The sequence below is a fragment of the Mesoplodon bidens genome (assembly GCF_964165515.1).
Source record: "Mesoplodon bidens genome assembly, chromosome: 15".
NCBI lineage: Eukaryota > Metazoa > Chordata > Mammalia > Artiodactyla > Ziphiidae > Mesoplodon > Mesoplodon bidens.
Window position 1 is genome coordinate 65,219,771 of NC_138171.1, and position 116,388 is coordinate 65,336,158.

Here is a 116,388-nt window from a genome sequence, read left to right on the forward strand (position 1 = left end):
TGAATGCTGGGAGATGGGGAAAAGGGTGGATGGGCTGCCAGGTCTTAAGGTCCCACCCCCTTGGGGAGGGCATTCTCCCCATGCTGGCCAGGGGGCATAGTGAGGGGGCCTCCTGGGAGGCTGGAGTGGGGGCTCCAGCTCAGCGCGGAGGGTGTGAGCTACTGCCCTCCTCCTCCTGCACACTTTGGTAAATGGCAGCAGGACACAGGGTCTGACTGCCCTCCCCCCACCGTGGGATACCCCTTCCCTGCTGGGGGACCCTGGGACCTGGTCTGATGACCTCACCCCCTAACAGGAGGGGCAGCACTGGCAGAGAAGGGAGAAGGGGACCCAGCCCCCAGCAGAGTCTGCCTCCGTCCCCCATTCTGCCCCGCAAGGGCATACAGATCTCGGCTGTTGGGGGGAGCTTGCCCGGGCCAGCTGGAGGGCTCCTGACATTTGCCAGGACGTGGGCGCGGCTGTTTGCACCCCGAAGCTAGATGACAAAGTACACATCGCGGAGGAAAAGCGTCAAACACCGGGGCGCGGCAACTAGGCAGGTTTTATTGACCAGACTGCCGGCCTGCTGGCAGAAGACATTCCGCCTGCGTCAGGCGTGGGGGCGCGGGCAGGGGCTGCGATCAGGACGGCTCTGGGGAGAGGCGGGGGCTGGCGAAGGCGGTTCCCTGAGCAGACCATGACTGAGCAGGAGACACTCCGAAGGCTCTGGAAAGAACAGAGAGGACCGTGGGAAGAGGGTTGTGAGACCTCCACTACCGCTCCCCCGACTCCCCAGGCTGGAAGGGTAGGGACTGCCCCAGGAAAGCCTTCCTCTACTGGGAGTCGGGGATGGAAAGGTTGTAGGGTGCCCTGTGGGCAGGCAGACGTGCGCTCCGGTCTCAGATCTCCCGAGACACCCTCGTCCACTGCTGTCCCCGTCCCCCTCCTCTCCCCGCGTACCTGGCCTGCTCTTCAGAGGTCCAGGAGTAGGATCCCAGCCGCAGCTCCGGTTGGGGCGCGGACTTCGGGGCGCGCGGGCTGCGAGGCGCACTCACCGGGAGCCCTGCGCGGGAGCTTCTGCGTCGCACCTCCCACAGTTTCTGAACTCCGGAGGGAAGCAACAGAGCATCGCGGGCGGCGGGCCCCCCAGAGACGGTGCTTCTGGCAGATGACCCCTGGGGGGACACGCCCAGGCCGAAGCCGTCCCAGGCAAGGGGCCCGGCAGCCGGGCGCAGTGCGCGGCGCCACACGTAGGGCGAGCGGCGCAGCCCCATTAGCAGGCCCGCGGCGCGGCCCACCGTGTGGTAGCGGGGACTCGCCACGTGCTTGTACCAGGCGGCGGCGGGCAGCGGCAGCAGCAGCAGCAGCAACAGCAATGCGATCAGCCAGCGGCTCGCAGTGGGCCCCCGCCCGGGGCTCCGCACCCCCGTGCCCCGCGCCAGGGTGCTCACGTTGACCGCCGCCCGGAGGGCGGACCAGAAACTGGTTCAGTCGGGTCTGGGCGCGCAGTGTCGGGAAGCTGGAGTGCGGGAGGCTACAGGCTAGGAGTTGGTGCGGGTGGGTCCAGCTATAACTGCTCGGTGGCCCCGCCCCTGCTCGCCCCCGCGGTACCTGAGGGGCTCCCCAAGGGGAGGGGGAGGGATGAAGTGAGAGGAGGAGCCCAGGCTGCGGGGCGGGGACGTGTGTTACTGAAGCACCCTGGCTGAGTGGGCCTCTAGGTAGAATTCATTTTGACGCTCTGCTGGGGGCTCCCCTGATCCCCTCTCTTAGCCCCCTCTGCCTCTTCCCCCCAAAGAGAGGAACTTCCAGGCATAGGGATGGGGGGACAGGATGTTCCCTGAGCCAGAGCTCTTGCAGGTGGGGCACAAGCAGAGCAAAGACAGGGAGGCCGGCAGAGCCCTACTGGGGTAAAGCAGGAGAGCTGCTTGGTGGGGGCCCTCTGCACCACTCAAGACCTCTCTGTGTATGTTCCCCCTGGAGGGCTGTTCCCTGTCCTCGTCTAACACAGCTATCAAATCTGTTCCCACACCCATTCCTCTCCTCCCTAACCCCTAGCTTCTCCCCAACAACCCACTTCCCAGCTGCAGCTGGATGGATGCTTGCAACTGCAAGTTTGGCTGCATCAAACCCTCTCTGAAACAGTGGTTAGGTTAGGCTCCCAGAATAAAGAGTCAGCCCCTCATACTGCCTGGGAAGGATAAGCTCTGCAGTCTTCCAGCCTCCTCTTTGGTTATGATCCCCCCCCAAAACCACTTTCTCTGGCCAGGGCAGTCTCAATTCATTTGCCATACCCAACAACCCATGAGTTTGCCCACCTCTGTGCTTCTGTGCCTGGGACATCCCATCCTTTTCAATCTGGCAAACTCTTACTCATCCTTCAGGATCCTTCTTAAATAGCCCTTCTCTGAATAGTCTCCCAGAGTATCCCTCTGTGCCTGCCTGGGCTTAATAGCCCCCTTCCAGAGGGGAGGGCCTGACCCATTCTTGCCTAAGTCCTAAACCAGGGAGGATGCAGCCCTCAAAATAATCACACCTCACCCCACCCCCCAGCAACCACACCACTCACGGGGCACCTTCTAGATCCCAGACACCAGGGATCCTGAAATATCTTATTTTGATCTCCAAACAATGCCACAAGGTGGGACAATGATTGATTCCATCTACCAATGAAGAACCTAAGGCATGGGGAAAATTAACTTGTTCCAGGTCACCTGTTGGGTAAGCACTAGGGGGAGTGGGGCCCAACCTAGACCCCCAGCCTGAGAGTTCCAGTTTGGGGACCCCAGCTGCAGTGCTCAATGGAAACCTCCCATCCCCCTCCGCCTGTCTCTTCAGCAAAAAGGAGGTGTGATCCCGGGGGCATGGGGGAACAGAGTCTGAGTCTGTCCTTGCTCTCAGACCTTCATGTTGGAAGAGGAACAGAGGGGCTGAGGGGTGCCAAGGATGGTGCCTGCTTCTGAGGCATGAGGGGCAGAGAGATTCTGGTGATCCCCTGGGGAGGTCTAGAAGCAGCAGCAGCAGCTCTCCCCACAAAGGCCCTGCAGAGCTGCTGAACTTCCCTGGTGGTCCAGTGGGTAAGACTCCACGCTCCCAATGCAGGGGGCCTAGGTTCAATCCCTGATCGGGGAACTAGATCCCACATGCATGCCACAACTAAGAAGTCCGCATGCGAAACTAAGACCTGGCGCAGCCTAAATAAATAAATAAATAAATATTAAAAAAAAAAATCCAGGCTGGGTCTTGACATCTTGACACTGTGCCTGGCACACAGTAGGCGCTCTATAAATGGCGTGGCTACCATCTAATTGCTGTTGCTGTTCTAGCGGCTGCCTAGTCCCCTAACTGTCAGAGAAATCCCTTTGATGTAGGGGTGACAGCGCTGGACCAGGCGGGGAGGGGGTACAGAGGAAGCCATCTGCGCACCTGGAGGGGACTGGAGGACCGAAAGGACCAGTAGGCCGAGTGGAAAGCTGCCCCCTCCCACCTCTGCCTCACTCTCCTGGGGCCCCTCCATCTTGAGAGCTGCCTGGAGTGCTTGGTGGACGGGCAGTGCAGCACAAGCGGGCTGCCAGGGTCCCCTGGCGCTGCCGCCCCCTCCCTAATAAGGGGATGCAGGGGACTGCAGCCTGGGCAAACAGGGAGCTTCTGCAGGGAGAACGTCATCGATATGAAATCTGATCAGTCATGGCCTATGCTGTAATGGACGTTTCTGCGCAGTTGGAAAATTTAAGAGAACTACAATTAGCAGCATGGTAAATCTGAAAACGCAACGTTGAGCAAAGAAAAAAAATGCTCTGCACAATGATACGTTCGGTGTCTGAAGTTCAAATACCGGCAATCCCTCCTGCTTGTTTATGACTGCGAACCAGAGGGAGTGAAAATGTCAGTGTGCAGGTGAAGGATGAAGGCCACATTAAGACAGAGCAGGGAGGCTGCCTGTCAGCTGGAGGTATGTGGAAGGCAGGCAGGGAGGGAGCCCAGGGCTGGGTAAGGGAGAAAAGCACAGAACAACTTGATGGTCCCTGGTGGCTCCTAGTTTGGAGTGCTCAGGAAGAGGGGCTCTGTGCCAGCCCTCCCCCACCCAGGACTCTGGAGCCAAAAGTCTATTGCCAGAGGAGGTAGTGGCCATAATGGTCCATGAGAGCTGCCTTGTCTTTCTGGGACTCACTACTCCTTTCATCCACACACAGCCCCTTCTAGAAGCTGACTGATCATGGCTTCTGACTATCTGCACACCACCTCCCCTGACACTGGACCAAGCCCTCCAGAGACTGGGACCACGTCTGCCTCATACTCATGGCCCCCATCCCAGGTACAGAGCCTGGCTGCCAACAGGAACCCCATCCTAATGACACAGTAAATGAGGAAATCTCTCCATTTTGTCATTTTAAAAATTATTATGTTTTATAATATCAAGGTCATATACATTATAAGCCAAATGCTAGTATAAGGGACAAAATAAAGCTGTCTCTGTTCCACCCTTTCACATCCCCATCCTGCCCCCCAGGGGCAACTACTTCCAATTCTTTCAGCTATTTTTCCTAGTATTTGCCTCCATATTTTGAAATCATAAACTTAACTGCTACTCTAAAAATGGGTGGTCTTTTTAAGGAGGTATAAGATACTTTGAGTAAAGTGTGCACATCTTAACAATTGAATTTGTTACATATGCCTACACTTGTGTGCCCACAGCCCAGATCGAGGTAGAAAAGATTTCAGCTCCCTAGGGGGCTCCTTTACCCCACCTCCTAGCCAGAAGCCCCAGAATAACTCATCTATCACCTTAGATCGGAATTTTCTCAACCTCAGCATGGTTGGCATTTGTGAGGCTGTCCTGGGCATGGTAGGACAAGGGGTCTAGGACAAGCAGAGCACATATAGTGGACAGATGTGGGGCTGTCATTTTGCAAGTCGGTAAGTAGTAAATATGCTCAGACAGCAACCAGGAGAACGAGGATGCTCCTCTTATTGCTTCTATGATCCACTCCAAGCAGGGCTTGAAAGACACAGAAATCCACAGGTCAGCGAGGTAAGAGCTTGGGCCAGGTTGATGTTCACATACTTCTCAGCTACAACAAGCTTTCTGTCTGAGGACAGCTTTTCATTCCCTTGTGGGGTGTGAATATCTTTCTTCTGAGCTGGTGAGTTTCCTTAGGGGAAAATCCTCCAGTCTCCTGCTGAGGGTGAGTTGGAGGTGGATTGGGCCCAGGCCTCCAGACAATGCATGGACTTCCATGCACTCCTGTTTTCAGTCCCACCTTCAGTGAAACTTCTCATCGGGGTTCCCCCAAAGGTCTTAAGGATGCTTTGTAAAATGAGTCACCCTCCACCTTCTTTCTGTCATTCCACAATTTGCTTACATCTTACTGCTTGCTCCTCTCCTCTTCTTTATGCTCATGGAAAGATAATCCCTTTACTGTCCTTTCAGTGGGGTTTTGTGAGGGTGAGATGACACCTGCATGTGGCCAATCCACCAGGTTTAATTGGTGTGATGATCCCTGTTTTGCAAATGGAGGAAGCTAAAGGCTCAGTGAGCTGACCAAGGTCACCAGCAAATAAGTAGTTGAACTGGGGTTTCCAGCCCCCTTTAAAAAAAAATCTTATTTCTTTTGGCTGTGCAGCATGCAGGATTTTAGTTCCCTGACCAGGGATCAAACCCGTGTCCCCTGCAGTGGAAGGGCATAGCCTTTTTTTTTTTTTTTAATTTAATTAATTTATTTTTGGCTGCATTGGGCCTTCGTTGCTGCTCACGGGCTTTCTCTAGCTGTGGCGAGCGGGGGCTACTCTTTGCTGCAGTGTGCAGGCTTCTCATTGCAGTGGCTTCTCTTGTTGCAGAGCACAGGCTCTAGGCACACGGGCTTCAGTAGTTGTGGCTCGCGGGCTCTAGAGCGCAGGCTCAGTAGTTGTGGCGCACAGGCTTAGTTGCTCCGTGGCATGTGGGATCTTCCCGGACCAGGGCTCGAACCTGTGTCTCCTGCATTGGCAGGCAGATTCTCAACCACTGAGCTACCAGGGAAGCCCAAGGGCATAGTCTTAATCACTGGTCAGCCAGGGAAGTCTTCCAGCCCATTTCTGATTCTAAAGTCCAAGCTCATCCGCCCACAACACATCGCCTCTTTTCTAGAAGGGTTCAGATGCGGACTAGCCTCCTGTGATAGCAGAAGGGAGGTCCTGAGTGTGCCTGGCCCCCAAGGGTAGTGAGGAGGCCCCCCAACAGCTGCAGAGGCTCAAAGCCCCAGGATTCACAACCGTCCAATCAGCAAACCTGCCCTGATGTTTCTCTGAGTCAAGCCTCCGGGCTCAGCTGGGTGGGCCCAGCCATGAAGAGGATAGGTTCTCTACCCGCCTTTCTATCGGGACTGGGGGAGACTGCTCCTAGTTCAGAGACCGATGTCACCACGTGTTGTTTTTTCTGATAGGGATTGTGTTTGTGTGTGCGCAAGCGCGTGTGTGTGCCCGATGACCACGCCCGTGTGTGTCCCAAATACAAAAGAAAGATCTGGGTTGGAAAGAGATTTTGGGCTCCTAAGAGGGTTGCAATATTTAGCAAATAAAAATACAGGACTTCTAGTTAAATTTGAATTTCGAATGAACAACGAATAACACTTTAGTATAAGTACGACCCATCAATATTTGGAGCATTAAACATTTTGCTCTGGGAGGACAGAGCTGGCCCAAGACGAGGGTCAGAAGAGAGGAGGGCCTGACACCCGCAGCCCGGCGCCAGACCTGCGGCTGACCTCCAACCTGTCCGCTCCGCCTAGAGCGCCCGGTGCCGGTGGCGCCGCTCTAGCCGGCGCCTCGCTGAGGTGGAAGTCGTGAGCGCACTTCCGCCAGGTGGGGCCGTTGCTGGGCGGGGCGGTGACGTCGCCCCGGAAGGGGCGGGCCCGCTGGGAGCCAGTCGGTCCAGCGCCGCGCCGCGCCGGCCGGGAGGGGGCCGGATCCCGGACCATGGCGGCGGTGGCGGCGGGTCCGGAGGGGAGGCGCGCGGCCCTGGAGGCGGCGGTGGCGGCACCTGAGCGGGGCAGCGGGAGCTGCGTGCTGTGCTGCGGGGACCTGGAGGCCACGGCGCTGGGCCGCTGCGACCACCCGGTGTGCTACCGCTGCTCTACCAAGATGCGGGTGCTGTGCGAGCAGCGCTACTGCGCCGTGTGCCGCGAGGAGCTGCGCCAGGTGAGCTGCGCCGGCAGGGCCGCGTGTCGGGGCAACTGGGCGGGAGTGGGGGCGCGGCCGGGCGGGGCGGCTTGTCACCCGGCGGCCGGAAGGGGACTTTGCCTTCCTGGTGTCCGACTACAGGCCTAGTGGCGCCGGCTTCCAAAAGAGAGGCCTGGCAGGGCCACCCGGGGCGGGGTCCCCATCGTGGGGCCGACTGTGGGGCGTGTGGGGGCGGGAGGCAGGAGGTGGCCGAGCTGATTTGAAGAGGCAGCGGTCCTTGTGGGGACAGAGTCTGGGGGCTTTCCTCCTGAGCCCCGGGAATTCCTGCCGGGCCACAGGAGGGGCATGAACAGAGCAGGAGCTCCTAGACCTGCTCGTCTTTGGGAGATTATTCATCAAGTGTCTCCATTCTGGTGGAGGCAACAGGGAAAGTGGGCACCTTCAGTGGCAATCTGTTCTGGAAGCAGAGGGTCAATCTGGGCATTTCCAGCCTAGCTGTGTTTCTGGGCCTTTCTGGGTGACGCTGAGCAAACTCCTTCTGAGAATGGCATTTCCATCTATTAAGTGATGGTTGTACTTACCATCACCACCAGAGGGGAAGGCAGAACCACTGAGGTCTCCTCAGGGTGCTTGGTGGGTGGGGATAAAAGTGTTACGAAGTTTTCCTCCCCTTGCCCGTTCCATCTGGTGGCGGTGGGGCGGGGAGGGGGGGGCGCTCAGCTCCAGAATGGAGGAGAGGGAGTTTCTGATTGTCCAGACTTGGAAGCCCTAGTGAGGTCAGAGAGCACCACGGAGTTTTCTCCCACCCTCACCGCAATGCTAGCTGCTGGCTGGGAGCACCTAGCTGGAGCTCCCTTGGTTTGCTGTGCTTTCAGATATGTTTGCTTCCAGAGTTGTGAAGTTCCCCTGGTTTGTTCATGGAAAGCTTGGGCTGGTGACATCTGCCAGGGAATCTGACTTTCTTTTTCCTAGAAGTGATGCAGAAACGACATCCTTTCTTCACTTTCTTTTTTTAAAGTAGAATTTTATGTTAAAGGAGCCAAGAAAATGCTGTAATCCCATGAGCACTCTGTGGGCACCTACTCTGTGCCGTATCTGAAAAAGACACTTGGAGATGCTGTCAGTCTATAATGGGGTGGACAGAGATGCATCCGGACCTGGGAGGGATCGGGGTGCAGGAGCAGTTGGGGAAACCTTGGGTCTGTGACTTAGTCAGAAGGCGCCTCCCAACTTCACCAGAGCCTGCCTTGCCTTCTAGTCTTGCATAACTTGATATAACTCTTGAATGGCCAGGTTTCCCAGCACACCTGTAGCTTCCTTCCAGGCAGGCAGGCAGGCAGGCAGGCACGCGCATCGGAGGCCCCGGCCCTGGGCACTGCAGGTCTCACTGAGGAAGTAAGCAGACACCTATATATGGGTGCTGTAGCTAGCCTCTGGCCTTTCTCATACCTTGTGGGTCCCATACCCTACAAGGGCTCTGTGGCAAGGGGGTGTGGACATGAGCTTTCAGCTGGCTCCAGCTGGGGTGTGGTTTGGCATCAGGTGCCTTCCTCTCAGGCCTGCTCCTAGTTGCTAGGCAGCAGGAGGGTGTTCTGGGAAGTTTTGGAAGATGATGCTCCTCTCCATTTATCCTGTTTCCCTCTCACTCTTGAACTCTGAACACCCCCGTATCCCTTCTGTTCCCTTGCTGAGTCCTGCACTGTCCTCTGAATACGTCCGGTGTCCCATGCCTGCTTGGAAATCCCACAGCAGCCCCTAACCCCTGAACCCTGCCTCTCTTCTGTCTCTTTTATGGGAATAAGTCTTTGTAAAAAATTGGGAGGAAAGTGTGCCAAAATGCTTTTTGGGACAGGCCAGCTCTGTTTGCTGGTTAATTCCTACATCTTGACCTGGTGCCTCCCTGTGCCGGCCTGGGTGAGCAGCCAGATCAGTTAGATTGCCCGGCACTTGCTCAGGGTGGAGACCGAGGCAGGCTCCCAGCTGATGGGCAGCAGCAGCGCTGGTCTTGAGGGCACGCTGGCTGAGACTGTCGTCAAGTCCTGGGTTCCTGTCTTCCCTGGTCGTATCTTTCCCACAGGCCACTTTCTTCTAAAAGACAATTCTTGTCTTATTTTCCACCTTGCTCTGATCCCCGGTGATGTTGATGAGGCTTGATCGGGCTGCTGTACAAAGTGAGATGTGTCTGAGCTAGGAGGGGCCCTGCAGGCCACCTGGTACAGCCCCACTGCCCCATTTCATAGGTAGGAATTGGGAGCGGAAGCTGAACGCAGGTCAGGAGGCAGGACCTGCTGACTCAGGTCATGTACTTCTATTGTCCCTGCCCCCTCTCCACCAACCTGGTCCTGGCCCGCCTCCTCTGAGAGGACCTGCTTGTCCACGTCTGGCTCCTTGGGTCCCTGTACTCTCCCCGTCCAGCCGCTCTCACACTGGTCGTTGCTGACACCCATCCGCTCTCACACTGGTCGTTGCTGACACCCATCCCCGTCCTCTCATGCACCCATTCTCCGTGAGTGCTCACTGCACGCTGGGAGTGGGGAGCAGCAAGGCCCCAGGCAGAAACCCCTGTGGTGGGGGAGTCCGAGGGGACTTTCGCCCCCATCTGCCTTTCCTCAGGACCTGATCTTCTTGGGACCCACCCAGAGGCACCCTTGCCCCGTTAGTCATTTACTACCTGGCCCACCCAGGGGCTGCCCAGGATGGTCCCTCCTCAAGTATCTAGGCCTGGCCTGTACCTCTGTCCTTGGACCCATGATCCCCTCCCATCAGGGTGATCACCAGGGTGGGTGAGTCTTGGGCCACACTGGTTGGATCCCTAGCGGGTTCCTGCCCATCCTTGGCCAGGCCACCACACCCTCATCCTCCTCCATCCATGCAGTTTTGTGTCTCGCCTCACCCTCTGCTGAGGGCAGGGACACTGGCCATTCCAGGCTGCACTGCCATCCCATCATCTGGTGCAGGCCCGGGGGGCCCAGTCCTGGCCCCAGCCTGTCTGTGAGGGGCAGTTAGCATTTCCCCATCCCACCCCCCAGCTCCAAACCTGCTCACCCTCATTCTCAAACGAACACTTTCCTTTCCCAAGCCTCTTCTGTGGTTCCAATCTCTTCCTGAGCCAACCCAGTGTCCCCCTTGTGGCCTGGCTCAGGTGTGCCCAGCCTGGGCTGCCCTACCAGACTGCTCGGGAGGGACAGACACCCCACCCAAGCTGACTGTCACTCAGTCCACGGCAAGGGTGCTCACAGCCCAAGGAGAGACACCACTTGTGGTGGATCAGAGCAGACCTCTGAAAGGAGGGTGCCAGGGTGATGGGGTGGAGGTGGGGCGGGGTGCGGGGGCCCTCCCGGCACAGGTTTCTCTGGGAGAGAAGTTGTTACTCTGCTGAGTCTGTCGAGCTTGGATGCTTGTTGGCAGTCTTGGGGCTCCCCTCGAGGCTGGGGATATGGGCACCGAGTCCCAGTGGTTAGTTCCTTGTGCTCTGTGCTCCTCCAACAGCATCCTGAGTGGTTCATGGCCCTGTGCCTGCAGGCGCCTATCCCCAGGCAGGAACTGGGGTCTGTGCTGGAAAGGCACCCTTGGGAGTGGTTGGAAGGCAGGGCTGGATGTGGGCTTGCTCTAGCAGGACAGATCCCATGAGAAGAAGCCAGTGGAAGGCTCGGGGACCTTCCCCATGTCCCTTCAGGACCTACGGAGAAAACCGGGGCAGAGGGTGCGGAGGGTGACCCTTTGGAGGCAGAGCCAAGACCTCCCTGTGAAGATGGGTCACAGGGTGCAGCTGGGATGAGGTGCGCTCAGCGTGTGGCGGGGGCAGGGGTGTGCAGCCACGTTCATCCTGCCCAGCTTTGCCAGACATGGTGACAAGGGGAAGAAAGGCCTGTTGGGGTGCTGCCCATCCCCCCCCACCCTGCTCTGACCCTCCAGAATGGCTGTGGCTGGACCATGATGCTTCCCTTGGGCTCCTGTGGGGGCAGGTGGGGGGCAGGCTTGGTTGTCAGCCTGCTCTCCACACCCCCAAGCATGTCCTCACAAGTAGAGGCTGAGCTCCCCATCTCCTTCCCCGGAGCCCCCAGGGAACCAGTTTTAACCACCCTGCTGTTGGGGATGGTGTAACCACCCACTCTCCCCAGCCAGTCCTACGCTTTCCCAAGTTCATGGCCACCCTGGTCCCAGACATCCTCCATGACTGGGCCTAAATCTAACAGGGGTGATCCTGATGTGGCCTTTGCCAAGGAAAGGCTGTCCCCCCGGGTGTGCTGGTAAGGACTCTGAGCTGAGGTGAGTGGGCAGCTCCAGGCTGGGGGACAGTGGTGGATCGGAAAGGAGCACGGAGAGGAGGAGATGAGCCAGTGTGGTCTTGATGCAAGGGGGAGGGGGCAGAAAGAAAGGGGGACTGGAGGATGAGGGAGCCCTGGAGGGAGCAGTGCCCTTGGTGACTCAGAGGGAAGGCCTGAGCCTGTGCGGGGGCCCTGGGGGCCAGGCTGGGGGCATTGGGACAGGGGTGTGGTCATCATCCAGTGCCAGGGTCTGTGGAGAGGCAGAGCAGGCTGCCGGCTTTACTGAGAGTGCTGGAGACCCCTGAGAAGTGGCCGGGCTGCAGAGGTGTCCACATCCAGCACACTAGCTCCTCTGTTTGGCACCCCCAGACAGCCCAGTTAACAGGCAGGAAGCTGGCCAAGAAAGGGCGGGGGCCAAGACCGAGTACTGTGGGGGAACCCTTCTCCCCCTTTGCCATCATGGAAGCATCATGCGTGCATGGAGGGTAGCCAGGCCCTGACGCATACAATCTGGCCTGGTAGCATTCAGTTTCCTTAGCTGCTCCTTGGACTGTGTCTCTCCTTTCTCCTGGTGAAAGTCATCCTGTGCCCAGTACCCATGTGATTAAGCCCTGGTTTGCCTGGCTGTCTGATCCCTGTCTCTGCCCCTGGGGCGGCCTCTGTCTCTCCGGCAGGTGCCAGTTTGTCTGTGGATGAGTGTGGAGCCGGCTGCCCCCTGGTGGCGAGGCCAGCCGCTGCGTCTCTGTCCTGGCAACCCTAGGTGGGTGGGCTGCGGGTGGGGAGAGGAGCCCAGGCTGGCCCAGGCTGGCAGAGGGTGCTTCCTGCTGGGACCTGCCTCAAGCCTCCCAGGAGGGGCCCTGAGTGCCTCCTTTTCTCCTCAGCCTGACGCGTCCATGGTCCAGCTCACCAGTCCCTTTTGCTTTCGGTTTCAGGTGGTCTTTGGGAAGAAGCTTCCTACCTTTGCCACAATCCCTATCCATCAGCTTCAGCATGAGAAGAAATATGACATCTACTTTGCTGATGGAAAAGTGTTTGCCTTGTACAGGTGAGAGAGGAATTCTTGGCCTGGGTTTCTGAGGGTCTGTGGGATGCTTTGTGGTGGGGACGGACACATCTCCGTCACCTCTTTTGCTCCTCACATCCCTCAGCGGGGAGGGGGCACTGGTGTGGTGCAGACGTCAGGGCTAGGTGGCTGGTTTCTATCATTGGTTTTCTCTACTGTAACGGGGGATGCTCACAGTGCCCCTCCTGGGGTGGTGATAAAGAGGGGGGGGCAGTGGGCGACAAGGGGTGAATTCAGGGAAGGCGCACAGCCCTGCTTTCTGGGGCTCTTTGAGGTGGTCGGGAGCTCCTGCAAATCAAGCTCTTAGCCTATGGCAGAAAAACCTCATAAAGGGGTACAGTTGTCCTGGGGGTGGTCCTCATCTTCCAGGTGAGGGGGCAGGCACCTGTGTGGGCTCAGTCATCATGTCCATCTGATGCAGGGGTCAGTCTCCTGGATCGTGGACCCAGCCCCACCCCGTGGCCTTGTTTAGCTCAGGCCCTGGGCCGAGCACCATCTGGCTCAGTGGTCAGAGTGCTGAAATGCACGGTGGGGCAGGAGTGCCCATCCTCCTGGCTCCCACTTCCAGGGCGTCTGCAGGGGCGCAGGGTGAGGGGCCGCGGGGAGGTTCTAGTGCCCCTCTGGACAGTGATGCTGAGTGCCCTCGGGGGGACTGGTGGCTCTCGATGTCTCCCTAGGCAGCTGCTGCAGCACGAGTGCCCACGGTGTCCTGAGCTGCCACCTTTTGGCCTCTTTGGGGACCTGGAGCAGCATATGCGGAAGCAACATGAACTATTCTGCTGCAAGCTGTGCCTCAAACATCTCAAGGTGAACCCTACCCCATGGCATCTGCCTGGGGATCAGGCATTCAGGGAGCATCTGGTGGAGGTGGGTGGAGGCCAGGCCCAGTAGAGGCTGGCACAGAGTGCTCAGCCAGACAGCTGTGAGCGGCTTGTTGCTGCCTCTGGCCCTGGACAGGCCAGATCCCCAGGGTTTCCCAGCATCCCCAGCTCTCCTGCCTCACAGAGCCTGCCAGGCTGCTGGTGTCTGGGGCTCTGGGGCAGAACTGATGCCACAGGGTTCCCTGCATTGTCGGGCCGTGGGAAGGGGCGGGAGGCCTGGGAGCCCCCACCCCATTCCCAGCCCCCTATTCTCTGCAGATCTTCACATACGAGCGCAAGTGGTACTCGCGCAAGGACCTGGCTCGGCACCGCATGCAGGGGGACCCCGATGACACGTCGCACCGTGGGCACCCGCTCTGCAAGTTCTGTGACGAGCGCTACCTGGACAACGATGAACTGCTCAAGCACCTGCGTCGCGACCACTACTTCTGCCACTTCTGCGACTCAGACGGGGCCCAGGACTACTACAGGTGGGCGTGGGCACACGGCAACCTTGGGACACCCAAGCGGGCTGGGCGAGGGCCCCTGCTGACACCTGGTTCCCGGCAGCGACTACACGTATCTGCGTGAGCACTTCCGAGAAAAGCACTTTCTGTGCGAGGAGGGTCGCTGCAGCACCGAGCAGTTCACCCACGCATTCCGCACGGAGATCGACCTCAAGGCCCACAGGATGGCCTGCCACAGCCGGAGCCGCGCCGAGGCCCGCCAGAACCGCCAGATCGACCTTCAGTTCAGCTACACGCCACGGCACTCGCGCCGGAACGAGGGTGAGCGGGGCCCGCCCTGCCGAGCGGGGCCCCCAAGGCAGGGCTCACATTGCGGAGCCCTGCTTTGGAGGCCTCAGATCCAGGTCCTGATCGGACCCCGCACGTGTGAGCGGGGACAAGGGACAAGCCTGTTGAGCCTGTGTCCCCCCAGCCCACTGAGGAGCCCCAAGCACCTGAGAACGTTGGGACAGGGAGCTCTTCACTGGCTCCTGAAGGGTCTCAGATCTGCTGTTCTGGGGTCCCTGGGACTCTTCCCCAGGTCAGGAGGATTACTGAGTGCCCACTGTGTGTAGGTCCTTCCTGGGACTGTGGGGCCAGCAGGCCCAGGCCCCTCTCCCAGCCCAGTTCTTGCTCTGACCTGGTGCCTAGCCTAGGCTAGAGGCCCAGGACCACTGTGAACCCTGAGAGGTGTCTGCGCCCATCCCCCAGGTTCAGGCGCTATGGTGGGTGGGGAGGCGTCTGCTGTCTAAGCCGGAGCACTGGCCTCGGTCTGGTCTGGGCCCGTGACAGGCTGTGTGCTGGCCGCAGGGGTCATTGGTGGCGAGGACTACGAGGAGTTGGACAGGTACAACCGCCAGGGCCGCACGGGCCGGGCCAGCGGTCGCGGAGCCCAGCAGAGCCGCCGAGGAAGCTGGAGGTACAAGAGGTGGGAGGATTTGCGTGCCGCCAGGACTTATGTTCTCCTGGCATCACCCCTGAGGCGGTGGCAGCAGCCAACAGCTGGGCTGGGGATAGGCACCACTGTCAGGGGACTTTGGCTTTCTGGCTTCTGGTGTCCTGGGCATGGCAACAAGGTCTGCTAGGTGTCCTCAGTGAGGATTCCTTCATTTTCACCTAGTTTTAGCCACAGACACCAGGACCCTGCAGATTGGGGTGGTAAGGGGGGTCCTGGGTCATTGGGGGTTCAGTGCAGTTGTGCCATGAAGCCCCAGCGTGGCAGGCACGCACTCAGGCTGGGCTGCCCCCGATGGCCGGGCTGGATCGAGGCATCTATGGACCCCAAATGCTACCCCAGAGAACAGGGTCGGGTGTTGCCCAGGGAGCCAAAGCTTGAGGCTGGCAGGCGGATGGTCCAGCTCCCTCCACAGCGTCCTCTCCTGGCCAGGGAGGCTGGGCTGGCACCGGTTCCGCTGGCTCCTGGCAGGCAGCCTCCTGGTGTCCAGGCTTCCCAGGGGCAAGGCCCCTCCCCAGCCCCTCGTCCTGCACGTCACTGTAGTCCTGGGCCTTGCCCAGCCTGAAGTCATCCCCATCCCAGGGAAGAAGAGGACCGAGAAGTGGCAGCTGCCATCCGGGCCTCAGTGGCCGCGCAGCAGCAGCAGCAGCAGCAGCAGCAGCAGCCGCCGCCGCAGCAGCAGCAGCAGGACACACGCAGGAGTGAGGACCAGGAGGAGGGCAGCAGGCCCAGGAAGGAGGAGGCAGGTGCGCGGGGTCCTGAGGAGCCCCGGGGCCCCCGGCGCCCGCCCCGGACTCAGGGCGAAGGCCCAGGTGAGCGGGCCTTCCCTGTAGGCAACTCTACTGTGGCGCAGGAGGTGGGAGGTGGGCTCCTGACCAGCGTGGCGGTGCACGGACTGGCAGGGCCTCCACCCACAAGGCCAGTGAGAACCCGTGTGCTCTCCAGTCACCTCACAGGGTCTGATCCTGCCCTTCAGCATTGGTCAGCCCTGACCTAGGGTTCTTTTGTGTCTTGTAGGCTCCAAGGAAGCCTCAATAAATGGTCCTGTGAGCCAAGAGGCCTTGCCAGCAACTGGCTCGGCTGCAGGAGCCACATTCCCAAGGTACATGTGTGCACGAACCGGGGCTCCTATGTAAGGTGGGTGGAGGGTGGGTGCTGGGCAGGCCAGGGCCTGGCAGGCCACTGACCCGTCTCCCCTTCTCGGCACAGTGCTCTCCTGGCCCCCACTTCGAAGCTCAGGGACGAAGACTTCCCCAGTCTCTGTGCCTCCACTTCTTCCCCCTGCTCCGCAGCAGCTGCCCTGGGCCCCATGGGGCTGGCGCTGGCCTACTCTGTCCCCGCCAGGGGCAGGAGCACCTTCCAGGAGGAGGACTTTCCTGCCCTGGTGTCCTCTGCCTCCAAGCCCAGCACTGCCCCCACCAGCCTCATCTCTGCCTGGAACAGCAGTGGCAGCAAGAAGGTGGCACATCCCGCCCCAGGGGCCCAGTCTGCCAGCGGGGGAAGCCAGCCCCCCAGGAAGGCTGGGAAGGGGGGTAAGGGTAGTAAAAAGAGCGGACTGCTCCGCGCGGAGGAGGAGGAGGAGGAGGATGGCCGCTCCAGCCTCACCACCCAGGAGCTGCGGGGCGTGCCCACGACAGTCGCCGTCTCTTCCCTGCTGGCCGTGGCCTCCACCCAGACCTTCACCAAGGTCGGCAAGAAGAAGAAGGTGGGCTCCGAGAAGTCGGGTGCCTCATCTCCCCCGCCACTGCCCCCTGACACAGATGGGCCCCCCGGGGCTGAGCAGGCCCCCGCGGCCCCCACTGGCAGAGCTGAGGGTTCAGCTGCTGTCATCGTCAACGGACACACAGAGGGGCTGGTCCCAGCTCGGAGCACCCCCAAGGAACCCCCTGGGCTCACAAGGCCCCTGGGGCCCCTCCCCTGCCCCACGCCCCAGGAAGACTTCCCAGCGCTCTGCGGCCCCTGTCCGCCCAGGATGCCCCCGCCCCCAGGTATGTGTGCCTGGCTCAGGCCTGCTTTTGGGCATCTGGGAAGGGGCCAGGTTTTTGAGTCGGGCTGGAGCCCCTGGGCCCAAGAGGAGCATAGCCCGAGGTTATGCAGGTGCAAGTGGGGAGAGGTGAGCCTGTGCGATGGTTTCCAGCTGCCTTGGAAACCCGGCGGCCAAGTCTGGACGCAGGCTCCATGTCTGTGAGCAGCGTGACTTTGGTCTGCCACATAACTTCTCTGCATCCTTTTCCTCCCGGTAAATCGGGGCACTCCTAGCACCCTCTTGAGATGAAGGCAAATGAGTTAACTTAGGCCAGCATTCGCCAAAAGGGAGCACAGCATGCATGCCAGCTCTTGGCATCATCAGGCCCTGGGCCTGCTTTGCGGGGGAGGTGCGGTTGTGGACAAAGCCTGACCCTGACCCTGGTGAGATGGGCAGCTTATGGGAAGTGGGGGACCAAGGCTTGTCTGCCTGGCCAGCGAGGGTCACGTCCTGAGATCTTCCTGTGTGCCCCCCCATCCTCCACAGGCTTCAACACCGTGGTGCTCCTGAAGGGCGCTCCGCCTCCACCGGGTCTGGTGCCCCCCATCAGCAAGCCACCCCCCGGCTTCTCTGGCCTTCTGCCTAGCCCCCACCCGGCCTGTGTCCCCAGCACTACGACCACCACGAAAGCGTAAGTGTGGGTGGGCCACCTGGCCTCATGCCCCTTTGGGGAGAGTGCCGTCACCTTGGGCCACTCCAAAGGCTGAAGCCTCCACCTCCTCCCCATGTCCCGATTCCAAACCCAGGCCAACACCCGTGCCACGGGCCTACCTGGTCCCTGAGAACTTCCGGGAAAGGAACCTGCAGCTCATCCAGTCCATCAAGGACTTCCTGCAGAGCGACGAGGCCTGCTTCAGCAAGTTCAAGAGCCACTCGGGGCAGTTCAGACAGGTCAGGCAGGCGGGGGTGTGGGGGCCAGCCCGGCCACCTGGGGCCCAGGCCTGGGCCAGGTGTGACTGGGTCTGGCTCTGGGTGGCAGGGCGTGATCTCCGCAGCCCAGTATTACAAAAGCTGCCGGGACCTGCTCGGGGAGAACTTCCAGAAGATCTTCAACGAGCTGCTGGTGCTCCTGCCCGACACGGCCAAGCAGCAGGAGCTGCTGTCTGCACACACAGACTTTCGAGGCCGTGAGAGGCCTCCCGGCACCAAGGCCAAGAAGAACAAGAAGAGTGCATGGCAGGCCAGCACCCAGCAGGTGGGCCTGGACTGCTGCGTGTGCCCCACCTGCCAGCAGGTGCTTGCGCACGGTGATGTCAACAGCCACCAGGCGCTGCATGCTGCCCGGGATGACGACTTCCCCTCCCTGCAGGCCATCGCCAGGATCCTCACGTAGCTCCGGACGTAGCTCCTGCCAGCGCAGGCAGGAGCCGCCACACCCATGAGCCTCCTTTCTCCTTCCTCCTCCCTCTGGGCTGCCAGGCAGCCAGGTGAGGCCACCCGCTCAGGCCCCTCAGCTGGCCGGCCTGCCTGCCAGGGGTCACCAGGAAGGCCCGCACCACCCTGTCAGCACACCATCATGCAGGAGTCCATCTGGTTTTCTCCTGGGAACTGGAGAAAGACCCCTGCCTCAGCAGCAGGCTGGTCTGGGTTTACATTCTCATGCTTTTGGAAGGTGCCGGGGAGGGAAGGGCTGGGATGCCAGGACCTATGTGTGCTGTCAGAGCCGGTGGCCACGGTGGCTCGATCTGGGACTGCCTGAGCCTGAGGGCTGTGGCACCATGGTCCCTGAGCTGTGGGGCCACGGGTGCTGGAGTCAGATGTTGAGTGTATTGTGTAAACAGTTGGCTGTTTCATTATTCGAGAACGTTCAGGATTAAAAGCAGACACGAAATTGTGCTACTTGAAGTTGAATCTTTTTACGAGACTAGCTGAAACTGGGATCTCAAATTGCCTCTGACCTTTTATAAGACAGTTTATCTTCAAATAAATTTATTTTGCAATAATGCACATAGCTGAGCTTCTCTGCCTTCCGGGGTCACCCCACTCAGAGTTGTCAGACATTACAGCTCAGGTGGTCACCAGTGAGTGCTGGGGCGGGGAAGACCTGTGGGGAGAGCTGGGCAGCTGGGCTTGCTCACAGGAAGAAGCAGCCAACCCTGGGCTCCAGTCCTGGAGGTCGAGCACCGCCCAATCCTTCCAGGAGTAGAGACAGCCATGCTTGACCTACACTGTGTACCCAGTAAAACTATTCTTCCAGAACCTGGGAGTCACACAGACTCGAGGTTTCAATCCATAGACCAGTGAAAGAGCTACTAAAGATCAACAAGAACAATTTAGAAACAGTGCAGGGCATATCTGAAATACTGAAAGAAAATAATTTGTACTTAATTATTTGGATCCAGTATTTTGAAAAGGAACCAGACACCCAGTGAACTCTCCCCTTTCTGCCACAAACACATATAAATAGTAGGAAAAAAGGTCTAAACACATAGCTACATCCAAATAAGGCAACATCCTTAGATGAAAAGAAACAGATGTCTTTCTAAAAGAAGCAGAAGGGGGTACCCCAGGTGATGAAGGGGATGTGGCCTGCAGTGGGGCCAGGCCAGAGCCACACAGCTGCATGGGCACTGCCTATCTGAAGCCGAGGGCCTGCCTGCCTGTGGCTGAGACTGGAGCAAGTTCCTGGGTGATGGCCATGCTCGGAGCCCACTAGGAGACAGAGCCTTCACCCTCTTCACTCTCCATGGGACTGCCTAGAGGCCACCTGCATTCCCCACACCGGAGAAGCCCCTCATAGCATATGCCCTCTTTGCAGACCTGAGCACAAGCAGCACCCCCAAAGAGTAACCTGGAAGATGAGCTATCTCATGAACAATATTGAAAATACCGATTCTTAAAGAAGCAAGGACCATAACAATACCAGGCAACATTTAGCAGTGTTTGCTGTGTAACAAGCACTGCTCTGAGCTTTTTACACACACACACACACACAAACACACACACAGGTTTACGTTAACCCTTCCCGCACCTTTGATGACGGCAACTACTAACTATTTTCCTTTTCCAGAAGGGGAGCCTGAGGCATAGACAAGCTGAGAGACTTGCCCAGAAAGACCAAGCCTGAACACGGCCAAGCCAGCATTCCAGCTCCAGCTCTTACCTGCTTCATTCAACCAGAATGTTGTTAACCAATAAGAAGTCAGAAATGAAAAAGTAACTGAGATAAGAATCCCAATAGACAAATTCAGAAGTAAACAAGGGGCTTCCCTGGTGGTGCAGTGGTTGCGAGTCTGCCTGCCGGTGCAGGGGACACGGGTTCGTGCCCTGGTCCGGGGGGATCCCACATGCCGCGGAGCGGCTGGGCCCGTGAGCCATGGCCGCTGAGCCTGTGCTTCCGGAGCCTGTGCTCCGCAACGGGAGAGGCCACAGCAGTGAGAGGCCCGCGTACCGCAAAAAAAAAAAAAAAAAAAAAAAAGTAAACAAGACCAAGCTGGGGAAATCTCCAAAGGGGAGTTGGCCAGGGAATGTGGCTCTGGATGCTGCATGGTACACATGGTGGGGTCCCAGGAGCAGAAGACAGTAAGAAGCGGACATTTGGAGAAATCACGACTGCTTTCCCCAGCACTCTCCAGAACATGGGCATCAGCCTGGTCTCCACCTCCCTGTGCCCCTTTCTGGATTCTTGGCCCTGGTGCCCCTCAGGTCCCAACCTCTGGCACTGGATGGGCAGGAGTAGAAAGGATTCCAAGAGTGTCTGGGCCACAGTAAACTCATTTACAGTCTTTATTGTAAAGAAGCTGCAGTTGGAACATGGGACACTGAAAATACACAATCACGGATTGTTCTTTCAGAAGAGGGAGGGAGAGACCCATATATACAAAAATTGTAAACATGTTCACTTAAATATCCACAAATAATTGGTCTATGCTACAATGTACAGGGTTGTCACTCAACTGCAACTCCAGAGGGAGGCGTCTGTCTGTAAAAATGTAATGTGGCAACCGCATTTGGTATTGACTTAATGTGAAAAGCCAGCTTTGAGCAATGCATGAGTACTCAGCTATGCAAAGGGACCCCCAACCTTGGGCTGGGCCTTAAGATGGGGTGCAGCGTGGGGAGCTGAGGGACTAGTCCGGGGAGCCGAGGTAAAGGGGTTTGCGGGGAATGGCTGTCTCCAGGGCACGGTGGGAAGGTGAAGCCTCTAGGCCTCTCTCCTCGTGAGGGGTGTGTCCTGCTGGGCACCCAGGTGTCTGGAGCCTCCCTTGGGCAAGGTCTTACTGAAGGGCTGGGAGAGGGCTGAGGCCCAGGCCTACAGCCATGTTGTGCTTTCCTGGCCAGAGCTGCCCGCACCCCAGCAAGGGCCTGGGCCAAGGCAGGTAAGGGCTGGAGCTGGGGCCACAGAAAAGAGGGGCTACTTGTGGGGAACTACGAGGTGAAACCTGAAGACTTGAGCACAATCACAACATCGACAGGGCTGGGCTACTCTAGTGAGCCTGTGAGAGGAAATGGAGGGAGGCTCCAGACAGAGCTCGTGGCACTACAGGGTGAACCACCAGGACAGAGCAAGGACCACCACTACCCACAGGGACAGGGGATGGGGAACAGTGGCCACGGGGTGAGGGTGGTGTCCCTTCCCCCAGTCACCCCCAGTCCAGGGAAGCCCCTGCACCTGACCCCAGAGTGTACAGGTGAGCCCTGCCTGGCTGGCTCATGAGGGGAATGGCCCACTGCCTAGGCTGGTCCACTGGAGGCTGAAGGACACGTGCCCAGGGCTGTGCTGTTCTCTCCTCAGGACCTCTGGCCCTGGGCTGGGGACTAAAGGGACCGAAGGAACTTGCGGGGAACAGCCCAGGCACCCTGGAGGCTACCCTCTCTTGGCCCCAGATGGCCCACAGCATCCACGCGTTGCTGCTGGGCCAGGAGGACCTGAGGGAGGTCCCAGGAAGCCTTGGATCCTGCATTGGTGGGGCAGCCTTTGTGCCTTGGTCTGGGCCTGCTGGCCACTAGTAGGCAGGAACCTGGTACCCTTTGGGGCTGGTGTCCAGAGTCTCGGTGAAGGGCGGGCTCTGGTAGGTCTCGGTGCCCTCCACACCGCTGCCCACTGGGTAGCCTGGGTAGGTCTGGCCCGCCCCAGCACCCAGCTGTTCGGTGGCAAAGAGCGACATGTCGGTGCCCAGACGGAACCGCTGCAGGGCCTTCACGGTAAGCGCCGCCTGAGGGGGAGTCCGGGGTCAGCCAGGGCCGGCCGACCCTGCCCCAACCCTTACCTGGCCCCAGTCCCTGCCGGCCGCAGGCCGCCGGCCGCACTCACCCAGCTGAGGATGGAGAAGAAGCTGAAGGCGATGGCGGCCCGCGCCGCGTCTCCCGCCTGCGTCGTGCCCGGCCCGGGCGCCGTGCGCTGCCACTGGTTGGTGAGGAAACAAAAGCCCACGAACCACAGGAAGGACCAGAGCCCTGCAGGCAGGTGGGCGGGCGGGTCAAGGGATGCTGCACCGAGGCGCCCGGCCCAACCCTGCCGGGAAAGAGAATCCGCAGACCGAGGACCCGACCCGTCCCGCCCAGTCCCGCCCCGCCCCGCCCGGACCTGTCCCCGCCCCAATCGGCCGGGAATCTACGCGCTCCCTCTGGCCCCGCCCCGAAGCCCGCCCTCCCGACTCCGCCCGCCAGAGAAGCCCCGCGCGCTCCCCAGGCCCCGCCCCTCACGGCCCCGCCTACCTGAGAAGCCCAGGTCCAGCAACACCGCGCGGCGACGGTCGCGGACGCTGCTGATCTGCTGGAAGCGCACGTCGAGCAGCAGGAACGCGGCGCAGGCGAGGAAGGCCCCAAGGCCGAGCGCGACGCCGAAGCGGCAGGCACCCGCGTTGCCGTTGAAGATGCAGCGCAGCTCCGGGCCGCTGTCGGCGTTCACGTAGCCCTCGTTGACTATGGGCCCGAAGACGGCGATGGAGAACACCTGTGGGCGGCGGGAGCGCTCAGGGCCCTGCAATGGCCCCTTCCTGGTCGAGGCCCGAGGTCTCCTAGCCCACCGTGAGTGCCCATGCCCTCGGGAGTGTCCCTGCGTTCCCCTGCAGCACAGGATCTATCTCTGGGTGGGGGTCTTCGGGGACCTCCTCCCTTAATATCTACCTCAAGTTTAGTAAGTATGGACAAAACATACCATTTAGTGAGCATCAACTGTGCCCAGGCACTGTGCTTAAAATGGCTACATGTGTTTGCTCATGGAATCCCTCCAAACAACCACAAGAGTGCCACTGCTCTTATCCTCTTTGTAGATGGGGAAATCGGGGCTCCAACAAGTGAAGTGCCTTGTGGAGGGTTGCATGGCTGATAAGAGCCAGGGCTGACATTCAAGCTGGGTCTTCTGTACCTTGTGGAGCCCGTAGTGTCCCCCATGGCCCACTCCAGAGTGTGGGAACAGGAGCTTTCACCTGGACCAGTGATCCCCAGGCTTGAGTCAGCAGGGCTAGGGGAAGTAGATGTGGAGTCAGGCGAGAAGGGCGGGAGCATGGGTGGGGGGCGGGCAGCAGAAGGACAGCTGTACAGAGCTGTCAGCCAGGACCTGAGTGGAACCCACCCTCAGCATTTGGGAGCTGTGCAGCCTCGTTTGCTAGCATGCTAAATGTAGCAGGCACAACTCATGGGGTGCTGGGGACAGGAATAATGCCCACCCAGCGTCCTGCACTTTGTGGGCACTCCAGGGATGATGGCCCCACATGACTGTGGCTAATTAACACCATCCATACGTGCTTGGGCTTAAAAGGCGATACCGCTGACCTCTGGGGTTCAGTCAAACCTCAGTGCCCTGTGCCCACGAGGGCTGGAAGGCAAAGGAGTGGACCACAGCCCTTTTAAACCAGAAGCTGCTCTTTGAGCTCTGGGCAGCCCTATATTTCTAAAAAAAAGACCTCTAATTTCAACTTTATTTCTCTCCTTTCCAGCCCCAGCTCCTAGAGACTTAGTCAAGAGTGAAACCAAGGTGGAAGATATGGACACGTACCCACAGATTGGTCCACAAGTCAGGTCAGAGCTGGGACCAGAACGTAGGGTCCCTACTTCCTGGTCTGGCCAGAGTCACTCCACCCAAGGGCCCCTGCCCCACCCTGGGCAGCGCCCTCCGGGAACACAGGTGAGTACGTGCCTGTGCCACCACCAGCCACCACCAGGTGGACAAAACCCAGAACTCAGCATTCCACCTTCCATCTCTCCTGCCTGGAGGGATGGGAAGGAGGAGCAGGCCACTGGGCCTAAGGTTGCCCCAGTAGGCTAGGCTTCCTCTAAATCTGCCCCTCCCACACCACCTCCAGGAAGCCTTCCCAGTGTAGAGCCCCTTCCAGCTGCCCCACTCAGAGGAATCCCAGAGCACACCCCCCAACTCACAGTTGCAACTGGGGGGCCTGGGAATGGCCAGCTCCCTTCGAAGGAGCCGGGAGGATTTGCGTGCAGAAGTAGGGGGGAGGCTCTGCCTGATTCTCTTGGCTCCAGTACCCCTTACTCGTGCTGAGGCTGAGCGCTCAAGCCCCTCCGCGAATCCCGCCCCCACCCCTGCCCGCTTCCAGGGTGTAAGCACATGAAAAACCGAGCGAGGGCTGAGGAAGGGGATTGAGTTAGACCTAAGGAAGAATTGGGAGGTGGGTGCGGCGGGCGGTGACCTCTCAAGGTACCCGGCTGTCGCCGCCGGCCCCTCCCCCGCCCGCAGGTGGGCGCGCCCTGCCCGGTGACGTCACCTCAACCTGCGGCCGGCGGGGGAGGGGCCGGCAAGGATGAGGATGGGGGCGAGGGGCAGGTGATAGGGATGAGGGAGGCGAGGCGAAGTGGGACGGGGTATCGGGGCGGGGCTTGGGCCGGGGCCACTCACCCAGGACGCGATCCGCAGCAAGGTCTGGGGCCGCCGCGCGAAGCTCACAGGGTCCAGGGCAGCCCCTGCGCGTCCCGCGCCGAACGAGGCTCCCTCCATGGCCAGCCCGGGCGGGCCGCGTACCCCCGGCACCCTCTGTCCTTCTGTCCGTCGGGCCGACCCCGCCCGAGGCCGCCCGGGGCTGCTGCCGATGCTGCCAGTGCTGCCGCTGCCGTCGCCACCTTCCGGGAGTGCGCGGCGGGGGCGCGCGGGGCGGGACCGAGCCTACACCCCTCCCTCTGGTCCACGCGCGCAGGGCTGGAGCCCTCACCTCCCTCCACCTTGCCCACCTTCCACCCCACCCCACCCACTCTCACCGCAGGACCAGGGTCCGAGATGGAGACCATCCGCCAGGTCCCCATCAGGAGGCGGGGTCAAGGGGCTGAGTCCCCCACGTCCACTCACAAGTAGTCAGGAGTCAGCAGGGCAGGTGGACACTGGGCTCAGCCTTTGCCGTAGCCACGTGGGTGGACAGACCGACATGACCCCACTCCTCTGTACAGGGCCCTTTCCTGAGTGCCTAAGAAGGTAACAAGTCCAAGGGCTCCAGCATCTCCCCCAGCCCTCAGGGAAAGGGAACCCAGCTTCCTGCCTCTGGTCCCCATAGACCAGAGGGAGGTTACTGGGGCCTTTCCCATGACTTCCCACTGCACCCTAGCTTCTCCTTCACATTCTATCCTCCCTAACAGGGAGAGAGGATGGCCTCTGCCCTCAGGGGCACTTGTCCAGGCAGGCAGAGCCCAGAGGCACACATGGGTGGGAGTTGGGGCATCTCTACTCTTTTCCTCTGGCTCGATGTTGTCATTCCGAGGGCGCTCACTGAGCCCTGCACACTCCTGGGTCTCCCCAACTGACTTTCAGGTGACATATTTAGTTTTGGGCCAAGGAGTGGGGAGAAGCGTCAGAGATGGGGAGTTGGAAGAGTGGGTACCTAGCTTCCCAGCACCCCCGCTGGGTCTTTGCCACAGATGGCCCAGCCCCAGGTTAGACAAGGTCCCTTCCTGCATGTTCCTTCCAGGCCAGCCTGGCAGGGGCCCAGATGACTCCTGTTTCTGTCTAGGACATTGAGGAAAGTCTGCATTTGTTGAGCATTTACAGTGCCAGGTGTTTCACTACGACCTGTGGAGGCAGGGACTGTTTTACTGCCATTCTTCAGATGGTAAATAGGCAAGTGGGAATTCCCTGGTGGTCCAGTGGTTAGGACTCATGCTTTCACTGCGGAGGGCCCGGGTTTGATCCGTGGTTGGGTAACTAGGATCCTGCAAGCTGCACAGTTGGCCAAATTAAAAAAAAAAAAAAAGGGCTCCCCCCTGGCGCAATGGTTAAGAATCCGCCTGCCAATGCAGGGGTCATGGGTTCGAGCCCTGGTCTGGGAAGATCCCACATGCTGCAGAGCAACTAAGCCTACGAGCCACAACTACTGAAGCCTGCGTGCCTAGAGCCCATGCTCCACAACAAGAGAAGCCACTGCAATGAGAAGCCCACGCACTGCAATGAAGAATAGCCCCTGCTCACCACAACTAAAAGCAAGCCCACGTGCAGCAACGAGTACCCAATGCAGCCATAAATAAATAAATAAATAAATAAATAAATAAATTTAAACAAACAAACAAAAGGCAGACTGGTTGAGTTCCTTCATCACACTTAGAAAGTGAAGAGCTGGGATTCAAATCCAGATCCCTACTGTGCCAGGGCAGGTGTGGCCAGAAGTGCTACCCACTAGTTGACTCCATGACACTGCATCCAATCCTATCACCTCTCCCCTGTCAGTGACAGTTTCCTCTCTGTCTGATGCACCATTCATTTCCCCCTTTTACTTGATCATTTACATCAGTGCCTAAACCTGCTCCATTCCTGAGCCCACTTCCCCTCCAGCTGTCACTGCTCCCTTTAGTCCCAGGGGCAATGCAGGCACTGCCATCCTGTCCCCATCCTCCTAGGAACACTTCTGATGTCACCCTCTCCTTGTGTTCCTCCTACTTCATGGGCCCTTTCTTGTTCTCTCTTTCTGGTTCCCTCCTCTTGTTCCATCTGTGACCTTTGAGCCTTAAGGGTCCCAGGGCATGGTCCTGGGGCTCTTCTCCCTGCTCTATGCTCACTGCCTTGGTCTCCATGCTAACAGCTTGAGCCAGAATTTTCCCTTGAACTAGAGTCCCACTCATCTTAGTCTGGAAAACAGAATCTGTGGCAAAGTTAAAGAGTTTTATTGGGAGGTGAAACTTTGGGGAAGCCGGAGTTAGGGAAAAAGGAAAGTGAGGCAGGGAAGGAGGGAGAGCAAACATTGACGGCGTGCTCCTGAGCTGACCACAGCTTTGCTGGCTCCCAGCGCACAGGTGACTCGGGAAAGGCCAGAGACAAGCCCTGTGCTGGGGACGTCCATCTGTAGGAGGAAAGAGCAGTGACTTCTCTGCTGGTTGCTCCCTGCCTCCTATTTCTTTGTCACCTGGCCCCTTGGGCAGCCCCTGAGGAAGCCAGCACCCCCGTGGGGCCAGTGGGGTAAAGATGCCGAGGAGGCTGTGCCAAAGGTTGGCCCCTGCCCAGGGAGGAGCCGAGACACCATGGGTAGAGGTGAGAGCTGCAGGACCACAGGGGTATGGCGCACTGTTGCTGGGCCATTCCAGCTAGGAGCCAATGCCTGGGAGCAGGTGTGGCTGAGAGGGTATGTGAAGGCCCCAAAGCTGGGTCCAGGTCACCCCCAAACCTGCTCCACTCACAGCCTTCCACATCTCACTGATAACACTGGGCAACTCCCTCCTTCCAGCGGCCAGAACCCGACAGCCACCTTGGGCTCCACCTCGAGTGTATCCAGTGAGGCCTCCCACTCATCCTGGGGCAAGCTTCCCTCTCGGCTGCCACAGGGGTGCCTGCCCCCCCTCCTTTCGCCCATGCTTGCCTCATTCCAGCTCAGCAGCCAGAGGGACCTTTCAAAAGTCACATTTTGCCGTTCCTCTGCTCCAAACCCTCCATTATGCTCCATGGGAGCTGGGTGTTAAAACCACATCCTTGCTGGGGCCTTGAGGACCTCCTGTCATGTGACCTCCCCTCACCTCTCTGATCCTCCCTTGGCTCCAGCAACTCAGCCTCTTTGGTGTTCCTGGAACATCCTGGCCCACCCTTGCCTTGGAACTGCTCCCTCTTCCTAAGGAGCCAGAACCCAGATAGGAGGAAGCAGGAGACCACAGAGGGACGAGGGCAGGCCCTGTCCATCGTTGCAAATCCCAGCACAAAACACACTGAGGCCAGGTCTTCAGGCATTTCTCCAGCATTTTATTTTTGGTCTCAAGCTCCACGGAGCCTCCTCTGACAGGCCTGGGACGGCTCTGCGAGGCCATGTGCCAGACGGAAGGCGCACAGCAGAGTTCAGCCCCCAGGCCTCTTTCCTGAAGTGCAAATGGCACACAGCCTCTGGGGCTACCGTCCCTGTTGTACCACTAGCTGTCCCTAGCTACAAGGTGGGGAGACAGTGGCCTGGCCCGGAGGGGCGAGACAGGGGAGCCCAGCCAGGCCTGTCACCTTCCTGTGCGAGGAAGTAGGCAGCAGGGTGTCGAGTGGACGGGAGGCCAAATCCTGAGGAAGGGACAGACTAGGCTGCTCCTGCCTCCTTCACCTGTAGCACCACAGGGCGCGGGTTGAGGAGGAGGCCATCGGGGTGCCTGCAACGGGTACCCCCACTTACACTCCGAACCTGAGAGGGAAAGGGCTCCATGGGTAGCGTCTGGGGACTACCCAACTGAGACAAGGCAGGCTCTGGCTCTGACGCACACTTTAATAAGCCTCACCCTCTCTGGCCAGGCCGCCCACAGGCTCTGGCTGCCCTCTAGTCACAGGAGCCGTCCTTCCAGCCGTAGCGCCAGCGCTCGTCCACCAGCGAGCAGTTGAAGTCCGGCTTGCCTAGCTTGCGGTTCACCTCGTTGTGCAGGTGGCATAGCCACTGGGTGAAGTAGGCCCGAGTGCGAGTGTCTGGCTGGTTCCTGCATATCCTGCGTGGGGGGGAGCACACAGAGGAGGAGGGCAGTCAGTGCTCCCACTGTCCCCGCCCCACCAGCTCCTTGCCTGCTCAATTCAGGGAGGAGAGCTGGGGCACTGCTGTGAGCTACACCCAGAAGTGCCCTCATGCTCTGAATTCCCAGAAGGGGGCAGACCCTGCAGCAGCAAGGCCTGGTGGACTCTTAAGCCTGCTCAAACCCTCACCTCGGGAGCTTTGCAAACCCTGGCAAGAGCCCTGGGCAAGACACTGAGGCAGAAGCCTCCACTTTACAACCTGGTAACAATCAGGAATCCTCACCCCAGCGTCCCTGGCCCCAGGCAGTGTGTGGAAGGGGTGGGGTTGGCATAAAGGCAAAACTGAAAACCGGATCTGTTTCTTAGCACCTGTGGCCCTGCTGCATCAGCTCAGCAAGAGACCTTGTTCTAAATGCCCAGGCTTCAAACAGCAAGGGCTGCCCTGCCCCCGACATCCAGCCCAGAAACGCCATGGGTGCCAAACAACAGTTCTTGGGCTCCCCAGTGAAGAAAAGGTGGCTCCTGGAAGCAACAGCAGTGAGTTCCCAAGGTCTTGAAATTGGCAGTCCTGCTCCAGAAGTTAGGCAAAGTGGAGTCCTCCGAAACCTGCCAGAGCCTCCATCAGTGCTTAGCAAGGGATCTCATGAGGGAAGCCCTCCCCGGGAGCCTTGTGGCTGCAGAAAGAAGCAGTACCCAGCAGCAGCCCCAGACAGCCTGGCCTTTGAGGAGAAAGAAGATAGCTCAGGTGATCCAATCCCTTCTCTGTTAGTGGTCCCTGCTCTCAGCAACCCTCTGCCACCTCTGCATCTTATTTCTCTAGGCTCCCCTTCATGACATCAACCAGGGGCCCCAGGCCCAGGCTCCAGGTGGGATGCTCTGCTGCCTGCAGACTGTGCAGACACAACTTACCTTTTCCTTATGTCTTCAGCACACTCCTCACACGGGTAAAACTTGGAAAATAAATGTATGAACTGAGCCATATCTTGCTGCTGTTCTGGGGTGGGCAGGTCGGGATAGTAGGCTGCCAGGCTGTGGAGGACAGCCCAGCTGTGGCGGCCCAGTTCCTCGCGATCCGGAGGACAATCTTCCCTAAACTTGCTGTCCCGCTGCGGAAGAAGGCCGACCAAGGGTCAGTTCGGTTTTCCCCAACCAGAAACCTACAAAGCTCCCCTTTTCCCCCCACCAGCCGGAGGCCCGCTGACTGGAGACGTAAGTCCTGAGGCCGATCCAGCCCACATGTGGCTAAGAGCCGAAAGGCCAGGGCTACCTTGGGGGCAAGATTCAGGAACAGCCAAACCCGGGGGGGCAAAGTCTCTCAGGCTTAGGGCCTGTGGGAACGCTCGGCCTGGGCCTTGGGAAGTCTGCCTGGGGTGCTTGAGAACAAGGTGTGGGGGCCGGGGCTAGGAGTCAGCAGGGCTCGCGGGCCTGTGAGGGGAGGTGGCGCCCCCCTGCATCTGCACCTTCTGCTGTGTCCGCATCCACGACTTGAAGTCCACGCAGGCCCGGCAGGGCCGCCCCCGGGAGGTGTCCACAGCGACCTGAGAATCGGAGGCCGGCGCCTGGGTTGGCGTCCGGGCCGAAGCGGCGGAATCTCTCCGCCCCGCGCCCCGGCCGCGCGCGTCCGTCACCAGGTCGTCCATCACCTCGGAGCGCGCGCCGCCGGGCAGAAAGGAGAAGAGATTCCCACCGCCGAAACTACCCCGCTCGCCGGGGGCCGCCATGTTGCCCGCGCAATGCCTGCCGGGCCAGGTCGGCCTCCAGATGGGCTTCCAAGTCGGCCTCCAGGACAGCGCGCGCGCCACCGCCAGGGCGCGGCCACAGAAGCCGGGCGCGCGCGCCGTGGGCACGGGCGCTGGCCGGAGCCGGAGCTGGAGCCGGGGCCGGGTGTGGGGGCGGGGCCCGGGGCTCGGGGCTGTGTCCCGCATGGAGGCGGGGCTGGGGGCCTTGGTCTGTGCCCGGGAAGCGGCAGAGCCAGAGACAGGGGTCCGGGCTAAGGACGCGCCGGAGGCCCGGGCCGGGGTGCACGCGGAACCGGAGGCCCGAGTCCTGGCCGCGCCCCTGGGCCTCGTTCCACGGCCCGTGCCCGACCTGCGTCGTCCGTGGCCACGCTCCCGCCTCCTCCAGTGGAAGAGCAGCGTGTTGTGGAAGACGCGCCCTGGCCGTCCCGCGGCGCCGGGCTGCGGCCTCGGCCACGTCCGTATTGCGGCCCGCGATGCCCCCATTGCTCCGCTCTGACCGTCCCGCGTGCCCGCGGCTTGGCTCTGTGCCCTCAGTTGGGGGAGCGCCCAGCTGGGCCGTGAGCGCACAGAGGGCGTGCTGTTGGTGCCGGGGGTCCAGGGGATCCACCTTGGCGACCGGCGCCATGGCAACGGGCGCCTGGCAACGCGGGGCGGGGCCGTGCCTGCAAAGGAGGAGGTGCGTCTCTGGGCTCCCGCGAGTACCGAGCAGCCCCTCTCCCCCACCCCCCCGCCCCGAATCCTACAGCCTACTTGAAGAGGTTAAACCCACGTCGGGAGTGGCCTCAGGGATACCTCTGCTTCCATATGTACATTAATTCATTCTGCAAATATTTGTATAGTGCCTAATCTGTTCTAAGCACTGTTCTAGGCACTGGTCTGTGCAAGGAGCAAGATTCGTCTGTCCCTGACCTCCTCAGCTCATAGTCCAGTGGTCAAGACGGAAAAAACAAAACCAACCAAACAAAAAAGAGTCACACTAATAAATGTTCAGGTACAAACTGTGATGGGGGCCATGAAGAGGGCGTGGTAAATCTGGGAGGCCTCCTTGAAGAGGTGACCCTTAGGCAGTGGCCTGAAGGATGAGGAATCAACTAAGGAGGGCAGTCGAGGCCAAGGCAGGAGGGAGGAGGATCTTGGCTCCTTGCATGGGCAGAAAGGCCAGTGGGACAGGACCCGGGAAGGGTGGTGGGAGGAGAGATCCAGAGGTGGCCAGGGACCTACCAAGGACATCACCAACTGCCATGGCAGCTGGGAATTTATTCTGAGGACCCTGGGAAGGTGCTGGGAAGTTTTGGGCAGGAAACCTTGGCCTGATCCCATTTCTGTTTTGCAAAGATTCCTCTGAAGAGTGGATTTCATGGGAGCAAGTGAGGAGCACACGCTTTGGGGGAGGATGGGGCTGTTGGTAGTTGTCCAGGTGAGAGATGAGGGTAGGGGGTGTCGAGAAAGAAAGAGTGGAAAGGATCTAGGTTGCTGGGGGTGTAGAGCAGGGGCTCTCAGTTGGCATAGGGAGAGGCCTCAGCATCTTTCTAGGTCCCTGGCTGTGAGTAAGCTGGCCCTTCTCCCACTTCTCTCCTCTGTCTTCCAAGGGAGCAGGATCTGTCCCACCCTGTACCCTACCAGGCCAGTGGCCCCCACTGCGATTGGCAAGGTGACAGCTGGGCTGACGGCACTTTGCAAAAATTAGGCCCCTAGGTCCACAGGTGTTCATTGCCTGGGCCAAGACTAGGGAAGGTTTGAAGGTTTAAGAGAGAACCACTGGTTGGACAGATACACAAAGGCCTTTTGTCAAGGCCAGAGTGGTTTCCTGGAGGGATGCCATAGAGGCTGACCCCTCCCTCGAGGGCTTGGGGTAGAGGGAGTCTCAACACAGAGCTGGTGGCTCCAACAGGGGGAAGAACCACTGTGTGCCAGGGTTGGATGGGGCTCCAAAAATCTCCCCTATAAGGAAGCAGTCCAGAGATGTGGGGCACCTGGGCACACCATCTGTCTGGGGATTCTAGGGCCTTCCCTTCACCACCCTAGTTAGTGGGGGGATGGTCACTCCTGATCTCAGAGGCTGTGTTTGCAGCAAACTATGATAAATCATGAATTCAGAGATGGCTCTCAAAGCAGTCCTAGTCACCACCTCCCCCATCCCCCAAGCGCTGGTGACTAGAGGTGGACCCTCTTCATCCTGCCCCAAGTCTCTCCACCACAGGGGAACCTATGGGGTAAAACTGTGACATCCGCCTCTCCCCAATACATAAAGAAAAAAACCCTGACAATTAATATCCATTTAACACAAATTTCCTACTCTGTGATTTGGGGACATTACGGAGACCTTTCCTCCAGTGTGAGGATTAAGCCAAACAAAGCACTTAAAGCCTTTAACACTGGGTCACTGGTTCCTGATGACGACTGCAGTTAGCTCCCCAGGGAGTTCAAAGACAGAGCCAAAGGGCACACCCGGCAGGCGGCTCTGACCGATCTCAGTACTACACAGGGTGTGGGAGAGCTGGGAGGTGTGGCCAGTCTTGGCGGCACTTTGATGGCTCTTCCTTCTCCTCCTCCTCCACCCGTGGCCAGACTCCAGCAGGAGGGCCTCAGGCCGCAGTCCCAGCCCCAGCCCCTCCACTCTTTCTTTGCTTCTCCTCCCACCCACGGAGCCCTGTGCTCCTGCCCCTCTACAGGCTAGGGGTGCGGTGAGGAAGCTGTGAAGGACCCAGTCACGGGCAGGGAAGTGCAGCAAGGACCTGGCAGTTCTGGGGCATCGCCAGGGAATTCAAAACAGTCTTCCGGGTACCCGAGGCCTCCCCTCTTCCCCATGTAGGCAGGGAGGCAGTGGGACGCTTGACCACACCCGACAGACTCCAGAAACCTGTGATGGAGATCTGGGGAGGCCACAGCGATGGCAGGCCCCCGGCACCCGGTGTCTGTGAGCGGGGCAGCTCTGGTACAGACAGACAGGCTCCAGGTCGGGACTGACGGGACCCCTGCCAGCCCCAAGAGAGAGGGAGTGAGTTCCTGGCCTAGCGCCTCCAAGAAGCCCCCAACCTTTCATCTAACAGACGTTCGCCTTTTCCGTGTGCTGGTCGGATGACAGCGACACCTTTGCACGAAGAAGCTGGGAGGAGTTCAGGAGACTACATGTGAGTGAGTTTGGAGCCACCCTGACTTCCCCCAACTGCATGACCCACCCGTGACCACCCCCCCATTGCCTGCCCTTGTGCCCACTCGGGCTTCCAGCCCCTAAGATCCTGGAAAAGGACCCCCGCCCTCCCAGGGGAACCAGTGGGCCCTCGGAGACTGACACACCCCTTCTCGCCCTCAGAAAACCCTCAAGGAGACCTTTCCAGTAGAGGCGGGTCTGCTGCAGAGATCTGACCGCATTCTCCCCAAGCTTCCGGGTCAGGCCAGCAAGGATCCCAGGAGGGGCGGGGGAGGCAGCCGTCTGATGTGGGGAGCCCTGGGGGGGGTGTGTCTCATGGTCAGTCCCTATCCTGCCCACAGATGCATCGTTGTTGGTGCACTGGGGCCGCACAGGCCGAGGCCTGGCGCGCCTGCAGCTGCTGGAGACCTACTCAAGGGCGCTGCTGGCGGCAGGGGAGCATGTGGCCCACAGCCCGGTGCTCACTGGCTTCTTTGCACCACAACCCATGGACTTGGAGCCTGTGCTGCCAGCTGGCAGGTGCCTGACCCACCCCCAACCCTCTTGTCAGCAGAAACATCTGGAAGATGGGGGAGGCAGGGTGGAGGAAGGGCCAATGAGGAGGGGAGGCTCGGAGGCTGGATGGACGTGTGGGGGATGCCAGGCAGCTCCCACACTTCCCACCTCTCACCTGCACCCTCACCAGCCTGGTGATCCTGCCTGCCCCGCAAGAACCCCTGCCAGGCCCCACGGGCAGCCCTGCCACCCGCAGCCTGGAGGCTCAGAGCCTGCGCTGCCTGCAGCCTTTCAGCACCCAGGACACGTGGGGCCAGCCCTTCCATGCTCGGGCCCAGGAGGCCCTAGATGTGCTGCTGCGACACCCCTCAGGTGGGCCTGAGCAGGAGTCTAGGGACACACCCTTCTGCCCCCTGGGATGCCAGTGGGCCTCAGGAACCAAAACACCCCCTGCCCTTATCTTGGGCACAGGCTGGTGGCTGGTGGCGAATGAGGACCAGCAGACGGCATGGTTTCCTGCTCCCTACTTGGAAGAGGTGGCCCTGGGCCAGGGACGAGATGGGGAACGGTCCCTAGGGAGCAATGGTGAGACTAACCCTCCTCCCCACACCCACCACCACGGGGCAGTGTTCGGCAAAGCTGAGTCACAAGAAGCACGCAAGCCAGGGGAGTGAGGCCATGGGACAACCAGGGGGTGCCAGTGGCCCTGAACTGTGTGCTTGGTCCCCACAGTGAGCCGGAGCCCCACTGGGCTTTTATTTTTTTAATTTATTTTATTTATTAGTTTTGGCTCCATTGGGTCTTCGTTGCTGTGCACAGGCTTTCTCTAGTTGCAGCGAGCAGGGGCTACTATTCCTTGCGGTGCAGAGGCTTCTCATTGCAGTGGCTTCTCTTGTTGTGGAGCACTGGCTCTAGGTGCACGGGCTTCAGTAGTTGTGGCTCATGGGCTCTAGAGCGCAGGCTCAGAAGCTGTGGCGCATGGGCTTAGTTCCGCGGCATGTGGGATCTTCCTGGACCAGGGCTCAAACCCGTGTCCCCTGCATTGGCGGGCGGATTCTTAACCACTGCACCACCAGGGAAGCCCCCCACTGGGTTTTAAAGCGGTCCCTGGTGTCACCAGAGATCCAGAGGGGAGCCCGGAGGTGGTGATTCAGCAGGAGATGATGCGGGGACCAAGAGGTGGGGCCCTGGCCTCTGTTGTGATCACCAAGGATCCATTCCCAGGGTCCCAGTTCTGTGCTTCCCATGCTTACGAGAGCAGCCAAGCCGATGAGCTGTCTGTGACCGCAGGGGCACGTGTGCGTGTGCTGGAAACATCAGACCGTGGTTGGTGGCTGTGCAGGTGCGTGGGGTGGGGCTCTGGTGGGCCCAGTCTAACAGGGGCAGGGCCCAGTGCTAACCAAACCTCGCCCTCCCCCGCAGGTTCCGAGGCCGCACTGGTCTTCTCCCAGCTGCAATGCTGCAGCCTGATGGGCTGGGCACACTCCTAAATGGACCATGGCTCCACCTCAGGGTAGATGGTGGGGAGGACAGGGAGGGTGAGGCCCAAAGCTTCCCCAAGTCCCCCCAGGCCACGACCCTGCCGCCTACCGTGCCTGCCCGACCATCTCGGAGTGCCATTCAGAGCCGCTGTTGCACCATCACCCGTAAGGCACTGGGGCAGGACCCAGGGTATCACGGACCCCCTTGAGAGTGTGTGGCACGTTGTGGAGGGCTGCGCGCACAGCGCAGCTGGAGCGGCAGGCCAGAGGCTCCAGACCCCAAGGATGATGGCTGGCAGCCACATCAGCCTCAGGGCTGTGGGATGCGCAGTTGAGGGTGGGACTCCCTGGCTGGTGGGGCAGGAGACTACACTCTCCCTTGTCTTCTGAGTAAAGTTCTCCTGACTGACCCCCACCCAGTGTCTGTGCTGAGGGGCAGGGACTGGGGGATCTTGGGCCAAAGTGTGGGGGTGGGGCTGGCTGGTGGGCCCAGCCTCGGGCTGGCCCAGGCAGTGGTCCAGGACCTGGGGTTAGACAAAGCCCAGACAGACACAGGGAGCCGAGATAGCAAAGTACATGTTTTGGTGTGTTTCAGAGGGCTGCGGGGGCCGTGGGGAGGGTGGGCAGCTTCATGTTGTGCCATAGGAAGTCCAGGAAGGTGGCTGCCTGCAGCATCCGGCTGAGCCGTTGAAAGTGCCGCTCTGGGGGAGGACAGCAGGCGATCAGGGCAGGTGGACTCTGGCTGGACGGCCCCCTGCGCCCACCCGGGGCTGGGTCTACATACCAGTGTAGGGCAGCAGGGCCTCAAGTGAGGCCCGCACACCGTCGTAGGCCAGCAGCTCTTCCGGGGCCTCGTGCCGCAGGAGCACGCCCAGCACGGCCTGGGCTTCGTGGCAGTGCCGTGAGTTGGTGTTCCACGTGACACAGAAGTGCAGCAAGGCCTCTGTGGGTGACGGGGACCGTCAGACCTGTCTGCTGGGCCACCCCAGCCTTACTAGGCACCATCCAGCCCCGACCTGCCTGCCCCAGACCTTTCTGGTCTCGCCGCAGTTGGAGCACCGTGGCTTCTAGCTTCTTGCAGGACTCGGGGTCCCTTTGGATAGCTACGGGAGGAGGAGAGAGGAGACTGAGCCCTGGGGAACGGGCACCACGGACCCGAGAGACTACCCCTAACGCCTGTCTGGCCCGAGGCAGCACTGACCCTGGATGACAGTCAGCACAGTGTGGGGCCGGTCTAGAGAGATGGCCAGGCCCAGTGCCCGCAGGTACCGCTTCTCGTGGAGCAGATTGTCCAGTTCTTGCTGCCTGGTGGGGGAAGGAGGGGACAGGACCACTTGGGGACCTGGCTAGGGCTAAAGGCAGAGCCATCAGGGGCTGGCTGAGGAGTCTGCAGCCTGGGCCTGAGCACCCGCTGGGGGTGAGCTGTGTTGCTGCTCCGAGCCTCGGTTTCCCCAAGCTATAGAGAGAAGGGATGCCAACATGCCCTACTCCAAGGGGTGGGGGTGGTGCTAACGCGTGGGACTTGCCGTGCGGGGTTGGGTGGAGACCCCCAACTCACTTGACCACCTGCTCCTCTCTCTTGGCCTGCTCCTCTGCCTGCTCCGCCTCGGTCACATCCTGGGGTCAGACTGGGGTCAGACTGGCACACCCATGCTGTCCTGCCCACTGTCCCGCCACCCCACCCCAGGCCACACACCTTCCAGAGGATGACGCAAGAGTCGCTGGCGCCAGTGAGGGCATGGTCATCCAGCCGGCTGCAGTGCAGCCCCCAGACCTTGTCCTCGTGGGCGTCCAGCGTCCTCACACACTCATTGTTCTTGATGGTCCAGAGCTTCACGAGGCCATCAGAGCCGCTGCGTTCAGAATTGGGAGGGGGCTCAGGCCTGGGGCCTGCCCCTAGCTCACCCCTAACCCTGCCCAGCCCTGACCCACTCACCTGGACAGCAGCTGTGTGCCGCGGCTCACAAATGCCACCTTCAGCACAGAAGCATCATGTCCCTCGAACGTCTGCAGGGTGGGAGAGGGGAGGTGTGAAGTGTCACCAGGTAGGGGGCCAGGCCTGGGCTGAGGGCGGCTTACCTTGAGGCAGCTGAAGTCCTGCAGTGCCCAGAGCTTGACGGTGCCATCGGCCGAGGCCGTAGCCAACACCTGGTCCATGGGCGAGAACTGGACACACCAGAGGCCACGCCGGTGGCCCGAGAAGACGCCCAGCAACTGGCACTGTGGCAGGGCCCAGAGTTTGGCCGTGCGGTCCTGTGACCCCGTGGCCAGCAGCTTGTCGTTGGGGGCAATGGCCACACTGTTGATGTCCTGGTGGTGGGAGCAGGCAGCAGCTCAGATCCCCATCCCAGCAAGGACCCTGCTACGACCCCACCTGTGTGCTGCGTGCGGTCACCTTGTCGTGGCAGTGCTGCGTGGTCTGGGCCTGTAGGAGGACAGGGCCACCATCGGGGCCTGTGCTCTTAGATGGCAGGACTTCAGGGAGGGGCCACAGCTTCACAGTGCAGTCCTGGCTGCCCGTCACCAGGAAGGTCTCCTTCAGCCTGAGGCCCGATTTGGGGGAGGGGGAGACACCCGCTGAGCCCTGGCGAGCCCTGTCTGCAGCGCACCACAGCTCAGGCCTGTCAGACCTTGGTCCAAACCAGAAAGGCTGTCCCGGTATGTGAACTAATGTGCCACCGCCTGAACACCTCTGGGACCACCTGCTTCCACTCGAGTCTGCACTACTTGCCCTCAGTGCTGTCAAACCCGGGGACTTCGTCCCAACAATGGGAGCCCCAGGCCTAAAGAGCACCCTCTCCCCCTGGACGCTGCTTAGTGTCATTGTCCCTGGTCTAACACCCCTTCCCTTTTATCCACACAACCTTAAGATCACTTCTTAGGAACCTCCTACAGTGGCATCTAAGGATGCCCCAGCCCCTGTCCTCCAGTCCACATTCCTAGGCTGGAGACTCAGAGAGCAAGGCAAAACCCGCCTCTGCCTCCATGACACGCCGGACCCCAGCCCTGAACCACTACCTTGAGCAACAAATGGTGCCCACGCTGTGTGTGTGTCCAGAGCCCTGAGCCACACAGGCCACCTCGCCTGCCTTGTTCATCCTCCAGACGCAGATGCTCTGATCCTGGGGATGGGATGGGTGAGGAGAGGCTGGGCTGGGCTTCCTGACCCGGGACCCTGTCCCCCCCACCTCTCGTGGTGCTTCACCTTGGCACAGCTAACGAAGAGCCACCCCTTCCGGAACACATCTAGGGCCAGGACAATGTCTAGAAAAAGGTGGAGGAGAAATAGCTAGAGAACAGCTGTGGCAAGGCGGGGCAATCCAGTCCTGGGTGAAGTCTGGGGGCACTGGCCTGGCGCCCTCACCTGTGTGGCCGTGGAGAATCTGGCAGGCGGACGTCTGCAGCTCAAACACTTTCAGGCAGGGGCTGTTAGAGGCCACCACAACGTGGGAGTCCTCGGGGCCGAGGAACCGGACGTCTAACACCTCCTCACTGTAGCCGGCAAACTGTGGGGGCAGGAGGGACACAGGCCGGGGCCTGTGTGAGTGGAGGGCTGGCATCCTGGGCTGCAGGCCGAGCAGGGGCAGCGCTTGCTCACCTGTTTCTGCAGCTGCAGGGAGCGGGCCTCATAGAGAAGCAGGTTGTGGTCGGCAGTGACGCTGAGGAGCAGGCCAGCGGCTCGGGCCAGGGTGCAGTGGGTCAGCTCCCGCCCGGGGCCTGGCAGCTGCCGTTGTGCATGGACACACTGCCCAGAAGCCGCCTCCCACACGCGCAGCGTGCCTGTGTGGGGACAAGGGTCGCTGGGTCTCACGGGTCCACAGGCCTCCCTTACCCCTGCTGCCCGCCCTGGCCTGGCCCCACCCACCTTGGTCGCCGGCTGTCAGGAAGTGCAGGCCCGCAGACTTCACACCCAGCTCCGGCGCCGGCTCCTCTGGCAACAGAACCGCAGCCTCCACACTCTGAGGACGAGCAGGTCAGAGGTGGCAGCCCCGCATCCCACCCCGTCCCACTCAATGGCCCTGGCGCCCCACCTCAAACACCGGCACAGTCCTCGTGGCCTGGAGGCTCTGCAGGTCCCAAACAATGCAGATCTTGTCACGGCCTGAGCTAGGGGGAAACAGCCACCTCAGTTCCCGAGTCTCAGCCGTGGCCCTCCCTTCCCTGCCAAGGCCTGGGTAGCTGGCCACTGACCTGAGCATGGTGTGACCATCGGCACTGAAAGTCAGAGAGGTGACAGCGCTGTAGTGGGCAGTCAGTGTGGCCAGGCACGACCGGTCCTGCAGCGACCACACGCGGATGCTGGCGTCTGCGGCTGAGGAGAAGACGAGCAGGCGTGCGGGGTCCGGGTGGAAGGCCACCAGACTGCAGGCAGGTGGGGTGGGGCTGGTGAGCTGTGCCACCCCGACTGTGCCACCCACCCACCCGCCCTCCGCCACCCCTACTCACTGTACGACACCCGGTGAGCCCCGAAAGTGGTGTGTCCCATAGTGCTGCACGACATCCCAGACACGCACGGCCCCATCACAGCCGCCTGTGGGAATGTATTTGAGGTGCGGGGGCTGTATGCCCAAAGCCCCCTGCCTGGCTCTAGCCGCTCCCTCTACCCAGCCAGGGTCCTACCTGTGGCTAACAGCGTGGAGGTGGGGTCGAAGGCCATGGTGGCCACAGGGGCTGTGTGTATTGCCTTCCACAGGCGGGTGATGCTGCCCTCTTGCCAGGCCCACTGAGCCAGCAGCAGTGCCCGGCTGGCTGTCACCAGCACCTGGGGGAGCATGCAGTTCAGCTGGGGGCAGAGGCATGGACGCCGTCCTCATCAACTCTGGTTGGGAGGTACCGGAGCCCACCTCTTGTCCCGATCCCATATACCTTGTCATCGGGGCTGAGATCAAAGGCAGTGATGTCCTCCTGGTCCTCCTGGGGCGAGAGTGAATGCACAGGGTGCCATGAGAATAGGCTGCCCCCCCACACCAGCCCCTTACCCTGACCCTCCCCCACCCTCACCTGCTCCAGGCTCTGCAGCATAGTCCCCGAGGCCACATCCAGGATGTTGACTCTGGTGCCACAGACACAGAAGAGGTGTTGCCCAGTCTGATCCAGCTAGTGACAAAGGGGTCTCAGTCAAGGTAACACTTTTCAGCCCCTGCCTGCCCCACCACTCTGCTCCCCTAGGCCAGTACCTGCACCTTCCCGCCCTTGTAGAAAGGCTCGATCTTGCGCTCGACAGCATAGCTGGAGGAGAGACGGGGAGAGAGTGAACCACCCACCCCTTGGTCCTCAATGCCCAGCCCTGCGCTAGGTGCTCTCCTAGAGATCAAGCCAATAGGGCCCTGCCCTTGAGGAGTTCCTGGGTAGCAGCAGGGATGCAGGGAGCATGAGGGAGGAAGAGTGACGAGCTCTTCTACTGTTCCTTTCTTTAACCCTCTCAGCTATACTGTGAGGTAGGTGTTGGTACCCCCATGTTACAGAAGATTTGGGACCCTGGGCTGGTCCGTGATCCACACGGGTCCAAGAGCAGTCCAAGTCTTCCCAGAGACTCCCCGGTATGGAGGAAGCCAAGCCTTGGGGGCCCCCTGATGGCCATGAGAGGCCAGGCTTGGGTACCAGCCCAGAGCAACATTCTCTTCAACATCCTCAACATTTTCATCCCTGAGGTCCAGCCTGCCCCTTCCCCAAGCCCGGCTCCTTCCTCCATCTCACTCTCTGAGCAGATTCTCATTTCAGCAAAGATGTCAAGCTGTCCTCTTCCCTCCCTCTCGGCTACTTCCATGCTGGTCCAAGCCACTGCACTCTCCTCTCCGGGGAACTACTCCAGCCTCTTCACTTGGTTCCTATCACTCTCTCAAACCCTGCTCCCAGAAGGGCCTTCTAGAACATAACTCTGTTCATGTCATCACCCTGCCTTAAAGCCCTCCGCTCTCCTTACACGTTTACAAGACCCTGCCTCGAGGGGTGTCTCCTGCCTCTTTGTGTTCACACGGGCTGCTCCCTGTATGTGGCCCGGGTCTCTTTTCCCGAATTTCAAAGGTGCCTGGCTGACTCCGCTGGAGGAAGCCTGACAGCCAAGATGAAACAGAGCCCCCCTGAACCCACTCGACCATCCAACAGATGGTCTTGGCATCAGGGTTTCCCCTTGCTAATGCGTGTCACAGGCCCTGATAGAAACGAGTTGCTTAATATGTTTATCCCACCAGACTGCTGCACAGGGCGAGGCTGAGTCTGTCTGGTACCGGGCACTGAGCACTTAGATGTTCAGCATAAGCTTGGGGGTTGAAAAAGAACGGGATTGAAGGCTTCCTGGCCACGGAGGACCAGCCCATTTCCTGACCTCTCTTCCTGCTCCCCGGAGAAGAGGAACAGCAGATCAAACCCCCCAGGCCGCCTGCACCAGAGGTGATTCTTCTCCCGCTACCTGAGCGCTGGGGAGTCCCGCTCCCGTCCAGGACCAGCCTCGACCTGTGCTCAGTTCGCCCCTTCCTCCCTCTCAGGGATTTCTTGTCCCCCTCCCCCTCCCCAAACCGGCTCCAAGTTTAAGTAGCGGAAGCCAGCTGCACCCGGCGGGACTCCAGTGCCCGCCCTCCGAGAGCAGTCAGTGCCGGCTCTCCCGCGAGGACGCCGCGGGCCTGTCCGTATCCAGCCCTCACCCCTTCCCCAAACCGAATGGGTGCAGGACCCACGCCAGGCGCCTTCGCTACTCCGGCTGCGAAGCCGGCTCCCTCCCCCGGCGGTGCCCCGGCTCACTTGGACTTGAAGCGGCCCACCCCGGCTGCCGCCTCCGCCATGTCGCCGCCGCCGCCGCCGCCGCGTGAGGAAGACCTGGGCGCGACACCACACTGTCGGCGCCGGGAGATGGCGTAACCGCCGGCAACTACTGTAACGTCACCAGCGCTACGGCCTCGGCGACATCTTTGCTGTGGGCAGCGGAGCGGCGTCAGGAAGCAGAAGATGGCAGAGGCGTTTCCGGCCTCGGGGGCGGGCTGTAGAACAACGTGGAGACGGCTGGGGTCGACTGGTAGCGTGCTGGGGTCTCTAGCTGTCTGTCTTTTTACTGGACATTTAAAAAGGTATCCCGTACATCCCTGTCGGCGCAGTGGTTAAGAATTCGCCTGCCGCTGCAGCGGATATGAGTTCGAACCCTGGTCCGGGAAGATCCCACATACTGCAGACCAACTAAAGTTAAACCTCTGCGCTACAACTACTGAGCCTGCGCTCTAGAGCCCGCAAGCCACAACTACTGAAACCTGTGCGCATAGAGCCCGTGCTCTCCAACAAGAGAAGCCACTGCAATGAGAAGCCCGCTCACCGCAAGAAGAGTAGACCCGGCTCGCCGCAGCAAAAGGCCGTGCGCGTTTTTATTTATAAATAAATAAATGTATTGCAAAAAAGGTATTCGTAGGAAATGTTTACTAAAGTAATCCCAAGACTCCTACCCCCTTGGCATTCTGGGGTTTGGGGCAAGAGTGTTCAGGTGTGGTGAGTTAGCAGCTATAGCCTGTGAACCGGGCTCTGCCTTAGGGCTTCCGGTATAGTATGAGAAATGACTCAGGTACATTAATAAATCGGGTGATTTCAGAGTAGTTCAAATATTGATTGAGCACATTCCACGTGCAAAGCACTGTTCTAGGCACTTGGGAAACACCAGGGAAGCCGGTGAGCCAGTGTGAAGAACTGGTGGGAAAGAACTTGGAAAGGTCCAGGGAAACAGGCCAAGATGTCCCTTTTAGATGAGGTGAGTAATGCGTGGAGGGGGAGGCGTGAGCAGAGCAAGCACAGCGGTGGTGAGGCGGTCAGGCCTGGGCTCTGCGTTTATTTACTCCCCTATTTACAAGGTAGCTTGGCCCTGGGCCCCCCCATCTCAGCTCCAGTGCTGCCTTCTGGGGGGGCCTCAGCCTCCTATTGCGGGGCGCCCAAGAGCAGGGCGTCATCTTCCTCCAGGAACTCTCGGAGCTGGCGCAGCTGCCGGCGGATGAGGTTGGCAGACCGGTACACCTTGCACATGCGCCTTAGCAGGCGCAGCACCAGGGTCCGGCTGCGCTCCTGGCGCTGGCACCAGGCCTCGCGAAGCTCACGGTAGCAGTTGCGGCTTGCACGTTCGGCCGGGCCCAGGGTGGCCCCGCAGCCCAGGGGGCAGCGCTGATGGGCACCATGCTGGCAATTCTGCCGGTGCTCGGCCAGGTTCCCAAGAGGCACCCGTGACGTGCACCCCTCGTTGGGACAGGCCATCAGCTCGAAAGGGCATGAGTCCTGGTGCCCCTTCCGATGGGCCAGGGGGCACGTCACCAGGCAGCCAGCTTCGGCGTTTTTGCACTGGTGGTGGAGGAGAGCATCGTGTGAGCCAAACCAGGTGAGGCACTGCCAGCCATGAGCTGGCCGCCCCCCATAGAATCCCCCATCCATGGCATTCCACTGAGCAGGAACCACTGAACTGGGAGCCTCCCAAGCTCTTATGTACCACTGGCTTGGTGGAGAGAGGGAAACAGTGGAGCAAATGCTTGGAGGTGGGAAAAATCTAGATCTCTGAGAGGAGGGGGACAGGACTTGAGGTTTAGAGAACAGGGAGTTACATGGTTGGGTTGGTCTGGTGGATTGTTTGTATGCCAGGTTTTTTACTTTTGGTCCCACTGTGTGGCTTGTGGGATCTTAGTTCCCCGACCAGGGATTGAACCTGAGCCATGGCAGTGAAAGCACTGAATCCTAACCACTAGACCATGAGGGAACTGCCCAGTCAGGTTTTTTAAATAAAATCTCAATTTCCCCATCTATAAAACTACGGGGCTGGAGAGTAATGGGCAGCAAAACAGACAGTCCATCCTTTATAATCCCCATTTTACAGCTGGGGCTTCTGGGGCTCAGAAAGTTTCGGTAACATGCCCAAAGTCACACAGCAAGTAAGTGGTAGAGAAGTGACTCAAATTCAGCCAAGTCTGATGACCTCAAGGAGGGCAGTCTGTTGGTGTAGAAACCCTGAGTTCTGAGGATGGGATTCTTTTCAACCCCTCTCCTGGCTCTGTTCCCCACCCCTACAGGGGTGAGGAGGGTAGGGTGGTGGGAGTGGGTGTTTTGAGCTACCTTGACTTCCAGGCGGCCAATGATCTTCTGGAGTTTATTCACATGTACCATCTTTTTCTGTTTCACCTCTTTCCTGCAGCACGGACAGGTCTTTTGTCTAGGAGACATGAGTGGGGGTGATTGTTGGGAGTGGGAGGAGAGCAAGTGGCAGCAACATGCCTCCCCTGGTGGTCCCTCCTTCTCTTTAGCTGGAAGAGACATAAGAGGGCATTATAGGGAGCTCTCAGCTCTGAGGCTGGGGCGAAGGGCTGCAGATACCACAGGGTGACCAGACTCACATACATTAGTGTCCAGGAGATTTGGCAGCTGAACTTTATGGCCGTCATGACCCAGTGCTTGGCTGACCTTCCGCTCTGTTCTGGGCCCCAGGAATGGCTCCCAGCCCCACCCCTGCCCTCCAGCCTTTTGGGTGCCCAGTAGCACCTGGCTAGCCACGGGAGGATGCACTTCTTGTAGAAGATGTGGCTGCATGGCAACTTCATCGGCCTCTTGAGAACTCCGTGGCAGACAGAGCACAGGAAGTTGCAGCTGGGAGGGCTGGTGAAGATGTTGAGATCATACCCGCCACTCTGCAAAGGCCAGGCCAGCATCAGGGCCTGGCTGGGACCAGGATCTGGCTCCCCACTCCACATGCCCAGAGAAGGACCCCAGGAAGCTTTGGGTGGGAGGTGGGCCACATGAGAGCCCCAAGTGGAGGGCTGGGTCAGCACCCACTTTGAGGCGACAGCGGTGAGGGTCAAGACCCCCCATGACTACCAACCTCCAGCTGTAGAAGCTGGCCTTGGCCTGGAGTTAACACTTGCCCAGAGGAACTTCCTTGATGGCGCAGTGGATAAGAATCTGTGCTCCCAATGCAGGGGGCCCGGGTTCGATCCCTGGTCAGGCAACTAGATCCCACATGCATGCTGCAACTAAGAGTTCTCAAGCCTCAACTAAGGAGCCCGTGAGCCACAACTAAGACCCAGTGCAACCAAATAAATACTATTAAAAAAAAAAAAAGACTTGGCCAGAGCCCTCTGAAAGGTTTCCGTGTCCTGTTTGGGAGCTTGTACTCCACTGTGCACATCATCTTAGTGAGGAATGGGGTCCAGCTCTGGACAGGTCTAAAAGCTCACCATGATCTCTGTCTGGATGGCAGCTCCACTGACCGCTGGGGCTCAGGAGCCTCCATTTCATAGCAGGAACAGGCTGACATCAGTGGCATTGTCCAGCTCAGGCCAATCACAGCCCTGGCCCGGGGCACCACCTGGCTCTTGCTCCCCTCTCAAGTCACAGGGCAGCCCAGAGCCGGGATAGATCTCTGGAGCCCCTGCCTTGCCTCTGCCTTTGGGGTGGCTGACAGCCATCTTCAAATAACACTAAGGCTGGAACCAAGCTTCCAGGGGCTATTTCCTCAAAGCTGAGGCTCCAGCAGGAGTGCAGGGACTGTTCCCCTCTTCTTCCTCAAATAGGCTGCCCAGGTGGCCAGATCCCCAAGAGCTCAGGGGGCTTTAGACATTGACTCATCATCAGGTCTCAGGATCAGAGACCTGTGGAGCTAGCTCCAGGGTACAGACCAGGAGTGAGGACCAGATTTCCGTGGTACCACAGCAGGAGCCTAGCATGTGGGAGAGCCTCCCAGAGCAGGTAGGCTGACCACCTGGGTAGGCCTATGAGGAAAGGTGTGGGGAAACCAATTTCCATGTGTGAGGCACAGAACAGAGAACTGCAGTTTCAATACCACTGAGTGTTGAGCTCATCAAATCCTAAAGGCCCTAACCCTTTCCTGAGCGCAATAGGGAGCCGCTGCAAGCCTCTGACCTGCAAGTCTTACACTCCCACCCTTGTTAGTGTTTTGCTGATCCAGCCTGACTCACCTCAAGCTCAAGGTACTTTACATGCTGATGTAGAAGATACGGGGTGTGGGTAGAAATAATATGGTTTCAAACCTGGCTCTGCCGCTTTTGGAGGGTGGGATCTTAGAAATCACCTGCCAACCTCCAAGACCGGGTTCTACCCCTGCGTGGCATCCAAAGCAGAGTTGAGCTGGCCAGTAAAGAGGTGTCCCACAAAGGTCTCTCCTCCACAGCACACCTCGGTTCCCACGTCAGCAGATGCGTTTTCCAGGATGGTAGTCGGGGGATCAAGAACACCCACACACGGACGAATCAGATCAACAGCTTTATTGAAAAACGAAAGCAGAGCCCCCATTCCCCCCCCCGGTCATGGCGGCGTCGGCCTCAGGCTCTGAGCATCCAGGTATCCTGCGGGTAGAAGACGAGATCAGGAATCAGGTACCAAGAGTCCAGAACATAAGAGCGGCCGCAACCGGGCCCGGAGCGGCGGCGCGTGTCGGGGCCTGGGTTTCACCTCCCCACACGGAGGAGCGGGCGGTGAGCTGAGGCCCCCGGTGGCTCTGGGCGCAGAGTCTCACCTGCGGCCACGGCCAAAGCCGCAGGTGATTTTCAACCAACGCCGATCTACCAACCACCCCACAGCGCCGCAAAGTGCCAGACCGAAGAACCTCCTGAACAGACCTACCTGCAGCCGGAGAAGACGAGGTAGAGGCCGAGCGGCCCCTTATAGCAGCGTCCCAGTCGCGCAGATTCCGGGGCCGCAGACACGCGGGAACTCGCAGAGCTCGGCGGGGGCGGGGCCCCTCGGAGCCAATCACAGGCCGTTTTATAGGCCCTTGGCGCTAGGGCGATTGGGGTGGGGCAGCCGAGATCTCGCGGCGCTTGGCGCTATATAAAGACTCCCTTGGGGGCGGCTTCCTTCTTTTATTCCTTAAAAACACGTGAGTATTCGCGTTAGTAGAGGCAGCCGGTGGGCCTGGGCGGTGGGAATCCACCGCCATCGGGCGGGGTCCGGGCTGGTGCGCCCGCGCTGTAGGGCTGAAGCCCGGCCTGGGCGTCCGAGGCGTCCGTAGATGCCAGGGCCTCACTGATCGGCTGGTTCTTGTTACTCTTTTTAGCAAATGGCGGATGACGCCGGTGCTGCGGGAGGGACCGGAGGCCCTGGAGGCCCCGGGGGTCCTGGCATGGGAGGCCGTGGTGGCTTCCGCGGAGGCTTCGGCAGCGGCGTCCGGGGCCGGGGCCGGGGCCGCGGTCGGGGCCGGGGCCGAGGCCGCGGAGCTCGCGGAGGCAAGGCCGAGGACAAGGAGGTAGGTCTGCGCTATGCGCGTGAGGCAAGCCCTTGGACGGCACCGGGAAGGCGGTCCTGGGCACCTGCTGCGCCTTTTCCTCTTCCAGTGGCTCCCCGTCACCAAGCTGGGCCGCTTGGTCAAGGACATGAAGATCAAGTCCCTGGAGGAGATCTATCTCTTTTCTTTGCCCATTAAGGTAAACATAGGTTCTCTTTTTCTTGGGTGGGGCCTTGGCCTGGGGTCGAGGGCGCTTTGTCATTGGTTGGACATTGAGGGGTCCTAGGCTCCACCTTTGGTTTTATTAAACACTTGTCACAAATTTTTTTCTTGTAGGAATCTGAGATCATTGACTTTTTCTTGGGGGCATCTCTCAAGGACGAGGTTTTAAAGATCATGCCTGTGCAAAAGCAGACCCGTGCTGGCCAGCGGACCAGGTTCAAGGTACCCCAGCCATCTTATTTTCCTAGGCTGTTCCTATCAAAGGCTTTTATGAGACTCTCTCAGCTCTGCATGGTTGCACTTGTCTTCACGCGTGTGACTTTCGTAACGGAGAGAGAGAGCAAGGATCTCCTCAGGATCTCAGATAGGTCTCCTGGTGGCCAGTCTTTCCTTGAGGGGCACAACAGACCCTGTGCGGTGGGTGGCTACTGACGTTATGAAGGGCAGTGGACCACCAGCCACGTCAGTCTCTTTGCAGGCGTTTGTTGCCATCGGGGATTACAACGGACATGTTGGTTTGGGTGTGAAGTGCTCTAAGGAGGTAGCCACTGCCATCCGTGGGGCCATCATTCTGGCCAAGCTCTCCATCGTCCCCGTGCGACGAGGCTACTGGGGGAACAAGATCGGCAAGCCCCATACCGTCCCTTGCAAGGTAGGCTGGGTGGTGGTGCGAGGCAGGGCCCGCAGTGGTGCAGACTCTCCAGCCCATCTCGACTCTACCCCTTCCCAGGTGACTGGCCGCTGTGGCTCTGTGCTGGTGCGTCTCATCCCTGCCCCCAGGGGCACTGGCATCGTCTCAGCCCCTGTGCCCAAGAAGCTATTGATGATGGCTGGAATTGACGACTGCTACACTTCTGCCAGGGGCTGCACTGCCACGCTGGGCAACTTCGGTAGGTGGCCCACACGTAGACTCTGGCTTCTCTCAGCTCTGCTCAGTCACATTCTGTGTGTGGTTGGTGTATCTTGAGAGAGAGAGGAAGGCCCTCCTAATGCACGACAGACTGGCCCACAGTGGCCTCTCTGTTCCTAGGAGTGCGACAGCTTCTTGCTGTAACTGGGGGTTCATCTCAGGTCAGTTCACTAACCCTCTCCTATTTTCCCTTTTTCAGCCAAGGCCACTTTTGATGCCATTTCTAAGACCTACAGTTATCTCACTCCTGATCTCTGGAAAGAGACGGTGTTCACCAAGTCTCCGTATCAGGTACTGCCTGCCCCGCTACCCTGTTAGGCAGGCCGGGCAAAGCAAAGGGTAGCAGTCTATTTGGTTACAACGAAAGCCTCTTTTTGTCTTTCTAGGAATTCACTGACCATCTTGTAAAGACCCACACCAGAGTTTCCGTGCAGAGGACCCAGGCTCCAGCTGTAGCCACCACATAGTTTTGTATAAGAAAAATAAAGTGAATGAAGCTAGTTTATATAGTTGTCTCTTGTTTTCTGGGGGGGGCACTGTACCATGAAGCTTGTGGGATCTTAGTTTCCGGACCAGGGGTTGAACCCGGGCCCCCAGCAGTGAAAGTGCAGAGTCCCTAACTGCTGGACCATCAGGGAACTCTGTATTCTCAAGTTTAGTGGTGGCTGAATTTAGAAGGGAAATGGGGCCAATAAGATGAGAAATCTGAATAAAGCTTACTTATCAATGTGTCAAGGCTGGGGGCTAAAGATGACACCACAGAGATTCCATTACTCTTTATTTTAGCAATAGCAACAGACACAGACACGTGAGGTGGCTCGAGCTGCCTCAGGCAGGAGCAGCCTCTTTGGCGGCTTTTCTCTCTTCCAGCATCCTCTGCTTCTGTTTTGCCAGGCACTTCCTGGCAGAATAATGGGCCCCCAGGTCATGATCTGGGAAAGAGATGGGGAGGGGAGTCATGAGCCATGATGGGAATTTGTGGTCTTTTCTCCATGCAGGGAGGGCTCAGGCAGCTAAGACAAGTTATTGAGCAGACAAGGGATGAGGTAAGATGATTGTTTTTTACAACCACCAGAGACTGGGCTAATTAGCCAAACGTTTAGTACCCAGCTGTGTGGAGACTGGAAGGAGAACTGGGAAGTGAGGTGGCAGGAGTAGCTGGGGGCAGGCTGGGGTGGAGCTGACTCACAGCGGTCCTGGTAGGCCTTGGCCACTTGGGTGAACTGCTCCAGCTCCTTGGCACAGTTCTGCCTGTAGCTCTCACCTTCCCTCTGCTGACAGGCCTTTAGCCTTTCCTGGATAATGTTGACGATTTCCTGATCAACTTTGCTGAAAAGAAAATGAGACAGGTGGTGAACAACAGGGGTCCCCAACCCCCAGGGCCGTGGACCACTGCCGAAGCTTCATCTGCCACTCCCCATCGCTCGCATTACTGCCTGAACCTGCCCCCACCTCGCCACCCCGTGGAAAAACTCTTCCATGAAACTGGTCTCTGGTGCCAAAAAGGTTGGGGACCGCTGGTCTAAGGTCTATAAGGATTCCCTGTACTCAGGGAAAGTAAAATGAAAGCAGGGCCTGGGAGCCCTGTGGTCTGGCCCCTCCACCCCTAGATCTGGGTTGGCCACCATCTCATGGCATCCGGAGGGAATATGCTCATTGCACAGGGCTCTCAATAGTATTCACTGACTAAGAGCAGAAGCCCAAGGGGGAGGACTTACTAGTCTCTTCTCCATTGCATTTCTGCTTCAAACATGCACAATACGTCCTTCTCCTTGCACTCAGTGATGTCCGGCACACGGCGGAACTCACGGTGGTAGTAGTAATACCTGTTCTTGGCATGCTGCCGCTCTATAAACTCTGCAAAGAGAAAACCCCAGGTGCAAAGGGAAAACCCTAGGTCCAAAGGCCCTATTGGTTTGGACAAGCCACCATTTGAAAGGGCTCTTAGCTTTGTATTTCTCATAAGCCGTGGAAGAGGCAGGTTTCCCAAATGTTCCCAGCTTTTACAAAGACTGGCAACTGGACTCCCAAAGAAGAGGTGTGGGCTGGCGGACACTCCTGGAAAGGACTGGGCTACAAATGGCAATGTCTACGGTTTATGGAGAGTTTCTTGTAAGCCAGGAACCACCCTGTGTTCCATAATGCATTAACTCACTTTGTCCCCACGATAACCCTATGGGGGGCAGGTCCTTTTCATTTACAGAGAGGAGACCCAGGCTCTGAGAGATGGCAGGATTCAGAGCCCGTTCTCTGCAAGCCCACACCCTGCTACAGTCCCTCCTGCCGGCCCAGCTCCCCCAGAGCACGGGGATTCCACTGTGGAGGCAAAGAGGCCCCAACAGGGAGCCACCAGCAGGGATTCCAGTCCCAGTTCTGCTACTGCTGACCTTCCGGCCTCAACTTCCCCATGGGTAAATGAACAAGTTGGACCTAGTGAGATCTCATCCATCCAGACGTATAAAACACTTTCTAAAAAACTGCTATACAAAAGAGGGAGCAGATCCACTACTGTTTTTTCCAGACCTTGGGTTGGTGTGGGATGGGGTGGGGGTGGTTCCTCCTCCCACAAAGAGCCACCAGGGCATGCTATGCACCCCAAATGTTCTGTTGTTGAACGAATGGATTGATTAATTAGGTGCATGGATGAATCGCCTGGCACTAGTGACTAAGGGCATTATGCTCTGCCTGCTGCACCACCAAGATGGCTGAACCACAAACTGGACAACGATGGTTTAAAACCATCGTTCACCTAGTTTGGACCAGAGATGGCGGAATTTGGGCAGCTCTCAAGCGTGGGCACACACGGAGGGCAAGTTACAGCACACGTAGGTGGAAGGGGCCTCGGCCATCAGTGACCACCCGGGCCATTTTGCAGGCATGAAAAGGGTTGGGAGAACCCCTGTACCTCAACAGCCCTCTGTGACCGCCTGCTGTGCAAAACGCAGGATGCAAAGCGTGCAGGGAGAGTGGGATCTAACAAGCCTCAGGACGCAGATGACTTCCATCAGCAAACAGCCCCTAACATTTGAGCGAGGCCGGAGACCAGGGGTCCGTGGACGGCGGCAAGGGCCATACAGCAGTGAGGGCTCTTGGTGTGTGTGTGGGGGGGTCGTCCCAAGAGGTGGGGCCTGGGGTGCAGTGGGGGTCCAGGCTGAGTGACGGGTGCGGGGGGCCCGGGAGCGGTGAGGGGGCCCCGGGGCGCAAGGCCCGGCAGGGGCTCGTACCTCTCGCGAGGGTCACTGGCCGGTCCACGAGGAGGTCGAAAGCCTTCGTAAAATAGGTGATAGGGTTGGTCAGAGAGGTCTGCGGCGAGGGCGCCGGCGTGCGGCGCGGGGGCTCGGGGTACACACTGTTGTCCCAGCTGTCCGGCATGGCGGCGGCGCGCAGCGGCCTCGACTCTCGGACGCGCTCCCACGGCCTCCGCCTCGGTCCCGCGGCCTAGTTCGCCCACACAGAGGACAACCGGAGAGCGGCCGCGCCTGCGCAGGACGGCCGGCGCTCGCGAGGCACCATGGGACTTGTAGTTCGCCCCGCCTGCCCAAGTGTGGCCTCGGGAGATGCTTCTCAGTGCGAGCGCCCCCGCATGGGACCGCCGCGTCATTGCACACGCGACGAGCGCCTGCTGTGTGCTGGGCGCTGGTATCAGAGGTGAAGGAAACAGATCCCTATTTACATTCTAAGGGGAGACAGACACAGGAGTAAGGAAACCATTCAGTTCGGATGGCGTGTAGGCACGTGCCAAGTGCAGCAGGGGGCAGGATGATGAACACAGCTGGACTCTTCTGGAGAACTCAGGCCGGTAGAGCAAATAACAAAGTCAACAGATAACACAAGCTGCCAAAGGCTGTACTCTTCCAGGAAGCCTTCCTGAATTGTCCATTCCCTACATCCCTCTCTGAGCTCCATTGTGTCTGCCAGGGCCCCTCATGGACTGGCTGATGCCACTGAGCTTCGAGAGGGGGCTGCCTGGGGCGGCACAGGAGGTAGGGTTTGCCCTCTCCACCCCCCACCCCACGACTAGGGAGAAGTGGCTCCTACCCTGGGCACAGGGCACTCTGTTTTGGTTCTGAGGGTTCCATCCTGGCCCTGAGCACTGTTGTGCCCTTGAGGCAGCTTCACTGACCAGGGCCCTACTGGCCACCCTCTGTGATCTCCATACCTGGCACACCCCCTGGCTAGCACCAGGGAGGATGGGTGCTGGTCACTTCCTGCCCAGAGGCTGGGGTCAGTCATTAACTCTATGGACGCACGGAATCCAGAATCATAGTAACCTTAAATCTTCAAATCATGAACTCTTAGAAATTGTCACACTCAACTAATCATAACATTGACCTGCAATGTTGGGCTGAACGAGGGGACCCAATGGAGGTGGGCCGGAGTCATCGCATGACCTGCAGTAACCAGCACGAGCTCGCCCACCAGAGGAATATGAGAAAGCAGAGTATAGTACTCAGTTAAGGGAAAGCGCCCAGATGATGGCTTTCTGCTGCCACCCAGCAGTGGACGGACTCAGAGATCATGCAGCAGAAGCAGAAAAAGGCAAATGAGAGGGAGGAACCCAAGCAGCTTTGTGGCTCCACGTCCAACCCTCTGGCCCTTGGCCTGTGTGGCTGGAGCCCCCACCATGTGCTCCCAGGCCCAGCACCGAGGGGGTTCCCTTTGGCCCTGAGTCTGCAACATGTCGCTCCTGTTCTTCCTTCCTTCAGGGAGCCTCTCTCCCCCGGGGCCATTTCTGGCCTGAGGGGTTTACCCCTTCCAAGTGATTTTTTTCCTGCAGGACTCAGCCCAAAGTATTAAAAGTAGCTTTGTCATTCAAAAACAATGACAAAAACAAAGAATTGTAGATTTTAGTAGCATAGAATTTTAGCACCCAGGGATGCAAAATCCACAGACCTGCAGAGATATCTTAGGCCTGTAAAACTCTGATTCTACAATTACAGAACTTTATAACCATAAAATCTTTGAATTAAAAAATAAGAGATTTCAGGGACTCCCCTTGTGGCGTAGTGGTTAAGAATCTGCCTGCCAATGCAGGGGACACAGGTTCGAGCCCTGGTCCGGGAAGATCCCACATGCCGTGGAGCAACTAAGCCCATGAGCCACAACTACTGATCCTGTGCTCTAGAGCCCATAAGCCACAACTACTGAAGCCCGTGCATCTAGAGCCCATGCTCCGCAACAAGAGAAGCCACTGTAATGAGAAGCCTGCGCACTGCAATGAAGAGTAGCTCCTGGGCTTCCCTGGTGGCACAGTGGTTGAGAATCTGCCTGCCAATTCAGGGGACACAGGTTCGAGCCCTGGTCTGGGAAGATCCCACATGCCACAGAGCAACTAGGCCTGTGAGCCACAACTACTGAGCCTGCGCGTCTGGAGCTTGTGCTCCACAACAAGAGAGGCCGCGATAGTGAGAGGCCCGCACACTGTGATGAAGAGTGGCCCCTGCTCGCCGCAATTAGAGAAAGCCCTCACACAGAAACGAAGACCCAACACAGCCAAAAATAAATAAATAAATAAATAAATAAATAAATAAATAAATAAATAAAAGAGTAGCTCCTGCTGGCCACAACTAGAGGAAGCCTGCACGCAGCAACAAAGACCCAACACAACCAAAAATAAAATATAAATAAATAAATTTATTTTTAAAAAGTATAAAAAATATTTAAGTTCATAAAATTATCTTAAGGGACTTCCCTGGTGGTGCAGTGGTTAAGACTCTGCACTCCCAATGCAGGGGGCCCGGGTTCAATCCCTGGTCAGGGAACTAGATCCCACATGCATGCCGAAACTAAGGAGCCCGCCTGCTGCAACTAAGACCTGGTGCAACCAAATAAATAAATATTTAAAAAAAAAGTATCCTAAGTGTTCTTGGCTCACAGCTACTAGAGTCAAGGTACCTTGATTGAATCACAGCTCTAGTGATCCTCTGGGCACAGAGCCAAACTTCCCTATCTTCCCACCATTTGTCCAGCTCAGGCTCACAGCCTCAGGACAGCACAGGAATCTGCTCTGCTTCAAGGCCAGCAAACTGGACTCAGACCCTCCTAATGGCAGCTGCCCAAGGGAAGCTCCCCAACCCAAGTTCCTAAACCCCCTGCCAGGGCAAGTTGTTCCTGTCTTGGAGGGTCACACAAAGCAGAAAAGTGTGTGACCCAGTCCCAGGACCCTTGAGGAAACGAGTGCCAGCCCTAGCTCCAGGTGCACCCCCCCAGGCTGCCCAGGCTGCCCCCCTTCGCCCTGCCCTGGGCCAGGCCCGCTCCTGACACCAGAGCCCACATCCGCCACAGGAGATGACAGAGCTCCCCTGCCAGGGGCTAAATCTGGGATCTGGCTGCTGTGCGTCCTGGCCCTGCCACTTGACCTCCGACGCCTGGTGAGGTGGCCCCTTCCCTTCCTAACCTGCAGAGCCAGGCCTCTATGGTCAGTGGGCTGGTGGGAGGGGGGTTGGGGGGAAGCACGCCAGCTTCCTGGCGAGGGGCAGGTGGGCTTCTGGGATCTATCCCAGCAGAGAAGGTCCTTGGACCTGTGACAGAATAAGTGATTAGAGGGGCAGCAGGGGGCCCAAGCTCTGGCTTCCAGGCCTAGGACAGGCAAACAGAGGGACAGATGGCAGCGGCCCCCTGCCTCTGTGGCCTTGGCTGCGGTGTGGACCTGCCACTTCTGGGCCCAGCCAGGCAGGGCCAGGCCACTGAGACAGGAAGCCCATGGGTGAGGGGGGCTGCCGCTGGCTCTGTCCCTAAGACACTGCCCTTGGAGAAGTTTCCCTCCTTTCTTGTGGACAGATGCAGGCCCTGAGGGCCACCAGGTCTCAGCCTGGGGTCTCTAGCTCACTTCCGGTCTGGTCTCTGGGACCGCCCAGCTGTACCCAGCAGGGAGACCCCAGCTCTGATCTCCCTCCCCTTCTGTCCCCAGTCCCACCGGAAGTTCTCTGCCCCTCGGCATGGACAACTGGGCTTCCTGCCACACAAGAGGAGCCGCCGGCACCGGGGCAAGGTGAAGACGTGGCCTCGGGACGACCCCAGCCGGCCCGTGCACCTCACGGCCTTCCTGGGCTACAAGGCTGGCATGACACACACTCTGCGGGAGGTGCACCGGCCAGGGCTCAGTGAGTGGCCTCTAGGGGCCCCTGGGGGGCGGGCCGAGCACCCCCAACCGCCAGAAGATCTGGAGGTCCTTCCAGAGGCTAGGAGCCACAACTGGGCTCCTGGAGGGGAAACAGCCCCAGAAGGGGCCAGGCCCCGCCCATGGGCACCTCAGTCAGAACGTTGGCTGCTGGCCGTGCCTCAAGAACCCATCTGTCATTGCCCCAGTTTACAGATGAGGAAATAAAGCAGTTATGAAACTTGTAGAAGCTAAGATTCAAGGGCAGGTGCCCCTACACACTTCCGGTTTTGAGATCATCGTAGTGTGGTTATAAGAAATAATACAGAGGGATCCCATGCACCCTTTACCCAGTTTCCCCAATGGAAACATCTCTTAAAACCATGGTAATATGTCATAGTTGGATAATGACATGGATACACCCTACTCATCTTATGCTGGATTCTCCTGAATAAGATGTGTGTTTATTTAGTTCTATGGTTCTGTCACGTGTAAATGACAGGTTCTGTCATGTGTAAATGCATGTACCCACCACCTTGGAACGTCCCATTCCCACAACAGTCCCTCCTGTTGCCCTATTATAGCCACAGCCACCACCCCCCAACCTTCTGGCAACCACTCATCTGTTCTCCATCTCTCCTAAAGTATATATTTTTTGGCTGCGCCACGCGGCTTGCAGGATCTTAGTTCCGTGACCAGGGATCGAACCCGGGCCCTCGGCAGTGAAAGTGCCAAGTCCTAACCCCTGGACCGCCAGGGAATTCCCCTAATATATATTTTAAGCATATACTTCTTTGACTTTGGATCAGCCTCATTAATAACATCTATAAAATCATGGGTTTAGGACAAGTCTTAGGTTTTGTTCTAGAACTCATCCACATACATTCATAGTGCCCATTTGTACTCCCCTAGAGGATGACCAACCCTGCCCTTTGGGGGACGCTGCTCTGGCTGTGGCTCTCCTGGCCCACTCCTGGGCGGTCTGGTGGGGAAACCGAGGCAGGAGCAGGTCAGGCCTTACCTGAGCTGAGTCAGAGCTACTGTGGACACCTGTGGGGTCTTGCCCAGCAGTGGCTCCACACACAGGGCAGAGCAGGGAGAGAAGGGTCGGGAGTGGGGAGGCTCAGGGCTGGAGGTCAGGGGCCTGCTCACAGGGGCCTCTGTCTGCAACAGCCCTGGGGCTCTGGCGCTGGGTCCTCCCGCGGGCAGGTGGGGCTGTGGTCGGCACTTCCACCCCTTTCCCCTCTCCATGGAACTCCCCATGGGACTCGGAGGCCCCCCTCCACGCCTCTGTCTCTGGGTTTCGTTCAGAAATTTCCAAGCGGGAGGAGGTGGAGGCGGTAACGATTGTGGAGACACCGCCTCTGGTGGTGGTGGGCGTGGTGGGCTACGTGGCCACCCCGCGAGGCCTGCGGAGCTTCAAGACCATTTTTGCGGAACATCTCAGCGACGAGTGCCGCCGCCGCTTCTACAAGGACTGGTGAGGGCCCCGTGGGGATGCCGGGTGGTTGGGCAGGAGGAGGAGCGTCAGTAGCGTGTGGAAGGCAGGAAAGTGTGTGTGTTTGTGTGTGTGTGTGTGTGTGTGTATGCGTGTGAGTGTGTGATGCCTTCCCTCCAATAAAAGATGAGGACTAGAGGGCTGGAGAGGAAATTAGTTAGAGGAAAAAGGAAAGCAAACATTCTCATCCTCAGGGTGAACTAAGGAACTAATCTGATGGAATGTCAGAGTTGGTTCCGAGCTTCCTAGCAGCCAGGGTGAAAAGGGAAATAGCCAACTGACAAGCTTTTTTCATCAGAAAGAAGGGCATCCTTAGGCCTCAAATCTTCCCTGGCATTAACTCCAGAAAGGGAAGGTGCCCCTGCCTGAGGAACCTCACAGACACCCCCTTCCATATGGAGGCAGAGGCACATGTAGCCTCCATGGGAAGCGAGGATCTTGGACCCTAGTGTCAGATCAGGCTGTGTGACCACAGGCAAGCTGACTGACCTTTTAGAACCTCACCTCACCCCCACCACCACACACACACACACACACACACACACACACACACACACACACTCCCCACAGACATCATCAAATGGGAATAGGAGAGGTCCCCGCCTCTTGGGGCAGCCCTGAGGATGAGCTGAGCAGAGTGTGTCAAGTGCTCAGCACAGGGAAAGAGCTCAGCGAACGCCAGCTGGCCTTGTTTTTGCTGCTGCAATTGTGATCAACTTGCCCCTCATCTGACCTCTGTGAACCTCGGTTTCTTCATCTGTAGGATGGGGATAATGATGTCCACCTTCCAGCATCCTGGCAAGGGTTAGGAATGACAGGGTGTGGGGCCTGGCCAGTCCTGACTGTTCGCTTTAGAAGTGGGTTCAGCAGCCATGGCAAAGTGGGCACGTGGCAGTGGCTGTCTGGCACGTCCCTTCCCTGGGCTCCTGCACATCTGCTCACTCTCAGTCCCAGGAGGCAGGGAGGGTACCCACTTTACGGAGGAGGAAACTGAGGCCTAGAGAGGGAAAGACAGTCTGTGCTTAAGGAGGGCGCCCGGAACCAGGCCAGGGACCCCAGGGGCCCAGCAATGCCTCCCCTGGGAAGGGGAGGAGGGAGGAGGGGGACATCTAAGCCCATGCTTGGTAGGATGCAGTGGAGGCTGCTGTGCTGGCTGTGCTGAGCACCCTCTGTGCATGGCTCAGGCACAAGAGCAAGAAAAAAGCCTTCACCAAGGCCTGCAGGAGGTGGCGCGACGCCGACGGCAAGAAGCAGCTGCAGAGGGACTTTGCTGCCATGAAAAAGTACTGCAAGGTCATCCGGGTCATCGTCCACACCCAGGTCAGCCCCTACCCTCTGGTCCACACTGGTCAGCCAGTCCACCCCCTGGGCCCACCCTCCCTCAGCCTGGCTTCCAGGAGCCCTGGCAAATGTCAGCCTAAAAATACTGTGAGCCCCGGGCATAGGCCCAAAGTGTCGGCTGACCAGCCAGCCGCCTGCAGCCCCGGGGATGGGGTGTTGGGCAGCAGTGCACTCTGAGGGCTGCGGGGTACTGGCTACACCCAGCAGTCAACCAAGGCCCTGAAATGCTCCAAAGGTCCAGGATCGCCTGCCCAGTGTTGGGTGTGGGGGGCCGGCCGCCTCTGTTTGGGGTCTGGCACATGTGGGTGTGAATCAACATTCGTAAGTGGGGTCTGGCTTCGTGTGGGCTGACAGGTTACATATATCCTCTGGCTTTTTCTGGAAGGTTCAGGGAAGCCTTCCCAGGCCCGGAGCAATGACCCTCCCCACCTGCCTGAGTTACTCTCACACTTGCAGTTCCTGGTTACGTGTGTCATTGGTTAACATCCATCTCCCTCCATAGACTTGAGCTCCATGGGGGCAGGGGTCATAGCTTCCTGCTCACTGCTGTACCAAACCCCCCAGGAGGCTTATATGCAACAGGTCCTCCATCAGTACTGGTTGAGCCCTATGCTGTGACCTAACCGCGTCCCTGCTTCCACCTCACACAGCAGAAGCCAGAGATGTTTAAAATGTTCATCAGATCATGTCACACCCTGCACTTGGAATAAAGCCCAAGCTACTCCCTATGAGACCTGCCTGGTCAGGCCCCTGCTCACCTATCACCGTCCTGAACCCTTCTCCCTGTTCACCACAGTCCAGACACACTGGTCTCGTTTCTGTCCCACCAACCACCGCGCCCCCATCTTTCCTGCCACAAGGCCTTTGCATATGCGGTTCCCTCTGCCCCCAAAGCTCTCAGATCTTCACCTAGTGGTTCCTTCTTGCCATTGATGTCACCTCCTCAGAGAGGCCCTCCTTTACCACCCTCATGTGCAATAACTGTCCCCTCCACCCTCAATATTTCATCACAACACTTAGGCCTATCCAAGAGTTTACTTGGTTTCTGCCGCCCAACTAGATGGTGGCTCCATGGGGGCCAGGACGCTGTCTGCCTCATTCCATGCTGCATCCCCAGTGCCTCGCACAGAACGTGGCATATAGGCACACCAGAGCATGGGATCATCTGTTGAATGAATGCGTGCGTGAAAGTATGCCAGGGGTCACCACCTGGCCATGTCGTGTCGGCAAATGGGGGTGTGTGTGACTTTCTGGGAACCGACTGGCCGTGCCATGTCTTACAGATGAAGCTTCTGCCCTTCCGGCAGAAGAAGGCCCACATCATGGAGATCCAGCTGAATGGCGGCACGGTGGCTGAGAAGGTGGCCTGGGCCCAGGCCCGGCTGGAGAAGCAGGTGCCAGTGCACAGCGTGTTCAGCCAGAGTGAGGTCATTGATGTCATTGCCGTCACCAAGGGCAGGGGCGTCAAAGGTAGGGCTGGGTGGGGATGGCGGCTCCAGGAAGGCTGCCTGGAGGAGGTGGGGGCCAAACTGGCCTCTAAGCCACCTGTCCCTCCAACCTGCAGGGGTCACGAGCCGCTGGCATACCAAGAAGCTGCCGAGGAAGACCCATAAGGGGCTGCGCAAGGTGGCCTGCATTGGTGCCTGGCACCCTGCCCGCGTGGGCTGCTCCATCGCCCGGGCTGGGCAGAAGGGCTACCATCACCGCACAGAGCTCAACAAGAAGGTGTGTCCACAGGCCTGGTTTGAGGGGGGATGCCCGTGACCACACCCCACTGAGTGGGGTGCATGACCCAGATGCTGCCTGGCCCCCTAAGGCTCTGAAATGCCCCCACCAGCGCCTGGGTCTAAGCCCACATTCTGATGGGTGTGGGCATCTTGCCAGCCCCAGAGGCTACCTGCTGTCCCCAATGTGCCCTGTGCTCCTGGCAGATCTACCGCATCGGCCGGGGGCTGCACACAGAGGATGGGAAGGTGGTTAAGAACAACGCATCCACCAGCTACGATGTGACCGACAAATCCATCACACCACTGGTGAGGGTGGGCCGCCAGTTTGGCTAAGGGGCCTGGTGTGCATGTGTGGGGCACATGTGGGGTGCTGCCCTCCCCCAAGAGCTCAGGCACCAGGGTGGACCGCCTGGGTGGACCAAACCCCTGCTGTTCCTGCATTCTCAGAGCCACCACTGCAGACAGCTCATCCTCCAGCTGCTGTCACAGGGTGCGGAGTGCAGCAGCTCCGACTGTGACCTTAGAGTCAGGCTGCCTGGCCTCAAACCCCGGATGCAGTGTGTAGCAGCTGCAGGGCCTGGAGCAAGTGACTTCATCCCTCTGAGCCTCAGTTTCCCCCCTCTGTAAAATGCAGATTTTTAAATAAGATAATCACGGGAAGGACTTAGGGTGTGGCTCAGATGCTGCCCTGACTAATGATCGAGAATGTCACCCTAGGCCAGGGGAGTTCTCCTAGGGCCCCCAGCTGCCTCCTAACCCAGCAGCCCCTTTCCTGGACCCACCTTCCCACAGGGTGGCTTCCCCCACTACGGGGAAGTCAACAATGACTTCATCATGCTGAAAGGTTGCATCGCGGGCACCAAGAAGAGGGTCATCACGCTGAGGAAGGTCAGTGCCAGGTGGTGAGCTGGGGAGTGGGAGTCCCATGGGCCTTGGGGGAGTTGGGGGTCTGGTCTACCCTGTCCTCCAGACTGCTTCAGGAGGGGTGGGGATGGGAAAAGCAAAGAGGGAGAGGTTCTAACAGAATCTGGGTGAATGAGACCTTCCTGACTGGGGGTAATGGGAGGGGCTGAGTGGGGACCTCCTACGGTGACAGCTCCCCTCTCCCACCGGCCGCAGTCCCTCCTGGTGCACCACAGCCGCAGGGCCCTGGAGAACATCGAGCTCAAGTTCATTGACACCACCTCCAAGTTTGGCCATGGCCGCTTCCAGACAGCCCAAGAGAAGAGGGTCTTCATGGTGAGCCCACCAGCCTTGCTCTCTGGGGCTCCGACACCACATCCTACCTGCCCCAGAGCGGGGAAGCTGAGCAGATGGGGGTGGCACGCATGTCCCTGCACTCATCCACAGAAGGGGGCTTTTAGGGGTCCAGTCCTGGGCATTGATTTTTGCCAGAAAGGAAGTAGGGGAGGAACCAGTGGGAGAGGGCGCAGGGCCGACTCCGTAACCCAGGCGGCTGGTTAGACCCCTGTGACTAACGCTCCTCCTGTCCCTCGCCCACCAGGGTCCCCAGAAGAAGCATCTTGAGAAGGAAAAGCCGGAAACCTCGGGAGACTTGTAGGCAGGATGGGATGGAGCGAGCCTGAAAGAAGCGCGGCGCAACCCCTGCCTGTCCCCTTGTCTAATAAAAGCCAGAGACAACTCTTCCCGCGGTGTCTCAGAGTTGGGGGGCACGGAAAGGCTGGTCAACGGCCGGCAGCCCGGGGCTTAGCGCCGGGAAACGACGAGAGCGTACGCGGCTCAGTGTGTACCGCAGCAGCCACCCCAAACCCAGCGCAGCTCAGCAGCTCGCCCTGACGCTAGGGGGCAGGGCGGCAGGGGCGGGGCCACGGGGACCGCTCAGGAGTGGTCCTTAGTGGTGGGCGGGGCCTGCTGGAAGACGGAGGGGGCAGGTCCTCTGGAGGGGGCGGGGTCTCCTGGAGGCGGAAGCCGGAACCCCAGTCCCGGGGTGGGATTGGTCCGTGGAAAGGGCGGGTCAACGGGAGGCGGGCCCTGCGAGGGTGTCTCGCACTTCTGGACGTGATTGGTCCCTTGGGGGGGCGGGGCCTCGGGCGCCGGGGCATGTCCGGGATCCGAGTGGGATTGGTTCTCGGGAGGCGGGGCAGGAGGCGGGCACAAGCACCGGGTCGTAGGTCTGTGGCCTCGGATCTGTCGGAGGCGGCGATTGTGCAGCGTTCCCGGGCGCCATGTCGTTCTGCAGCTTCTTCGGGGGCGAGGTTTTCCAGAACCACTTTGAGCCGGGTACGACCTGTAACCTCCTGGAGGACAGCGGGGGCGGGGACGCGTATTAGAGGGGGCGTCGCAGCCCTCCGGGTGGCGATGGAGCCCCGGAGTCCCGGGAACGGGGGCCGAGTGTGACCGCGCGGGGAGGAACGCATTTGGGTAAAGGGGATACAGAGGAGGGAGGAGTTGGGGGTTCCGGAGAGTAGGGGTACTTGAGGGGAGAGGGACATTGGAGAGAGGGTGTCGCTGTCCTCGAGGAGGACAGACCTTGAGTGTGAGCGTGGCCTTTTCCGAGGAAATCTGCGGGGTCAAGGTATGGGGGTGGTGACGCCGTTGCGGGTATCCGGGTCAGGATCGGAGCTTTAGGGGGAGGCGGTGGAAGGTCTTGTCCAGGGGCAGCTCCTGTGACTGGCCTGCCTCTCCTTGTGGCATCCTCCTGATATTACCCTAGCCCTTTCTTCTCCCCGGTTCCCCAGACCTGCGGGGTAAGCTGGAAAGCACGTCTTGTTGGGATCCAAATGTGACCGCCTGGGTGCCTCCCCCACCTGCCCAGGGCCCCAGGTTTGGGTAACCAGGAGTGCTGCTAGGCTGCCAATGGCCAGTGAAGTTTGACTGGACAGCCTGGGTCAGGTAGGAGGGGTGGAAGGTAGGGGGTGAGTGGTTGGTTTGGGGGCATGGCCGGCCATCAGCCCTGGCCCCAGGCTTTGAGAGGCCCAGATGAATCCCCTTCTGGGCTGTGCTGCCTGGTCATGGCCTAATTTGGTAAAAATATGCCCATAGGCAAGACTAGGGCAGCGACCTACCCCTGGATGGGATTTGTTGGGTGTCAGCCCTCGAGGGGGCTGGGATGTGATACCCTGCGTCTCTGTGAGCCAGCTGTGACATAGGACCCTCTGGGCAAAGTCCTCCCTTCAGACTCTCTGGCTGTGGGACTCCAGGTTGTCCTCAGGCTACTCTGCCAAGCTGGAAGCTCCACTCCCACAGCAGCTCCTGTTTCCTCTTTTCTTCCCCAAGTTACTGGTAAAGGCTGAGTAGGTCACAGACTCCAGGGCAGGCTGTCTCCACGCCAGGCAGGGGGCAAAGAGTGACTCAGTACCCCTCGAGGGACCCCCAAGCAGTTTCCTGTTCTGCGAGTCAGTTTTGCAACCTTTCTTTTTCCCCCCTCAGGGTGATCTTTTGGAGGTAGGTTAAAACTCATCCTTCTCCCTGGCGCTCTGTCTTCCTGGGCCCTCTGTCTGACTGGAAGTCTTTTGCTGGGATCAGTCTTTTCCTGCTTGGAGAGCAGGCTGGTGTCTGGGCATCCACCTTACGGCTTCTTTGGGCAGAGGGAGGTCCACGTGGGAAGGGAGGGGGGCTAGTGGTGGTGCTGGCCATGCCACAGCCCCCACTGTGTGGGGCCTGCTTGTGTGTGAGGGGCAGAGCTGTGTCCTCATCAGAGTGCCTGGGTTCCTTCCTGGCTGCACACCCTGTAGCTGAGCGTTTTGCATCCCTGAGCCTCAGCTTCCTCATCTGTAAAATGGGAACATCTGCATTACAGGGCTGTTAAGAAGAGTGAAAGAAATAAGTGTGAAAGTGGCTCTCCTGGTCTCTGGCACAGGCTCAGAACCGCTAAATGTGAGCTCCATGCTGTGTCTCCCACACAGAGCCGATACCCAGGCTTATGGGTGGTGGGTGGGTGAGTAGGGAGGGTGCGCAGCCCACCCTGTAACCGGAGTGCTGCTGTCCTCTCCTGGGTTCAAGGATTTAGGTGCTCACCCCCGAGGTGCTGGAGCCAGCATCTCTGCTCTTACCTCCCCTTCCGCCCCAGGCATCTACGTGTGTGCCCAATGTGGCTATGAGCTGTTTTCCAGCCGCTCAAAGTATGCACACTCATCCCCATGGCCAGCCTTCACTGAGACCATCCATGCTGACAGTGTGGCCAAGCGTCCAGAGCACAATCAGCCTAGAGCCTTAAAGGTGGGTGGTAGCAACTGGGGGGCGGTGAGGAGGTGTAAGCCAGGGGGGTCCTGAGAGCCCCCTACCCCTTCCTGCTGTTCCCCCTACAGCTGTAGGGGCCTAGGGTCTGTCTATTCCAGGCCTCTGGCTTCAGCCAGGGAAGCTGACACCCCAAACTATTGGGAGAGCCTGGGGTCCTGGTGGGAACAGGGAAACAAGATGGTTTTCCGGGGCAGGTTCTGGGCCAAGGCCAACCTCTCATGCCAACAGTTACCTTGGGAAATAGGCATGGGGAGGACCCCATGTGCTGGTGGCAGCAGGGGCCACGGCTGCAGCTGTTTTCATGGCTGTCTTGTGGTCTTCCTAGGTGTCCTGTGGCAGGTGTGGCAATGGGCTGGGCCATGAGTTCCTGAACGATGGCCCCAAGCGTGGACAGTCCCGCTTCTGAATATTCAGCAGCTCACTGAAGTTCATCCCTAAAGGTGAGCTTGCCTGCCGGCAGCTGGGCACAGATCTGTGTACAAGCCTTTAGAGGCCCAGGGGCACACTGTTCTCATGCACTTACAGTGACAAAGCATGGGGGCACCAAAGCGCGCTGCCCAGGGCCACTGGAAGGTGGCTGTGGGACAGGGACAAAGGGCAGACGTCCTGCCTCCTGCATCTGGTTGATCACGTGCAGGGTGGTGCGGAGGCTGAGTTCTGGGGCTGTGCAGCTGCAGGCTTGCTCGTCAGCCTCTCTGAGCCTCCTCATCTTCTGTGTAGTGGGCGTGATGGCAGAGCCTCCTCTACAGGCCCGTTAAGACTGGCTGCATGAAAGTGCACTGGGGTCTGGAGTGTAGTAGGGGCTCAGTAAATAATGTGCTCCTGTTGTCAATATTCTTATCACTGGTAGATTGTTTGGGAGCTGTTTTTCATTTGTGTGTGTTTTATCTGAGCTCAGCCTCCTCTCTGGCCCATTGCTCTCTGTCTGCATCCCCAGCCGCCCTCTGGACTCCTTCGCACTCTTTGTAGCTCAAATCCCTCTCTTCATTTGCTGCCCGCAAGACTGCGGCCAGTCCCTAGTCTCAGTTTTATCCTCTGTAAAATGGGGTTGCTAACAGCACCCGCTCGCTGCCCTCACTGTGGGGTTAAGTGAGGCTGTCTGTGAGGGCCAGTGCGTGATAAATGTTTGATAATACTTTTGTCCTTTTGTAGCTATTTGTCCTCCGGTACGTGTGGAGGAAAGACAGACTCTGGGTTCTCCTGCAGATCTCAGGGAAAGAACTGGGCACAGAGACACCCCCAGGCTGCGGGTCTGGGTCCTCCCAGCTCTCTTGGTCTGCAGGCTGCAGCGGGAGTGGGCTGGGCCAGGGAACGGTGTCTGAAACCTAAGTTAGCAGCGACTTGTTTTTCTCTCCCCTCCCTCATTTCTTTCAGGCAAAGAAACTTCTGCCTCCCAGGGACAGTAGGTGGGCAGCCCACACCCAACCCAGATGGACACTGCTTTGTGGCCACACTCTGGACATCCCACCTTAGAAGTGGAACCCCAGACATTTCGACAGGGGAGTAGTGGGGAGAGGGATAGCTGAAACATCAGGAAGGTTCTCGAGGCCTTGCCTCCGAACAGGCTAGGAGAAGGGAAGAGGCTGGGAAAAGGAGAAGGCTACACTTGGCTGCCAGGGGGTGCCTGGAGGCCCCACTGTCGGCTCTCACAGGAGTCTCAGGGAGGGGGCTCTAGGCCTGGCTCGTCTTAGAGTGATGGTGCAGCCTCTATCTTCTCTCCTCAGCCCGCTGCCCCCTCCCTGCCTGTCTGGACTCACCCCCGTGAGGCCCAGTTCTGAGATGGGCTCTGACCCTCGCTGAAGCTCTTGCCCGTCTCCAGCAAGCTGTGCTAGGAGAGAGAACGCAAACAAGGGCGGCCCCAGTTGGCTGCTCCAGCCCTGGTCACTCTATGATTTTCTCTGACTAAACCCTTCCAGGCAGCCAGAGTGGTGATGATCTGTGACCCGCTGGGGGAGCAGGCAGAGGGGACAGATCTCTGGTCTCTCGGTTACGAAAGGAGAAATCCCGAACCCTGTTGCACCATCTGTGTGGATGCTGCTTGCCCCACTCAGGCTTAGGAAAGCAGCTATTGCTCCATCACCTTGACTGTGCAAGGCTGGGGACACCAGAGCTCACAGCCTACAGTTCACCGCTTCCGGGGACACAGTGACTGTGCCTCACTGCACATGCTCTGAGAGTCCTGCCATCAGGAAGGGTGGGCGAAGCCCCTTCCATCTTGAATCCTCTTTGGAGTAATCAGGAAGAGATCAATAAACAAACAGAACCCAGGCTTGCTGTCTTTATTAACAATATCAGGGACGCCAGGACCCAGGGTCAGGCTTTGCACAGCTGTTTCACTTGTTCCACAAATAGTTATTGAGCTCAGTGTCAGGCTCTAGCTTCAGTGCTTGAGATGCAGCCATGAGAAAGGCAGATGGGGCCTGCCCTTAAGGTCTTTTTTTTTTTTTTTTGGTACGCAGGCCTCTCACTGCCGTGGCGTCTCCCGTTGCGGAGCACAGGCTCTGGATGCGCAGGCTCAGCAGCCATGGCTCACGAGCCCAGCCGCTCCGCGGCATGTGGGACCCTCCCGGACCGGGGCACGAACCCATGTCCCCTGCATCGGCAGGCGGACCCCCAACCACTGCACCACCAGGGAAGCCCTATTCCTAGGTATTTTATTCTTTTTGTTGCAATGGTAAATGGGAGTGTTTCCTTAATTTCTCTTTCAGATTTTTCATCATTAGCGTATAGGAATGCAAGAGATTTCTGTGCATTAATTTTGTATCCTGCAACTCTACCAAATTCATTGATTAGCTCTAGTAGTTTTCTGGTGGCATCTTTAGGATTCTCTATGTATAGTATCATGTCATCTGCAAACAATGACAGTTTTACTTTTTCTTTTCCAATTTGTATTCCTTTTATTTCTTTTTCTCTGATTGCTGTGGCTAGGACTTCCAAAACTATGTTGAATAATAGTGGTGAGAGTGGACATCCTTGTCTTGTTCCTGATCTTAGAGGAAATGCTTTCAGTTTTTCACCATTGAGAATGATGTTTGCTGTGGGTTTGTCATATATGGCCTTTATTATGTTGAGGTAGGTTCCCTCTATGCCCACTTTCTGGAGAGTTTTTATCATAAATGGGTGTTGAATTTTGTCAAAAGCTTTTTCTGCATCTATTGAGATGATCATATGGTTTTTATTCTTCAATTTGTTAATATGATGTATCACATAGATTGATTTGCGTATATTGAAGAATCCTTGAATCCCACTTGATCATGGTGTATGATCCTTTTAATGTGTTGTTGGATTCTGTTTGCTAGTATTTTGTTGAGGATTTTTGCATCTATATTCATCAGTGATATTGGTCTGTAATTTTCTTTTTTTGTAGTATCTTTGTCTGGTGTTGGTATCAGGGTGATGGTGGCCTCATAGAATGAGTTTGGGAGTGTTCCTTCCTCTGCAATTTTTTGGACGAGTTTGAGAAGGGTGGGTGTTAGCTCTTCTCTAAATGTTTGATAGAATTCACCTGTGAAGCCATCTGGCCCTGGACTTTTGTTTGTTGGAAGATTTTTAATCACAGTTTCAATTTCATTACTTGTGAGTGGTCTGTTCATATTTTCTATTTCTTCCTGGTTCAGTCTTGGAAGGTTATACTTTTCTAAGAATTTGTCCACTTCTTCCAGGTTGTCCATTTTATTGGCATAGAGTTGCTTGTAATAGTCTCTTAGGATGCTTTGTGTTTCTGCAGTGTCTGTTGTAACTTCTCCTTTTTCATTTCTAATTTTATTGATTTGAGTCCTCTCCCTCTTTTTCTTGATGTGTCTGGCTAATGGTTTATCAATTTTGTTTATCTTCTCGAAGAACCAGCTTTTAGTTTTATTGATCTTTGCTATTGTTTTCTTTGTTTCTATTTCATTTATTTCTGCTCTGATCTTTATGATTTCTTTCCTTCTGCTAACTTTGGGTTTTGTTTGTTCTTCTTTCTCTAGTTCCTTTAGGAGTAAGGTTAGATTGTTTATTTGAGATTTTTCTTGTTTCTTGAGGTAGGCTTGTTTAGCTATAAACTTCCCTCTTAGAACTGGTTTTGCTGCAGCCCATAGGTTTTCGATCGTCGTGTTTTCATTGTCATTTGTCTCTAGGTATTTTCTGATTTCCTCTTTGATTTCTTCAGTGATCTCTTGGTTATTTAGTAATGTATTGTTTAGCCTCCATGTGTTTGTGTTTTTTATGTTTTTTTCCCTGTAATTCATTTCTAATCTCATAGTGTTGTGGTCAGAAAAAGATGCTTGGTATGATTTCAATTTTCTTAAATTTACTGAGGCTTGATTTGTGACCCAAGATGTGATCTATCCTGGAGAATGTTCCGTGCGCACTTGAGAAGAAAGTGTAATCTGTTTTTGGATGGAATGTCCTGTAAATATCAATTAAATCTATCTGGTCTATTGTGTAATTTAAAGCTTCTGTTTCCTTATTTATTTTTATTTTGGATGATCTGTCCATTGGTGTAAGTGAGGTGTTAGAGTCCCCCACTATTATTGTGTTACTGTCAATTTCCTCTTTTATAGCTGTTAGCAGTTGCCTTATGTATTGAGGTGCTCCTGTGTTGGGTGCATATTTATTTACAATTGTTATATCTTCTTATTGGATTGATCCCTTGATCATTATGTAGTGTCCTTCCTTGTCTCTTGTAACATTCTTTATTTTAAAGTCTATTTTATCTGGTATGAGTATTGCTACTCCAGCTTTCTTTTGATTTCCATTTGCATGGAATACCTTTTTCCATCCCCTCACTTTCAGTCTGTATGTGTCCCTAGGTCTGAAGTGGGTCTCTTGTAGACAGCATGTAGATGGGTCTTGTTTTTGTATCCATTCAGCAAGCCTGTGTCTTTTGGTTGGAGCATTTAATCCATTCATGTTTAAGGTAATTATCGGTATGTATGTTCCTATGACCACTTTCTTAATTGTTTTGGGTTTTTTTTTTTTTTTTTTTTCTTTTTGCGGTATGTGGGCCTCTCACTGTTGTGGCCTCTCCCATTGCGGAGCACAGGCTCTGGGCACGCAGGCTCAGCGGCCATGGCTCATGGGCCTAGCCGCTCTGTGGCATGTGGGATCTTCCCTGACCGGGGCACGAACCCATGTCCCCTGCATTGGCAGGGGAACTCTTAACCACTGTGCCACCAGGGAAGCCCCTGGGTTTGTTTTTGTAGATCCTTTTCTTCTCCTGTGTTTCCCCTTAGAGAAGTTCCTTTAACATTTGTTGTAGAGCTGGTTTGGTGGTGCTGAATTCTCTTAGCTTTTGCTTGTCTGTAAAGCTTTTGATTTTCCATCGAATCTGAATGAGATCCTTGCTGGGTAGAGTAATCTTGGTTGTAGTTTCTTCCCTTTCATCACTTTAAGTATATCATGCCACTTCCTTCTGGCTTGTAGAGTTTCTGCTGAGAAATCAGCTGTTAACCTTATGGGAGTTCCCTTTTATGTTATTTGTCATTTTTCCCTTGCTGCTTTCAATAATTTTTCTTTGTCTTTAATTTTTGCCAATTTGATTACTATTTGTCTCGGCGTGTTTCTCCTTGAGTTTATGCTGTATGGGACTCTCTGTGCTTCCTGGACTTGGGTGGCTATTTCCTTTCCCATGTTAGGGAAGTTTTCAACTATAATCTCTTCAAATATTTTCTCTGGTCCTTTCTCTCTCTCTTTTCCTTCTGGGACCCCTATAATGTGAATGTTGTTGCATTTAATGTTATCCCAGAGGTCTCTTAGGCTGTCTTCATTTCTTTTCATTCTTTTTTCTTTATTCTGTTCTGTAGCAGTGAATTCCACTGTTCTGTCTTCCAGGTCACTTATCCGTTCTTCTGCCTCAGTTTTTCTGCTATTGATTCCTTCTAGTGTAGTTTTCATTTCAGTTATTGTATTGTTCATCTCTGTTTGTTCTTTAATTCTTCTATGTCTTTGTTAAACATTTCTTGTATCTTCTCGATCTTTGCCTCCATTCTTTTTCCAAGGTCCTGGATCATCTTCACTATCATTATTCTGAATTCTTTTTCTGGAAGGTTGCCTATCTCCACTTCATTTAGTTGTTGTTCTGGGGTTTTATCTTGTTCCTTCATCTGGTACATAGCCCTCTGCCTTTTCATCTTATCTATCTTTCTGTGAATGTGGTTTTTGTTCCACAGGCTGCTGGGTTGTAGTTCTTGCTTCTGGTGGATGAGGCTATATAAGAGGCTTGTGCAAGTTTCCTGATGGGAGGGGCTGGTGGTGGGTAGAGCTGACTGTTGCTCTGATGGGCAGAGCTTAATAAAACTTTAATCCGCTTGACTGTTGATGGGTGGGGCTAGGTTCCCTCCCTGTTGGTTGTTTGGCCTGAGGCAACCCAACATTGGAGACTACCTGGGCTCTTTGGTGGGGCTAATGGCGGACTCTGGGAGGGCTCACGCCAAGGAGTACTTCCCAGAACTTCTGCTCCCAGTGTCCTTGTCCCCACGGTGAGCCACAGCCACCCCCCACCTCTGCAGGAGACCCTCCAACACTAGCAGGTAGGTCTGGTTCAGTCTCCCCTGGGGTCACTGCTCCTTCCCCTGGGTCCCGATGTGCACACTACTTTGTGTGTGCCCTTCAAGACTGGAGTCTGTTTCCCCCAGTCCTGTCAAAGTCCTGCAATCAAATCCCACTAGGCTTCAAAGTCTGATTCTCTAGGAATTCCTCCTCCTGTTGCTGGACCCCCAGGTTGGGAAGCCTGATGTGGGGCTCAGAACCTTCACTCCAGTGGGTGGACTTCTGTGGTATAAGTGTTCTCCAGTCTGTGAGTCACCCACCCAGCAGTTATGGGATTTGATTTTACTGTGATTGCGCCCCTCCTACCGTCTCATTGTGGCTTCTCCTTTGTCTTTGGATGTGGGGTATCTTTTTTGGTGAGTTCCAGTGTCTTCCTGTTGATGATTGTCTAGCAGCTAGTTGTGATTCTGGTGTTCTCACAAGAGGGAGTGAGAGTACGTCCTTCTGCACCATCTTGGTTCAGGGCCTGCCCTCAAGGTCTTAAGGCATAGTTGAGACAGTAAGTTCACGCCAGATGAAGAGAAGGGCTGTATATAACTACAGCAGAGAGAGGGGGCGGGGGAGCAATTAGGAGGCTGGTGCTTTGGGTCCAGTGGTCAGGGAGAGGGATGCCAAGGAGGGGTCATGCCAGCTCAGCAGCGAAGGTGACAGAAGCAAGGAGAAGAGCTTCCCACAGTATATGCAAAGGCCCTGAGAAGGCCACGGACTTGGCCTGCCCCAGGCCCTGCAGGAGGATGTGCACAATGGGCCCCGTGAGGAGGTATGGTGTACTCCAAGAGAACTACACGATTTTCCCAATTTATCTTTTTTTAAAAAATATTTAATTAATTTATTTTTGGCTGCATTGAGTCTTCATTGCTGCACGTGGGCTTTCTCTAGTTGTGGCGAGTGGGGGCTACTCTTCGTTACAGTGTGCGGGCTTCTCATTGTGGTGGCTTCCCCCAATTTATCTTGACAGAACTCCAGGGAACGTGTTGGAATGGATACTAAGGGTGGGATAAGGTTGGAAGGAACATAACGTTGGGTCAGGTCAAATTTATTGATAGGGGCTCACTAAGCAGAGATTCTGGGTTTAATGATACAGCTTGGGGGATCAGAAAGGGCTCTAACGGTTTGGTTGGTTGGTTGGCTGAAACATGGACCAAAAAGTGGCCAACAATGAATGAGCTGTAATGCCAGACCTGCCTTGGTTCAATGGAGGGAGGGATCCAAAGGCTTAGGGAGACAGGAAGGTTAGAGTGGGTCTGTCATTTAGGACCTGCTCTCCCACCTTGGAGGATCCAGACAGCACACCTCTCACCACGATTGTGAGGAAAGTTTGTGCACGGAGCCCCAGCATCGTAGAAACTCTCTGTGATCACTCTTCTCTGTAGGCCAGGAATTACAGGAGACCTGCTGCCACTGAACCAGAAGACTGAAATTCACGGGGGTCACTGGATCCCGGGGTGACAGGACCACGTGGCAGCTCTCAGTGACCAAAGGCAAGGGAGCGGTGCTCACTGTGATGGCCAACAGAGGCAAAGCGGCCATCAGAATAGTCTGATTCCCACAGAATTACAGCGTCGGCCAGTGGGACGGGGTGCTCCTGGAAGTGAAATAGATCAGAAGCCTGCTGAATTCTCACTTGATCTTAATGAGCAGAAGAGTTCTAAGTCAAGTGAGCAAGAGTCTAACTTGAGTCATAAAGACAGTCATGACCCCTCATTCAATTCCCAGGCTTGAGCCAGTTTACATGCCCAGAACACCTAGAATGAACCAGAGGCAGGACCCCTTGAGGAAGGACCCTGCTATATCACCAAAAATTTAGATTGTTAATCTTTCTCCCAGCCTTCTCCAACGTGACCTATACCAGGGTCACTGTGCATTGGGGAAATGGAAGTAATCAGACATTTCGGGGACTACTGGACACTGGCTCTGGACTGATACCAATTCCAGGACACACAAACTGTGTTAGATAGGGACTTACGGAGGCCCGGTGGTCAATGGAGTTTTAGCTCAGGTCCATCTCACAGTGGGTCTAGTGGGTCCCCAAACCCATCTTGCAGTTATTCCTCCAGTTCTGAGTGCATGATTGGAACAGACCTACTCAGCAGCTGGGAGCATCCCACATGGGGCAGAGTGGAACCTGCAGGTGTGAAGGCAGAGGTGGTCAGATGAGGTTGGTGTGGCTGGGGAGGGAGGAGGGAGAGGCCAGTGCTGCCCTTTCCCTGACTCCCAGCCACAGGTCAGGGGTCTCTGCTCTGGCACAGGGTCACTGTGCAGGGGCTGCTGGCTCACCGGCTGGGCCTTGGTGGGCCTCCGGCTTAATTCTCAACCTTGGGTGGTGCACATAACTTTCCCCTGTCTGGGGAACCCAGCCTGTCTCCCTGTTGGGTGAGGGCACGGGAAAGCCATGGAGGGTGGGGCAGGAAGGTGGCATAGATGCATGGATTCTGAGTGCATGTTGCTCTGTGAATTAGACCTGAGCTGCTGAGCTGGGGAAGGTTTGTGGCGGGTGGGAGGGGTCAGCACTGACAAAGCACCAAGGAGGCCAATGCGGAGGAGCCCCATTCAGGAGGGGCTTCCTGCAGCTCATCCCCTCCCCACAGTGCGGCAGCCTCCTTGTCTAGAAAGCCTCTCCATCTTTGCCCTGCTGGGGGCCAGCACTGATTGCAGCTGCTAGAAAATCCCGCTGGGGTTGCAGAGAACCCTGTGTTTCCAGCTCGTATCTCTGACCAAACTCCCCTCTGTGTCCCAAACTGGTCACCAGCTGAAGTGGAGCCTAGTCACTTGGGGTCATTACCGGCCCTGGGGCACTGTCCCAGCCCAGCCTGTGGCCTGCTCACGCCAAGTCTAGCAGCCAGCTTTGGCCCAGGGCAAGCCCACTGTAGGTGAGCAGTTATTGAGTGCTTAGTGTGTCTTCATGGGCATCACCGTGCTGAAGCTCTACCCTAACCCTGGTGGGGCAGGTACTCATTCTCCAGGGGAGGAACAGGAGGCTCAGAGAGGGGGCGGGACTTGCCTGAGACCACTCAGTCTCAGGTCTTCTCTGTCCACACCTGTCCCTTTCCTCTCTTCTTCAACCCCAATGACAAACGGTGGCTCTGGGAAGGTCGCGACCACCTGTTGACTGTAGTCTGATTTCAGCAAGCATGTTGAAGGTGGCTAGGGGTGGGGAGGAAGCCAGCTGAATGGTCAGCAGGAATCTCTGGGCCCCAGGGCCAGGATGGACCTTGGACTTTGCTCACCTCTCCCAGCACTCCTGGCTCTGCATACTGGCCCAGGGGGCTCCCTGAGCGTGAACTTGGCCCAAGAGCAGGCTGGCCTCCTCCTGCAAACTGAGCCAATATGTCCAGGCCATGCCTCTGGGGGTGCCTCTTTGGGCTCAGACCTATAGCAGGGTTGGATGGAAGATCTGCTGGTGCCCAGGTGGGCTGGGGCTGGGGATGGTGAGACTGGTAGGGGAGCTGTGAGCAGCAGTGCCTGGCTGCCTGCACCCCAGGGGCCCCACGCTCATTTGTACATGGTGGTTAACGGGGTGGGGGGGGTGGGAGCTGGCAAGCAGTGTCCTTGGAGAAGGGGAGTGAAGAGGGTGAGCCCCAGGACCCCGAGGTCCCCTCATATCGCGAGCCTGGAAATGGATGGCCCCGGGCAGTGTCTCTGCCAAGGGCTGGGTGGAATCATGTCACCCACCCCTCCCCCTGCTGCTGGGTTACATCATAACCTCTGGCCTGCAGCCCCAGTTGCTTCTTGAGAAACAAAAGGCTCTTTGAGAGCCCATCCCCCTCTGCTCCCCACCGTGCCCCCTTACTTGCCAGGTGGAGCCCCTAGGACACAGCCTTTGGAGCCAAGTGTTGCATTTGGGAGCAGACAGCTCCTGGTGCTCTGCCGACACCAGGCAACAGCAGCCAGCAGGCCCAGACACAGCACAGCAGGGCAGGGCACCTTGGGCAGGGGACCAGTGGGAGAAAGAAGAAATCTGACTGGGACTCTGCTGATCCCCAGCCTGGAGGCAGGGACGGGCTCAGAGGGGAGCTCAATAAACGCGGAACAGACAAGTGAATTGACAATGACTGGGACTTTCGCTCATCCAAGGCTTTCCTTTCTTCTGAGTGACAATTGCCAGGGAAAGCCGTGACCCTGGGGGGAGTGCTGCTCAGGGCAGGTCCTGTGGGTAGGTCCCAGGACCCCCTGACCTCATGCGGGCACGTGGGCAGGGCCGGCAAGTGGAAGTGGCAGCTCGGAGAAGTCAGTGGTCACCGCCAAGTCATCCACCGTGCCCCCACCCCCGTACAAGGCCCTGGTAGGGGGCCCAGCGCTATGACCCCCTTCTGAGTCAACCGGTCCTCAAGGCCCCCTCCTCTGGGAGTGGGCCTAGGGACCGTGTGCAGGACGGACCAGCAGGGGCCGCTCAGGCCCCAGGAGCGCTGGGGCCTGAGCGGTGCTGCAGTTCCCCGTGGCGCCGCCGGGGGCGCTGCGGCAACAGCTCTGGCGGTCTGGGCGGGTCCCTGAGCCCAGCTCCCCCCACGCCGCGCCCCTTCCTGTGACCCCCCACTCGGGCCGGGTCCTCGCGCCCTAACCACACCTCGCGCCCCAGTGGCCTCGCACCGCAGCCTGGCTCCGCGTACCCTACTCTGCCGTCCCGCGCCCCGGCCCCAGCCCGACCCGGTGCCCCTCGCGACGCCCTCGGCCCGCACTGTCCCAGCCCAGCCCCGCGCCCCGGCAGCGCTTCCCCGCGGCACCCAGTGGTCGGCGCCGGCATCACCTGGCCCCCAGGTCGCGCCCACCCAACATGCCAGTGCCCGGCACACAGGCCGAGGCCTCTTGGCGTCCGAGGGTGCGGCGGCCGGTGATGGTGGGGCCGCATCTGGTGGGCTTCAAGACGGTGACTAGTGCGGGACGAGCAGTCGAGGCCCAGGGTCCCCCTTCCGGAGTCAGCAGGAGCGGGACAGAGCTGGGGGCTGGGAGAAGGTGGAGACAGGACGCTCCCAGCCCCAGCCAAGCCTCAGCCCCTTCTCCAGGGCAGCTGGGTGGGACCCGCCTGCTCTGATGCCCCCAACCTCCTCTGGCTGTGGCCCTTTCACGCCTTCATTGTACCTGCTGCCACCCTGGCCCACCCCGGGGGCACCACGTCCTGGAGTTCCAGTTCCCATGCATCTTTACCTACTTCTCTCCCCCACAATAGTGACAGCTCTCAGCTGTCCCAACCGGTGTGGTCTTTGCAAAATAATCATCAGACCAGGTAACTTCCCTCAGGGGTTCCCACTGGCTCTGCTTGCTGAGGCTCCACAGAACCCCCCCACTGTCCTGATTTCCCACTCCACAAATGATAGCAGCGTTTTGTTTTGTTTTTTTTAAAATCATAACTGTGTTGTTTTTATTACCCACAGCTCCTGCACCCAAACCCCTGCACCTGGGCCTCTAGGCCAGCCAGAGTCCATTCTAGAATAGGGTAATCTTGTTCCCTACCCCAAACACGGAGCCCTGAGGGGTGCTGCCCGAGGTAGAATCAGGTGAATGTGAATCAAACTGCACTGCCTTCTGCTCGCTCCCTCTGCAGGGGCTGCACAGTCTCAGGATGAGCGAACCACACATCTGCCTGAGTGAATCTGTGCTCTGGTGGATGCAGGAACCCCAGGAGCACCTGTCACTCTCCCCTGGCCCTGGGCACTAGGGCTCTGCTTAAGGAGCTTAGGGGCAAGAAGCCCAGGGAAGACAGTTGGTGGGCCCTCCAAGCAGACAGGAGGGGAGGCTGCTGGGGAGGGGACTGAGGGTTACCTGTCTATAAGCTCCTTCCACCCCAGCCCCTCAGCACCACCAGCACCTGTCTCTAGGCGTGATTTGTTCCTTGTAAAACCGTGGAGATTATCCATGGTTCAGCCCCTGGTTTCATGTCTTATCATGTTTCATCTCCAACTAGGATGCTTACAGGCTCCTCTTGGCTGCAAAGGGCTTGGTGGCTGCACTGCCAGAGGCTGGAGCAGAGATGAGGCGGGCCCTGTGGGCTCTGCCCCACCTCACCCCGAGATGCAGTCTGCATGTGGCCCTGGGCTCCCCCTCCCATCTCCAACTGCAGTGGCTTTTTGGTCCGTTAGTTTCAAGAGTGTGAGGTTTTTTGTACCCCATCTCTGATACCGGAGCCCCTGGGGTGTGTCTGGAAGTTGGGGGAGGACAGGGAAGCTAGAGTCAGAGGAAGGACAGCGCTGACCGGTATAGGGGACAAGGATGGAGTCATTGTTCTCTGAGGAGGTGGTGGGAGTCTATTTCGAAGGTCCTATTGTCAGAGCAGGAAGCCTGCCGCTTAGGGAGGGGTCTGGCAGGGAGCGGGGCAGAGTGCCAGGCACCTGCCCCAAGATGCTCAGCCCTGGGCTCTGGGTTCTTGGTCTTCCTGAGCCCCAGCTGAACAAGACTGGCTGCATACCTGTCTGTATGTCTGTCTGGCCAACTGTGGGCATGGGGTGTTTCTCCTGGAATTGTGGGGGGATGGAGTGTGGCCCTCCGTGGGGGTACTGTTCACTGGCTGTGCTGGCTGTGCACCTGTGAGTAGGTCACTCGTGTTCATGGAGGTTCAAACTTGGGGCTCTCCACACTGGGTGGGGGACAGTGGCTGGGGCCGAGCAGCAGGTCTCTGAACCCCACTCCTGCCTCTGTGTGTGTGTGTGTGTGTGTGTGTGTGTATACGCCCATGGTCATGTGCCCTCTGCAGAGCGTGGGGTTCCTGAGCCTGCGCCGGGTCCCTTGCTCCTGACAGAATGTGCTCACAGTCAGCTTCCAGTCCATGGGGACCCTCACCAGGGCACAGGTGGACAGACCTGGCCAAAGAGCCCCAGTGGCTTAATGTGGGGCCTCTTAGATGATTCCGAGCCTTCCCCATGATGCCAAGAGGCTCCCACGCCCAGAGGCCTGGCGTGGGGCTGTGAAGCTGGAGGAGGTGGGGATGGGGTGGGGACAGAGGGAGTCCTGTTTCTGTCTGACCCTCCTTTCTTCCCCCTTTAGACTCACCTTGGGTATAAAGGCTGTTACCAGCCCTCCTCTTTGCAGGGCTGGGACTGCCAGCCTAGAAGGATTGTTGTAAATTGAGCTGGGCCAGGCTGGTGGGTGGGAAGCAATTTGCAGGCCTAGTTATGCATCCTGAGAACCCGGAGCCCTGCCCTCTCCTGGAGAAGCAGGGGCCTGTGGCAAACAACCAGAGGGTCGTTTGTGCTGAGCCCTCCAGGAAGACCCAAGGGAAAGGAGTGAGGGCGGCTGGAAGCAAGCTGGGGGCCATCCCTGTGCAGGAGAGGGGTCTGGCTCCTTCTGGCAAACCCTGGAGCCCTAGGCAGGCTCCATGCATGTGTGTGACCACTCAAGTGGCTGGGGAAGCCCTTGCTCCTCCCCACTCCTTGCCAAGGGGCCCTTCATATGTCCCTCCTGATGCTGGAAATATTGTCTGCCCTAGCAAACCCTTGTGTCCCATGGTGTCCCCATGTCTAGCTGGTCACCAGGAACAAGACCCTGGGTTCCAGCAAGCCAGGCTGGCTGGACACCTTGAGACTAGGGAGGCCTTTCCTCTCCAGCCTGGACCCCCAGGAGGATGAATTATGAAGTACTTAGGTCTTTCAGGGTGGGAGCAGCTTCAGGGCGCCCCTTCTTGTGCCAGGGTCACTGTCACATGTCCACTACCTCCTTATCATAAAGAGCTTAGAAGCCAGGCACCCAAAGAGGTGGGGGCTGGTGTCATCTTTGTTTTATAAAGTAGGAAAATGAAGCTCAGAGAGGCTGGATACCTGCCGAGGTCACCTGCTAGGAGGGGTAGAGCTGGGATTGAATCAGCCTTCATCGCCTAAAAAGTTCTTGCTGTCAGCTTTGTACTGTGCTGCACGAACACCCCCCCACCCCCGCCATGGCCTCCTGGCCCCCTTGTTCCCTACCAGGCTGAACTGGGCTCCAGGGGTAGGTGGGTAGACGTCTCTTAGGGGTCCCTCCCCAGGAGGAAATTGCATCCTCTGTGTGCTTGGGCAAATCCGGCATCTCAAGTGGAAAAATCCCACACAAATCAAGGACAGCTGGGCCCGCCCTCGGCCGCAGCCCCCTCCCCTCGGCTCCCCTTGCAGGCTGAGGAATCCCAGCAAGCTGTGGGAGTGGGTCTGGGGGGTAAGGGTGTGGTTCTAGGGGAGGAAGTTTCTGGAAGGCCCGAATGTGTGAAATCTCCCCCAGCTGTCCCCCACAGAGAGAGGGACTGTATGGTGTTATTAATCATTTTCCAGAGTGGGGCAGCTTCTTGCACACCCTGCGATGCTGTGGAGGCCTAGGCTGGGGGTGCCCACCCTGCAGAGGGGACAGGCTGGGTAGGAGGCGGAGAGGGGCGTGGGAGAGGGGTCCACACCTAGACTCTCTCAGACATACACACAGAGTCAGTTACTCAGTCACTCAACAAACATTCATAAGCACTCACCATGCTTAGGCATGGAGCCACAGCAGGGCTCAAGACTGACCCCATCCCTGCCCTTGCAGAGCTCATGGGTAGGTGGAGGAGATAGATGGGGATCAAAATCACCCACAGGGAAATAATTAGAGTCTGCGAAGGAGACACAGACATAGCTGGGTAGCTGGGTCATGGATTTGTGAGGCCAGGCTGGGCCTTCCTCCCACCATGAATTTACTCCTCAGGACTCCCTTCCTAGACCTGCCCTCTCTGATCCCCTCTGCTCTGGCCCCCCTTGTCATCTCCCCCAGGGATGATGCGTATGTGACCCAGCAGCCTGCACAGCTCAGCCCGTCTCCTCTCCCACCTTCTCCCTGTTCCTGCCTGGCCACCACATCAGACCCGACTTCTTTGCTCGTCTGGTGGCTGGCCTAAGGAAGGACCTCTGCCTGGCCATCCTGCATGGGGGTCCAGACAAGGTGAAAAGGGAATTGAAATTGGGCCATGTGGAGCCCTCAAAGCCGAGGGGCCCCAGGGGCGATCAGGCTGGGCAGAAGCGCCTGGCTGACACCTGTTTTCTCTTGACAGGAGGCGCGACTGGACAGGGCAGGAGTTGAGCCACCCTCTCAGGGCACAGGGATAGCCACCCACCCTGTGCCCCGATGGCCTGGTCTCTTTTGGGGCCCCAAAGTGACTTTTCACCTTGTGGCTCAGAGAGGGGGATTCACTGTCCCTAGGTCACACAGCGGGGAGCTGGAGCTGGACTCTGATGGCAAAGCAGGGCAGAGGCAGAGTGAAGGAGCCACTCAGACATCCTGGGGAGGACAGAAGGCAGCAGCTCTGGGGGTGAGGAGCATGGAGATGTAGATTCTGAAATTCCCAGATTCAACCTTCAAAAGGACTCTTCATGAAAGGCTAAATGTAGTTACTGTCTACCCAGCAATTCAACTCCTAGGTATATACCCAAGAGAAATGAAACATATGTCCACAAAAGAACTTGTAAATCAACATACACAGCAGCATGATTCTCAATAACCAAAAGGTGGATAAAACTGAAGTGTCCATTGACTGATGAATAGATAAACAGAATGTGATCCATCCTTACAGTGGAATATTATTCAGCACTAAAAAGGAATGAAGCATTGACACACACACTACAACATAAATGATCCTTGCACACACTATGCTGAGTGAAAGAAGCCAGTTGCTAAAGGCCACATAATGTATGATTCCACTTATATGAAATGTGGAGAAGAGACAAACTCACAGAGACAGAAAGTAGATTAGTGGTTGCCAGGGGCTGGGGGAGGGGAGAACAGGGAGTGACTTCTAACGGGTGTGGGATTTCTTTTTGGGGTGATGAATATGTTCTGAAATTTATTGTGGTGATGGTTGTACAACACTGTGGATATACTGAAAACCACTGAATTTGAGAAACTAAATGGCCGAATTGCATGTTATGGGAATTGCATTTCAATGAAGCTCTTCCTTCAGAGTTAGGTTTCAGGGACCAGAGGTTTGGGCTGCTAGGAGCCTGAGGCCATGTGCTAGAGAAAGATGAGGCTGGGACCCACTCCCCAGGGATGAGCCTCGGCTCTACCCCGCTCCTCCTCCTCGCCACCCCCATCCCATCACTATGCTCTCTGCTGCTGGGCCTTTCCCCAGCCGACTGGGATGCCGTCCTGCTCCTTGCCTGACAATCACCTACTCTAGAAAGCCTTCTTCAGCCTCCCTCTCCACTTGCATCCTTCCACTGGCTTGTCTCTATTGAGTGCCTATCAGGTACCAGGCTCTGTGAGGTACACTGGTGAACAAACTTCCCAAGGCTGCCATCCTGGATGTCCTCAGATTTGCATCCACCCCTCACCTGAGAACCAGATGGTGGGTGGAGAGAGGGGATCAGGTGCCAAACACCAAGCTGACTCTTGTCCCTGGACCTCACTCCCCCACCCCCGGCATGTTTGGTGTCCTGTTGCTCTTGGTAAGTTCCTCCTGGAAAGTCCTCAAGGTGTATCTATATCTGTGTGTGTGAGTGTGTGTGTGAGTGTGTGTGTGTGTGTGTGTGTGTGTGGTGGGGGGTGGGACTAAGGAAAAGGCATTCCCAGCAGGGAGAACAGCATGAGCAAAGGCTAGGGGGTGCCTAGCCAGTGCCTGTGCTGGGCAGGGAGATAGAGGGGCCATCAGGTTTTAAAGCTGGAATTTGGAGCCCTGAGTGGTGGCTGCTGAGGCTCTGGGTGGGTGCTGCAGGTGGAGTGGGTGGCTCTAAGGAGAACCAGACTGTCTGGAACAAATCGTGTTTTAAGCTAGACCAGAAGAAGAACTTCCTGTGACCCTGCATGTGCTGGCATGTACCCCAGACAGCGCTGTGCCAACACCCCACAGACGGGGCTCCTGGCTGAGTCATGCCCTGACAAGCAGATGCAGGCATGGCATCTGGGAACTGGGCTGAGGCCCTGGTCAGTGGTCTTCACTCCATTGGCTCTGCAGAGCCCTCTTCCGGCCAAGGCTACCTCTGGGTGGGTGATGGAGGCCCCTGCCCTGGGGAAGTGCTCCAGGTTGCCCTTAGATCCAGATAGGCTCAGGAACAGCCCATTAACCAGCAGAAGCCAGAGCAGTAGTCTCTGGGCATTGGCTGGAGGAAGGCTGGCCTCTTCGGGGAGCCCATGCCCACCTGCACCAACCCTGAGCCCAGGAAGCCTGGGGTAGAGGCAAAGGCAGGACATGGGTTCCATTCTGTCTCTACCTGGGGCTGTTTGCCTTCTCCCAACCAGCTCTCCTCTGCCTTCTTTGTGCTGGGCTGGGGGTTCAGTGAGCCTGGGGGTGTGTAAAACTCCCGCAGAGTGTCCAGCGCCCAGCAGGTCTCATTACTGGGAGTGGCCCCTGAGTCTCCCTGCCCCTCAGAGGAAGCTCCTAGGACAGGACCCCGGCTCCTCCTTCTAGTTTCCTCAGCACAGGTCTCCCGAATCCTTCACATCTCCAATAGGAGCCGCTTTGCCAGCGCCAGAGATGGGTCGCTGACATCCCAGGGCAACACCAGGTGGACTAGGCTGCACAGACAGACCGTGTGACATGGTAAAAAGAGTCAGAAGACTGAGGTCTGAATTTCACTGGGCCCTTGGGAAAGACGCCTGTCCTCCCTGAGCCTGTCTCCCAGACTTTATTTATTTATTTATTTTTGCATTACGCGGGCCTCTCACTGTTGTGGCCTCTCCCGTTGCGGAGCACAGGCTGCGGACTTGCAGGCTCAGCGGCCACGGCTCACGGGCCCAGCCGCTCCGCGGCATCGCGGTATGTGGGATCTTCCCGGACCAGGGCACGAACCCGTGTTCCCTGCATCGGCAGGCGTACTCTCAACCACTGCGCCACCAGGGAAGCCCTCTCCCAGACTTTAAAATGGTAATCAGCTTGGCTACTCCTCTCCAACCGCCCTGCCCGTGACCCTGACGCATGGCAATGGCAAGCCAACTATCAGCAAGATGCGCCCCATTCCCGCCGCAGACTTCCTTCCACCTTCCTGGAACCCCTCTGCGCACTAGGGCCCAGGTGCACGCGACTTCTTGGCCCACTTGTTCCTCCCGCGCACCTGCCGCGTTGCCCTCGTCCGGGAGGGGCAGCGATCGGCCCTCTAAGAGCGGGTCCTTTGGCCAGCAGCTCAGTCCTGTCACCGTCCTGCGTCCCAATCTGCCGCCGCCGCATCCCGAGCGGGCTGGGGCCTGGGGTCTCCGAGCGGGCGCGTCCGGCTAGTCACTGAGGCTCGGAGTCGCGCCGCGGCGCCCGTAGGTGCCGGCGAGTCCCGGGTGGAGCAGTGGTTCAAGCGGGGCGGGGCCTCTGGGCTGGGCGGGGCATCCCGCCCTAGCACTGGTCCCTCCCGGCTCCCAGAAGACTGGGCAGTGGGGCGCAGAGCAGAAGCCGGGCGCAAGCGGACTGAGCGCGGCGCGGGCGGGGATGTGCGCCCTCCTGCAGCCCCCGCTCCCAGGCCTGGGAGCGGTGTGGCCCCATGGCAGGTAGCGGCGGCCTGGGCGGCGGGGCAGGAGGCAGCCAGGGCGCCGGGGGCGGGCCCGGGGCCGCGCTTCGGGCGCCCCGTGCGCCTCTGCTGTTCGCCGCTCTGGTGCTCGGAGCCTACTGCCTTTGCGCCTTCCCCGGACGCTGCCTGCCGGCCGGCCGCATCCCCGCGCCAGCCCCCGCGCCCGCCGAGCCGCCCCGCGCAGCCCGCAGCCTCGGGACGTCCGGCCTGCCGGTGGCCAGTGGCTCGGGCCGCCGGCGCTTCCCGCAGGCGCTTATCGTGGGCGTGAAGAAGGGCGGCACGCGCGCCCTGCTGGAGTTTCTGCGGCTGCACCCCGACGTCCGCGCGCTCGGCTCGGAGCCCCACTTCTTCGACAGGTGCTACGAGCGCGGCCTCGCCTGGTACCGGTGAGCGCTCGTCCCGTCCGCCCCATCGGCTTCCTGGCGGGTGCCTTCCGGGAAACCTCGTGGTGTGCCCCAGGGGTCTCACTGGGGACCCCGCGGGGCGAGGACTCCAGGCATCTTCTGGGGCGGAGACCAGCCTGCGTGGGGGCTGAGGCTTGACCGGGAGGACGCGACCCTCCTGCAGCAGGTTTTATGGAAAAGAGGGTCGGTCACTGGCCATGGACTCCCAGAAACTTTGAAAACTCCAGGGAAAGCCCTGGTTCGGGGCTAGAGTGCGATTCCAGCTGAGAAGTAGTTTGGAGCTTGTGGGGTCTGAGGTGCTTTAGAAATACTTCATGCTCAGTTGGCCCTCCCCCCTGCATCACTGAGGGGAGCATGTCTGAACTCTGGTCAGTTACCTTAAGAAAGGGTCTCCGGGTTCCCTGCAGCCTCCTAGAAAGTATCTGTCAACCCATTCCCCACCCCTAAGACTCCTGATCCTGGAGAGAGGAATCCTTCTCCATAGTCCTGGGCGTCTGGAGAAAGTCTGGTCTTTAGAAAGGAGGAGGGTGCCTTTGAGTCAATGCCCAGGGATGGGAATTGGGACCCCAGCCTCATGTCATGAGGCTCTGTAGCTGACCTGACTCCCACCCAGTATGGCCTTGGGGGGTGTGGTGGAATGTGGGGGAGCACCCAGCCGCAGCTGAAGTAACCTGTCCTGGTGGCTGGTCAAACACCAGCCCCTCCCTGCCGAGGTTAGCACCGAAGGATGAGTGTGAGGCCCAACCCTCTGCCTCTGTCAGTCGGGCGCAAGCTTGCCTCAGCGCCCTATCCCTTCCTTCGGGGAGATGAGGGCTTATAGATGGAGGGTGAGTCACCCCACTCCCCACAGCACCAGCCTCATCCCCAAGCTTGGGCCAAGCCCCTAAGGGCCAGAGAAGACCCTGTCCAAGGTCACCTGGTGAATTAGTGGTGAGTGGGGGGTGGCAGGACTGAGACATTTTACCTCCAGGTTTACCAGTTTTTCTGTACCCAGATTCCACCCTGCCCCCCTTGTTATCTTTGCTTTTTTGCATCAGAATTACTTATGGGTTTGGAGGGTTCCCAGTGAGAACAGGGGGTTCTGGCTCATGAACTCTGAAGGGTTGCTGCTGTCAGAGGTCTAGGGAAGTTGTGTGGTGATGGGGGAGGTGAGTCCACCCCTGAACCCGACTGTCTGAATCCCTGCATTCTCAGCACTCAGGGAGAGACCACTACCCCACTCTGACAGTGCTTCAGCTTCTGAAAGCATCCCTAATTCCTCACTTCTGTGCAGAGGAAGAAGAGGAGGGGGGAAGGAGGAGGATGAGGAAGGGGAAGGACACACTGTTAACCATAGTGCAAATTTCAGAGCTCACTACTGACCCCATAAGCTGGGCTAATGCGGGGCTGCAGGAGAGTCTAGAATTGGGTTTAGACCTAAAAAGGCTCCCAAAGAGCCAGGGATCCTGAGAGCCTATCCAGGCCCTCCCTGGGCACATGCTCCAGCTCTGGGGGACTGGTCTGGGGAGCCTGAGGGGCCTGAGAGGAAGCCAGCTGGACCCAGATTCAGGGTCAGATCCTCAGCACAGGGGAGGGCCTCTCGGGACATTGGTGTCCCTGAGGCCGGAGGTGGGAGTGGGATGATTCAGCAGCCTGTTTAAGTCTGGTAGAGGAGACTTTCTCCTTCCTCGGCCCAGCCACCGCACTGGGGGGGAGGGGTGGCGCAGAGGAGGCAGAGGGTCAGGTCCGTGGCTTCCACCCCTTTAATCCGGAGCCGTCCCTCGTCCCTCGGGGCTGGCTAGTGCTGACCCTTCACTGGCTGGTGCAGGGCTGAGCTTCTGGAGTGCGTGTGTCCACGTGCCTTCCAAGGGACGAGGCCGTGCGCTGATGTGTGTGCACGTGGGCATGGTGTTGCTCACAGGCATCTGTGCCTCTGAACCTGACTGTCCTTCCAACCAGCCGTGAGTGTGCAGTGAACCTCTGAAAATGCCCACCCCTGCCTGTTTCTCCAGCTGCAAAGAGGACGCCCAGCCCCCGGGCAGGGAGGGTCTGGTGGCCTTGTCTGCTCTCAGGACCCTGGGCCCAGCCTCCAGAGCCTGTTCGTGGTGGGGGTGTGGGGCGGTGAGTAGAGGAGCAGTGGCCAGTGCCCCCAGTTGACTTTCTGGGACACCTGTTCCCACTGGGCTCTGACCAAGCAGTGACTCTGGCCCTTCCCTTGGCCTTGGCAGGGGTGCTGGGCTGTTCAAAGTTGACCTTGGCCAAACCAGTCCCCCTCCCTGGGCCTCAGCTCATCCCTCAGGCTCTTGAGGATCCTCCTTCTTGGGGACCGTGACCCCCAAGTGTCCCCAAGCTCACACAGCATTTGTTCATCTAGTCACTGACTCATTGAGCACCTTCTGTTTGGCAGGTGCTGGGGTCACACAGACAGACACCCCAAGTCTCAGTTCAGAAGGGAGCGCCCTGTCTGGGGGCAGGTGGGGGCTGTACTTTGACCTTAGTATTTTGGAAAAGCACAGAGACCAGGAGGGATACAGGTAGGGCAGCCCCCTTGGCTCCTGGTACCGTGTTGTTCCAGACAGGAACCGTAGCTGCTTTCTGCTGAGTCCCAGGCCCCGCTGGATGAGGCCCAGGCGAGGTGCAGGATAGGGGGGTGGGGGTGGGTCTGAGACAGAGGAGGGAGAGTTGCCTGGAGCTGGATGGAAGCCGCAGGGAAATGCAGACCAGATGAGCAGGGAGGGAGTGTCCGCAGAGCAACTTGTCAGATGTTTGCCGTGTGGGGGTCAGAGTCCTGTTCCTCTCATCCTCTCCCCAGTCTCTCCCACCCCCAAGAAGCCCCCATCCCCACCCTCCTCTGTGCCTGGCTGGCTGGGGACAGGCTTCTGAGGCCTGGGGAGGGTGAGTAATTGATCCCAAAGATCTCAGATCTCAAAGCTGGTTTGTGGCAAGAGTGGGCCTGGAAAGTCACCCTCCCCCATCCCCGTTCCCATCCCCCTTCCACGGTGGGGCTGGGGGCACCTCCCTGACTTCCTTTCCTCTGACATCCTTGGAGAGAAAACAGCAGTGGGTGCTAAGGTCCCTCTAATTTTTGTCAGCTTCCTTGCAGCCCCTCCCCCCAGGCAGGCTGGAAGGGGTGGGGATACTCAGAACCAGGTGAGACCAGTCTGGAGTAGGAAAGAGGGTGCTCCTGGGGTCACTGGGCACCTGGGGGAGGAAAGGGATGGGAAGGGGGTGTCAGAGCTCGGTGAGGAGGGTCCCAGAGTAGTCAGGGCTGCTTCCCTCCTTCAGGAGGGTGATGAAGGGAGGACGGTGACTTCTGATGACGTCTGTCGGCATTGGCTTGTCTGTGGGTCTCAGCATCGAGGTCCAGTGCGGGGAGATCCCCCTTCTTTTGTCCTCCCTCTTGTGGGAAGGGGGATTCCCTGAGCTGGCTACCCCAGGCTGCAGTCCTGAACCTCAGCCCTTGGCCTTGTTCCCACCCAAGTTCTCTTTGAACTTATTCACAGGGAGGGCTGGGTGCAATTCCCACCTGGATTCCTGGGAGCAGAAGCCAAGCCAACACCGCCTCCCAGCAGCTGCAGCCGACATCCACCCCAGCACTTCCTGCTCCGTCTCTGAGCCTCAAGTGGGGCAGTGAGTGGGGTGGAAGGAGTCCCAGATCACTCCTGGGACATGGGGGGAGCAGAATTGTCTCCCATGACTTCTGTAGACCAGCTCTGCTCAGGGCCTTAGTTTGAGGGGAGGGGCAGCTCCCACAGCCGGCAGACCCTGCAGCCCACCCCACTCCCCCGAGCCAAGAGGGTGGTGTCAGGGGAGCCGGTGGCATGCCTGGGACTCATGTGTGCACGCTCTCCAGTCCCGACATCAGTACCCTCCAAGCTGAGCACGCCAACTCGTGTGCCTGTACACCTGGGTGTCCACCTGGCCTGAGCAGGAAGAGGAGACTGTCTCTCAGAAGCTCGAGTCTGGGGGTCACTAGGCTGGATGAGACCTGAATTCTGTCCTGTGTGTCACCCTCCTGGCTGGGGCCAGTCCTGAGGGCTGTCAGCGGGATTGGGGGCAGATCCCTCAGAGATGGGGGACCGAGACACCCCCCACCCCATCCCTAGCACAGAGCCTGATAGTGTCTGCCTCTGTTGACCTAGTTCCCAGCCCTCCCTCGGAGCTGTTTGCTCAGCTGGCCCTGCCGCTGCACCCTGCCCCTCCCCACCCTGTTCTACCTGGCTGGCAGGGTGGCCTCAGGATGCTACCCAGAGTCCCTGGACTGCCTGGGTGGGGTGCTAGGATGGGCTTCCCCAGGTTTGGGGTTGTCAGGGGTCTGTCACCAGCCGACTCCCCCGGAACCTTGGGATGGGGTCAGTGCCCCCCAACCCCCACCCCTGGTCAGAATGAGAGGATTGCTCGGAAATGCTGCAGCTGCAGCCTTGCACCATGGGTTCCAAGCCAGGTCTGGGCAACCCAGGCGGCTGGGGTCTTGAGACAGATCCTCAGGCTGCCTCAATGACCTCTCCAGTGTCCTGGGCTGCACTGTGGTTTTCAGCATTCTGGGGGGCCCAGGTCGGGGAGAATTAGCAGGGCTGCCATCAAAGGCAGGAGATGCCATGCAGGGGAGGGAGTGATAGGAGGGGCAGCTGCCCATTTTGGGGGACACTTGTCAATAACTAATGGCCTAATTCAGGGGACACCATCAGCCACTTAATGAAAGTGTAACTGAGGTAATTACAGTGCCGGGGCCTGTGGGGGTGGGTAGGGTGGGTGGAGCCTTGTGGGTGGCAAGTCTGAGGAGTGCTGGGTCTGGGGTGAGAGGCACAGCAGTGTCAGGGTTGGGGTGCAGTCAAGCTCTGGGAGGGGTGTGGATTGCCTTGGAGGATGGGCCCCTACTGTGAGCCTGTGCTGAGGCTGGGCGCCCTCACGGCCAACACCCCAGGCTGCCCACCCAGACACTTAGGATGGGTGGGCCTGGTGGGGAAGGGGAGATGGGGAGGCTTGCCTGTCTTGTAGGTATGGGGCTTCCCTGGAGGAAGGGGAGGTTAGTCTCGGGGCCCTGGGGGCCGGTCTAGCATGGGAGGGCTGGAGGAGGGCCAGCACCTGCTCATGCCCCCCTCTCCACCCACCTTCCCACAGGAGCCTGATGCCCCGCACCCTGGATGGGCAGATCACCATGGAGAAGACCCCCAGCTATTTCGTGACCCGGGAGGCCCCACGCCGCATCCACGGCATGTCCCCGGCCACGAAGCTGATCGTGGTCGTGCGGAACCCCGTGACCCGGGCCATCTCTGACTATGCGCAGATGCTCTCCAAGACACCGGGCCTGCCCAGCTTCGGCACCCTGGCCTTCCGCCGAGGCCTAGGCCCCGTGGACACGGCCTGGAGTGCCGTGCGCATCGGCCTGTACGCCCAGCACCTGGACAACTGGCTGCGTTACTTCCCACTGTCCCACTTCCTCTTTGTCAGTGGTGAGCGCCTGGTCAGCGACCCAGCTGGGGAGCTGGGCCATGTGCAGGACTTCCTGGGTCTCAAGCGGGTCGTCACAGACAAGCACTTCTACTTCAACGCCACCAAGGGCTTCCCCTGCCTCAAGAAGGCCCAGGGCAGCGGCCGTCCCCGCTGCCTGGGCAAGTCCAAGGGCCGGCCCCACCCACGTGTGCCCGAGGCCATGGTCCAGCGCCTGCGGGCCTTCTACCGGCCCTTTAACCGCAAGTTCTACCAAATGACTGGCCAGGACTTCGGCTGGGACTAATGGGGCTGGGGAACCCGCGCCCTGCCTGGGGATGCTCGGTGACCTTAATTTATGCCTGTCACCAAGCCGGAGCGGGCCCTGTACACAGGGCTGGGCAGAGACAAATATTTACAAAATAAAGTTTGGATCTGTGTTCTTCTATGTGCCCTTGAGGGTTGGAGGGTAGGGTTGGAGGTGCCACCTCCTGCGGGGATGATAATCCTACCAGCTAACATTACTGGGCACTGTTCATGCTGGGAGTGGTTAAAAACCTGATCCTTGTCTATCCCTCGAGGTGGGCAGTGAACTTGGCCACCTGTCACAAGTGAGCAACTTAGACTCAGAGAGGTTTGGGGCCTGTTTGGTGACATACAGCTCAGCCCTGGTGACTCTGGAGACCACCCTCAGTCTCTCTTCTCAGCCCTGGGATGCCAAGCTGGGTTGTCCCGTATTCCGAATGGGGAAACTGAGGGCCCAGGTTGCTTGAGTGGTGGGGCAGGATTAAAGCTGGGCCTGTCCGGTTCTTCAGGCTGCACCCATGACCTCAGCTAATTCTGCATCCCTGTGCCCACTGAACACTCCCTCCTGGAAATCTGGTGGAATCTCTGGACAGCGGATATGAGGTGACTCCTGTGTGCAGGATGTTTCTTTTTTTTTTTTAAGTTAGTTAATTAATTATTTTTTTGGCTGCATTGGGTCTTCGTTGTCGCATGCGGGCTTTCTCTAGTTGCGTTGAGCGGGGACTACTCTTCATTGCAGTGCGTGGCCTTCTCATTGCAGTGGCTTCTCTTGTTGTGGAGCACAGGCTCTAGGCACGCGGGCTCAGTAGTTGTGGCTCATGGGCTCTACAGCACAGGCTCAGTAGTTGTGGCGCACGGGCTTAGTTGCTCCGCAGCATGTGGGATTTTCCTGGCCCAGGGACCGAACCCGTGTCCCCTGCATTGGCAGGTGGATTCTTAACCACTGCACCACCAGGGAAGTCCCAGCGTGTTTCTTCTAACAGCCTCCAAGGAGCTCCCTGCACAACCATGCGTCACTCACCCAGGCACTGCCCACCACAGGCCCCACCCACCAGACTGCAGGGCACGCCCACTCCCCCAGGCCCTCCATGCCCCACTTTTGTGGTGTTTATTTGGCTTCCTCCCCTGGGGATGGGCAAGAATGAACACCCAGCTGCCAGCTCAGCTCTTAACCAAGTTAGGCCAGACTCAGGCAGGCTGGGGTGCCCCGTCCATCCATCTCCCCCAAGAAATTCAGGGCCTCTCAGTAATGACTGTCACCTGCTCCTGGCCACAGTGCTGTCTGACAGACGCCCACCAGCTGCCCTGACAATGACCTCCAGGGCCCCTTAGGCCCAGGCCTGGCATGCCCTGGGCCCTTGCAGGACCTGGTCGTGACCCCTGCTCCCCAGGCCTTGGGTCTGTATCAGATGGGCCAGGCCAGGGGCAGGGCTGGTGGGAATGTGGTGGCAGATGTGGGCAGATGTCGAGGAGATGTATCCACAGCCTCCTCCCTGCTGCGGACCTCTGATGTGGATGTGGGGGAGGGCTGGCACAATCTGCAGTAACGATGGTGAGGAGGGGTGATGCTCCGCTTCGGAATCCCGCTGGGTGGCGAGCACTGGCCTTGGTAGCTCTGTCCCCACTCCCTGGACCGGGGACCCGCTTAGGGATGGCATGGCAGCCTGTCCTGGATGGCAGGGACAGGAGGGGAGGCAGGACAGCCCCTGATCTCTGGCCTTGTTCTCAGCCTGGTCCCTGCGTGTTTCTTCTTCTCCCCGGACATAACCGTGTCCAAACTTTCACCATCTCATGAGTGGATGGCTTCAGGTCACCTCTTTTGTTCTCTGGCGATGAGCTCTCTGCACGCACGGCAGCCACGGGGGTGTCTTCAGAGTAAACCAGACCCCGTTATTTTAAAACACTCCAATGGGGCTTCCCTGGTGGCACAGTGGTTAGGAATCTGCCTGCCAGTGCAGGGGACATGGGTTAGAGACCTGGGCTGGGAAGATCCCACATGCCGTGGAGCAACTAAGCCCGTGCGCCACAACTACTGAGCCTGCGCTGTAGAGCCCGCGAACCACAACTACTGAAGCCCGCATGCCTAGAGCCCGTGCTCTGCAACAAAGAGAAGCCACTGCAACGAGAAGCCCTCGCACCGCAACAAAGAGTAGCCCCTGCTCACCGCAACTATAGAAAGCCCACAAGCAGCAACGAAGACCCAATGCAGCCAAAAATAAATAAATAAATTTATTTTTTTTAAAAATGAAGGCAATTTATTCATTCTTTGAAAACAAAACAAAACACTCCAACCTTCTCCCCCACCCCCTTTGCTTCTAGAATGAAGACCAGATGTCTGACTGCAGCTGTTCAGGCCCTCTGAGGCATGCCCCCGCCACTGCCCTCTAGCCTGTGTGCTCCTCTCGCTTCTAAGCTTCTGCCACATCAGCTCCTTCCACCTGCTATGGTCTTTCCTACTTCATAGCCTTTGCATATGCGGTTCCCTCTTCCGGGAATGCCTTTCCCTGCAGAAGGTGAAGATTGATAGGGAGGCAGCCTTAGAACCGGAAGCTATACTCTCCCTCTGGCTCATTTCCTCCCTAGAGGGACTTAGAGTTCCTTTCCCGAGCCTGCCACCATGACCCACTTCTCCCTTCCTGAAGCTTCTTGGATGTAGAGCTGTGGGGTTGGGGGCCACTAGTTTGTCTGGTTTGAGGGCCATGCTCAGCTCAGAAGGCAGACTCTGGAAGCAGTGAGGAGAAAGAGTGAACTGGTTTGGTCTGCTCACCCCCCTCCCAGGGGAAACTGGGCCTAAGAGCCAACGCCCAGCGCCAGGTGCCCAGCTGGGTCTCAGAACACACTGAGGGCAGATGTGGGGGTCCTCCTGGCTGTGCCTGGAGGTGGGGCTCCATGGGAGAGTCACTGCCTTTAATTAAAGTCCCTAAGTTGCTTCCCCAGCTGTTCAGTCGGTTCTCCATGCTGGAATGTTCCAGATGGAGTGAGCAATGCTGATTCAATTACCCTCTTCCTATTCCTCCCAGTGGAGAGGAGCAAACAGACTGGGATGGGGTGGGTGGGGCTGGGGACTCTTCACAGCCCTGGGTGCCTGGGAAGGGGCTTGGAGACGTCTGGGGAGGTGGCTGCTTCTAACTTGTGGGTCCTTTCCCCGCTCCAGACCTTCTAGCCATGGTTGGTATGGGTTGGGGTCCAACGGGGTGAGGACAGTGACCTCTACTCTGAGCGTTGCACACGCAGGCACTGGAGACCTTGAGCAGACCCTGAGGGCCCGAGTGGCTCCTGTATCAGGCTGGAGACAGGGGAGGCATTGGACCCGGATCCACCCTTCCCACTGGCCCCAAGATACTTTGCCATTGTGCATCTTCATTCTAGATTGGGGAGGAGCCCCAGAAAGTCTCGGTAGCTTGATCGTCCTCCTCCTGCCATCTGCGGAGCCTGGCTCCTTCCCTCCCCCGGGGGAGGCCCTACCAGCCTGGGGATTCTCAGAACACAGCTGTGGCCACCGACCTGCTGAATCCTGTCCTCAGCAGCGGCCCCTCTTCCCAGGGCTGGGCCAGCCTTCCTATGGTCAGAGCAGGCAGGGCTGGAAGGGCCTGGCAGACTGACCCTGCTCGCTCCCCTTTCAGGCTCCTAAGAGTGGCTGCAGGGCAGGGCCAGGTGTGAGAAGGGAGATGGGCTCTGGAGTGAAGTCTGGATGTTGGGGGAACCCTCGGGCAGCACCAGTGAACCCCCTTTGTCCCAGGATAAGGGGTGCTTTGGGGAAAGACCTGATCCTCCTGGTCCCCATGGCTGGTCTCTGTGAGGCCCAGGGTGGACACATCTGGGACCTGTCCCTCCAGCCAGATCCGGAGACCCCTCACAGATTTAGACTGTCCTGTTCCCAGGAGGGTGCCAGGCCACAGTGAGAGGGCTTGAGTGATGCGTGGAGGGAAAGCCAGCTTCGCCTTCCAATGAGCTGAATCTCTTGGGAGCTCCCCACCTCTTTCCTGGCTTCCTAGGCCTGAGCCCCCCACCCCCAACTCACCAGCCCACCGGGGCCCCTTGTTCCCATCAAGCAGCTGCTGGACTGTGGTGACTGAACACCTGCACCGCCTCCAGGACAGCCAGAGACAGCGTGCAGACCTCCATGCTTTCCTCTGGGTGGCCACAGCAGCCGTTGGGACTCTGGATTCCGTCTGTGTCCCGGGAGCTGTGCAGTGGGGCCCTGGGGATTTGCTGACATCATGAGCCCTGTGGCTCACTTTTGTGGGACTCTCCCTTTCTAGAAGTTTCCTCTTAAATTGGCAAGTGCTGACTCCTGAGGACTCCCTCCTTGGAATCAAAGGCCAGGTGGGGGATGTGGGGGTCCATAGGGGTAGGGAGTGGGGAGTAGGTTGAAGGTGGGAGGGTTGGGGGTAAGAGGTGGGGAATGAGGTAGAAAGATGGGGAGGGAGGGGGGATGGGGGGTGAGTCAGGGGTGGCCTTGGGACCCAGAGAATCCTTTCATCCACTTTTCCCCTGGGGACACCCTTTGGGCCACTGGGAACCATTGGTCCCAGGCATGGCCATAGCCAGGGCCTCCCTCTCCTGCAGGAAACCCCCACTCCGGTGGCCTGGAGCTCTTTGTGCTCCTCCCTGGGGCTCTCCAGTTCTGAACTTGCTTTTTCTCTTTCCTGCATGTCCACCTTATGCTCCCTGAGGAGAGGAATCACCTTCCAAAGTAACAGGAAAAGCAAAGGGGGAGGGTGCAGCAGGTGCCTCGAGGTGGGAGGCAGACAGGCAGAGGTCAAGTGATGGAAGGCTGGTTAAGAAAACTGTGACTATAAAACAAGCCCTCCGTGTATACACCCAGAAGTATTAAAAACAAGTGTGCAAATAAAAATTGGTACACCACTGCTAATGGCAGCAGTATTCTCAAGAGGCAAAGGGTGGAATCAACTTGTGTTCGTCAATCAGTGAAGGAAAAAGCAAACTCTGGTCCAACCATACAATGGAATACTATTCAGCCATAAAAAGGGACGAAGTAGTGATACGTTATAACATTAGCACCCTTGAAAAAAAAGCTGATTGAAAGAAGACAGACACAAAAGGTCACATGTTGTATGATTCCATGTATGCAAAGTTTCCAGAACAGCAAATCCATAGAGACAGAAAACAGATCAGTGGTTTCCAGGGGCTAGGGGTCAGGGGGGCTGGGGGTGAGCACTTAATGAGCACGGGGTTCTCTTTTGGGGGATGGAAATGTTGTGGAACCAGGTAGAGGTGGTGGCTGCACAGCCCTGTGAATGTACTAAACGCTGCTAAATCGTTCACTGTAAAACCGTTTATTTTGTTATGTGAATTTCACCTCCATTTTTTTAAAAAAGGACTTGATAGAAAACTTAGCAGTATAGGGATGGGTCAGAGAGAGAAGGTTCTGGGAGATCTTTAAGAAAGATCTTTTTTAAAGATCTTTCCAGGGAAATGAAGGAATCATTAGGGAATGCAGACCACAGACGGAACAGGGTGGAAGTTAAGTGAGACACGGTTCAGGGGCAGAAAGTGAGCCTTCTTCCCACAAGAGGGCTGAAGGGAAACTTTCGCACAGAGCTGGTTCTGCTGTTGGGAGCATGCCCTGTTCCCAGCCACGTGTCCCATACCTGTGCCCCTCAGCCCTCAGCCGACTTTTGGGGGGGCCCTCCACAGGTCTCTGGGCTCGCTCTGCCTGTGGCTTTCTCTTTTCCCGCAGATTCTAGCCTCCTGGTCTCCTGCACGCTCAGCCCGGCTCTTCTTCCTGGGGAGTTGCCTGGCTGCCTCGGTTACCCTCCCTGCCCCAGGGGGTGACTGTGGGACTCACCTCCTTGTTTCCTGTCTCTCAGCAACACTGTCCTGTGCTGCCCACTGTCCAATGTCTGAAAACCACAGATTTGTAGGTTTTGTCCTGTTTTTCACTTGTTTCAGGCAGAAGGGTAAATCCAGCCCCTGTTACTCTATCTCGGCCAGAAGTGGAGACTTTTACATCAGAGAGAAAGAAATGACTATGTTATCCTAAAGAGAGACACAGAACAGGGCAACGCTTTGTGCCCTGGCCGGGCCCTGGCCTTGCTAGCAGCAAGGAATGGGACATGTACCCCGCAAGGATCCCCCAAGATTGACAGGGCTGTATCCTAAAGGACTTCCTTGGGCAAGTCTGACCACTCTGGCCCAGGCTGGGACTTGCCAAAGGGGAGTGCTGGCCAGATTGCCCACTGTCACCCATCCGTCCCTCCTGACTGCTCTGTCCCCATCCAAGATGCAGGGAGGGTCCTGACATCTCAGAGGTGAACGAGGCCACTTGGGTCACACAGCCCCTGTGGGGAGAGGGAGAAGGGGGACTTAGGCTCCTTGGGCCTGAACCCGGGAGACAGTGCCACTGAGGGGCCACCATGCGCAGGCCTCGCTGGTGGAGAATCCAGTTCAGGGGATGGACTCATACCAACCCAGTATCACAGGATGTGGATTGAAAACCACACACCAGGTTATTTAATTGCTCTGTGGGCTCAGGGGACCACCGAAGGCCTTGTGGGGCCAGGGCCACCTGGAAGAGTGGGCTCTGAGCAAGGCTGTCAGGTGGAGGGTTTCCAGGTTCTGGGAAGAGGGTCTTGGGGCTTCTTGTGTGAGAACTGGGGATGAGAGGGCTGGTGTTGGGTAGAGAAGCAGCCTCCACCACCCCTGGCCTAACACACTGGAGGTGGTGCGTCTGGGCCTCATGGGCACATGCGGTTCCCTAGAGTCTCAGGAACCACTGGAACTCCGGGGGCCTTGGTGTTTCTGAAGGTAAGAGGTTTCTTCCCAATTCTGATTGCTCCAGAAACTGCCTACAGATTATTCTTTCTCATGACTTTTGCCTGGTTGTGAACATCCAGGACCTGCAATTATGTCCAGAGATCCAGACTGTGAACGAACTGTCTCAAAATATGCCCTTGGGATTTTAATTTATGGAGGTGACTGAGTGATGACACAGAGAGGCCAATGTTATTAAAAGAACTTTTATTTTTATTTTTTTTTGGCTGCGCCACACTGGCATAGAGTATCTTTAGTTCCCTGACCAGGAATCAAACTTGTGACCACTGCAGTAGAAATGCAGAGTCTTAACCACTGGACCGCCAGGGAAGTCCCATAAAAGAATATTTTTATTACATACATTTCCGAAGAGAAGGGGCATGCCACTCCATGCAGGGCCACATGGGGAAGCATCAGTTTTGGCCAAGAGGCAGAAAGAAGCCAGAGAAGCTGAGACCAGAGCCATTGCTGGGGTTTCCAAGGGCTTCCGAGGGAAAGACAGGGCAGGGCAGGGTGGACAGCCTAAGATGGGTTAGTCTGAATAGTTCCAGCACGGGGGCTGTCTGTCTTTGTCTGGTCCCTGGCTTGAGTGACTTAGGTGGGGCAATATTGGCATGGTGGTGGGGGGACTGGATGAGGTGGGGGGTTTGGGCTCTGGATGCAAGGCAGATGTAAACAGCTGTGGCTGGTAGGTTGGCCGTGAGATTAACGATGTGAAATAGACAAGCACAGAATCTAAGAAAACACAGAGCACCAGCCCTGTGTCCTTTGTGCCAGAGCTGTTCCTTTGCAGCCCTGGCCCCTTGCTAAACCCTGGACCACAGCCCTCATACTGTTTTGTTTTGTTTTTTTTTTTTTGGCCGTGCGGCATGTGGGGTCTTAGTTCCCCAACCAGGGATCGAACCCACGTCCCTTGCAGTGGAAGCTGGAAGAGCAGAGTCTTATCCACTGGACCGCCAGGAAAGTCCCATAATACTGGAGTTTTGTCTTTGACGTGAACTGTGCTCTGGGACATTCTGGGTCCTGGGCTGCTGGGGCCTTGGGCTGGGCATGTGTCTGAGACACAGTGTCCACTGCCTGGGTATGGCAGCCCCTCACGGCCCATCCCACCCCACCCCACCCTGCTCCCCTTGGAGGCTTTTGGTCTGCTGCCAGGGCAAGGGTGGTGCGTCTGGGAACACAGTCTGTGCCAGGCAAGCTGGCCTGGGGAGAAGAGATTTGCTCGAAACCCTGGGTGGGGTTGAAGGTGGGCATGCTGGCCTAGGCCTCTCCCTGGAGGTTGGCCAGTGTGCTGGGGTCTGGAGGCAGGGTCCCACCTTCTGGACAAGGGTGCCAGGGCTGTATCTCCTGACAGTCGAGGGCAGGGCCTGGCCAGGAATGCCCTGAAGTCCTGGCTCACTGAGGCCTCTGTCTATGGTGGTTCCCAGGCAGACGTGATGGACGGTGGGCCATGAAAGCCAAGGAGACCCTCCAGGCGAGTAAGTACTGCAGACCACCGACCTTGGACGAAGTCGCTGCCCGAGAGCCTGCTGCCCTGAGACGTTTGGCCCCACCTTTCAGAAATGATGAGACTTCTCTAACTTGACCGCCAGCATGGGAACTGCCCAAGTTGCCAGGGACATCAGACAAGAGGCTGGGGACCCTCCTCCTGCTCAGAGCCAAGCTCCGGGCTTTGAGGCTGAGGAATTCCCTTTATACTGCTTAATCTGAGCCACATTGCCTGTGCTTTTTTCTGGAAGAGCTGTACCAAAACAGCCAATCAACCAAGACAGTTAATGCAAAACTGTTGCCAGGAGGATTTCATACACGAGCGTTCTGATCGAGGGGAGAGCGGGGCCCGCAGTCAGGCAGTGGAGAACAATCAGAGATCTTTTTCTCCTGGGTCTCACTCTCAGGCCTCCTGAGCGGCCCAGGGCGCTGGGGGAAGAGCTGGCCGACCCGCAGCCACCCGCAGGTCAGATCCTATCACTCCCTTCCATCTGCCATGAGGAAGGATGGAATACCTGATGGAGAGCCAATCTGGAGATGAAGAATGCTCTGAACGCCACAGGGAAGCCTGTCACCCACGTGAGGAGAAGGAAGAGGGAGCGGCTGTGGAGCAGGCGGACCCCTCCGCCAACCACACCGATTTTGGGGGGAGAAGCATCCAGAAACTGTCTGACCCCTGGTCTCATTGTCTGGACTCTGGTGGCGAGTGGGGGACACAGGGGTGTTTAGTGCCTTCATCACTGGTTGGTCCTGTCAGATGCGAAGTGGGGAGACGCCCTCAGGCTAAGAGAGAGCACCTCTGGGGTGCAGAATCCCAGGCAAGGCCTGGAGGAAGGAGGAGAAACAAATCCGGGATTCCCTTTATCCCTAGGGAGCTCCCAGCCTCGTGGGGGCTCAGAAAGAGCCCAGAAGTTGGGGGATTAGAAAGAATGGGAAAGAAGGAAAGGAGGCAGACGCCAGTGTAATAATGACCGCTAACATTTCCTGGGCACTCACTCTGTACCAGGAATTGGCGGTTGTGAGGTTTACAGAGAAGAATGTATTGAAAGTACTTAGTGCAGGGCTGGCATCAGGCAGATGCTCAATCAATGCGGTTTTATTTACCAGGTAGCTGTGTCATTACCCCCATTTTACAGATGAGTAAACCGAGGCTGAGAAGGGATAGGAGTTACCAGGAGGTGGCAGAGCACACACACCCAAGTTCGTCTGCCCAAGGCTCAGGCCCTCATCGCTGGTGTTGTGGTGTGAGTGGTTCAAGTGGATGCTAGCTCAGAGCAGGGAGAGGAAGCAGCCCCTCAGGGCTGGTCCTTGGTGGACAGGCATGGTAGGCAGAATTCTGAGATGGCCCTGAAAATCTCCAGTCCTTGGTGTACACATCCTGTAAAATCCCCTCCCCCTAAGAGTGAACCTGATGGATGTCATTCTTGTGACTTACTTGCTAATCGGTTGACTTTGAGTTCATTGTAACAAAGAGCATTCTGGGTGGGCCTGACCTAATCAGGTGGGCTCTTACGGGGGTTTATCTGGGTGATAAACACGTTGTGGAACCAGATGAGGTCGTGGCTGCACAGTATTGTGAATACACAAAACGCCACTGAATTGTTCACTTTAAAATGGTTAATTTTATGTTATGTGAATTTCACCTCAATAAGAAATTTTTAAAAAGGAGTGTCTTAGCATGGGCTACTACAATAAATACCCTAGGCTGGGTGACTTAAACAATGAACATTTATTTCTCAACTTTCTGTATGCTGGAAGTCCAAGATCAAGGTGTTGACAGATCTGGTGTCTGGTGGGGCCTGCTTCCTGGCTTGCAGATGGCCGTTTTCTTAGGTGTCCTCACGTGGTGGCGAGCAGAGGGAGAAAGCAAGCACTAGTGTATCTTCTTATAAGGGCACTAATCCCATTCATGAGGTTGCACCCTCATGACCTAATCACCCCAAAGGCTCCACCTCCTAATACCATCACCTGGGGAGGTTAGGATTTCAACATGAATTTTGAGGGTCCTGGCCAACAGCCAGCAAGAAAACAGGGACCTCCGTCTTACAAATGCAAGGAAATGAATCCTGCCAACAGCCATGGAGCTTGGGAGGGGTCCCCGGACCTCAGAAGAGACCTCCCTCCCATCCTGGCTGACCCTGAGCTAAATTGTGCCTGATTCCCCATTCACAGAAACTAAGTTGCTGAATTTGTTGGTCAGCATAGAAAATGAACACAACAAGGTGGGCCAGCCAGGAAGAATGTCCTGGAAGAGAGGAGCAGGGCTCAGATAGGGTTCATGCTGCACTCATTTTCTGGATGATGAGGTGTGTGTGGAGGAGAGTCTGGAAGCTTCGGGACAGTGGTTTGTTTTCTACCAGTGGTTTCTGCCTGTGGGTCCTCATGGGTGGGCAGCCCCCCCCCAGGTCAGTTACCCCACCACCCCTCCCCCAAAGTACTGGGAAGCCTGGCGCCACTCTGAATGAGACCCCGTGGGGTACAGTCTGGTTTTTATCAAGTATCATAAGCTCAATATTAATTCCTGCCAGAAACAAACATTTAGTCCCTGTCCCGCTGTAAACACAGATGCTTTGAGACACAGGTCCTTGGGTCACGGGTAAGATGTGCGTAGTCCTTCCAAAGTCCCCATCCGCCCCGCAGAGCCTCTGGTCTGGAGGATAGGTCGAGGAAAGGGAGGAATGCCAGGGCTAAAAAATCCCAAACCTGATGACAACGTCCTGGGCTCCTTCCTACGGCAGCATCGAGCTGGAGCTGGTGGACAGTGATGGGAACAGTCTGTGTCCTCTCCGGGCAGCAGTTAGGAGGGGTTGTGATAAAGGTATGTGCTGCCACCAGGAACTTTTCTGGGGACATCTCTAGTCCTGTGACACGCTTGGTGTGATTTGGGCAGAACTCACTCTTCAGGGCCCAAGGTCCTCCGAGGGACCCCTCAGAGCCCTGAACATGAGAGGAGTGGGAAACTGAGACTTTTCTCAGGAGGCTCCTGCCTCAGCAGACAGGAAGTGAGGCCACAGGAGTTTACCTGCCCAAGGGGTCTCTGGTGGGTTGAATAACATCCCCCCCAAAATTCATGTCCAGCCAGAACCTGTGACTTGAGCTTATTTGGAAATAGGATTGTTGCAGATGCAATTAGTTAAGGATCTTGATATGAGAGCATCCTGGGTCAGGGTGGGCCCTAAACCCAATGACTGGTGTCCTTTCTCTGTGTGTGTGTGTGTGTGTGTGTGTGCACTTTTATTAGTTAGTGATAAAAATAATCAATATAAATTATCTATTTAATTAATTAATTAATTTATTTTTTATGGGGATATAGTTGTTTTACAATGTTGTGTTAGTTTCTACGGTACAGCGAAGTGGAGTTCCCTGTGCTATACCACAGGTTCTTATTAGTTATCTATTTTATACATATTAGTATATATATATATATATATATATATATATATATATGTCAATCCCAATCTCCCAATTCATTCCCTCCCTCCCCAGCTTTCCCCCCTTGGTGTCCATACGTTTGACTGGTGTCCTTTTAAGTGGTGAGGGCACAGAGAGACACACAGAAAGGATGGCCATGTGATGACAGGGCAGAGATAAGAGTGAGGCCAAGAAACACCAAGCATGCCCAGCAACACCAGAAGCTGGAAGAGGCAGGAAGTATCCCCCCCCACCAGAGCCTCCAGAGGGAGCCCAGCCCTGCCAACAACTTGATTTCAGACTTCTGGGCTCCTCACCTGTAAGAGAATAAATCTCTTGTTTGAAGACACCCAGTCTGAGGTCCTTTGTTACTGCAGCCCCAGGAGAGTAGCCCAGGGGTGGAGAAAAACAGTCGGCACTTCCCTTCTCCTGCGTGGGTCCCGGAAGTGGGTCGGCCTTGGTGAGGGTTGTCTGCCTGGGTTGGGGGGACACAGTGGGGCCTCAGTAAACACGTGTCCTGAATGGGGGAGAGAGACATGGTGTTTGGCCTCCCAACTTGAAGCAGCTTGGTGGCATTGCAAGAAGGACCTAGCATTCACTTCCGATTGCTGCCTTAGTGAATCACCACACACTTGTGCCTTTTTAAAAAAATTATACTGACGTATAATTGATTTACAGTGTTGTGTAACACTTGTGTCTTAAAGCAACAGAAATGTGGTTTTTAAAAAATTAATTTATTTTTGGCTGGATTGGTTCTTCACTGCTGTGCGTGGGCTTTCTCTAGTTGCGGCGAGCGGGGGCTATTCTTCGTTGCGGTACGCAGGCTTCTCACTGTGGTGGCTTCACTTGTTGCGGAGCACGGGCTCTAGGCGCGTGGGCGTCAGTAGTTGTGGCACAAAGGCTTAATTGCTCTGCGGGATGTGGGATCTTCCCAGACCAGGGATCAAACCTGTGTCCACTGCACCAACAGGGAAGTCCCAGAAATGTGTTATCTTACAATTCTGGAGGTCAGAAGTCCAGCATGGGTCTCACCAGTAAAATCATGGTGTGGGCAGGGCAGCATTCCTTCTGGAGGATCCAGGGGAGAGTCTGTTTCCTGCTCAGACTGTTGGCAGAGTTCAGTTCCTTGTGGTTGTAGGACTGAGGTTCCCATTTCCATGCTGGCTGTCAGCTGAGGGCCATTCCCAGCTTCTGGAGGCACCTGCGTTCCTTGGCTCCTGGCCCTTCCTCCATCTTCAAAGGCAGAAACAGTGGGCCGAGTCCTTCTCATGCCTCAGATCTTTCTGAGCTTTCTTGCACGGTTACACCTCTCCAACTGCAGCCAGGAAAAGGTCCCCACTTAAAAAAATTTTTTTTTCTTTTTTTTGGCTGTGCCACACAGCATGTGGGATCTTAGTTCCCTGACCAGGGATCAAACCCACGCCCCCTACAGTAGAAGCTTGGAGTCTTAACCACTGGACAGCCAAGGAATTCCCAAGGTCCCCACTTTTTTTCTTTTTTTTTTTTTTTTTTGCGGTACGTGGGCCTCTCACCACTGTGGCCTCTCCCACTGCGGAGCACAGGTTCCAGATGCGCAGGCCAAGCGGCCATGGCCCACGGGCCCAGCCACTCTGTGGCATGTGGGATCCTCCCGGACCGGGGCACGAACTCACATCCCCTGCATCGGCAGGCAGACTTCCAATCAAGGTCCCCACTTTTAAGGACTCTTGTGATGACATTTGCCCACCAGGCTAATCCAGGATGATCTCTCCCAATCCTTAACTTAGTCTCATCTGCAGAGTCTGTTTTGCTATATAAGGTACATATTTACAGGTTCTAGGGATTAGGACATGGACACATTAGGGGACATCACTCTGATGACCACAGACCCCAAAGCAATGACCCCAGGATTGATCTTTGCTCGGGGACTCTGAGGCACAAGATGAGCTGTCAGAGGCTGGTGTCTGGGGGGAGCAGTGACCTCACTGCTCTGGGCTGGCCCTGAATCCACCTACCGGGCATCCTCCCTTGGGGGGCCAAGTCCCCTGCTGCTGTCAGGATAGACCTCCCAGCCTCTCCAAGTCTGGCTGCCTCACACACACCTGGGGATCTCAGGCCCCTCCACACTCCGGGATTCAGCAGGTCCACGGGGCCATGGGTTTCGTGTAACAAGCTGTCAGGGGATTCTAATGCTGGGTTGGCGCTGCTGCCTCACTGCCCCCAGAATCTCCCAACCCCTTGCCCCCGCCCCCTCCTTGTTAAGGCCCGGTCATGTGCCTCAATCATGGCCCCTCATCTGCAGCCTCTGAGGTCTGGGCGCCTCGTTCTTTTTTTTTTTTTTTTTGCGGTACACAGGCCTCTCACTGCTGTGGCCTCTTCTGTTGCAGAGCACAGGCTCCGGACGCGCAGGCTCAGCGGCCACGGCTCACGGGCCCAGCCACTCTGCGGCACACGGGATCCTCCCGGACCGGGGCACGAACCCGTGTCCCCTGCATCGGCAGGCAGACTCTCAACCACTGCGCCACCAGGGAAGCCCTGGGGACCTCGTTCTGACAGAAGGTGAGTCCTCAAGGGCAGAGCTGTGTCTCATCCTGTCTCCGTGTGGGCCCGGCCCCCTGGATAGTGATCCGTGAACGCTGGCTCAGTAGATGCCCTGTGGACCTCTAGCTTTTGTTTCCCTCCTGAAATGAGGGAAGAAAAGGTTGTGGGGCAGGAAGCCCGGGAGAATAAGGCCTCAGGGGCACAGGTGCAGGTTAGCAACGCAGTCACTGTCAGAAGCCCCCTCTCTGTGGCTCTGTGGGCAGGGACCCTCAGAGCAGCCCCCTGGGCTGAACTTCCTCCCGAGTGCTGCTGTTGCAAGGGAGCCCTAAGGAAAGGGAGACCCTCGTGGGACTGTTGCAGGCTCAGCTCTCTGGCTTGGTGTCTGTCCACGCCTTGACGACCACCTTCCCTGTGCCTGCCCTTCTGGCCCCCTCCTCTCTCCTCCAGGGAAAGGCTGGCTCTAGCTCCCCTGGCCAGGCTGGTTTGCCTCCTTCCAGCCTGAAACTCAGGGAAGACACCTGGTGAGGCCGACAGTGTGATGACTGGCACCGTGGTACTGGTGACACAGGTGTAACCGTAGCTGCTGGTTACTGGATTTTTTTGTTTTTATAAATTTATTTATTTTTGGCTGTGTTGGGTCTTCACTGCTGGGTATGGGCTTTCTCTAGTTGTGGCAAGTGGGGGCTACTCTTCATTGCAGTGGCTTCTCTTTGTTGCAGAGCACAGGCTCTAGGCGCGCGGGCTTCAGTAGTTGTGGCACATGGGCCCAGTTGCTCTGCGGCATGCGGGATCTTCCCAGACCAGGGCTTGAACCCATGTTCCCTGCACTGGCAGGCGGATCCTTAATCACCGCACCACCAGGGAAGTCCGGTTACTGGATTTTTACTGCACGCCCATCACTCCCTTGGGATGCGCGGATTGTCTCTCTGCAGCCTTAAATGGCTTCGTGAAGTGGGTGTAACCATTGTTCCCATTTTACAGATGAGAAAACTGAGACTCTGAGGGGCCAAGTGACTCACTAAAGCTCACACAGCTGAGAAAAGCCCCAACCAAGACTTCAGCCCAGATCGGTCTGCCCCAGAGCCCAAACCCTTAACTTCTCAGGATGCTGACGGGGTGTGTGGGGCCCAAAGGGGTGCTGCCGGATCAGGGTGGCAGAGGCTTCCAGGGGGAGGTGGGAGCTGGGCTTTGCAGGAGTAAGACGGGGCGGTGGCTGGTGGGGAGTAGGGGTGGTGGCACGGCTGACAGGCCCTGGATGGGAATTCGCCTGTGCCCGCTCCTGCATTCACATCCTGGTATGATTTGTGTGTGTGTCCCCTGTCCCAGCTGAGGGATGCCAGGAGAACGAGGGTGGCTCGAGCACCTCTCCCTGTCATACTCTGTCATGGTGCAAACTCAGGAGGGATGGAGCTGTCTGCAGGGAAGGAATTCATGCCTGTCTTCCCCACAGTGTACTAATTTTGCAGAGACATTGTACCTGCCTCCTGAGGCCTTGTTTCAGATGCGTTTCTGCTCTCAGGGCCTCTGGACACTGGTTTCTCTCTCCTTGCACGACGGACTTCTGCTCTAACCCTTCCAGGGGAGAGCTCTTGGAGAGAGCCGATTGATTTGACAGTGGCAATAGCTACAGGGTAGACCAGGGCCAAGGCCAGCTCTCCCACTGGTGCCTATGCCCCAGAACCCCTGCCCACCCTCTGATCTGCATCTCTGCATCTCGGTGCAGAGTGGGTTTCTGTCATCTCCTAGGGCAGATGGATCGTGGCTCCTGCACAGCAGAGCATCACTCCTCTTGGTCACCGGTGCGTAGAGAGGAAGGACAGAGGCGGGGACTGGGAAGCAAAGGGAAGGTGGTTGTCCTGGGAGGTGTGCTGGCCCATCAGACAGGACGTGTGACCCTGGAACCACCCCCACTCTGGCCTAGCTTCTTCATCTGCCACTCGGATGTGCCCGAGGAGGGCTTGTTGGCTGCTGTTTCACAGAGAATATTAATTTCTATCATTCCCCAAATATGTGCCAGGCATGCACCACATACACCAGGCAATGTGCCAGGCTCTGGAGGTGTCTTTTGAACAGAGCACAAGTGGTCCCTGCCTGGAAGAGCACAGGGTCTGTCTGGGAGGGAGACAGACAATAAACAAATAGTCACCCCTGGTATCCACAATCTGATAAGTACCAGGAAGGGGGAGGACATCAGGCGGGGGACTGTGGTTGACTGAATAATGGTCCCCAAAGATGTCCATGTCCTAATCCCTAGAACCTGTGAATATGTTCCTTACAGCAGGGGTCTCCAACCCCCAGGCTGTGGACTGGTAGCCGTCTGCAGCCTGTTAGGAACCGGCTGCACAGCAGGAGGTGAGTGGCGGGCGAGTGAGAGAAGCTTCATCTGCCGCTCCCCATCACTCCCCATCACTCCCCATCACTCCCCATCACTCCCCATCAATCCCCATCACTTGCATTACCTCCTGAACCATCCCTCTGCACACCTGTCTGTGGAAAAATTGTCTTCCACAAAACTGGTCCCTGGCACCAAAAAGGTTGGGGACCGCTGCCTTACAAGGTAAGAGGGGCTTTGCAGATGAGATTTAGTTAAGGAGGTGGGAGATGATCCTGGATTATCCTGATGGCCTAGTGTCATCACAGGGTCTTTATGAGAAGGAGCCAGAGTCTTCAGCCAGAGTCAGAGGAGATGTGAGGATGGAAGCCAAGATCTGAATGATGCAAGGAAGGGGCCACAAGCCAAGTAATGTGGGTGCCTCGAGAAGCCAGAGAGGTCAAGGAAATGGCTTCTCCTCTAGGGTCTCCAGAAGGAACCAGCCCTGTGGACACCTTGATTTTAGACTTCTTGATGTTACACTTCCAGAATCATAAGAGATTACATTTGTTACAGCAGCGACAGGAACCAAATACAAGGACTCAGTGACATTCCCCTGAGAAGTGACTTCTGGGTTGAAACCTAAGAAATGGGAGGAGGAACAGGTAGAAAGCAGACATAGTGTTTTTCTGGCGGAGGGAACAGTGTGTGCAAAGGTCCTGAGCTCGGAGGCTCTTAGTCTCTTAGGACAGCAGTTCTCAAACTTTTTGGTTTCAGGACTCCTTTTACACTCCTAAGAATTATTGAAGACCCCAAAGGGCTTTTGTTTATGTGTGGAGTAAATCCCGGGCCAGCTACATAATTCTTAGGGCCTGGTGCAAAATGAAAATGTGGGATCCCATTTTTAAAAATCAGGAAGCAAGTGCTGTTAAAGGTACTAAAATAGAAGCTTTCCTTTTTTTCCCACAGTCTCTCTCTCCTCTCTCTCTCTCTGGCTCGCGTGCATGCACTCAAAGTGTCATGGTGGGGCTTCCCTGGTGGCGCAGTGGTTGAGAGTCCGCCTGCCGATGTAGGGGATACAGGTTCGTGCCCCGGTCTGGGAAGATCCCACATGCCGCGGAGGGGCTGAGCCCGTGAGCCATGGCCGCTGTGCCTGCGCGTCTGGAGCCTGTGCTCCACAACAGGAGAGGGTGCAACAGTGGGAGGCCCGCGTACCTCCCCCGCAAAAAAAAAAAAAAAAAAAAAGAAGTGTCATGGTGATTTTATTTGCTATTTAATGTCATTCTAAGAAAACAAAAAATCTAAATATTAGGATGACTTTTACCATCTATCTTTATATCCTGCAATGCCTGTTTCAATGCAGCCTGAGAGAATTTAACTGGTATAGCAAATCACTGAAATTACTCTATTTGTATTGTTTAGCTTGTCCCCAGAGGGTCCCTGGAGCAGGGCAGGCACAAACGGGAGGCAGAGTCAGGAAGTGAGGAAGCAGGAAGAGGTGCAGGGCTGGCCCCAGGCACGCTTCCTGGGCCAAGGACCCTCACAGGCTCCCAGGGCCGGGTGACTCACACACCCCAGCCTGACAGCCCCCTCCTGCCAGTGCCAGGAGCAATGCACCATGGCCTGGCCGGGTGCTTGAAGCCAGGCAGCTCTCATGAGCCTGTTCCAAGCCATGGCGGACGGTGGATGGGCAACCTCTAAGGATAAACTGCCATGCCTGGCCACACAGGTACCTGGATGGGGGTAGGCAAGAGGCTCACACCTGCCAGGAGGAGGGTGTCTTGGGTGGGACTGCTTTGCCCCAATGTGAGAAACTTAGCCTGACCCTGACTCTTCCCTCATTTGCATCCAGGCTCCTGCTGTGGGGTGGAGCGATGCAGAACACAGCTTCCCCTTCCCCACCCCACTTGACTCTGTCTCTGGGCACGGAAGTTGCAGGTTTGGAAGGAGGGCGCTGGGTGGGGAGGGTTTTTATTTGGCAAATGAAAATACAGGATGCCCAGTTAAATTTGAATTTTGAATCAACAATGAATAATTCTTTAACATAAGTATGTCCCATGCAATTTTGGAGACATATAGTGTCTCTCCTATCTGTGGGGGTGGTTGGTTCCAGGACCCCCAGGATACCAAAATCTGCAGATGCTCAAGCCCCTTTTATAAAGTGGAGTAGTATTTGCATATAACCTCTGCACATCTTCCGTATACTTTAAATCATCTCTAGATTACTTATAATACCTAATACAATGTAAATGCTATGTAAACAGCTGCCAGCACAGTAAATTCAAGTTTTGCTTTTTGGAAATTTCTGGATTTTTTAAATAATATTTTCAGTTCACAGTTGGTTGAATCTGCAGATGTGGAAGCTGCAGATACTGAGGACCAACTGTACTTAAGTTTAAGATGTATTCTTTGTTTATCTGAAATTTGAATTTGTGTGGCTTGTATTTATCTGGCAACTCTGTGGGCAGACCCAAGGCACCAGAAGGCTGAGGAATTGGTGTCTGAGGTAGGTGGTGATTTGCGGCGGGGGGAATGCTGTGTGCTGATATCCATGTTCCAGCACATGCTCTATTGCCCCATCAACTTCACTTATAAAACACAAGTTCAAAGATAAAATTACTAAGAAGTTTAAGACAGCAGAGCATGAGGCCAAGTATGGGGTCCTTCTGAGCCTGGGGCCCTGTGTGATCATGCAGGTTACACACTCATCAGCCAATCCTGGGTATATCCGTTGACATTTATTATATTAGAAATTAAACTCGAGAAAAATTTAAAATATTTATTTATTAACTCGGCTAAAAATAACAGTAATAGGGCTTCCCTGGTGGCGCAGTGGTTGAGAGTCCGCCTGCCGATGCAGGGGACACGGTTTCGTACCCCAGTCCGGGAAGATCCCACATGCCGTGGAGCAGCTAGGCCCGTGAGCCATGGCCGCTGGGCCTGCATGTCCGGAGCCTGTGCTCCACAATGGGAGAGGCCACAACAGTGAGAGGCCTGCGTACCACAAAAAAACAAAACAAAACAAAAAAAACAGTAATAAATCCATTAGATGTTTACATAAATAACATGTTTTATGAAAAATAACTGTAGTTTCCAAAACAAACAAGAAAAGTTAGCAAGGGCACTGTGTCCGCCGTACCGAACCGCAGCTATGGAGCAGGCGCTTTCCGACCCCGAGCGGCATTTGCAGCCTGCGCCCCTAGAGCCGCTGGGCCACCCTGACGCTGGGCTGGAGTCTGTGGTCGGTGAGGAAGCGGAGGGGGCCCGGGACGAGGGACCCGGGGACGGCACGATGATGGAAAATAATTTTTGGTTGAAGAAGATAGAAATTAGTGTTTCAGAAGCAGAAAAGCGAACTGGGAGGAATGCCATGAACATGCAAGAAACATATACTGCTTACCTCATTGAAACAAGGTCAGTTGAACATATTGATGGTCAGAGTGTCCTAACAGACTCACTATGGAGGCGGTACAGTGAATTTGAGTTGTTGAGAAACTACCTTTTAGTTTACTATCCGCATATTGTTGTGCCACCTTTACCAGAAAAAAGGGCAGAATTTGTTTGGCATAAACTCTCTGCTGACAACATGGACCCGGATTTTGTGGAAAGACGTCGAATTGGTTTAGAAAACTTCCTCTTGAGAGTTGCTTCACATCCCATCCTTTGTAGAGACAAAATCTTCTATTTGTTTTTAACACAGGAAGGTAACTGGAAGGAGACTGTGAATGAAACCGGATTTCAGCTGAAGGCAGACTCCAGGTTAAAAGCGCTTAATGCAACATTCAGAGTGAAAAACCCAGACAAGAGATTTACAGAACTAAAACACTACAGTGATGAACTACAGTCTGTTATCTCACATCTTCTTCGAGTCAGAGCTAGAGTAGCAGACCGACTGTATGGTGTATATAAAGTACATGGGAATTATGGGCGAGTTTTCAGTGAGTGGAGTGCCATAGAAAAAGAAATGGGTGATGGACTGCAGAGTGCTGGTCATCATATGGATGTGTATGCGTCTTCTATTGATGATATTTTAGAAGATGAAGAACATTATGCAGATCAGTTAAAGGAGTACCTTTTTTATGCAGAAGCACTGAGGGCTGTGTGCAGGAAACATGAACTTATGCAGTATGATTTGGAGATGGCTGCTCAGGACTTAGCATCCAAGAAGCAGCAGTGTGAGGAACTGGCAACTGGGAACGTGAGAACATTTTCTTTGAAGGGAATGACTACCAAGCTCTTTGGTCAAGAAACTCCAGAGCAGAGAGAAGCCAGAATAAAGGTGCTAGAAGAACAAATAAATGAAGGAGAACAACAACTTAAGTCTAAAAATCAGGAAGGCAGAGAATTTGTCAGAAATGCTTGGGCTGATATTGAACGCTTCAAAGAGCAAAAGAACCACGATTTAAAGGAGGCCCTCATAAGCTATGCAGTCATGCAGATCAGTATGTGCAAGAAGGGAATTCAAGTTTGGACCAATGCTAAGGAATGCTTTAGCAAGATGTAATCCTGTGAAATGAGTTTCTCTTCAATCAAAGTGCCCCAAAACAGAAGCACAAGTAAATAAAAAAATTTAAGTTGCTACCAGTATACACAAAAATATATAATAAGTTGAGTAAATTCAGCTTTCTTTAATTTGATTGTAGTGTTAATATAGCACAAAAGGGTGTATTTTAATGAAGATTAAATATTATAATTTGAGGTTTTGGGGACTGGTGCTGATTCTAAAAATGTTAATTAGATAAAATATACCAACAAATTGTCAGGCTTCTGAACCAATGACTGGATATCAAGATGTTAGGTAATTTTTAGATGTTCGTTTTAGTGCCTGCTGTTTCAGATCTGCTTATGTAGGGAGTTTTTTCCTAAGATTGAATTCTTATCTTTATTTGGTAAGACCCACTAATCTGTTATAGGGGGTTAATTTTCCTTGCCTTATAGTTGAGCTGTTTGGTTTGACAAACCTCAGCAGAAACTTAGTGTGGAATCTAAGAATTTCTCCCACATTCTTTAATGCCCCCAAACATTGCACACACTAGAAAATGCCTTCAATGTGTGTTTTACCAGAATTTTGATACTAGTCAAAAATTTTACACTGCCAACAAAGAAGACACAACTTCTCAGATATATAGTAAAATACATTGTTGTGATCTAGGAATTGGTATATAGCAAGGTTTCATTGAGTATGTTACATACAAGCATTAAATTCTCAGATAATTCTTAACCTCAGTGATGAGCCTAAATTGACTCTGCTTGGCTCTCTACACATGGCTTTTCAGGGTACAAAGTGTAGCATTTCATTGTATAAGATATATGTAGTGAACATACGTGTTAGTATCTTCATTATTAACATCCTTTTTTATTGCTTGGCTGTAATTTTTGTAAAGATAAATTATATTGCTTTTGTGTGTGTGTTTTTGTGGTATATGTTCAGAAGCCAAGCACCCTTGGTATTTTGCTAGCTTTGCAGAACCCTACATGTGTACTCATTATTACTAATTATGTAAAAAAAGATTTCCAGTACTATTCAGCATTTGACTTTTTTACATGTTTAAAATGTTGCTGAAGTTTTGTGCTCTTTGCCAAACTTATACAATAAATAAATGAAGTATTAAAAAAAAAAAAAAAAAAAAAGTTAGCAAGAAGAGTGGTTTTGTTTTACATTTTGGCAAATCTTTGTACTATTTGGCCTCACAGAAGTCTCTAGGAGACAGCCAGGTTCTCATATCTGCTTTTGTGTTCACCCCTTCAAAGTGTGTGTTTCAGTGATTTTAGTGTATTCAGAGAGCTGTGCATCCGTCATCAGGATCAGTTTTAGAACATTTCATCACCTCCCCCCCCACAAGAAAAGTCCTTATCCCCATTAGCAATCACTTGCCATTTTCTGCTTCCCAGGCCCTGGTGACCACCAATCTACTTTCTATCTCTATGGATTTGCCTATTCTGAATATATATATATATATATATATATATATATATATATATATATATATATATACACACATACTTTTTTTTTTTTTTTTTTTGCGATACGCGGGCCTCTCACTGTTGTGGCCTCTCCCATTGCAGAGCACAGGCTCCGGACGCGCAGGCTCAGCGGCCATGGCTCACGGGCCCAGCCGCTCCGCGGCATGTGGGATCTTCCCGGACCGGGGCACGAACCCGTGTCCCCTGCATCGGCAGGCGGACTCTCAACCACTGCGCCACCAGGGAAGCCCCTGAATATTTTATATAAATGGATTCATACAATATGTGACCTTTTGTGTCTAGCTTCTTTTATCTATCATCATGTTTTCAAGGTTCATCCATGTTGTAGCAGGTGTTGGTTGGATTAGACTTATGCCTAGCTATTCTTCCAAGAGTTTTATAGTTTTAATTCTTACATTTAGCTCTTACATTTAAATTTAGGTTCCATTTTGAGTTAATTTTTGTATATGGTGTGAGCTAGGGACCCAATTTCGTTCTTTTGCATCTGCACATCTGATTTTCCTAGCACCATTTCTTGAAAGGACTATTCTTTCCCAGTACTTCTGTCAAAAATATCAATCGACTGTATATGGATGAATTTATTCTGGACTCTCCATTCTATTCCATTGATCTCTGTGTCTAGCCTACACCAGTACCACACTATTTTGATTACTGTAGATTTGAAGTAAGTTTTGAAGTCAGGAAGTGTGACTCCTTCAACTTTGTTCTTTTACAAGATTGTTTTGGCTATTCTGGGTCCTTACAGTTCTATGTGAATTTTATTTTTAAAATTTTATTTATTTATTTATCTGGTTGCGTTGGGTCTTCGTTGCCGTGCACGGGCTTTTTCTCTAGTTGTGGTGAGCGGAGGCTACTCTTCGTTGCAGTGCATGGGCTTCTCATTGCAGTGGCTTCTCCTGTTGTGGAGCATGGGCTCTAGGTGCGCAGGCTTCAGTAGCTGTGGTGTGCGGGCTCAGTAGTTGTGGCGCACCGGCTTAGTTGCTCCGCAGCATATGGGACCTTCCCGGACCAGGGCTCAAACCCGTGTCCCCTGCAATGGCAGGTGGATTCTTAACCTCTGTGCCACCAGGGAAGTCCCCCATGTGAATTTTAGAACCAGCTTGTCAATTTCTGCAAAGAAGCCAGTTGGGATTTTAAAAGGGATTGCGCTGACTCTGTAGATCAATTTGGGGAGTGTTGCCATCTTAGCAATATTTAATCTTTCAATCCATGAACACGTCTTTCTATTTCATTGATTTCTTTCAACAATGTTCTATAGCTTTAAAAAAATTTTTTTTAATTATTATTTTTAAATAAATTTATTTATTTATTTTTGGCTGTGCTAGGTCTTCGTTGCTGCGTGCAGGCTTTCTCTAGTTGCAGCGAGTGGGGCTACTCTTCGTTGCAGTGTGCGGGCTTTTCATTGTGGTGGCTTCTCTTGTTGCAGAGCACAGGCCCTAGGCATGCGGGCTTCAGTAGTTGTGCCTCGAGGGCTCAGTAGTTGTGGCTCATGGCTTAGTTGCTCCATGGCATGTGGGATCTCCCCAGACCATGGCTCAAACCCGTGTCCGCTGCAATGGCAGGTGGATTCTTAACCACTGCGCCACCAGGGAAGTCCCCCATGTGAATTTTAGAACCAGCTCATCAATTTCTGCAAAGAAGCCAGTTGGTTTTTTTTTTTTTTTTTGCGGTACGCGGGCCTCTCACTGTTGTGGCCTCTCCCGTTGCGGAGCACAGTCTCCGGACGCGCAGACTCAGCGGCCATGGCTCACGGGCCCAGCCGCTCTGCGGCATGTGGGATCTTCCCGGACCAGGGCACGAACCCGCATCCCCTGCATTGGCATGAGGACTCTCAACCACTGCGCCGCCAGGGAAGCCCCCAGTTGGGTTTTTTTTTTTTTTCTTTTTTTGCGGTATGCGGGCCTCTCACTGTTGTGGCCTCTCCCGTTGCGGAGCACAGGCTCCGGATGCGCAGGCCCAGCGGCCATGGCTCACGGGCCCAGCCGCTCCGCGGCATATGGGATCCTCCCAGACCGGGGCACGAACCCGTATCCCCTGCATCGGCAGGCGGACTCTCAACCACTGCGCCACCAGGGAGGCCCCCCAGTTGGGTTTTTAAAAGGGATTACATTGCCTCTGTAGATCAATTTGGAGAGTATTGCCATTTTAGCAATATTTAATCTTTCAATCCATGAACATGTCTTTCTATTTCTTTGATTTATTTCAACAATGTCCTATAGCTTTTAGAGTATGAGTTTTGTACTTTTGTTAACTTTTTCTTAAGTAATTTGTTCTTTTTGATGTTAATGTAAATGGAATTGCTTTCTTAATTTCATTTTTGGGTTGTTCATTGAAAATGTATAGAAACATGACAGATTTTTGTCTATTGATTTTATATCCTGCAATCTTGATGAATTCATTTATTAGTTCTAACAGTTTTTTTAGTATATTCCTTAGGATTTTCTACATACAAGATCATGCCATCTGCAAATAGGGGTAGTTCTTACTTCTTCATTTCCAATTTGGATACCCTTTATTTCAGTTTCTTGCCTATGTACACTGGTTAGAAACTCCAGTTCAACACTGAATAGTATGCTGAATGGCAAGAGTGGACATTTTTGTCTTGTTCCTGATATTAGGGGGAAAAATTCAGTTCTTTCACCCTTGAGTATGATATTGGCTGTGGGTTTTTCATAGATGCCCTTTACTATGTTGAGAACATTCTTTTCTATTTCTAGTTGGTGAGTGTTTTATCAGAAACAGCAGTTTATTAGCCACGTACACTCACAGCCCAGGGAAGGAGGATGCTGTATACCACGCAGGGCCACGTGGCGTTGCACTCAGGAACAGAGTGAAGCAGCAGGGGCTGTGGGAGGAGGCTTTGTAGTAATAAGAGGACAGGTGCCTCCTGGTTCCCACAGGAGGATGTGATGTGCTTGCTTGAGTAATCCGTGGGCTGGCGGGGAACTGAAGCCCACTGCTCATGGCCCATCAGGGGCTGTGTTCCATTTGATAAGGGGGGCTGTTTGGCTAGGGGACCCTATCTGTGGAAGCTGAGTGGGGCGGGGAACTTGCAGGTAGGAAATTCAAAGCCCTCCTGGTTTCAGATGTCAAAGTGGTATATAATGTTGGGTCTTAATTTGGGGCCTTACACCTAAGGCCACTGGGTACCTGCATGGTGGGGCTGTCAAAGCCTGTCTATGGTCGGTTCTTGGGGGCATACCTGGAGTCACCTGCTGGACCAATGCATGAACGTGGGCTACAGCAGTTTCCCTTCAGATGCCCAGGGTGTGGAGCTCAGTGGGACCACTTCTCTCCTCCCCTCTCATCTGAATGCTTCGATTGACTTCCTTTACTAAACTGTATTCACCTGTGCAAATATCTGTCGTTGGCCCAGCCCACTGCCCAGTCCTCTCTTGCTGCATGGGGTTGCTGCTGGTGTTGAGCTGCACCTCAGAGAGCAACATGTCTCACAAACACTGCCTGTTCAGTTTTTTTCCGTTCCCGGGGACATGCACCATTTATTTTCACCTACATAGCATGCACACACAGGTCCTATTTTAAAAGCATTAAGAACAATACCACTGTGCAATTATGGAACTACCACAGCAATTCACGGTCAGTCATGCGTTTGTCAGCCAAGAGCTCCCGGCACCTCAGTCACCTGCTGGTTGACCCCATGTTCTCTCTGTGACGTTGCTCTCTTGCTTCCAAGGCTCAGACCTCAGAAAAAGAAAAATGGCAGAGTGCACCGTACTGGGATTCCCCAAGTTCTCTTGGACTGAAGGCGTTTCACACTTTCTGCCCTGGAAGTTAACTGCAATGGAATGTGATTCAGCGGAGATGAAATATTTTATCTGCTGCTTGTAGGTGCCAGTGCTGGGAGGAGAGTTCCGGGTTCTGGGGTTTGCCCTTCTAGCTCTGATCCCAGGCTGCAGGCAACTCATCTATGTGTGCCTTCGATGGATGGGCAGAAAATCAATGGTTTTGCTCTGCTGACAAAAAGGCTCCTGGCAACTCGAATGCAGGAGACCATTAAAATACCACTGACACAATTATTTACTATGAAGATGTAGCTATTGATTTAACAGTTATATGAATGAAATGCAGGAAAACGAGTGACAGCTGGGGGTAGCAGTCTTTTCCCCAGAAGTGGTCC

The 116,388-nt window shown here is 56.5% G+C and overlaps 13 protein-coding genes across 21 annotated transcripts; 7 read left to right on the forward strand and 6 right to left on the reverse strand.

Annotated features, from left to right (window-relative positions):
- Positions 1-522: 522 nt before the first annotated feature.
- Positions 523-1,519, reverse strand: NPW (neuropeptide W). The gene is made up of 2 exons (XM_081256723.1): positions 940-1,519; positions 523-705 (listed from the first exon to the last, which is right to left on the reverse strand). The coding sequence occupies exons 1-2, from the start codon at positions 1,251-1,253 to the stop codon at positions 621-623; spliced, it is 399 nt and encodes a 132-aa protein (XP_081112849.1). The 5' UTR covers positions 1,254-1,519; the 3' UTR covers positions 523-620.
- Positions 1,520-6,860: 5,341 nt separating this feature from the next.
- ZNF598 (zinc finger protein 598, E3 ubiquitin ligase) lies at positions 6,861-18,648 on the forward strand. Of its 3 annotated transcripts, XM_081255288.1 has the most exons (13): positions 6,861-7,152; positions 12,335-12,447; positions 13,143-13,272; positions 13,605-13,816; positions 13,896-14,113; positions 14,642-14,759; positions 15,369-15,598; positions 15,804-15,888; positions 15,996-16,774; positions 17,299-17,443; positions 17,559-17,703; positions 17,792-18,007; positions 18,122-18,648. In XM_081255288.1, exons 1-13 carry the CDS (start codon positions 6,931-6,933, stop codon positions 18,143-18,145), a joined length of 2,637 nt encoding a protein of 878 aa, XP_081111414.1. In that variant the 5' UTR covers positions 6,861-6,930; the 3' UTR covers positions 18,146-18,648. The 3 variants fall into 3 exon arrangements, with proteins under 3 accessions (XP_081111414.1, XP_081111413.1, XP_081111415.1); XM_081255287.1 differs by having other exon boundaries at positions 14,642-14,750; positions 17,792-18,648; XM_081255289.1 differs by having other exon boundaries at positions 6,879-7,152; positions 17,792-18,648.
- A 1,871-nt stretch (positions 18,649-20,519) lies between these two features.
- On the reverse strand, positions 20,520-24,913 carry SYNGR3 (synaptogyrin 3). The gene is made up of 4 exons (XM_081255532.1): positions 24,611-24,913; positions 22,471-22,708; positions 22,067-22,209; positions 20,520-21,968 (listed from the first exon to the last, which is right to left on the reverse strand). The coding sequence occupies exons 1-4, from the start codon at positions 24,707-24,709 to the stop codon at positions 21,759-21,761; spliced, it is 690 nt and encodes a 229-aa protein (XP_081111658.1). The 5' UTR covers positions 24,710-24,913; the 3' UTR covers positions 20,520-21,758.
- A 48-nt stretch (positions 24,914-24,961) lies between these two features.
- Positions 24,962-30,435, reverse strand: GFER (growth factor, augmenter of liver regeneration). 4 transcript variants are annotated; one of them, XM_081255535.1, is made up of 4 exons: positions 30,112-30,428; positions 29,561-29,757; positions 28,429-28,629; positions 24,962-25,169 (listed from the first exon to the last, which is right to left on the reverse strand). In XM_081255535.1, exons 1-3 carry the CDS (start codon positions 30,370-30,372, stop codon positions 28,467-28,469), a joined length of 621 nt encoding a protein of 206 aa, XP_081111661.1. In that variant the 5' UTR covers positions 30,373-30,428; the 3' UTR covers positions 24,962-25,169; positions 28,429-28,466. The 4 variants fall into 4 exon arrangements, with proteins under 4 accessions (XP_081111661.1, XP_081111660.1, XP_081111662.1 ...); XM_081255534.1 differs by lacking the exon at positions 24,962-25,169 and adding an exon at positions 26,838-27,029; XM_081255536.1 differs by lacking the exon at positions 24,962-25,169 and having other exon boundaries at positions 27,896-28,624; positions 30,112-30,435.
- A 2,835-nt stretch (positions 30,436-33,270) lies between these two features.
- NOXO1 (NADPH oxidase organizer 1) lies at positions 33,271-36,046 on the forward strand. The gene is given in 9 exon segments (XM_081256379.1): positions 33,271-33,346; positions 33,441-33,521; positions 33,704-33,790; positions 33,793-33,859; positions 33,862-34,060; positions 34,227-34,408; positions 34,508-34,621; positions 35,261-35,378; positions 35,459-36,046. Coding segments are annotated over 9 exon segments (1,182 nt in total). The 5' UTR covers positions 33,271-33,280; the 3' UTR covers positions 35,727-36,046.
- Positions 36,047-36,075: 29 nt separating this feature from the next.
- TBL3 (transducin beta like 3) lies at positions 36,076-42,361 on the reverse strand. 2 transcript variants are annotated; one of them, XM_081256377.1, is made up of 22 exons: positions 42,256-42,361; positions 40,695-40,746; positions 40,519-40,614; positions 40,384-40,431; positions 40,138-40,279; positions 39,964-40,048; positions 39,709-39,879; positions 39,549-39,624; positions 39,383-39,476; positions 39,116-39,297; positions 38,882-39,023; positions 38,723-38,781; positions 38,536-38,639; positions 37,913-38,060; positions 37,597-37,827; positions 37,454-37,524; positions 37,214-37,370; positions 37,076-37,134; positions 36,719-36,822; positions 36,549-36,620; positions 36,302-36,460; positions 36,076-36,218 (listed from the first exon to the last, which is right to left on the reverse strand). In XM_081256377.1, exons 1-22 carry the CDS (start codon positions 42,294-42,296, stop codon positions 36,109-36,111), a joined length of 2,403 nt encoding a protein of 800 aa, XP_081112503.1. In that variant the 5' UTR covers positions 42,297-42,361; the 3' UTR covers positions 36,076-36,108. The 2 variants fall into 2 exon arrangements, with proteins under 2 accessions (XP_081112503.1, XP_081112504.1); XM_081256378.1 differs by lacking the exon at positions 36,719-36,822.
- A 1,046-nt stretch (positions 42,362-43,407) lies between these two features.
- Positions 43,408-45,589, reverse strand: RNF151 (ring finger protein 151; the record flags this gene model as incomplete). The annotated part of the gene is made up of 3 exons (XM_081256014.1): positions 45,007-45,589; positions 44,584-44,680; positions 43,408-43,821 (listed from the first exon to the last, which is right to left on the reverse strand). The coding sequence occupies exons 1-3, from the start codon at positions 45,213-45,215 to the stop codon at positions 43,408-43,410; spliced, it is 720 nt and encodes a 239-aa protein (XP_081112140.1). The 5' UTR covers positions 45,216-45,589.
- A 1,790-nt stretch (positions 45,590-47,379) lies between these two features.
- On the forward strand, positions 47,380-49,341 carry RPS2 (ribosomal protein S2). The gene is made up of 7 exons (XM_081257096.1): positions 47,380-47,725; positions 47,814-47,903; positions 48,041-48,148; positions 48,405-48,578; positions 48,657-48,816; positions 49,036-49,127; positions 49,223-49,341. The coding sequence occupies exons 1-7, from the start codon at positions 47,540-47,542 to the stop codon at positions 49,301-49,303; spliced, it is 891 nt and encodes a 296-aa protein (XP_081113222.1). The 5' UTR covers positions 47,380-47,539; the 3' UTR covers positions 49,304-49,341.
- Positions 49,342-49,601: 260 nt separating this feature from the next.
- On the reverse strand, positions 49,602-52,311 carry NDUFB10 (NADH:ubiquinone oxidoreductase subunit B10). The gene is made up of 4 exons (XM_081256247.1): positions 52,061-52,311; positions 50,555-50,693; positions 50,026-50,165; positions 49,602-49,768 (listed from the first exon to the last, which is right to left on the reverse strand). The coding sequence occupies exons 1-4, from the start codon at positions 52,206-52,208 to the stop codon at positions 49,665-49,667; spliced, it is 531 nt and encodes a 176-aa protein (XP_081112373.1). The 5' UTR covers positions 52,209-52,311; the 3' UTR covers positions 49,602-49,664.
- Positions 52,312-60,057: 7,746 nt separating this feature from the next.
- Positions 60,058-62,088, forward strand: RPL3L (ribosomal protein L3 like; the record flags this gene model as incomplete). The annotated part of the gene is made up of 6 exons (XM_081256701.1): positions 60,058-60,244; positions 60,339-60,499; positions 60,706-60,807; positions 61,294-61,389; positions 61,621-61,740; positions 62,006-62,088. The coding sequence occupies 6 exons, from the start codon at positions 60,058-60,060 to the stop codon at positions 62,060-62,062; spliced, it is 723 nt and encodes a 240-aa protein (XP_081112827.1). The 3' UTR covers positions 62,063-62,088.
- Positions 62,089-62,536: 448 nt separating this feature from the next.
- Positions 62,537-66,969, forward strand: MSRB1 (methionine sulfoxide reductase B1). 2 transcript variants are annotated; one of them, XM_081255685.1, is made up of 4 exons: positions 62,585-62,742; positions 64,532-64,680; positions 65,027-65,141; positions 66,076-66,969. In XM_081255685.1, exons 1-4 carry the CDS (start codon positions 62,688-62,690, stop codon positions 66,105-66,107), a joined length of 351 nt encoding a protein of 116 aa, XP_081111811.1. In that variant the 5' UTR covers positions 62,585-62,687; the 3' UTR covers positions 66,108-66,969. The 2 variants fall into 2 exon arrangements, with proteins under 2 accessions (XP_081111812.1, XP_081111811.1); XM_081255686.1 differs by lacking the exon at positions 65,027-65,141 and having other exon boundaries at positions 62,537-62,742.
- On the forward strand, positions 62,755-89,894 carry HS3ST6 (heparan sulfate-glucosamine 3-sulfotransferase 6). Of its 2 annotated transcripts, none has more exons than XM_081255684.1 (2): positions 62,755-62,883; positions 89,144-89,894. In XM_081255684.1, the coding sequence occupies exon 2, from the start codon at positions 89,151-89,153 to the stop codon at positions 89,757-89,759; it is 609 nt and encodes a 202-aa protein (XP_081111810.1). In that variant the 5' UTR covers positions 62,755-62,883; positions 89,144-89,150; the 3' UTR covers positions 89,760-89,894. The 2 variants fall into 2 exon arrangements, with proteins under 2 accessions (XP_081111810.1, XP_081111809.1); XM_081255683.1 differs by lacking the exon at positions 62,755-62,883 and adding an exon at positions 83,520-84,025.
- Positions 89,895-109,393: 19,499 nt separating this feature from the next.
- LOC308629352 (sorting nexin-4) lies at positions 109,394-111,813 on the forward strand. Its single transcript, XM_081257097.1, has one exon. The coding sequence runs from the start codon at positions 109,417-109,419 to the stop codon at positions 110,767-110,769; it is 1,353 nt and encodes a 450-aa protein (XP_081113223.1). The 5' UTR covers positions 109,394-109,416; the 3' UTR covers positions 110,770-111,813.
- The last annotated feature ends 4,575 nt before the right edge of the window (positions 111,814-116,388 follow it).

What these genes read in the sequence shown, in the direction of transcription:
- HS3ST6 (XM_081255683.1), top strand. Translation starts at nt 83,613, where the DNA reads ATGGCAGGTAGCGGCGGCCTGGGCGGCGGGGCAGGAGGCAGCCAGGGC. An exon ending in CGCGGCCTCGCCTGGTACCG is followed by an intron (nt 84,026 to 89,143) that starts GTGAGCGCTCGT and finishes ACCTTCCCACAG; the next exon opens with GAGCCTGATGCCCCGCACCC.
- MSRB1 (XM_081255686.1), top strand. Translation starts at nt 62,688, where the DNA reads ATGTCGTTCTGCAGCTTCTTCGGGGGCGAGGTTTTCCAGAACCACTTT. An exon ending in CCAGAACCACTTTGAGCCGG is followed by an intron (nt 62,743 to 64,531) that starts GTACGACCTGTA and finishes CTTCCGCCCCAG; the next exon opens with GCATCTACGTGTGTGCCCAA. An exon ending in ATCAGCCTAGAGCCTTAAAG is followed by an intron (nt 64,681 to 66,075) that starts GTGGGTGGTAGC and finishes CATTTCTTTCAG; the next exon opens with GCAAAGAAACTTCTGCCTCC.
- TBL3 (XM_081256377.1), bottom strand. Translation starts at nt 42,296, where the DNA reads ATGGCGGAGGCGGCAGCCGGGGTGGGCCGCTTCAAGTCCAA. An exon ending in TCTTCGTTAGCTGTGCCAAG is followed by an intron (nt 38,640 to 38,722) that starts GTGAAGCACCAC and finishes TCCCATCCCCAG; the next exon opens with GATCAGAGCATCTGCGTCTG. An exon ending in AGGACTTCAGCTGCCTCAAG is followed by an intron (nt 37,525 to 37,596) that starts GTAAGCCGCCCT and finishes CCCACCCTGCAG; the next exon opens with ACGTTCGAGGGACATGATGC.
- LOC308629352 (XM_081257097.1), top strand. Translation starts at nt 109,417, where the DNA reads ATGGAGCAGGCGCTTTCCGACCCCGAGCGGCATTTGCAGCCTGCGCCC.
- GFER (XM_081255535.1), bottom strand. Translation starts at nt 30,372, where the DNA reads ATGGCGGCCCCCGGCGAGCGGGGTAGTTTCGGCGGTGGGAATCTCTTC. An exon ending in GGATGCGGACACAGCAGAAG is followed by an intron (nt 29,758 to 30,111) that starts GTGCAGATGCAG and finishes CTTCTTCCGCAG; the next exon opens with CGGGACAGCAAGTTTAGGGA. An exon ending in GCTGAAGACATAAGGAAAAG is followed by an intron (nt 28,630 to 29,560) that starts GTAAGTTGTGTC and finishes CCCCCCACGCAG; the next exon opens with GATATGCAGGAACCAGCCAG.
- NPW (XM_081256723.1), bottom strand. Translation starts at nt 1,253, where the DNA reads ATGGGGCTGCGCCGCTCGCCCTACGTGTGGCGCCGCGCACTGCGCCCG. An exon ending in ACCTCTGAAGAGCAGGCCAG is followed by an intron (nt 706 to 939) that starts GTACGCGGGGAG and finishes TGTTCTTTCCAG; the next exon opens with AGCCTTCGGAGTGTCTCCTG.
- NDUFB10 (XM_081256247.1), bottom strand. Translation starts at nt 52,208, where the DNA reads ATGCCGGACAGCTGGGACAACAGTGTGTACCCCGAGCCCCCGCGCCGC. An exon ending in GCCAGTGACCCTCGCGAGAG is followed by an intron (nt 50,694 to 52,060) that starts GTACGAGCCCCT and finishes TTCTCTTTGCAG; the next exon opens with AGTTTATAGAGCGGCAGCAT. An exon ending in ATGCAATGGAGAAGAGACTA is followed by an intron (nt 50,166 to 50,554) that starts GTAAGTCCTCCC and finishes TTTTCTTTTCAG; the next exon opens with CAAAGTTGATCAGGAAATCG.
- RPS2 (XM_081257096.1), top strand. Translation starts at nt 47,540, where the DNA reads ATGGCGGATGACGCCGGTGCTGCGGGAGGGACCGGAGGCCCTGGAGGC. An exon ending in GCAAGGCCGAGGACAAGGAG is followed by an intron (nt 47,726 to 47,813) that starts GTAGGTCTGCGC and finishes TTCCTCTTCCAG; the next exon opens with TGGCTCCCCGTCACCAAGCT. An exon ending in TCACCAAGTCTCCGTATCAG is followed by an intron (nt 49,128 to 49,222) that starts GTACTGCCTGCC and finishes TTGTCTTTCTAG; the next exon opens with GAATTCACTGACCATCTTGT.
- ZNF598 (XM_081255289.1), top strand. Translation starts at nt 6,931, where the DNA reads ATGGCGGCGGTGGCGGCGGGTCCGGAGGGGAGGCGCGCGGCCCTGGAG. An exon ending in GGAAGCTGGAGGTACAAGAG is followed by an intron (nt 14,760 to 15,368) that starts GTGGGAGGATTT and finishes TCCCCATCCCAG; the next exon opens with GGAAGAAGAGGACCGAGAAG. An exon ending in GACTCAGGGCGAAGGCCCAG is followed by an intron (nt 15,599 to 15,803) that starts GTGAGCGGGCCT and finishes TGTGTCTTGTAG; the next exon opens with GCTCCAAGGAAGCCTCAATA.
- SYNGR3 (XM_081255532.1), bottom strand. Translation starts at nt 24,709, where the DNA reads ATGGAGGGAGCCTCGTTCGGCGCGGGACGCGCAGGGGCTGCCCTGGAC. An exon ending in TGCTGCGGATCGCGTCCTGG is followed by an intron (nt 22,709 to 24,610) that starts GTGAGTGGCCCC and finishes CGCCGCCCACAG; the next exon opens with GTGTTCTCCATCGCCGTCTT. An exon ending in TCTTCTCCATCCTCAGCTGG is followed by an intron (nt 21,969 to 22,066) that starts GTGAGTGCGGCC and finishes ACTCCCCCTCAG; the next exon opens with GCGGCGCTTACCGTGAAGGC.